The following is a 144,179-nucleotide window of genomic DNA, read 5'->3' on the forward strand; positions in this document are numbered from 1 at the left end:
TGCCAACTTACACAGTGTCTAATTGTTTGGCCTTACGGGCCCTTTGACTACGTCTACGTGGTTCCCCAGACGGTACAGCAGAACTGGAGGTGGACTCCTGTGATTCCTGCCCTCTGACACTGGATCCCTTCGGCGGCCGTTTCCTGGGGCGTCCTGGCCTAGATGGGCCAGGCTGCGGCCCGGGCGACTGGGATGGCGAGCTGCCAGCCTGTCCTGCCCGTTGCCCACCCGATGCACCTGGGACGGAAGGGGGGGGGGGAGTCCGATGTGTCGCGGTGTACCGGGACCTCCCCTACAGAGGGAGCCGGGACGGACCACACCACCTCCTCCTCCCTCGGGGTGCCCGATGGCCCCCAGGCCTCTACATGGGTGGGGGATGCGAACGGACTGGCCATCCGACGCCCCCCCGACATCTGGCGCTGCCAGTCCTGGAGGCCCATGCTGGTATCGACAGGGGTCTGCAGGTTTGCAGCCATGGAGCCCAGGGGGTTGGCAAACCCTGTCTGTGACAGTGCGACGCCGGCTTGCACATGGCCACTGGCGCCGATGCCCTCAGCGATGGCCTGCAGAGACTGGGCCATGGCCTGCTGAGACTGGGCCATGGCCTGCAGAGACTGGGCTATGGCGTTGAGCGCCTCTGCCATCTGGCGCTGGCACTGGCTCATGGCCTCCTGTGAGAGGGCAGCCATGTCCTGGGCCACAGACGCCGCCTGCACGGAAAGCCCAGGCCTCGCAAACCGTTCCCCATGTCTGACACCGTCGCACCCATTGCCTCCACCGCGGACGCCACCCGTGCGGTGTCAGCCTGGGTGGCACGCATGACCGGCACCACTCCCAGCTCCTGGACGCGGGTGGACTCCTCCACCTGCGACCGCAGCCGCCGCAAGCCGCCCGTCACCCTCTTCGCTCGTCTCCAGGTCGGTGGTTGCATCGGATCTATGTGTGGGTGTGGTAACTGCAGGAACCCGGGATCCATCTGGGCGGCAGATGTTCGCTTGGGCTGGGCTGCCCTCCGACCGCCCGGTCCCTCTGCTGCTCCTACCTCCACCTGCTGTACCGGGACGGCTGTGTTGTGCGCATCAGTGAGTGTACCAGATGCCTCATCACTAAAGTGCCCAACCGTGGTGAGTGTTTCTGCGATGGTGGAGGGTGTTGGTGACAGCAGTGGCGTTGTGTCGTGCTCTTCGTCCCACTCTGAGTCCATGGCACTTTGGGGTGGGGGTTCGTCTCCACCCATCCACTCTGAGTCACTGTCCGGTATTTCGTCTTCCTGGGTAGTGCTGTCCCGGGTAGGGGTTGTCCTGGGTAGTGGTGTCCTGGGTAGGGGTGTCCTGGGTAGTGCTGTCCCGGGTAGTGCTGTCCCGGGTAGTGCTGTCCCGGGTAGTGGTGTCCTGGGTAGTGCTGTCCCGGGTAGTGCTGTCCCGGGTAGGGGTGTCCTGGGTAGTGGTGTCCCGGGTAGGGGTGTCCTGGGTAGTGGTGTCCTGGGTAGTGGTGTCCTGGCTCGGATGTGACGGGGGCCTGTGGCTGCCCCCCTTGTCGCTGGGTGGTCGCTCCCGCACGTGACGGGGGTGTCGTCTCCCTGTTGCTCCAGGTCTCTCCGTCTCCCGTGGTGTGCGAGGGGCATCCTGCGGGCGTCGCATGCTGGAGGGTGCGGGTCTCTCCGTCTCCTGTGGTCTCCGAGGGGCATGCTGCGGGCGTTGCATGCTGGAGAGTGCGGGTCTCTCCGTCTCCTGTGGTCTCCGAGGGGCATCCTGCGGGCGTCGCATGCTGGAGGGTGCGGGTCTCTCCGTCTCCTGTGGTCTCCGAGGGGCATCCTGCGGGCGGTCTGCATCTGCGGGGATGGATGCCTGGACGTTTGGTCCTGCGATACACAATGCAGCATGCATGGTTAGACATCAGGCAGTGATCAGGTGATACGGGGGAGGGGGATATAGCGGACGGGGGATATGGGGACGGGCTGTCGGTGGCTCACTCGCTAGTACGCCCCCGACCTCTGCATCAGCAACCTCCCGGTCCTCAGGTCCGCCAGCCAGTTCCAGGGCCCTTTCCTCGTGTACGGTCAGTGGCCTCTCATCAGCGGGCCCTCCTCCAGTCCTCACATGCTCCCTATTGTTGTGTGCGCGCTTCTCCTGTGGGGGGGGGGCAGGGGTAAAAGGCAACAGTGTTAGGCAGGTATATGAATGCACGCCATCGGTTGCGCGTGCATTGCAGAGGTTAAGGTTAGGGCTGGATTCACTTGGGGATATGGGGGATATGGAGGAGGGGGGATATGGGGGAGGGGGGATATGGGGGATATGGGGGAGGGGGGATATGGGGGAGGGGGGATATGGGGAAGGGGGGATATGGGGAAGGGGGGATATGGGGAGGGGGGATATGGGAAAGGGGGATATGGGAAGGGGGGATATGGGGGAGGGGGGATATGGGGGAGGGGGGGATATGGGGATATGAGGGAGGGGGGATATGGGGGAGGGGGGATATGGGGGAGGGGGATATGGGGGAGGGGGATATGGGGGAGGGGGGATATGGGGGAGGGGGGATATAGGGGATATGTGGGAGGGGGATATGGGGGATATGGGGGAGGGGGGATATGGGGAGGGGGGATATGGGGGGGGATATGGGGAGGGGATGGGGAGGGGGGATATGGGGGAGGGGGATATGGGGGAGGGGGATATGGGGGATATGGGGGAGGGGGGATATGGGGGAGGGGGGATATAGGGGATATGTGGGAGGGGGATATGGGGGATATGGGGGAGGGGGGATATGGGGAGGGGGGATATGGGGGGGATATGGGGAAGGGGATGGGGAGGGGGGATATGGGGGAGGGGGGGATATGGGGGAGGGTGGATATGGGGGAGGGGGGATATGGGGGATATGGGGGAGGGGGGATATGGGGGAGGGGGGATATGGGGGAGGGGGGGATATGGGGGATATGGGGAGGGGGATATGGGGGAGGGGATATGGGGGAGGGGGGATATGGGGGAGGGGGGATATGGGGGAGGGGGGATATGGGGGAGGGGGGATATGGGGAGGCTCACCCTGCCTGCTCTGACGAGGTCGTTCACCTTCTTGTGGCACTGGGTGCCTGTCCGTGGTGTCAGGGCCACAGCGGTGACGGCCTCTGCCACTTCCCTCCACAGACGCCGGCTGTGGCGTGGGGCAACTCTTCGGCGGTGCCCGGGATACAGGGTGTCCCTCCTCTGCTCCACCGCGTCCAGGAGCGCCTCCATATCGCGTGACTCGAACCTCGGGGCTGAGCGACGGCCAGCCATCCAGTCGGGTGTTGCGGTCGGGTGGGGGGGGAGCAGCGCGGCCTTATGAGCCGTCACGCCGTGCAGCGCGTATGACGCTGCACGGCGTGAACCACTGCGCAAGCGCGAATCCCGTTACGTCGCTGCTAGCCCATTTCGGGCCGGAGACTATCGACCCATTTTTCCGACGTGACGCAAGTCGGATTTGCGCCGTTTTTTGCACCGATCAGCGGACTTTCCGCCGATAACGGAGAATTTCGCCCCTTGACTTTCTCGCAGAACGTTAGGTGGAGGTCAGCAGCAGCAGCAGCCCGGGGGGGGGGGGGGGGGGCGGTGGAGCGAGGGGAGGGTGGGCTGTTTTATTTTTATTTTTATAAGGGGCACATGCCCCACTTTGCTTTCGATTGGGTGTTACATTGTTAATCGTTTAGAGGGTTAAGTTTTGTTTTGTTGGCATATTGCCCTGTTTTCTTTGTATTATTTTCTTTTTTGGAGTGTTCTGTAAAATTATTGAAAGACCTTGAATAAAAACATTTTATCAAAAAACACTACTAAATAAGATTTGTGCGTATTCCTGAAGTATAAGGTTACTAAATTAAACTATGCTATCTCTAACTGCAGAACTCTCAAATACCAAAATGATCTATCTCACGCCTAAACATCTTCTTCCCAGAATCCCAGGAGTCACATGATATTTATATGACTACTCTTTAGCACCATCTGGTGGTAAGAAGTATTAACATGAAATTGTTGGCAGCACGGTGGTGCAGTGGTTAGCACTGGTGCCTCACGGCGCCGAGGTCCCAGGTTCGATCCCGGCTCTGGGTCACTGCCCGTGTGGATTTTGCACAGACTCCCCGTATTTGCGTGGGTTTCGCCCCCACAACCCAAAGATGTACACTGTAGGTGAATTGGCCACGCTAAATTGCCCCTTAATTGGAAAAAATGAATTGGGTACTCTAAATTAAAAAAAATGAAATTTAAAAAAACATGGAATTCTTAATCCTTTGTCTCCTTTACAATATACATATTGTTACAGTGTCTTCCAAGTCTGACGTTACTAGGAATTTGGTTTGTCTCTCGGAGAACTCCATCAGAGTGCAACAGAATTGCAATGAGGATATGTCCCCTTTTTACGGCATTGCCATATGATACGCTTAAATGTCCAATGTGAATGTTAATGAAAGGGTGAACGAGTGAGGAGGTGAATGAGCGGTGGCGACTTAATGTAGTCCCGTCAGTGGCTAAGGTTGAGGAGCCATCGAGCTGAGTGGGCACATAGGTTAAGGGGGATGGAGGCTGGTGTGAGTCGGCCAGGAGAAATGCAGAAACCCTGGGAGAGATGGTCTCCAATTGGCCCTGGTGCACCGCAGAGGAACCCTGCTTTCCTGCCAGTAGTTTGAGAGTGAGACCTAGCAGTCTTTAAAGTTAACTCCAGCCTCTGCCCGCAAAAGAAATCTTGTGGCGGGGCGGGAAGAGGCCCAAAGTGGCCAAAGGGCAGATGGGCCAGCTTGAAAACCTCCCCAACAGATGTAAAACTGCGGTGGGGTTCAGTGGGTGCCATGAATGGCACCTATGGCATTACACCAATTTTACACCCCATTTGCCTGCCAACCTGCACACAGGATAAGTATAGAATTATGACTTGTTACTCTGTTATTCTCGCCATATATGCTGGTTTACCTGCTCAGTATTAGCAGCATTTCCGTTTTTATTTCAGATTTCCAGCGTCCACATTATTTTGCTTTTGTATCAGTATTTATGTTCCTTACCTTCAGAATAATAAAAGCTGATATATTTTTCCTCCTAGAGTAGGGTATTCCCTGTGAGTTTTTGGATTGCAAAGTCAGGGTCAAATGAGGATCAGAAGCCCGCAGTGTGTGGGGAGCAGTCACACCGCAGTAATTATCTCGAAATTGGCAAATTAATGGCCAGAGGACAGGCTCACCATCCAATTAAGGACAGTGGGTGCATTCTGGAGCCAATAGGAGGCTCTCCAACACCGAAGAGGCAGCAGGCTACCTTTTCAGGTAAGTAAGAGAGAGGACGCCTCCATTCTGAGGTGCCCTCTCTTCAACCTTTCATAGTTCTAATTTAAAAAATAGGAACAGCAGAAGGGCCACTGTTAAGATCTGCCCTTCTGTTATTGGATATGTAGCCTTCTTGGTGATACGTGACTTGGGGCGTATCTAATCATTAATCATAGAATTTACAGTGCAGAAGGAGCCCATTCGGCCCATCGAGTCTGCACCGGCTCTTGGAAAGAGCGCGCTACCCAAGGCCACACCTCCACCCTACCCCATAACCCAGTAACTCCACCCAACACTAAGGGCAATTTTGGATGCTAAGGGCAATTTAGCATGGCCAACCCACCTAACCCGCACATCTTTGGACTGTGGGAGGAAACCGGAGCACCCGGAGGAAATCCATGCAGACCCCGCACAGACAGTGACCCAAGCGGGGAATCGAACCTGGGACCCTGGAGCTGTGAAGCAATTTGTGCTAACCACTATGCTACCGTCTCCTCCATGTTTCACTGTTTCTGCAGGGATATTGTCATGACTAGAGTTGTTTTTCATCTGGTCTTAGAAAGATCTTGCTAATCAAGTGAACATCCTCCAAGATGCAGACATACGATGTACGGAGGCCAGATAATCGCACATCAGCTGAGAAGTGACTGGTCAGGCTGTCAAAATGCCACATCCAAGACTGGCCAAACAGATGCTCTACTCACAGCTATGCCAGGGAGCCCATTCACAGGGGAGCAAATGGAAACATTTCAAAATCAATCTCAAAACCTTCACTAAGGTTTAATCTAATATCAGTAATGGGAAGCAGATGCCCAATTCGGTGACGTAGTGGTATTGCCGCTGGATCAGTAATCCAGAGACCCAGCATAATGATCTGTGGACCCGGGTTCGAATCTCACCATGGCAGGTGATGCAATGTAAACTCAACAAAATATCTGGAATTAAAAATCTAATGAAACCATTGTCGTAAAAACCCATCTGGTTCACTAATGTCCCTTAGGGAAGGAAATCTGCCGTCCTTACCTGGTCTGGCCTACACGTGACTCCAGATCCACAACATGGTTGACTCTCAACTGCCCCCCTCAAGGGCAATTAGAGACGGGCAATAAATGCACAGCCTGTGCCGTCCACGTCTCATGAACGAATAAAACAAAATTGTGACTAAAATGGCAATCCATCAAAAATGGCATCAAGACCAACCCCCCATGCCCTATGAGCAACTACTGTAAGAGAATTAAGCCATTTGAGCCATTACCCCACCACCATCACCTGGACTGACTGACAACTGGTGTCCATACTGTGGAAGAGCTTGTAAAGGTAAAAGATAGTGGGCTGGATTCTCCGCAGCCCCGTGCCGAAGTCGAAGCCTGGCGCCGGTCCGGAGATTCTCCGGGTCCCCAAAATCGGCGTGACCGCGGAGTATGCCGCGCGGCCGGGGGCCCATTGCCAGAGGCCTGCCCAGCAATCCTCCACTCCCGACCGGCTGAGTTCCCGACGGCATGGAACTAACCACCTATTGCCACGGCAAAATGTACATCTAAACTGACTGCACCCAACCTGCCAACGACAGGGGAAGACTGTCCCACGTCAATAAATTGGCTTTCACCCTCCCAACCAGACTCGTAAAGTTCAGATTACGAAGCCGTGCCGAATCCCGAGCCACTTGCACCCCCAAATACCTGGGGCAAAATTCTCCGGAAACGGCGCGATGTCCGCCGACTGGCGCCAAAAACGGCGCAAATCAGTCGGGCATCGCGCCGCCCCAAAGGGGCGGAACGCTCCGCATCTTTGGGGGCCGAGCCCCAATCTTAAGGGGCTAGGTCGGCGCCGGACGAATTTCCGCCCCGCCAGCTGGCGGAAAAGGCCTTTGGGGCCCTGCCAGCTGGCGCGGGAATGACATCTCTGGGCGGCGCATGCGCGGGACCGTTAGCAGCCGCTGACGGCATTCCCGCGCATGCGCAGTGGAGAGTCTCTTCCGCCTCCGCCATGGTGGAGACCGTGGTGAAGGCGGAAGGGAAAGAGTGCCCCCATGGCACAGGCCCGCCCGCGGATCGGTGGGCCCCGATCGCGGGCCAGGTCACCATGGGGGCACCCCCCGGGGCCAGATCGCCCCGCGCCCCCCCAGGACCCCGGAGCCCGCCCGGGCCGCCTTGTCCCGCCGGTAAGGTAGGTGGTTTAATCCACGCCGGCGGGACAGGCATTTTAGCGGCGGGACTTCGGCCCATCCGGGCCGGAGAATCGCGCGGGGTTACCCGCCAACCGGCGCGCCGCGATTCCCGCCCCCGCCGAATATCCGGTGGTGGAGAATTCGGCAACCGGCATGGGCGGGATTCACGCCAGCCCCCGGCGATTCTCCGACCAGACGGGGGGTCGGAGAATCTCGCCCCAGAAGTGGGTTGTTGCTACCCAAAACGGCAACACCCCGCACTCCCCCTCCCCTGGAGAAAACACCACAAAATACTTGCTTTTCTCCAAATTTTACTTATATCCCGAAAACGCCCCAAATCTCTTAAGGAGACGCATTATGTCTCCAACCGAATAGCTTGGGTCCGAAATATATAACAGCAGATCATCTGTGTACAGAGACACCCTGGGCGAAATTCTCCTACCCGCCCCGCCACATTTCTGCGCCGACCGGCCGGCGGGAGTCTCCGTAACACCGGCCGGTCAATGGGGTTTCCCATTGTGGGGCAGCCCCACGCCGTCGGGAAACCCCCCGGTGCCGGCAAAACGGAGACTCCCGCCGGCGGAGAATGACGCCCCCTGTTCTCCACTCCCACCCCAACTATCCCCTTCCATTAATCCGAGCATCTCAACGCAATGGCCAAGTGCTTTATTGCCTGCGCAAGCAAGGAGGACAGAGGGCATCCCTGCCTCGTTCCCTGATGCAGCAGAAAGTACCCTGAATTCATATCATTCGTTTGGACACGCCATCGGATCCTTATACAACAATTTCACACATACCACAAAATTAGGCCCAATCCCAAACTTCTCCAACACTGCAAATATATAGCTCCACTCCAACTAATCAAACGCCTTCTCCGCATCAAACACACTACAGCCTCCAACTCCCTTCTGCCGGAGAGAGCACCACATTCAGCAGTCGCCACATATTTGACGACAACTGCCTATCTTAACGAACCCTGTCAGATTATCCCCAATCACCTTAGGAAGGCACTCGTCCAACCTCAACGCCAACACCTTCACCAATATCTTGGCATCAACATTCAACAGAGATATGGCCCTAGATAACCCACACTCACCAAATCCTTATCCATTTTAAGCAACAACGAAATGGGTGCCTGACCCATCGTTTCTGACAAGGCCCCGCTAACCATTGCATCCTCAAACATTTCTACCAACAGCAGCGCCAACATATTTTTAAACTTTTGATAAAAATTCCACGGGAAAACCAGCTGTGCCTTAACTTCCCTACTGCTACCAGCACTTCCACCCCCACCGGTTCCTCCAATTCCGCTCTCTCCTACCTCCGGGCACTACAACCTTTTTAAGCAACAACTAACTTGATGCCTGACCCATCGTTTCCGGCAAGTCTCCCCCTAACCATTGCGTCCTCATACATTTCTACCAACAGCGGCGCCAATGTATCCTTAAACTTTTGATAAAATTCCATGGGAAAACCATCCATCCTTACCCGTCTGCATCTTCCCTATCGCTACCTGCACTTCTTCCACCCCAACTGGTTCCTCCAATTACGCCCTCTCCTACCTCCGGGCACTCCAACTGCCGCAAAAACTCACTCATTGCTGATGCATCTTTCGGTGGCTCTGACCTGTACAGGTCCCTATAAAACTCTTCAAAAACCTTTTCACCTGCTCTGGCGCCACCACCAGCTCACCTGTCCCATCTCTGACCCAAAGAACAAAGAAAGGTACAGCACAGGAACAGGCCCCTTCGGCCCTCCAAGCCTGCGCCGACCATGCTGCCCGTCTAAGCTAAAATCTTCTACATTTCCGGAATCCATAGCCCTCTATTCCCATCTTATTCATGTATTTGTCAAGACTTCCCTTAAACGTCACTATCGTCCCTGCTTCCACCACCCCCTCCAGCAGCGAGTTCCAGGCACCCACTACCCTCTGTGTAAAAGACTTGCCTCGTACATCTCCTCTAAACCTTGCCCTTCGCACCTTAAACCTATGCCCCCTAGTAATTGACCCCTCTACCCGAGGAAAAAGCCTCTGACTATCCACTCTGTCTATGCCCCTCATAATTTTGTAGACCTCCGATGTTCCAGTGAGAACAAACCAAGTTTATTCAACCTCTCAGTGCTAATGCCCCCCATACCAGGCAACATCCTGGTAAATCTCTTCTGCACCCTCTCCAAAGCCTCCACATCCTTTTGGTAGTGTGGCGACCAGAATTGAACACTATACTCCAAGTGTGGCCTAACTAAGGTTCTATACAGCTGCAACATGACTTGCCAATTTTTATACTCAATGCCCCGGCCAATGAAGGCAAGCATGCCGTATGCCTTCTTGACTATCTTCTCCACCTGTTGCCACTTTCAGTGACCTGTGGACCTGTACACCTAGATCTCTCTAACTGTCAATAGTCTTGAGGGTTCTACCATTCACTGTATATTCCCTACCTGTATTAGACCTTCCAAAATGCATTACCTCATATTTGTCCGGATTAAAATCCACCTGCCATCTCTCCGCCCAAGTCTCCGAACGATCTAAATCCTGCTGTATCGTCTGACAGTCCTCATCGCTATCCGCAATTCCACCAACCTTTGTGTTGTCTGCAAGCTTACTAATCAGACCAGTTACATTTTTCTCTAAATCATTTATATATACTACGAACAGCAAAGGTCCCAGCACTGATCCTTGCGGAACACCACTAGTCACAGCCCTCCAATCAGAAAAGCACCCTTCCATTGCTACTCTCTGCCTTCTATGGCCTAGCCAGTTCTGTATCCATCTTGCAAGCTCACCTCTGATCCCGTGTGACTTCACCTTTTGAACCAGCCTGCCATGAGGGACCTTGTCAAAGGCCTTACTGAAGTCCATATAGACAACATACACTGCCCCCCGCCGGATCGGAGAATGGCCGTTGGCCGCCGTGAATCCCACCCCCGCCCCCGCCGAAGTCTCCGGTACCGGAGATTGGGCGGGGGCGGGAATCGGGCCGCGCCGGTTGGCGGGACCCCCCGCTGGATTCTCCGGCCCGCGAAGCCCCGCCCAGAAATTGCCTGTCCCGCCGGCGTAAATTAAACCACCTACCTTACCGGTGGGACCAGGCGGCGTGGGCGGGCTCCGGGGTCCTGGGGGGGGGGGCACGGGGCGATCTGACCCCGGGGGGTGCCCCCACGGTGGCCTGGCCCGCGATCGGGGCCCACCGATCCGCGGGCGGGCCTGTGCCGTGGGGGCACTCTTCCCCTTCCGCCTCCGCTACGGCCTCCACCATGGCGGAGGCGGAAGAGACTCTCCCCACTGCGCATGCGCGGGAAACTGACAGCGGCCGCTGACGCTCCCGTGCATGCGCCGCATTTCCGCGCCAGCTGGCGGGGCAACAAACGCCATTTCCGCCAGCTGGCGGGGCGGAAATCACTCCGGCGTCGACCTAGCCCCTCAATGTTGGGGCTAGGCCGCCAAAGATGTGGAGCATTCCGCACCTTTGGGCCGGCGCGATGCCCGTCTGATTGGCGCCGTCTTTGGCGCCAGTCGGCGGACATCCCGCCGTTGGGGGAGAATTTCGCCCATTGTCTTTTTGGATCTCGATGTGACCCAGACTATCTACACACCCTTCTCCAGACTCAACATCCACCAATTCCTTCTCTGGTGAATACTGATGCAAAGCACTCATTTAGTACCTCGCCCATTTCCTCTGGTTCCACACTTAGATTCCCTCCCCTGTCCTTCAGTGGGCCAACCCTTTCACCAGCTACCCTCTTGCTTTTTATATATGTGTAAAAAGCCTTGGGATTTTACTTAACCCTATTTGCCAATTACTTTTCGTGACCCCTTTTAGCCCTCCTGACTCCTTGCTTAAGTTCCTTCTTATTTCACACAGGCTTCCTTATATTCCACACAGGCTTCGTCTGTTCCCAACCTTCTAGCCCTGACAAATGCCTCCTTTTTCTTTCAATATCTCTCGTTATCCAGGGTTCCCAAAATTTGCCATATTTATCCTTCTTCCTCACAGGAACATGCCAGTCCTGAATTCCTTTCAACTGACATTTGAAAGCCTCCCACATGTCAAATGTTGATTTACCATCAAACATCTGCCCCCAATCTAGGTTCTTCAGTTCCCGCCTAATATTGTTATAATTAGCCTTCCCACAATTTAGCACATTCAGCCTAGGACCACTCTTATCCTTGTCCACCATCACTTTAAAACTTACTGAATTGTGGTCACTGTTACCGAAATGCTCCCCTACTGAAACTTCTACCACTGGCTGGGCTCATTCCTCAACTGACCCAAATTGTATCAAAACTAGGAGTAGGCCATCTGGTCCCTCGAGCCTGCTCCGCCATTCAATGAGATAGAATCATAGAATCATAGAAGTTTACAGCATGGAAACAGGCCCTTCGGCCCAACCAGTCCATGCCGCCCAGCTTTTACCATTACGCTAGTCCCAGTTGCCCGCACTTGGCCCATAACCCTCTATACCCATCTTACCCATGTAACTATCTAAATGCTTTTTAAAAGACACAATTGTCCCCGCTTCTACTACTACCTCTGGCAGCACATTCCAGACACTCACTACCCTCTGAGTGAAGAAATTGCCCCTCTGGGCCCTTCTGAATCTCTCCCCTCTCACCTTAAACCTATGCCCTCTAGTTTTAGACTCCCCTACCTTTGGGAAAAGATGTTGACTATCTACCTTATCTATGTCCCTCATTATTTTATAGACCTCTATAAGATCACCCCTAAGCCTCCTACGCTCCAGGGAAAAAAGTCCCAGTCTATCCAGCCTCTCCTTATAACTCAAACCATCAAGTCCCGGTAACATCCTAGTAAATCTTTTCTGCACTCTTTCTAGTTTAATAATATCCTTTCTATAATAGGGTGACCAGAACTGCACACAGTATTCCAAGTGTGGCCGTAGCAATGTCTTGTACAACTTCAACAAGACGTCCCAACTCCTGTATTCAATGTTCTGACCAATGAAACCAAGCATGCCGAATGCCTTCTTCACCACCCTGTCCACCTGCGACTCCACCTTCAAGGAGCTATGAACCTGTACTCCTAGATCTCTTTGTTCTATAACTCTCCCCAACGCCATACCATTAACTGAGTAGGTCCTGGCCTGATTCGATCTGCCAAAATGCATCACCTCACATTTATCTAAATTAAACTCTATCTGCCATTCGTCGGCCCACTGGCCTAATTGATCAAGATCCCGTTGCAATCCTAGATAACCTTCTTCACTATCCACTGTGCCACCAATCTTGGTGTCATCTGCAAACTTACTAACCATGCCTCCTAAATTCTCATCCAAATCATTAATATAAATCACAAATAACAGTGGACCCATCACCGATCCCTGAGGCACACCACTGGTCACAGGCCTCCAGTTTGAAAAACAACCCTCTACAACCACCCTCTGTCTTCTGTCGTCTAGCCAATTTTGAATCCAATTGGCAACCTCACCCTGGATCCCGTGAGCTTTAACCTTCTGCAACAACCTACCATGCGGTACCTTGTCAAAGGCTTTGCTAAAGTCCATGTAGACAACGTCTACTGCACTGCCCTCATCTACCTTCTTGGTCACCCCCTCAAAAAACTCAATCAAATTTGTGAGACATGATTTTCCACGCACAAAGCCATGCTGACTGCCCCGAACCAGTCCTTGCCTCTCTAAATGCTTGTAGATCCTGTCTCTCAGAATACCTTCTAGCAACTTACCTACTACAGACGTTAGGCTCACCGGTCTGTAGTTCCCAGGCTTTTCCCTGCTGCTCTTCTTAAACAAGGGAACAACATTCGCTACTCTCCAATCTTCAGGCACCTCACCTGTGGCTGCCGATGATTCAAATATCTCTGTTAGGGGACCTGCAATTTCCTCCCTAGCCTCCCACAACATCCTGGGATACATTTCATCAGGTCCCGGATATTTATCTACCTTGATGCGCTTTAAGACTTCCAGCACATCCTCCTCTGTAATATGCACACTTCTCAAGACATCACTATTTATTTCCCTTAGTTTCCTAACATCCATGCCTTTCTCCACCATGAATACCGATGAGAAATATTCATTCAGGATCTCACCCAACTCTTGTGGCTCTGCACATAGATGTCCTTGTTGATCCTTAATAGGCCCTACTCTGTCCCTAGTTACTCTTTTTCCCTTTATGTATCTGTAGAAGCTCTATGGATTCTCCTTTGCATTATTTGCCAAAGCAATTTCATGTCCCCTTTTTGCCCTCCTGATTTCCCTCTTAACTCTATTTCGACAATCTCTATACTCTTTAAGGGATCCACTTGATCCCAGTTGTTTATGTACGTCATATGCCTCCTTCTTCTTTTTGACCAGAGTCTCAATATCTCGAGTCATCCAGGGTTCCCTACTTCTACCAGCCTTGCCCTTCACTCTAAAGGGAATGTGCTTCCCCTGAACCCTGGTTAACACATTTTTAAAAACCTCCCATTTACCAGCCGTCCCTTTGCCTGCCAACAGTCTCCCCCAATCTACCTCTGAAAGTTCCTGTCTGATACCATCAAAATTGGCCTTGCCCCAATTAAGAATTTTAACTCTTGGGCCAGACCTATCATTCTCCATAGCTATCTTAAAACTAATGGAGTTATGGTCACTTGTCCCAAAGTGATCCCTCACTAACACTTCTGTCACTTGCCCTTCCTTATTTCCCAAGACGAGGTCAGGTTTTGCCCCCTCTCTAGTCGGTCCATCCACATACTGAATGAGAAATTCCTCCTGAATACACTCAACAAATTTCCCTCCATCCAAGCCCCTAATGCTATGGCTGTCCCAGTCAATGTTGGGAAAGTTAAAGTCCCCTACTATTACCACCCTATTTTTCTTGCAGATATCTGTAATCTCCTGACATATTTGCTCCTCAATTTCCCGCTGACTATTTGGGGGCCTGTAGTACAGTCCTATCAAGGTGATCTCTCCCTTCTTATTTTTCAGTTCCACCCATATAGACTCAGTGGCCGAACCCTCGGATATATCCCCTCTAAGTACTGCCGTGATGTTCTCCCTAATCAAAAACGCCACTCCCCCTCCTCTCTTACCTCCTGTTCTATCCTTTCTATAGCATCTGTACCCCGGAACATTGAGCTGCCAGTCCTGCCCCTCCCTTAGCCATGTTTCAGTCATAGCTATAATATCCCAGTCCCATGTGCCCATCCATGCCCTGAGTTCATCCGCTTTGCCCGTCAGGCCCCTTGCATTGAAATAAATGCAGTTTAATGTAGACTTTCCTTGCTCTCTGCCCTGCTTTCTCTGGTCATGCTCTACACACTCTCCCTTCCTGACTTTTGTTTCCGTCCCCACTGACTTCCTACATCGTTTCCCATCCCCCTGCCACATTAGTTTAAACCCTCCCCAACTGCACTAGCAAACACACCCCCGAGAACATTGGTTCCGTTCCCACTCAGATGCAGACCATCCGATTTGTACAGGTCCCACCTCCCCCAGAACCGGTCCCAATGTCCCAGGAATTTGAAACCCTCCCTCTTGCACCATCTCTCAAGCCACATATTCGTCCTAGCTATCCTGTCATTCCTACTCTGACTATCACGTGGCACTGGTAGCAATCCTGAGATTACTACCTTTGAGGTCCTACTTTTTAGTTTAACTCCTAACTCCCTAAATTCAGCTTGTAGGACCTCATCCCGTTTTTTACATATATCGTTGGTGCCTATATGCACCACGACAGCTGGCTGTTCACCCTCCCCCTCCAGAATGCCCTGCAGCCGCTCCGAGACATCCTTGACCTTTGCACCAGGGAGGCAACATACCAACCTGGATTCTCGTTTGCGTCCGCAGAAACGCCTGTCTATTCCCCTTACAATTGAATCCCCTATCACTATAGCTCTGCCACTCTTTTTCCCGCCCTTCTGTGCAGCAGAGCCAGCCACGGTGCCATGAACCTGGCTGCTGCCACCTTCCCCTGGTGAGCCATCTCCCCCAACAGTTTCCAAAACGGTAAATCTGTTTTGGAGGGAGATGACCGCAGGGGATCCCTGCACTGCCTTCCTACTCTTCCTCTGTCTGTTGGTCACCCATTCCCTATCTGCCTCAGTAATTTTAATCTGAGGTGTGACCAACTCACTGAATGTGCTATCCACAACTTCCTCAGCATCGCGGACGCTCCAAAGTGAGTCCATCCGCAGCTCCAGAGCCGTCAAGCGGTCTAACAGGAGCTGCAGTTGGACACACTTCTTGCAGATGAAGGTGTCAGGGACACCAGAAGGGTCCCTGAATTGCCACATCTCACAAGAGGAGCATGACACGGGTCTGAGCTCTCCTGCCATGACATAAACCTGAAGTTAAATTTGAACTACACTACACAGCTAAGAGAAAGTCAAAGATAGAAAAGATTAAAAAATCACTTACCAGTCACAAGCCAATCATTTACCTGCTGGATGTGATGTAATTGCTCCCGAGACTCCCTTACAGGTCTGCTTCTCTGCACCTCCTTAAGATGAGCACCAAATTCCCTTACTAGTTAATTAATTTACTTAAATAATTGTTGTTTTTTTGGGAAACTCAACCCCAAACACCAAACTCCAAAAAACACAGCCCTCACTCACCTCTTACCCGAACTCAGCCTTACCCACGCTGTTTTCACTGTCCCGGCTCACTCAGCTCCTGCGCTGTTTTCACTGCCCCGGCTCACTCAGCTCCCGCGCTGTTTTCAAAGTCCCGGATCTCTCAGCTCCCGCGCTGTTTTCACTGTCCCGGCTCACTCACCTCCCGCGCTGTTTTCAATGTCCCGGCTCACTCACCTCCCGCGCTGTTTTCACTGTCCCGGCTCACTCACCTCCCGCGCTGTTTTCAAAGTCCCGGCTCACTCAGCTCCCGCGCTGTTTTCACTGTCCCGGCTCACTCACCTCCCGTGCTGTTTTCACCGTCCCGACTCACTCACCTCCCGCGCTGTTTTCAAAGTCCCGGCTCACTCAGCTCCTGCGCTGTTTTCACTGTCCCGGCTCACTCAGCTCCCGCGCTGTTTTCACTGTCCTGGCTCACTCACCTCCCGCGCTGTTTTCACTGTCCCGGCTCACTCAGTTCCCGCGCTGTTTTCACTGTCCCGGCTCACTCAGCTCCCGCGCTGTTTTCACTGTCCCGGCTCTCTCTCTCCACTCGCGCTGTTTTCACTGTCCCGGCTCACTCACCTCCCGCGCTGTTTTCACTGTCCCGGCCTACTCACCTCCCGCGCTGTTTTCACTGTCCCGGCTGCCTCACCTCCCGCGCTGTTTTCACTGTCCCGGCTCACTCACCTCCCGCGCTGTTTTCACTGTCCCGGCTCACTCAGCTCCCGCGCTGTTTTCACTGTCCCGGCTCACTCAGCTCCCGCGCTGTTTTCACTGTCCCGGCTCTCTCTCTCCACTCGCGCTGTTTTCACTGTCCCGGCTCACTCACCTCCCGCGCTGTTTTCACTGTCCCGGCTCACTCACCTCCCGCGCTGTTTTCACTGTCCCGGCTCCCTCACCTCCCGCGCTGTTTTCACTTTCATGGCTGTATCATGGCTGTACTTTTCATGGACCTAGCTCCACTTACCCGCCTGCTCACCATAACCCTTAATTCCTTTACTGTTCAAAACTCTATCTTTGCCTTAAAAAAACCAATGAGATAGCCTCAACTGCTTCACTGGGCAGGGAATTCCGGATTCACAACCTTTTCAGCAAAGAAGTTCCTCCTCAACTCAGTCCAAAATCTGCTCCCCCTTATTTTGAGGGCTATGCCCCCTAGTTCTAGTTTCACCCGCCAGTGGACACAACCTCCCTGCTTTTATCTATTCCCTTCATAATTTTCGATTTTTCTATAAGATCCTCCCTCATTCTTCTAAATTCCAATGAATATAGTCCCACTCTACTCAGTCTCGCCTCATAAGCCAATCTTCTCAACTCCGGAATCAACCGAGTGAATCTCCTCTGCACCCCCTCCAGTACACCCTTTCTCAAGTAAGGAAGCCAAAACTGTACAACTACTCCAGGTGTGGCTTCACCAGCACCCACTACAGCTGCAACACAATCTCCCTAGCTTGTCCAATCTTTCCTCATAAGACAGCATGGTAGCACTGTGGTTAGCACAATTGCTTCACAGCCACAGGGTCCCAGGTTCGATTCCCGGCTTGGCTCACTGTCTGTGCGGAGTCTGCACATTCTCCCCGTGTCTGCGTGGGTTTCCTCCAGGTGCTCCGGTTTCCTCCCACAGTCCAAAGATGTGCCGATTAGGTGGATTGGTCATGCTAAATTGTCCTTGGTGCCCAAAATTGCCCTTAGTGCCCAAAATTGCCCTTAGTGTTGGGTTGGGTTACTGGGTTATGGGGATAGGGTGGAGGTGTGGGCTTAGGTAGGGAGCCCTTTCAAAGAGCCGGTGCAGACTTGATGGGCCGAATGGCCTCCTTCTGCACTGTAAATTCTATGAATTCTATGACAGCTCACCCATTCCAAGTATTATTCTGGTAAATCTTCTCTGAACTGATCCAACGTATTAACATCCTTCCTTAAACACGGTGACCAATACTGTACCCAGTACTCCAAATGTGGGGCGAGATTCTCCGACCCCCCGCCGGGTCGGAGAATTGCCGGGGGCTGGCGTGAATCCTGCCCCCGATGGTTGCCGAAGTCTCCGGCACCGGAGATTCGGCGGGGGGCGGGAATCACGCCGCGTTGGTTGGCGGGCCCCCCCGCGCGATTCTCCGGCCCGGATGAGCCGAAGTCCCGCCGCTAAAATGCCTGTCCCGCCGGCGTAAATTAAACCACCTACCTTACCGGCGGGACAAGGCGGCGCGGGCAGGCTCCGGGGGTCCGCGTGGCGATCTGGCCCCGGGGGTGCCCCCACGGTGGCCTGGCCCGCGATCGGGGCCCACCGATCCGCGGGCGGGCCTGTGCTGTGGGGGCACTCTTTCCCTTCTGCCTCCGCCACAGTCTCCACCATGGCGGAGGCGGAAGAGACTCCCTCCACTGCGCATGCGCGGGAATGCCGTCAGCAGCCGCTGACGCTCCCGCGCATGCGCCGCCCGGAGATGTCATTTCCGCGCCAGCTGGTGGGGCACCAAAGGCCTTTTCCGCCAGCTGGCGGGGCGGAAATACCTCCGGCGCCGGCCTAGCCCCTTAACGTTGGGGCTCGGCCTCCAAAGATGCGGAGCATTCCGCACCTTTGGGGCGGCGCGATGCCCGACTGATTTGCGCCGTTTTGGGCGCCAGTCGGCGGACATCGCGCCGTTTCCGGAGAATTTCGCCCCAGGGCACAACTGAAGTACAACTTACCAAGCCAGCAGGAGCAGGAAAGTGGGATCCAGGTCTGGTCGGTCAGAGCGGCCCAGATGAGCCCCATCATACCGAAGAAATCAAACATAATTGTTTTAAATGATAATTTATGTTTTATTAGTTACATATATCTAAGATTTTTTTAAAAACAACATTTGCTGACACTGGGGTCCAAAAATCCTTCAAGATACTGGATTAGAAGTGATAATTTAGCCAGCTGCAATGTTTGACTTTGCAACACTATCGGCTGCTGCTTTGAAAGAGGGAATGATTTGTGTGACTGATGTCGATTTAACCTGTGGGTCACCACATCCTCAGGCGAGATTGAGAAGGCGAAACCTTCAAGATTAATGTCAGGCAGGAATTGAGCCGGGCTGTTGACATGGCTCCACATCACAAACCAGTGTCCAGCCAACTGAGCAAACCGACCCCCTCGATACAATGTTTAAATACCTCACTCATGGTGTAAACCAGTTACCTTTCCGGTTTTATGTGATTCAGTAAACCAGCCGCCCTCTGGCGCTGCTTTAGTGTGACTGACGCTCCCTATAAATACGCCCAGTGCCCAGCTCAGGCTCCCAGTAGCCGATCCCTGACCTCTCTCAGGATGACTGTCCTTTTCCCAGAGAGTCTGGGGGGGATCCGGGCCGCTCTGTCCGACCAGACCTGGATCCTTCTCCTCACTTTCCTGCTCCTGCTGGCTTGGTAAGTGTCTGATTGATTTCTTTCTGCCTTTCCCGCCTCGAGCGATGGGAGAAAATGGTCCCAAAGCTGGGGCGAAATTCTCCCCCAACGGCAGGATGCCCGCCGACTGGCGCCAAAGCCGGCGCAAATCAGACGGGCATCGCGCCGGCAAAAAGGTGCGGAAGTCTCCGCATCTTTGGCGGCCGAGCCCCAACATTGAGGGGCTAGGCCGACGCCGGAGGGATTTCCGCCCCGCCAGCTGGCGGAAATGGCGTTTGTTGCCCCGCCAGCTGGCGCGGAAATGCGGCGCATGCGCGGGAGCGTCAGCGGCCGCTGTCAGTTTCCCAGCGCATGCGCGGGAGCGTCAGCGGCCGCTGTCAGTTTCCCGCGCATGCGCAGTGGGGAGAGTCACTTCCGCCTCCGCCATGGTGGAGACCGTGGCGGAGGCGGAAGGGAAAGAGTGCCCCCATGGCACAGGCCCGCCCGCGGATCGGTGGGCCCCGATCGCGGGCCAGGCCACCGTGGGGGAACCCCCCGGGGTCAGATCGCCCCGCGCCCCCCCCCAGGACCCCGGAGCCCGCCCACGCCACCTGGTCCCGCCGGTAAATACCAGGTTTAATTTACGCCGGCGGGACAGGCAATTCCTGGGCGGGACTTCGGCCCATCCGACCCGGAGAATCCAGTGGGGGGTCCCGCCAACCGGCGCGGCCCGATTCCCGCCCCCCGCCCAATCTCCGGGAGCGGAGACTTCGGCGGGGGCGGGGGCCGGGATTCACGGCGGCCAACGGCCATTCTCCACCCCGGCGGGGGGTCGGAGAATGACGCCCCTGAACTCAGTTCAGTGTTTGTCTGAGGAAAGTTCCCAGCGTTTGTCAGCAGTTTGTGTTTGTTTGTAACTGTTGGGGGCTCCTCAGTCTCTGCCCCCCCCCCCCCCCCCCCCCCCCACCCTGCAATCCCCACAGAGCGGAGCTGGGAGCTGAGCCGGGGGCGGTGCTGGAGAATCGCTGCTGATTCCGGGACATTTCCGCCTCCTCCTGCCCCCTGACCGCGGATCACAACAAATCCGCCTGAGGGGGGATGGGGGAGGGTCTCTGAGTTTATGCAGCGGTTTCCCAGGTTGGAGGTCCATCGCAGTGGGATTTTTTTTTTTTTTGGTTGGGGGGGGGGATTCTCCCCAAACGGCGCGATGTCCGCCGACTGGCGCCCAAAACGGCGCCAATCAGATGGGCATCGCGCCGCCCCAAAGGTGCAGAATGCTCCGCATCTTTGGCGGCCGATCCCCAACATTGAGGGGCTAGGCCGGCGCCGGAGGGATTAACTCTGATTAACGTCCAGGAAGGAATTAACTCTGATTGAAATCCTTCTATTTGTGGATATTTGTCATAATATTACTCAGTTTTTGACTGTATCTTGACTGGTCAGTTTATTGGGTATGTGTTTGGTAGGCATTTGGTAGATTGTGATGGCACACTTGTTTCACAATGCCAGGGTACAAGGTTCCATTCCGTCTTGGGCCACTGTCTGCGATGTCTGCACATTCTCCCCATGTCTATCTGGGTTTCCTCTGGGTGCTCCGCTTTCCTGCCGCAAGTCCCGAAAGATGTGCTTATTAGGTGAATTGGACATTCTGAATTCTCCTTCAGTGTACCAAACAGGCGCCGGAGTATGGCGACTAGGGGATTTTTACAGTAACTTCCTTGCAGTGTTAACGTAAGCCTACTTGTGACAATAATAAAGATTATTATTATATCAATCTTGTAAGAAATTATAAGAGTGAGCATTGGGGTGAGATTCACCGTTAGCCCACACCAAAATCGGGAAAGACAATTGGATGGAGAATTGGTTCTGATGCTAAAATCAGCGCATGTGACGATTTAACGCCACAACGCAATTCTCCGTCACCTCGAGAATGGTGTCAATACATTCCGGGACCCACGTACCGTAGACACCGTTTGCATGTCACTAGTGGGCCCAACCGGTATTTTCTGGGCCTCCGCGATTCACCACCTCCGATGGGCCGAATTCCCAACAGCGCGGTTCAATTGTGCTTTTAAAAATCGTGAAACCGACGTCGAGGCTGCTGAGGGAGAGAGAGAGGTAGGACCCGGAGAGGAGCAATTGCGGGCTGCCGGCCGGGACACTGGCTGTGCGGGGTGGGGTCGGGGGGCCGTGCCAGGGACAGGGAGGCGGGGGGAGCAGGGCGAATGGCCATGGGACAGGGGCGGTGTCCAGGCACAAATCGCCATTACGTCGACCATCTTGCTGCGCACCCACTGACCACCCAGCTTGGCCCCTGGTTCCACAGTGTGGCACCACTCACCCCCACATGCCACCCCCCCCCACATCCAGGGCAACACCCATAGTAGCCCTTGCCGAGTGCAGTGCCAGCGAATGGTACCCCCTGGCATTAGGGATGGCGGCAGAGGCCCCATGGTGCTAGGTTGAGGGGGAAGGGACTTGCGGGGGCAGATCCCACAGTGCCAAACGGGGCCACCATGTAGCCCGGAGGACCTGATTGGGCACGGGGGTATGCACCACGCTAACATGGCGATTTTTCACCCCCTGCAGACAATTGATATTGGAATACAACCAGCAATGGTGTCCTTCCTGCTGGTCGCCGCAGTCCTGGGAATTGCCCTGCGGTTGTACGAGCGGGTGTTGCACAAGGAGGAGGAGGCTGCAGCAGCAGTGCGTGCCACAGCGGAACGAGCAAGGGCCACCCACAGGGTCCGCCCATTCCACCCCTCTAACGTCCGTCCATTCCCCCCCTCCCGGCCAGCCCACCCCTCACACCCAACAGACAGAACAGCAAGGCAGGATGTAACAGTGGTAACAGGTGTTTATTGTGAACAAATATACACAAGTTTGTGTCCTAGCCTCTATAATTCACCTGTGCCAACTTAACTGGTGTCTACTTTCTGGCCTTACGGCCCTAACGCTAGGTCTCGATGGATCCCCAGACTGTGCAGCAGGAGTGGAGGCGACCTGCTGTGATTCCTACCCTGCAACAAGGGTCCCCGTTGCCGGGCGTCTTCTGGGGCAACCAGGCCTGGATGGGCCCAGCTGCTGCTCGGGTGTTCCAGGTGGCAAGGTGCCGCCCTGTTCTGCCCACCAGATGTGCCAGAAGGAGGGGGGGGGGAGAGTCCGAGGTGCTGCGGTCTACCGGCACCTCCCCTGCGGGAGTCACCGGCACAGGCCCCATCACCTCCTCCTCTCTTGGGGTGCCCGATGGCCTCCGGGCTACTCCATAGGACAGGGGTGCGAGTGGAGCCGGCTCCCCCGTCACCTGGCGCTGCCAATCCCGGAGGCCCGCTCTGGTCTCGACCAGGTTCTCCATGCTCGCGGCCATGCCGCACAGGGAGTGGACCATCTCCATTTGGGACTGCGCCACATCACGCTGCAACTGTGCCACCACCTTCTGGGTTTGTGTCACATCGGGCAGTGACTGCGCCATCTCCTTCTGGGACAGGGCCATCTCCCTCTGTGTCTGCGTCATGTTGGCCAGAGCCTGGGCAATGCCGCCGACGTTCCCAGCCATGGCCTGCTGTGACTGGGCCATGCTCAGGAGAGCCACTGCAAATTCCAGATGGCTCTGGGACTTAGTCGCCGGTGAGGCGGTAACCCTGTCCTGGGCCTCGGCCAGTGGCTGCACAGAATGCCCCAGGCCTCGGACAAGCTGATCCATAGCCAAAACCATCACCCCCATTGCCTCACGTGCGGTTGGCCTGGGTGAGAAGCATTGTCGGCACCACCTCCTGCTGGTTGGACTCCTCCAGCGTCTGCAGGTGCTGGATGCTGATCGATAATCGCCCATGTAGTCCCTGGCTCTGCGATTCATCTCCGCAATCAATGGGACTGTCTGTTCCAGAGGCCAAGACCCGTCTGGACGGCAGCTAGTTCCTCGGGTCGGCCTGCCCTCCGACCGTCCACCCCCTCGGGAGTTGCTACCTCCACCTGCTGTACTGGGTCAACTGTATGGTGAGCACCAGAGAGTGTCCCAGGAGCCTCTTCACTAACATGGCTAAAATGAGTGTCTCTGGGATGGTGAAGGGTATTGGATACAGCTGTGATGGAAAATCACTGTCATCCTCCGACCCGAGCTCTGGGATCTCCTGAGTCTCGGGAGGAGGGCTGGTGTCCGTGCTGCTCCCATCACGGCTCGGCTCACGGGAGGGGGGGGCCTCCGGCTTTGGCACTGGCTGGGGGCGGGGCTGCCAGATGGACCTGTCCCATCTCCAGCAGGTCCTGCAAGACACAAGGCAAAATGCATGATTAGACCGCGGGCCGGTGGGGGTGGTGTAGATTGAGGGTGTGGGTTAGAGTGGTGTTGGCGTGACAGTGCTGTGGGGGTGAGGATGGTCTGAGGGTGAGGGTGGTGTGGGGGTGGGTTGTCACACATGTCACAGGCACCGCAATTAAGCAGGGTCTCACTTCCCCGCCCATGGCCGAGCTCCACCTCGGCGACCTCCCTTTCCTCCAAGTCGCCAACCACATCCAGGGCTCTCTGCTCTGCCACAGTGAGGGGCTGCAGGTCCGGCGGTCCCCGTCCGTACAACATGGCACCGGCTGCGCGCGGACCCGGCCTGCCAGATAATGCCCCCTTGTAGCGCCCCCCCCCCCCCCCCCAGCCAAAGTCCCCTCTAGGTTGACAAAAACTCAGAGCACACGTGTCCCACGCCGTCGGGTAGTCAGCCACTCCTGCGGTCGTCCCAACGGCGTGCGGCGTACTCACCGATGATGCCATTTGGGAGGGGCGGAGTCAAAAGGGATTCTCCGCCCGATCGCCGAATACGATTTCGGCGTCTTCAAGCGAAGAATCCCGCCCAATGTCTCAGAAACGGAGAATCCCGCCCCAGGTCTTTACACTGGATACAAAGGCTTAATTGATTATATGAGTTTAACTAACCCTTAGATGAATTAAACTAGATCCTATCAGACCTGTTTTCTCCAATGATAGATGCTGAGATTCCAGGGCGGAATTCTCTGACCTCACTGCGGTGTGTTTCTTGGCTGCGGGAGGTGGGATCTTCTGGTCCTGTCGCTGTCAGCGGGATTCCCCATTGAATCCACAGCATGAAGCCAGGAAACCCGGAGCGGGAGTGTGTCGTCAACGGGACAGGAAGATCTCGCCCTTGGGCTTTTCCAGTGAGTTCGGTAGAGGCCATGTGGAGGGATTTATGGTGCACTGGGGGAATGATCTCAATTAACTGAATGGCCTTTACCCACTCCATGGTTTCTTTATGTTCGTGTGAAACCTTACATAAAATAACACTCTGGGTATAATAAATGTAACCTAATATATAAAACATGTAATTAACAGCTTTTTGCCAGTGATTGACTTTCGGAGCACAGCCTTTGAGGCAAATATTTTAATCCACTTCAGCTTTCTTAGCAAAGCTCAGTGTGTGTTTGAGTGAATTTACTGAACATCTCAGTGAGTGGCTGAGTCACGCAGATCCTTGGTCTTTGCTGATGCAGCTTGGATTGAAAATGCTACCATTGAACCTAACACCTCCTGAGGAAAGGCAGCAGGGGTCTTGCTCTATTCACTCTCTGACAACCTTTGCTGTGGACAAAATCAGACTCTGTCACGATGGGGGTGGGGGAATGGGGATAATCTTTCAACTGTCACCATCTCAGTCCATAAATAAATACTGGACATTGAATGATGTTCTTGGAGCTCCATCTCACCAAGTAGCTAACGAGGGGAGGGGGAGAAAACTCTGACCCCTTGGAGAATTGAGTGCTAAGTGTATCAGTGACCGAGTAGCGAAGACAATACATCCAGGCACTTGGTCCTGTGAACAGGACCAATCCAAAACCTTCTCCATAAGTTGCTCACTGTAACGGCAGCCTAAGAAGCTATGGTTGGCTCAGACCATGGAGTGAGCGACCAGGTAATCCTTGGATCTGCAACTTGTCCGTCTTTTAATGTGGACAGGGCTCTGCATCTGTCCCTTTGGCTAGTACCTGCTGTCTTTCCAAAAGTTCCAGCAGATCAATAGAAGGTGCAAGCTATATTATACAATGGATCCTAAGGAGTGCGCTGTCCAACCTAATATCATGTGTCAAAGAATCCAGCTGCTCATCAGTTGGATTGAGGACTAACTGCACTAGTTCTGATGGTCTTTATTTGGTGTTGAGTGGAAGGAGAGCTGAAAGGCAGTACCAGCGTGCCCTTCCCACAGTTGGATTGGGTTTCAGACCAGCACAATATATTCTTTTCAACTTGCATTTTAACTAATGCTGCTTTTGAAGAGGCCAGGAACCATCAGCTTTGGTAATAGTCATTGTCTGTGGTTCCACTGCACAAACGTGTTTGAGTTTATTGTAAGACTGCTACTATCAAATGTATCCATGATTTGTTCTCATTTTCTTCCAGACCTGAATGTTTCAGGTGAACCAGTGCTTAAAACAATCCACGATCCTGTCCAGAATCTCTTAATCCTGAACCTTGCTTGAAGATGTTCAATATTATTTACACTTTCAAGTGACAATACCTTTTTGACACAGGATTGATGTTTCAATAACAAAATACTTTTAAAAAAAATATATTGTTTATTCTCCTTTTTCACATTTTCTCCCAAATTTACACCCACCAACAATAATCAGTAACAAATATTTCAATCCCCACATCAATAACAATGATCCCATCCTCCCACCAAACCCCAAACATTCACCCGCATGTTCACACAAACAAATGACAAAAAGGAATCAGGAATCACCCAGAGTCACCATTAACACCCCCCCCCCCCCCCCCCCCCCCCCAACTAATGTTCGATGTTATCCAGTTCTTGAAAGTGCAGAGTGAATAATGCCCATGAATTGTAGAACCCCTCCATCCTTCCCCTCAATTCAAACTTAACCTTCTCAAGAGTCAAGAATTCCAGCAGATCCCCCCACCACGCCAGAGCACAGGGTGGAGAGGTTGCTCTCCAACCCATCAGGATCCGCCTTCGGGCGATCAATGAGGCGAAGGCTACAACATCTGCCTCCGCTCCCGTTTCCAACCCTGGCTGCTCCGACACCCGAATTTGGCCTCCCGGGGGCCCGGGTCCAGTTTCACGTGCACCACTTTAGAAATTACCCTAATAACCTCCTTCCAGTAATCGTCTAGCTTTGGACAGAACCAAAACATATGAACGTGATTAGCGGTCCCGTCCCCCCCCCATAATGTTCACACACATCTTCTACTCCTTCAAAGAATCGGCTCATCCTCACCCTCGTGACGTGTGTTCGGTATACCACCTTCAGCTGTATCAGCCCCAACCTCGCGCACGAGGTGGGGGCGTTCACTCTCCGGAGCACCTCACACCAGAAGCCCTCCTCCATATCGTCTCCCAACTCTTCCTCCCACTTTGCTTTGATCCCTTCCAGTGGTGCTTTCCCCTCTTCCAAACTAGCCCCGTAAACCGCCGACACTGCCCCCTTCTCCAGTCCCCCTGTCGTCAGCACCTCCTCCAGCAATGTGAAGGCCGGCTCCACCGGGAAGCCCTTTCTGGCAAAATTTTGAACCTTCATGTATCTACATATTTAATAACAAAATACTTGAATGTATTTATGAACAGGAAGGTATATTCAATTCAGTTCATACTAACCAAGCTATGTTTCGTTGTTTCTAAGATTGTAGCCATTTCAATTCAATTTGCAGGTAGTGTTTTACCCTATGGGTTCTTTAAACGGCTTGGAGTTCCAGGCCCAAGGCCACTGCCATTCATTGGAACAATACACCATTACAGAAAGGTATGTTTGTTTTCCCTTTAGAACTTTGCCTGTCATTAAACCTTTCTGCTATAGCCTTGTTTCTTCCATGTTTCTGAAGCTCCTGCTCATGTTTGGGTGAGAGGAGACACTGAGTAGAGCTGACTGACTGTCTCTTTTCCCACTCCCAAGTGCTTCATTTAGTGAACAAGCCAAAAACTGGATAAACTCCCCTGCAGGATAATCTCAAGAGCCAAGTTTGAATTCATACCCCTGTAATTGGTAATGCCAGTGGTTCATGGAACTGACTCACTCTTAGGGCTGGTTTAACTCAGTGGGCTAGACAGCTGGTTTGTGATGCAGAACAAGGCCAGCAGCGCGGGTACCGTACCAGCTTACCCAAACAGGTGCCGGAATGTGGCTACTAGGGGCTTTTCACAGTAACTTCATACTTGTGACAATAAAGAGATTATTATTATTACTATTATTGTTATATAACAGAATTAATTTAATAGCTCGGCTAATTAATACATTTTAAAAATATGAGTTAAAAAGGCAAATACAAACACGGGGCTTATTGTTCTTGTTCCCGCGCCAGAAAGATGATGGCGGGGAGATAGGCGCAAGGTAGATGGGAGTTCCCCACATGGGGGGGGTCAAGGAGAGAGCGGGAGAAGCCGGGGTCAGTTGAAGTCAGCTGACTTTCGGAAATCATATGGGGGGAGTAATCATGCTAGATGGGGATCTAGCGGGGGGGGGGGGGGGGGGGGGGGGGGATAACTGGGTTGCTGCTGCAGAGATCGAAGAGGAACTGGTAAAAGAAAAGGTGGTCGGGGCGGGAATGCGCCGCCTGGTGAACGGGTGGGTGCGCGGAACCGGGACGTGGGACTGGCCTAGAGAGGGTGATGGCTAGTCGACAGGGGAGGGTGGCAGGCAGCCCCCCAGTTCGGCTGATCACGTGGAACGTGAGAGGCCTAAATGGGCCGATTAAAAGGGCCCGAGTGTTCGCGCACTTGAAAGGACTGAGGGCAGACGTGGCCATGCTTCAGGAGACGCACCTGAAGGTGGCGGACCAAGTTAGGTTAAGGAAAGGATGGGTGGGATAGATGTTCCACTCAGGGTTGGATGCAAAGAACAGAGGGGTGGCCATACTGGTGGGGAAACGGGTGTCATTCGAAGCTAGGAACATTGTAGCAGTCAGCGGAGGCAGATATGTGATGGTGAGTGGCAGACTGGAGGGAATGGAGGTCGTGTTGGTTAACGTATATGCCCCGAATTGGGATGATGCGGGATTTATGAAGCGGATACTGGGACGTATCCCGGACCTGGAGGTAGGAAACCTGATAATGGGGGGGGGGGACTTCAACACCGTGTTGGACCCAGGGTTAGATAGATCTAGATCTAGGACCGGAAGAAGGCTGGCAGCGGCCAAGGTGCTTAGGGGGTTTATGGACCAAATGGGGGGAGTGGATCCGTGGCGATTTGTTAGGCCGATGGCCAAAGAGTTCTCCTTCTTCTCCCATGTTCACAAGGTGTACTCCCGGATAGATTTCTTTGTTTTGGGAAGGTCACTGATCTCGAGGGTGGAAGGAACTGAGTACTCAGCCATAGCTATTTCAGATCATGCCCCACACTGGGTGGACCTGGAACTAGGAGAGGAGAGGGAGCAGCATTCACTCTGGCGACTGGATGTGGGATTACTGGCGGATGAGGGAGTCTGCGGAAGGGTGCGGGGATGGATCGAAAGGTACCTGGAGGCCAATGACGACGGGGAGGTCTGAGTGGGAGTAGTATGGGAAGCACTAAAGGCGGTGGTCAGAGGAGAGCTGATCTCCATCAGGGCCCACAAGGGGAAAATAGAGGCCAAGGAAAGGGAAAGACTACTGGGGGAGATTTTGAGGGTAGATAAAGAATACGCGGAGGTCCCGGAGGAAGGACTATACAGGGAGAGGCGACGACTCCAGACGGAGTTCGACCTGTTGACCACAAGGAGGGCGGAGGCACAGTGGGAAGGCACAGGGGATGAGCTATGAATATGGGGAAAAGGCGAGTCGCCTGTTGGCCCATCAGCTGCGAAAGAGGACAGCGGCGAGGGAGATAGTGGGAATTAGGGATGAAAAGGGAGCTACGGTGCGGAGAGCAGGGAAGATAAACGAGGTGTTTAAGACCTTTTACGAGAGACTATATAGGTCCCAACCCCCGGAGGGAAAAGAGGAGATGCAGCAGTTTTTGGACCAATTAAGGTTCCCGAGGGTGGAGGAGCAGGAGGTGGAAGGCCTGGGGGCGCCGATTGGGATGGACGAGGTTACCAAGGGGCTGGGGAACATGCAGGCAGGGAAGGCCCCGGGACCAGATGGGTTCCCGGTGGAATTCTATAGAAAATATGTGGACTTGTTGGCCCCGCTGCTGGTAAGGACCTTTAACGAGGCCAGAGAAGGGGGGACCCTCCGACAATGTCGGAGGCGACGATATCGCTAATCTTGAAGCGGGATAAAGATCCGCTGCAGTGCGGGTCCTAAAGGCCTATCTCACTGCTAAATGTGGATGCCAAGTTGCTAGCAAAGGTGCTGGCAATGAGGATAGAGGATTGTGTCCCGGGGGTGGTGCACGAAGACCAGACGGGGTTCGTAAAGGGGAGACAACTAAATGTCAATGTGCGACGGCTATTAGGGGTGATAATGATGCCCCCAGCAGAGGGGGAGGCAGAGATAGTGGCGGCAATGGATGCAGAGAAGGCATTTGATAGGGTGGAGTGGGAGTATCTAAGGGAGGTGCTGAGGAGGTTCGGGGACGGGTTTGTCAGCTGGGTTAAACTCCTCTATGGGGCCCCAACGGCAAGTGTGGTCACAGGTCGGCAAAGGTCGGAGTATTTTCGACTACACAGGGGAACAAGACAGGGATGCCCGTTGTCCCCATTACTGTTCGCGTTGGCAATTGAACCACTGGCCATAGCGCTGAGAGACTCCAGAAAATGGAGAGGGGTGATTAGAGGGGGAGAGGAACACCGAGTGTCACTCGACGCGGATGACCTACTGCTGTATGTGACGGATCCAGTGGGGAGGATGACAGAGGTCATGCAGATATTGAGGGAGTTTGGAGATTTCTCGGGATATAGGCTTAACATGGAAAAAGTGAGCTTTTTGTGATACACCCTGGGGACCAGAGTAGAGGGATAGATGGCCTACCGCTAAGGAGAGTGGAAAGAAACTTCCGATACCTGGGGATTCAGATAGCCAGGAGCTGGGGAACCTTACACAGACTCAATCTGACACGACTGGTGGAACAAATGGAAGAGGATTTCAAAAGGTGGGACATGCAGCCGCTGTCACTGGCGGGCAGAGTGCAGGCAATTAAGATGATGGTCCTCCCGAGGTTCCTATTTGTGTTCCAATGTCTCCCTATACTGATCACTAAGGCCTTCTTTAAAAAAATAGATAGGAGCATCACGATCTTCGTGTGGGCAGGGAAGGCCCCGAGGGTAAGGAGGGGGTTCCTACAGCGTAGCAGAGACAGAGGGGGGACTGGCGTTGCCAAATTTGGGCGACTACTACTGGGCCGCCAATGTGGCGATGATTCGTAAATGGATGATAGAGGGAGAGCGAGCGGCGTGGAAAAGGTTGGAGATGAAGTCCTGCAAAGGGACGAGTTTAAAAGCGCTGGTGACGGCGCCACTACCGCTCTCCCCAAAAAATTGTACCATGAACCCAGTGGTGGCGGCAACATTAAGTATCTGGGGGCAATGGAGGCGACAGAGGGGTGTGCTGGGAGCCTCGGTGTGGTCCCCGATCAGGAACAACCATAGGTTTGCCCCAGGGAGGCTGGACGGAGGATTCCAGAGCTGGCACCGGGTAGGAATCAGGAGAGTGGGAGATTTATTTATAGGCGGGACGTTTGCGAGCTTGGGAGCGCTTGAGGAAATGTATGAGCTGCCCCGGGGAAATCTCTTTAGATATATGCAGGTGAGAGCGTTCACGAAACAACTGGTGAGGGAATTTCCGCTGCTCCCGACACAAGGGATCCAGGACAGGGTGCTTTCGGGGGTGTGGGTCGGGGAGGGCAAAGTGTCAGAGATATACCGGGAGATGAGAGAAGAGGGGGAGGAGTTGGTGGGCGAACTGAAGGGAAAATGGGAAGAAGAGCTCGGGGAGGAGATTGAGGAGGGTTTGTGGGCTGATGCCCTAAGCAGGGTAAATTCCTCTTCCTCGTGTGCCAGGCTTAGCCTGATCCAATTTAAGGTGCTGCATAGAGCACACATAACGGGAGCGAGGTTGAGCAGGTTCTTCGGAGTGGAGGACAAGTGCGGGAGGTTCGGGGGAAGCCCGGCGAACCACACACATATGTTTTGGTCGTGTCCGGCACTGGAGGGGTATTGGAGGGGAGTGACGGGAGTGATCCCGAAGGTGGTGAAGGTCCGGGTCAAGCCAGGCTGGGGGTTAGCTATATTTGGAGTAGCGGATGAGCCGGGAGTACAGGAGGCGAAAGAGGCCGATGTCGTGGCCTTTGCGTCCCTAGTATCCCGGCGTAGGATTTTACTCATGTGGAAGGAAGCGAAACCCCCCAGACTGGAGGCCTGGATAAACGATATGGCGGGGTTCATAAAACTAGAGCAGATGAAGTTTGCGCTGAGAGGATCGGCTCAAGGGTTCACCAGACGTGGCAACCGTTCCTCGACTACCTAGCGGAACGTTAGAGGGAAGATAGATGGCCAGCAGCAGCAACCCAGGGAGGGGGGGGTAAATTGTTTGGGTTTTTGGAGGGGGAGAGGGGGCGGGGGGGAGTATTACTTTGTGTTATTTGGTTAGTTTACCATGTTAGTTACACAATGTTATTTTGCAGTTATCATGTTACTTTTATTTTTATTTCTTTGATTTGTAAGGGAAAAAATTATGTTTGAAAACTTTAATAAAATATATTACAAAAAAAGGCAAATACAATCAGGTAGAACACAAAGGGCTAGAAATTCATGGGTCCAATTTTTTTTTTGATCATGACTCATGACCTGCCCCTGCCCATTCAGATCAAGATGGGCAGTGCCCAGATTTGTTGCATCTGTTTCAACTGTTTGTTTGCAGTATCTGGTTGAGCGGATCCCATGTTGCTGTCTTAACACTGTCAACAGTTCACGCACAGTAGGGGTCCAAATTGTTCAGAAAGAATATGATTCAGTCAGTCTGCTCTTGTTAAAGGCAGGCTGTCACTGGGAAAGAAACCTTCTGTTGCTAACTTGCTGTTCTCTCAATTTGGCTCTGTTTAATTACGATTGCTCAAGAGTCGCCAGGCATCTTTCGACACCGCCACAAGGTTCAGAACCGAATACTGATCAAAGACTCGATACACCAGTTAGTAAGTTCAAAAGCAATGCTCATTTATTTACACACAGTCAAATCTACTCGTGCATAAAACTCTACAACCTAAACTATCACTATTATTAAAAGCCTATACTTAGCTTCGGGCGCCCACTCAGTCAGAGGAACAATGGCCGTTGCTCGGTTCTGAGGCTGCTGGGTTGAGCTGTTTACAGGGTAGCAACTAGGAGCGTCTATCTCGTAGCGTGCGTTGACTTGGAACTTACTTGGTCAGGTGTAGCTGCTAGGCAGGTCTCTCCTCGCTGAGAGCCAAGGCCAAGAGAGAGATCCTCTCTTGGGGAGTCCTTTTTATACCCCAAAAGGGCTTCACATGCTTTTGGGCGGGCCTTGAACTTGGCCCCAATTAATTGGGCCGTTTCCCAATTGTCCTTATCGATTTTCCTCCAATAGAGGGGTGGGTTCCCTGGTTGCTGGGCGTGTCCTAGGTGACCGTTGGTCTGCTTTGTTTTAGTCTCCTCTGGTGCCGGGATGTCTGGCTTAGCATTGTTTACCTAAATGTTGCCTTTTGTTCCCGGGGATGGCTCATTAGTATGTAGATGGCTTAGCAGTACCGGTCCTGTCTGAGAGCTAAGGCTCTTATCAACAGACAGACCTTGCAACTGCTTGCTTTTTCGGTATTGTCCAATTTTCCCTGCATTGTTTGCAAGTGTCCATTTTGTAATCGGGACGTGGCCATCCCAGATGGCTACACTTCATTGAAGAATATTGGGCGTCATTCTCCGGCTCCCCAGCGGGTCGGAGAATGGCCGCTGGCCGCCGTGAATCCCGCCCCCGCCAGTTGCCGAAGTCTCCGAAGGGAGAAATGTCGGCGGGGCGTTAATGGCGCCGCTGACGTCGGAGAATGGCACGGGTCTGCGCAAGGCAGCCGATTTTGGGCCTGCCAATATTCTCCCTTCCGGATGGGCCGAAGTCCCGTCGACGTGATGACCGTTCACGTCGACGTAAATCAAACCTCCTTTTCATCGGCGTAAACCTGTGCTCCAGGTTCACGCCGACCAGCGTGGAGGTGAGTGACGGCCTGGGGGGTTGGCCGCTGGGCAGGTGATGGCGTGGCCGCAGTCTGAATGTTTGGGGAGAGGTGTGTCTCGGGTTGTGTGTGTGTGTGTGCAGCGGGGGGGGGGGGGGGTGGTTAGAGTGGGCTGGGCTCCAGGGGAGTGCCGGGAGGGGGTCCGTGCCAGGGAGGAGGATGGGGGGTCCGTGCCGGGGAGGAGGTTGGGGTCCGTGCTGGGGGGTGGCGTCCATGCCGGGGAGGAGGTTGGGGTCTGTGCCGGGGAGGAGGTTGGGGTCCGTGCCGGGTAGGAGGATGGGGGGGCCCGTGCCGGGGAGGAGGTTGGGGTCCGTGCCGGGGAGGAGGATGGGGGGGCCCGTGCCGGGGAGGAGGTTGGGATCCGTGCCGGGGAGGGGGATGGGGGGTCTGTGCCGGGGAGGGGGATGGGGGGCCCGTGCCGGGGAGGAGGTTGGGGTCCGTGCCGGGGAGGGGGATGGGGGGACCGTGCCGGGGAGGAGGTTGGGGTCCGTGCCGGGGAGGGGGGGTGGGGGAGGGGGGGGCCCGTGCCGGGGAGGAGGTTGGGGTCCGTAGGAGGATGGGGGGGCCCGTGCCGGGGAGGAGGTTGGGATCCGTGCCGGGGAGGGGGATGGGGGGTCTGTGCCGGGGAGGGGGATGGGGGGGGGGTCCGTGCCGGGGAGGAGGTTGGGGTCCGTGCCGGGGAGGGGGATGGGGGGACGGTGCCGGGGAGGAGGTTGGGGTCCGTGCTGGGGAGGGGGATGGGGGAGGGGGGGGGGCCCGTGCCGGGGAGGAGGTTGGGGGGGGGGGCGTGCCGGGGAGGAGGTTGGGGGGTCCGTGCCGGGGAGGAGGATGGGGGGATCCGTGCCGGGGAGGAGGTTGGGGTCCATGCCGGGGAGGGGGATGGGGGGGGGATCCGTGCCGGGGAGGAGGATGGGGGGGCCCGTGCCGGGGAGGAGGTTGGGGTCCGTGCCGGGGAGGAGGATGGGGGGTCCGTGCCGGGGAGGAGGTTGGGGTCCGTGCCGGGGAGGGGGGTCCGTGCCGGGGAGGATGTTGGGGCGGGGGTCCGTACCGGGGAGGAGGATGGGGGGGGTCCGTGCCGGGGAGGAGGTTGGGGTCCGTGCCGGGGAGGAGGATGGGGGGTCCGTGCCGGGGAGGAGGTTGGGGTCCGTGCCGGGGAGGGGGATGGGGGGGCAAGTGAGTTGGTCCACCTGGCCAGGTGCCAGCCTCCAACAGTTGGACCCATGCGGTCCATGCCACCTGGCTGGGGGGGAGGAGGGGATATGGGCAATGATGACATGTCGTCGTTCACCCCCCCCCCCCCCCCCCCCCCCCCACCAGGCTGTAATGTTTTCCGATCATCCAGCGATGTTGGCCGCCGTGGCGGCAGCCGATAATGTCCATGTTGCCCTGGATGAGGAGGAGGAGGAGGAGGAGCGTGCCAGAGAGGCGGCGCAGGCTGCCGCAGAGGGGCAGGCGGCAGCCGCCCAGGCTGGAGGGACACCTGACCGACAGGACGAGGAGGGGGAGGAGGACGTCGCGGGCCCACGGCAACGGAGGTACCTGAGGGCGCCCCGTGTGTACCGGCCCCGGCAGTCATACCAGGACCTCACGGACCGGGAATGCAGGAGGAGACTCCGGATGAGGCGGGAAACCGTGGCACACATCTGCCACCTGCTGGCACACCTGTCACCGCGTGGCACTGGCGGGGGACACCCTCTCCCCATGTCCGTCAAGGTTACGGTTGCCCTGAACCTTTATGCAACGAGGTCATTCCTGGCACCGAGTGGGGACCTGTCCGGCATATCGCAGACATTGGTGCATCCGGGCAGTAACAGATGCCCTATATGCCATGGCGCACCGCTACATCCGCTTCCCTGTGGACCGGGCCAGCCAAGATGCCTGGGCTGTGGGCTTCTCTGCCGTGGCCGGGTTCCCCATGGTCCAGGGCGCGATCGATGGGATGCACGTCGCCGAGCGGCCACCTGCAGATAACAGGGCCGTGTTCACCAATAGGAAGGGGACCTATTCGATGAACATACAGGTGGTCTGCGACCACCGCATGATGATCCTGCAAGTCTGCGCCCTTTACCCAGGCAGTGTACACGACTCATGCGTGTTGTCGCGGTCATCCATCCCCGGCATGTACGAGGGACGCCATCCCCGGCTGAGGGGCTGGTTGCTGGGCGACAGGGGCTACCCATTGCGATCGTGGCTGATAACGCCTGTACGGAGGCCACGCAAAGAGGCGGAGAACCGCTACAATGATGCCCATGTAGCGACAAGGGGAGTGATAGAGAGGTGCTTTGGCGTGCTGGAGATGCGTTTCAGGTGCCTGGACCTCTCTGGGGGCGCCCTCCAGTATCGGTCAGATAGGGTCGGCCGCATCATTGTGGTGTGCTGCGTCCTGCACAACATAGCCCAACAGAGGGGCGATGTGCCGCAGGCAGAGGAGGGCGGAGTGGAGGAGCAGCAGGAAGAGGCGCAGTCCTCCCCAGATGAGGGGGATGGGGGCAATGGTCAGGGCAGACGGGCTAGACACGGGCGGGTGGCTGTCCACCGTTACCAGCTGGGCCAGCGGGCACGGGACAGGCTGATAGACGCCCGCTTCACTGACTAGATGGGCATGGGAATCGGGTAGTATGGCCACAGACCGCACACCATGGCAACAGCCGACCACCCACACCCCCCACCCATCCACCCACCCAGCACCCTCACCCCCCTCCCCAACCCCCCCCCCCCCCCCCCCACCCCCCCCCCCCCCCCCCCCCACCCCCCCCCCCCCCCACCCCCCCATTGCCGATCCACCTGCGGCACAACGGCCGGGCTCACGCAGTTGCGGGTGGACGCGTGTCTATTGCAGGCCATGGAGGATGATGACAACCCGCCCTGCGGTGAGCTCCTGGCTTCACATATTTTAAGTCCACAGTACCACAGTACATGGTGGTACTGTGGCCATGTGACCCATGGCCACAGTACCACCATCCACCCGGACCATCCCTGCATGCGGCTGTGACACTGCAGCGCACGGTCCCGTCCTCTGCCCGGGGGGATGTTGATGACGGCCCAGGGGGAAGGGGGCAGACTCACCTGGGGTTGAGGTAAGACCACCCCTCACACACACACTTGCGCTCAACGTACATGACACCCCCGCACGCTTTGGACAGAGCACAAAGGCAGCTTCTGTAGGTGTAACATTGACTTTAATAACCAAAGGAGTTCATGCACGTGCCCTAGCCCCTAAAACTCATCTGTGCCCTGCGCCCGTGCCAACTTACTCAGTGTCTAATTGTTTGGCCTTACGGGCCCTTTGACTACGTCTACGTGGTTCCCCAGACGGTACAGCAGAACTGGATGTGGACTCCTGTGATTCCTGCCCTCTGACACTGGATCCCTTTGGCGGCCGTTTCCTGGGGCGTCCTGGCCTAGATGGGCCAGGCTGCGGCCCAGGCGACTGGGATGGCGAGCTGCCAGCGTGTCCTGCCCGTTGCCCACCTGATGCACCTGGGAATGCCTCCAATGCCGCACAGCTTCAACGATAGCTTGGGCCTCCCTCTTTTTCGACGGATGAGTGCCGAATTTCAGAGGCATGAAGGGTGCGAGCACCCTTTTTTTCTTTTTTTCTCTTCCCCTTTTTTTTTCAAAAAAGAAGAATGTCAGATTGATGAAGGGCAGGAGGGTGAAGGGGGAGAGAGGAGAAAAGAAAGAAGATAAAAAACAATAAGCCGCTAAAGGATGCGAAGAGCAGTGTCGAAGAAAGGAGGAAACGCGGGTTCGCCGCCGAAGGAGAAGACTAGCAAAAGTGTTGACATGTTGGCGGAAGCTGAACTGCAAGGCGGGGCCGCACGACTTACGGTGGAGAAGATGACCGAGGTGATGGCGGTGGAGCTGGAAAAACATTTGGTGAGGCACATGGAGGCCTTGAGGAAAGAGATGGCGGTCGTGTTGAGGTCATTGTTGGAGGAGGCAATCGGCCTGATGAGGGTGGAGGTGGCAAAGGCATCGGCCGAGGTGAGAGAGCCGGGCGAGAAGATGAAGGAGGTGGAGGAGGCCGTGTCACGACACAGCGACCAGGTCACCTCGATGGGGGACGAGCTGCGGAGGGTGGTGGAGGTTAACAGCGGACTCCGAGCAAAGCTGGAAGACTTGGAAAACCGCTCAAGGCGGCACAATTTGAGAATTGTGGGCTTGCCCGAAGGGACAGAGGGCCCAAGGCCAACGCAATACTTCGCTGAGAAGTTGGCGGAGCTGATGGGGGAGGGTGAGAGCCCCACCCTGTACGAGCTAGACCGAGCTCATCGGTCATTAAGGCCGAAGCCCAAAGTGAACGAGCCGCCAAGGGCAGTAATTATCTGCTTCCATAAGTTTTGCATGAAGGAGAAGGTATTAAGCTGGGCGAAGCAGGAGCGTGAGGTGCTGTGGGATGGTACTGCGGTTCGGATCTACCAGGACTCGACGGTGGAGTTGGCAAAAAGGCGAGCGGCGTTTGGGCGAGTGAAGGCGGCTTTGTCCAAGAAGGGGGTGCAATTTGGTGTGGTGTACCCGAAGTTGAGAGTAACCTATAACGCCAAAGACTCTTATTTTGAGACAGCGGAGGCAGCTGAGGCGTTCGTGAGGGCAGAAGGCTTGGGACAGACGTGAAGAGTGGAACAGGAAGAGACTGTGGACTGTGTTTGTGCGGCTGGAAAATGTACAAATGTTACAACTTTCTTTTTACTGATTTGTATTGAAATTTACTTCTCTTTGCATTGTTACAGAGTTCAAGTTAATGGCCTTCTGTGTTGCGATGGTTAAATGTTATGTTAGTGAATTGTAGGGGTTGGATTGTTGGGTTTGTTTTGGTGTTTCTTTCTCTGGGACTGGGTGGAAGGGGGCGAGAGGTCTTGGCAGGGGGTGCCACCCACGCTAGCTAACTAAAGTCAGTTAGTGAACGGGGGTGAGGTGAGAAGAGGATTGCGGCGTTGGAGCTTGGATAGCAGGCTTCAATGGGCCTACGAGGCAAGCAAGAGGGGGTGGAAGGATGGATGTTGAACAAGTTCAAGACGAATGATCGCTACCAGACGGGTGAGCCCAACAGAAACAAAGCCACTTCTTCTACCCAGCCACGCAAGATCCGAACAAAGGCCTTGTTCATCTGCATAGAGCCAGTTGCCCTGAAGTTAAGATTAGGTTATTGTAGTTGTTAGGTGTAGTTTAACTTGTAATGTTTTATGTTGCATGTCAAAGTAATCCTCGTGTGTAAATAAACTTTATCTTTGAACTGACTAACTGGTTGTTTGGTTTTTGATCGATATCCAGTAAAGCCTTGTGGTGGTATCATTTGATACCTGGAGCCTCTGAAAAGCAATATTATCATTAATAACTTAATTTGGCAACATTATTGCTGGCGATTGGCAACAATGGCCTCACTTTTTTATTACCCTTGTAGCTTCTCATAAACCTCTGAGAACTTCTCTGTTCCTTGATCTGCTGTCCATTTCCCCACTTACTTCACCCCACTGTGAGGAGCGATTGCCTACAACTGTCTTGGCTCTAAGCTCTGGAATTCTCCCTTAAATCTCACTGGCCAGGATCTGAGGAGCAGCAATCATTGCCGGTTTGCTGCCCTGCTTGATCTTTGCCCCACCTCCCCACTTCCTGCTGTGTCTTCCAAGTCCAACGTTACCAGAAATTTGGATTGTCCCTCGGAGAACTCTGTCAGATTGCAACAGAGTTGCAATCAGGATATGTCACCTTTTTACGGCATGTCTCTGAAGGGCAGAAAGCATTCTGAAGGGAGAGGGTAAAAAGCCCCAGGTCGTAGTATACGTAGGCACTAACGACATAGGCATGAAGAGCGATGAGGTCCTGCAGGAGTTTAGTAGGTTCGGCAGTAAGCACAAAAACAGGACCTCCAGGGTTGTAATCTCAGGATTACTCCCTGTGCCAGTGAGGCTGGAAATAGGAGGATAGTGCAGCTAAATATGTGGCTGAATTGGTGATGTGGGAGGGAGGGTTTCAGATTTCTGGACCATTGGGATTTCTTCCAGGGCAGCTGGGACCTGTACATGAAGGACGGGTTGCATCTAAACTGGAGAGGCACTAATATTCTGGCTGGGAGGTTTGCTAGAGTTGCCCGGCAGGATTTAAACGAGAATGGCAGGGGTGTGGGAACGAGAGCGTTAGCTTAGAAGGTTTAATAACTGAAGGGGAAATAGAGAACAAAAATAAGAGAACAGCAACATCACCCTGTCTCTAGAAACGCAGAGGTCTAAAGTGTATTTGTTTCAACGCCTGAAATATAGCAGATAAGGCAGATGAACTTAGAGCACTGATTAGTACTTGGAACTATGATGTTGTGGCTATCACTGAAACGTGGTTAAAGGAAGGGCAGGATTGGCAGCTGAATGTTGGAGAATACATATGCTTCAGGAGAGATAGAGGGGGATGTAAAAGGGGTGGGGGAGTAGCAGTACTGGTTAAGGAAAATATTATAGCCGTACTGAGGGAGGACACCTCAGAGGGCTCATACAATGAGGCAATCTGGGTATAGCTCAGGAACAGGAAGGGAGCAATCACAATGTTGGGAGTTTATTACAGGCCCCCCAGTAGCCAGCGAGAGATAGAGGAGCAGATAGGTAGAGAGATTTTTGATAGGTGCAAAGGTAACAGGTTGTTGTGTTAGGGGATTTTAACTTCCCCTATATTGACTGGGACTCACTTAGTGCTAGGGGCTTGGATGGGGCAAAGTTTGGCTTCTCGATGCAATAAATAGATAGTTTAACTAGAGAAGAGGCAGTACTGGACCTGGTATTGGGGAATGGGCCTGGTCAGGTGATTGAGGTTTCAGTAGGGGAACATTTTGGGAATAGTGACCACAATTCTGTAAGTTTTAGGGTACTTTTGGTCATGGATGAGGGTAACCCTCTGGTTTAGGTGCTAAACTGGGGAAAGGCAAATTACGATAATTTGCCTTTCCCCAAAGGAATTCCCCAAGGGAATTGAAGAATCTGGATTGGGAGCGGCTATTGGACATTGGATATTGGACAAATCAATATTGGACATGTGGGAGTCTTTCAAGCGACAGTTGATTAGGATTCAGGAAAATCACGTTCCTGAGAGAACGAAGGATAAGTATGGGAAGTTTAAGGGGCCTTGGGTAACGAGAGATATTGTGAACTTTGTCAAAAAGAAAAAGGAGGCTTTTGTACGGTCTAGAAGGGTGGGGACAGTCAAAACCCTTGAGGAGTATAAAGAAAGTAGGAAGGCACTTAAGGGGGAAATTAGGAGGGGTCATGAAAAGTCATTGGCAAGTAGGATTAAGGAGAATATGTAAAAAGCAAGAGGGTGACCAGAGAAAGGATTGGACCACTTAAGGACAGTGGGGGGAATCTGTATTGAGCTAGAGGAAATGGACGAGGTACTAAATGAGTACTTTGCATCAGTGTTCACCAAAGAAAAGGACTTTGTGGAAGATGATTCTTGGGTAGGGTGTATGGACAATCTGGGTCACGTTGACATCAAGAAGGAGGAGGGTGTTTTAAAAGACATTAAGGTGGATAAGTCTCCTGGGCCTGATGGGATTTACCCAGAATACTGAGGGAAGCAAGGGAGGAAATTTCTAGGGCCTTGGCTGACATCTTTGTATCCTCATTGGCTACAGGTGAAGTCCCAGAGGACTGGCGAATAGCTAATATGGTACCGCTGTTTAAGAAAGGTAGCAGGGATAATCCTAGAAACTATAGGCCGGTGAGCCTCACGTTGATAGTAGGTAAATTATTGGAGAGAATTATCAGGGTCAGGATTTATACCCATTTGGAAACAAATGGGCTCATTTGCGATAGACAGCATAGTTTTGTGAAGGGGAGGTCGTGCCTCACCTTTTTTGAGGTGGCAAAGATGATTGATGAGGGGACGGTGGATGTTGTTTACATGGACTTCAATAAAACCTTTTGACAAGGTGCCTCAGACTGGTACAAAAGATGAAGTCACACGGGATCAGAGGTGAGATGGCAAGCTGGATACAGAACTGGCTTGGTCACAGAAGGCAAAAGGTAGCAGTAGAAGGGTGTTTTTCTGAATGGAGCTCGTAACTAGGTGTTCCCAGGGACCTGTGCTGGGGCCTCTGTTGTTTGTAGTATACATAAATGATTTGGAGGAAAATGTAGCTGGTCTGATTAGTAAGTTTGCGGATGACACCAAGGTTGGTGTTGAAGATTGTCACAACAACACAGCAGCACATAAATAGGTTGGAGACTTGGGCAGAGAAATGGCAAATGGAGTTTAGAACATAGAACATACAGTACAGATGGAGGCCATTCGGCCCATCGAGTCTGCACCGACCCACTTAAGCCCTCACTTCCACCCTATCCCGGTAACCCAGTAACCCCTCCTCACCTTTTTGGTCACTAAAGGCAATTTATCATGGCCAATCCCCCTAACCTGCACGTCTTTGGACTGTGGGAGGAAACCGGAGCACCCGGAGGAAACCCACGCAGACACAGGGAGAACGTGCAGACTCCGCACAGACAGTGACCCAGCAGGAAATCAAACCTAGGACCCTGGCGCTGTGAAGCCACAGTGCTATCCACTTGTGCTACCGTGCTGCCCTTTAATCTGGACAAATATGAGGTAATGCATTTTGGTAGGTCTAACATAGAGAGGAAGTATACAATAAATGACAAAACTCTTAGGAATATAGAAAGTCAGAGAGATCTGGGCGTACAGGTCCACAGATCTTTGAAAGTGATAACACAAATGGACATGGTAGTCAAAAAAGCATACGGAATGCTTGCCTTCATTGGACAGGGCATCGAGTATAAAAACGGGCAAGTCTTGCTACAGTTGTATAGAACCTTGGTAAGGCTGCACTTGGAATATTGTGCACAATTCTAGTTGCTACACTACCAGAAGGATGTGAAGGCTTTGGAGAGGGTGCAGAGGAGATTTACCAGGATGTTGCCTTGTCTGAGGGTGTTGGCTATGCGGTGAGACTGAATAGACACAAACTGTTGTCATTAGAACGACGGAGGTTGAGGGGCAATCTGATAGAGGTCTACAAGATTATGAAAGGCATAGATAAAGTGGATGGGCAGGCACTCTTTCCCAGGGTGAGAGGTCAGTCACTAGGGGACATGGGTTTAAGATACGTGCGGCAAAGTTTAGAGGAGATGTGCGAGGCATGTCTTTTACACAAGAGGGTGGAACTGTCCAAACCTTCTGACTCTAACTCAGTTGGAGACATTCCTGGAGAGTCCTGGGGAGCAGGGGAATTGTTCATCAGAAGTTGAAATCTCCTGGGAAGTTCCCCATGGAGGTCAGCGCGTTGGAACTTGTGTGGATTCCTGACACACATCTTGGACCATACGTCAAGTTTCCAATGATTTAGAGACCAGAAGATCTGGGTCTATGACTCACCAACTTAAGATCCTCCTTACTACCTATCTCTGGGCCACTCTTTTCATCCTAATGTGTCTTTCTTCAGCTTTGTATGAATTCTGTCTGTCTGATTTACAGTGATGATGAACATCATTAATGGAGTGATTATTACAGTGCCTTTTCCAACCGTGGGACATTCCAAAACGTTTTACAGCCATTGAAGTATTTCTGAAGTGGAATCACTGTTATAATGTAGAAAATGCAAGATCTGCCGGACAATCAAATAGTCTGCATCCTTCTGGTCCCAACAACATCGCCGTGATCGGTGGTGACTCAATGCAGTCCTGTCAGTGGCTAATGTTGAGGAGCTATCGAGCGAGATGGGGACGGGTTGAGGGGTGTGGGCGCAGGAGTGAGTAGGCCAGGAGAGATGGTCTCCAATGGGCCCAGGTGCGCCGCAAAGGAGGAACCCTGCTTTCCTGCCAATAGTTTGAGAGTGAGACCTAGCAGTCTTTAAAGTTAACTCCAGCTTCTGCCCGCAGCAGAAAACTTGCGGCGGGGCAGGAAGAGGCCCAAAGTGGCCAAAGGGCAGATGGGCCAGCTTGAAAACCTCCCCAACAGATGTAAAACTGCGGTGGGGTTCGGTGGGTGCCATGAATGGCATCTGTGGCATTACACCAATTTTACACCCCATTTGCCTGCCAACCTGCACACAGGGTAAGTATAGAATTATGACTGGTTACTCTGTTATTCTCGCCATATATGCTGGTTTACCTGCTGAGTATAAACAGCATTTCCATTTTTATTTCAGATTTCCAGTGTCCACATTATTTTGCTTTTGTATCAGTGTTTATTTTCCTTGCCTTCAGAATAATAAAAGCTGATACATTTTCGCTCCTAGAGTAGGGTATTCCCTGTGAGTTTTTGGATTGCAAAGTCAGGGTCAAATGAGGATCAGAAGCCCGCAGTGTGTGGGGAGCAGTCACACCGCAGTAATTATCTCTAAATTGGCCAATTAAGGATAGTGGGTGCATTCTGGAGCCAATAGGATGCTCTCCAACACCGAAGAGGCAGCAGGCTACCTTTTCAGGTAAGAGGTGCCCTCTCTTCAACCTTTCATAGTTCTAAATTTTAAAAATAGGAACAGCAGAAGGGCCACTATTATCGAAGGTATGGCATCGAGATTCAGCTGAAGCCAAGCAGTCAGGGAGGAGCTCAAAGACTGCCTGGAGCACTGGTTCCACCAATGTGCTGCTGGGAAGGTGCCTCCGAGCAACTACATTGTTCCCTGATTGCTCCAGTCAGCCTCTGACAATAGGCCTTAGCAGGCCTTTAAATAGGCTTAATTGGCTATCTGCTGCTTCTGTGTAGTTAGAAGTCTTAGAACACCAGGATAAAGTCCAACAGGTTTGTTTGGAATCACTAGCTTTCGGAGCGCAGCTCCTTCATGTGAGGTCATCACTCACCTGACTAAGACTGGCCTTGGTCCTATGATTCTGAACCGGTTTTCAACCAGCAGATTCAAATTCCTTCCGGAAAGCAATTATATATCCAAAGCTGCCACCAAGGTGGTTTTTACTGGAACAGTATTTAAAATGAAAATGGAGAGAGACAGGCCAAAACACTTCTTTTTTTCTGTCTGTTGTCCACAGCAGTCAAACTGAAAGTGAAACTAAAAAAAACCCTTACAGCCACAGCTCAGCTCCACCCACAAAATGACATCACCAAAACCATGTGATAAGACCAAAACCTTTCTTAATGGGACACTCCCATGAAATGAAGAACAACAAACTCAGTCATCTGCATCTTAAATCAGAACCATTGAGGCAACTGAATGTATCCTGAAGGCAGCCAAGTCACCAAACTACAGTTGTACACTGTTTTATTTTTATATGGACTAATTTGGCCAAAATATTCCCATTCTATGATCTGTATTTGTGCATTTATGAACTTACAATGTGTGTGTGGGTACAAAAATTGGAGCCTATTTTATTTTTTTAAATTCATTTACAGGATCTGTGTGTCGCTGGTTAGGCCAGCATTTATTACCCATCCCTAACTGCCCTTCAGAAGGTGGTGGTGAGTTGCCTTCTTGATCTGCTGCAGTCCTTGAGGTGTAGGTGCACCCACTGTGCTGTTAGGGAGGAAGTTCAAGGATGTTGCCCCAGTGACCGTGAAGGAACGGCGATATATTTCCAAGTCAGCGTGGTGACTGACTTGCAGGGGAACCTCCAGGTGGTGGGATTCCCAGGTATCTGCTGCTCTTGTCCTGCTAGATGGTAATGGTTGTGGGTTTGGAAGGTGTTGTCTAAGGAGCCTTGGTGAGCTAATGCAGTGAATCTTGTAGATGGTACACACGGCTGCCACTGTACGTAGGTGGTGGAGAGTTTGAATGTTTGTAGAAGGGGGAGCAATCACGCAAGCTGCTTTGTCCTGGATGGTGATGAGGTTCTTGTGTATTGTTGGAGCTGCGCTCATCCAGGCAAGTGGAAAGTATTCCATTACACTCCTGACTTGTGCGTTGTAGATGGTGGACAGGCTTTGGGGGGGGTCAGGAGGTGGGTTACTCACCGTAGGATTCATAACTTTTGACCTGCCCTGGTAGCCACAGTATGATGTGGCTAATCCAGTTCAGTTTCTGATCAATGGTAACCCCCAGGATGTTGATGGTGGGGGATGCAGTGATGGGAATGCCATTGAATGTCAAGGTGCGGTGGATCGATCCTCTCTTGTAGGAGATGATCATTGCCTGGCACTTGTGTGGCACGAATGTAACTTGCCACTTGTTAGCCCAAGCCTGGATATTGTTCAGGCCTTGCTGTGTTTGAACATGATGTAGAGATGCCAGCGTTGGACTGAGGTGAGCACAGTAAGAAGTCTTACAACACCAGGTTAAAGTCCCACAGGTTTGTTTCGATGTCACTAGCTTTCGGAGCGCTTTCCTCCTGAGGAAGGAGCAGCACTCCGAAAGCTAGTGACATCGAAACAAACCTGTGGGACTTTAACCTGGTGTTGTAAGACTTCTTACTGTATTTGGACATGTACTGCTTCATTATCTGAGGAGTCACAAATGCTGCTGAACATTGTACAGTCATCTGCAAACATCCCCACTTCTGACCTTATGATGGAAGGGAGGTCATTGATGAAGCAGCTGAAGATGGTTGGGCCTAGGGCACTACTCTGAGGAATTCCTGCAGTGATGTCCTGGACTTGAGATGATTGAGTATTATTTTACCTTGATTGGTTTAAGTATAATAAAGCTAACCTCTTCTTTATCAAACTTTAAACCTGTCCTACTGGTTCTTTTAATGATCACATGGTGTAAACAGTTAAGTTTACAATGAATTGATAAGTTTATCATTTTCAAACAAGACAACCTGTTGAGGGCAAAACGTGGAGCCATTCGATCCCTCCTCACCTCGTTGTAACATTGCAATTTCAGAAGAACAGTGGCTCTGGCAATTAGCAGACTTGCAATCAAGTCTATCACACCAGCAGGGCAGAGCAAGTAGAATTTTATCCATTTGAAATTCAATCAGAGCAATTTTGGCTTTGCACTTACATAAAACATGTGGATTATAAATTGATTGTGAGGATCTGAACCAAAGTAGAGTGAACTCGTTCATCTTTGTTCTGCTGTCAGTTGGACTCAACAAAGAACAAAGAACAAAGAAATGTACAGCACAGGAACAGGCCCTTCGGCCCTCCAAGCCCGTGCCGACCATGCTGTCCGACTAAACTACAATCTTCTACACTTCCTGGGTCCGTATCCTTCTATTCCCATCCTATTCATGTATTTGTCAAGATGCCCCTTAAATGTCCCTATCGTCCCTGCTTCCACCACCTCCTCCGGTAGCGAGTTCCAGGCACCCACTACCCTCTATGTAAAAAACTTGCCTCGTACATCTACTCTAAACCTTGCCCCTCTCACCTTAAACCTATGCCCCCTAGTAATTTACCCCTCTACCCTGGGGAAAAGCCTCTGACTATCCACTCTGTCTATGCCCCTCATAATTTTGTATACCTCTATCAGGTCTCCCCTCAAGCTCCTTCGTTCCAGTGAGAACAAACCGAGTTTATTCAACCGCTCCTCATAGCTAATGCCCTCCATACCAGGCAACATTCTGGTAAATCTCTTCTGCACCCTCTCTAAAGCCTCCACATCCTTCTGGTAGTGTGGCGACCAGAATTGAACACTATACTCCAAGTGTGGCCTAACTAAGGTTCTATACAGCTGCAACATGACTTGCCAATTCTTATACTCAATGCCCCGGCCAATGAAGGCAAGCATGCCGTATGCCTTCTTGACTACCTTCTCCACCTGTGTTGCCCCTTTCAATGACCTGTGGACCTGTACTCCTAGATCTCTTTGACTTTCAATACTCTTGAGGGTTCTACCATTCACTGTATATTCCCTACCTGCATTAGACGTTCCAAAATGCATTACCTCACATTTATCCGGATTAAACTCCATCTGCCATCTCTCCGCCCAAGTCTCCAGACAATCTAAATCCTGCTGTATCCTCCGACAGTCCTCATCGCTATCCGCAATTCCACCAACCTTTGTGTCGTCTGCAAACTTACTAATCAGACCAGTTACATTTTCCTCCAAATCATTTATATATACTACAAAGAGCAAAGGTCCCAGCACTGATCCCTGTGGAACACCACTGGTCACAGCCCTCCAATTAGAAAAGCATCCCTCCATTGCTACTCTCTGCCTTCTATGGCCTAGCCAGTTCTGTATCCACCTTGCCAGCTCACCCCTGATCCCGTGTGACTTCACCTTTTGTACTAGTCTACCATGAGGGACCTTGTCAAAGGCCTTACTGAAGTCCATATAGACAACATCCACTGCCCTACCTGCATCAATCATCTTAGTGACCTCCTCGAAAAACTCTATCAAGTTAGTGAGACACGACCTCCCCTTCACAAAACCGTGCTGCCTCTCACTAATACGTCCATTTGCTTCCAAATGGGAGTAGATCCTGTCTCGAAGAATTCTCTCCAGTAATTTCCCTACCACTGAAGTAAGGCTCACCGGCCTGTAGTTCCCGGGATTATCCTTGCTACCCTTCTTAAACAGAGGAACAACATTGGCTATTCTCCAGTCCTCCGGGACATCCCCTGAAGACAGCGAGGATCCAAAGATTTCTGTCAAGGCCTCAGCAATTTCCTTTCCAGCCTCCTTCAGTATTCTGGGGTAGATCCCATCAGGCCCTGGGGACTTATCTACCTTAATATTTTTTAAGACACCCAACACCTCGTCTTTTTGGATCACAATGTGACCCAGGCTATCTACACCCCCTTCTCCAGACTCAACATCTACCAATTCCTTCTCTTTGGTGAATACTGATGCAAAGTATTCATTTAGTACCTCGCCCATTTCCTCTGGCTCCACACATAGATTCCCTTGCCTATCCTTCAGTGGGCCAACCCTTTCCCTGGCTACCCTCTTGCTTTTTATGTACGTGTAAAAAGCCTTGGGATTTTCCTTAACCCTATTTGCCAATGACTTTTCGTGACCCCTTCTAGCCCTCCTGACTCCTTGCTTAAGTTCCTTCCTACTTTCCTTCTATTCCACGCAGGCTTCGTCTGTTCCCAGCCTTTTAGCCCTGACAAATGCCTCCTTTTTCTTTTTGACGAGGCCTACAATATCACTCGTCATCCAAGGTTCCCGAAAATTGCCGTATTTATCCTTCTTCCTCACAGGAACATGCCGGTCCTGTATTCCTTTCAACTGCCACTTGAAAGCCTCCCACATGTCAGATGTTGATTTGCCCTCAAACATCCGCACCCAATCTATGTTCTTCAGTTCCCGCCTAATATTGTTATAATTAGCCTTCCCCCAATTTAGCACATTCATCCTCGGACCACTCTTATCCTTGTCCACCAGTACTTTAAAACTTACTGAATTGTGGTCACTGTTACCGAAATGCTCCCCTACTGAAACATCTACCACCTGGCCGGGCTCATTCCCCAATACCAGGTCCAGTACCGCCCCTTCCCTAGTTGGACTGTCTACATATTGTTTTAAGAAGCCCTCCTGGATGCTCCTTACAAACTCCGCCCCGTCTAAGCCCCTGGCACTAAGTGAGTCCCAGTCAATATTGGGGAAGTTGAAGTCTCCCATCACCACAACCCTGTTGTTTTTACTCTTTTCCAAAATCTGTCTACCTATCTGCTCCTCTATCTCCCGCTGGCTGTTGGGAGGCCTGTAGTATACCCCCAACATTGTGACTGCACCCTTCTTATTCCTGATCTCTACCCATATAGCCTCACTGCCCTCTGAGGTGTCCTCTCGCAGTACAGCTGTGATATTCTCCCGAACAAGCAGCGCAACTCCGCCTCCCCTTTTACATCCCCCTCTATCCCGCCTGAAACATCTAAATCCTGGAACGTTTAGCTGCCAATCCTGCCCTTCCCTCAACCAGGTCTCTGTAATGGCAACAACATCATAGTTCCAAGTACTAATCCAAGCTCTAAGTTCATCTGCCTTACCCGTAATACTCCTTGCATTAAAACATATGCACTTCAGGCCACCAGACCCGCTGTGTTCAGCAACTTCTCCCTGTCTGCTCTGCCTCAGAGCCACACTGTCCCTATTCCCTAGTTCTCCCTCAATGCTCTCACCTTCTGACCTATTGCTCCCGTGCCCACCCCCCTGCCATACTAGTTTAAACCCTCCCGTGTGACACTAGCAAACCTCGCGGCCAGGATATTTATACCTCTCCGGTTTAGATGCAACCCGTCCTTCTTATACAGGTCACACCTGCCCCGGAAGAGCTCCCAGTGGTCCAGATAATGGAAACCCTCCCTCCTACACCAGCTGTTTAGCCACGTGTTTAGCTGCTCTATCTTCCTATTTCTAGCCTCACTGGCACGTGGCACAGGGAGTAATCCCGAGATTACAACCCTCGAGGTCCTGTCTTTTAACTTTCTGCCTAGCTCCCTGAACTCCTGCTGCAGGACCTCATGCCCCTTCCTGCCTATGTCGTTAGTACCAATATGTACAACGACCTCTGCCTGTTTGCCCTCCCCCTTCAGGATGCCCTCTACCCGTTCGGAGACATCCTGGACCCTGGCACCAGGGAGGCAACATACCATCCTGGAGTCTCTTTCACGTCCACAGAAGCGCCTATCTGTGCCCCTGACTATAGAGTCCCCTATTACTATTACTCTTCTGCGCTTTGACCCTCCCTTCTGAACATCAGACTCACACACTCCTGATTGGGGCTGCACTTCTACTGCAGCTAAAATGCCATTATGAGGAGAAATGTTTACCATTGATGTATTTGTAGTGTTACTGTAGTGTTAAAAACCTGCCGAGAGCCAGGGGCAGTACAGAGGCCCAATTTTGAGGTATCTCCATAACGGTCACCCTGCCGTTTAGTGTGGTGGTCAAGCATCGACACTGACATCGAGAAGCTCGCCCAACAGTGTGGCCCGTGCCAGGAACATCAGAAGTTTCCACTGGCAACACCCCTGCACCCATGGGAATGGGCAAATTACTTTGATCTCGGCTACACATCGGTTTTGCTGGCCCTTTCCAGGGATTAATGTTCCTGATCCTGGTCGACACCCACTCCAAATGGATGGATGCTCAACGAATGCTATCAACCATCTCCAAGGCAACGATCGAGCGGCTACGATGGCATACAGGAGGTCCTCATCTCAGACAGCGGGATGGCATTCACCAGCACAGAATTTGAGAGGTTCTTGCGGGCCAACAGGATTCACCACGTCCGCACCACCTGTACCACCTGGCATCAAACAGTCTGGTTAAGCGGGTGGTCCAGATGTACAAGTGGGGGATGCAGAGGCAAACGACAGGTCCCTGGAGACGTGTTTGGCCCAGTGGTGCCATCAGAGTTGCTAATGGGGTGGCGCCTCTCCACACGCCTGAGCCTCGTGTGTCCAGACAGTGGAGGGAAGGTCCGCAGTGGACAACTGCATGCGCCACATCGGCATTTGTCGCCTGGCGACATGGTGCATGTCAGAGATTTTGACGCTGGAGTAATGTGGGTCCCAGGCAGCATGGTTATATCTGATATGGACACCGGGTTGAGAGTCTAATCAGCACCCCCGCATTGACCGACCCTCGTCCAGATGAGCCAGCACCATTGTTGTCGTCTCCATCTCCATTGGCACCAGTGCCGCCACCACAAGTCCAAGACCTGAGATGCTGGATGCAGAAGTCTCTGATTCTGACTCCAATATGGAGGCGCAGCCGCCTGCAGCTACCATGAATCAGGGCACGGATGCCGATCCGCCGGAAGCGGCGCCGCTTAGGTGCTCAACTCGAAAACAATGACCTCCCGTGCGCTACACGCCTCCAGAACCTGCATAGACAACGCCCGAGTGCCAACTCCAGGCAAATAGTACCCGAGGCCCTGCCCGACGGCCTGTCACGGCGGACGTTGTTCCGGACTTTGGGGGGAAGAGTGTTATAACCCTCCTGAGAGTCATGGGGTGTGGACTGTGAGATTCCCCGTGACCTCAGACAAATATGAGCTTCCCCAATAGAGGAGGCGGGACTTCTCCTTAACAAGGGGAGCCCAGCGGACATAAAAAACATCAACCCAGATGTGGGTCGGGGTGTGAGTTCTAGATAGTTTTGTGTGATTAAACCTTTTTGTTTTGCCTCCATCATCACTTCCTTGTGGTCACTCTGTCTGGATTCTATATGCAGCCTGGATTATATATTGCAATTTTGAGATTGGTTATTATTTGTAGGAAGGAAATGTTTACATATCTGTGATATCATCATGACAGAGACCTTCCTGTCCAGAGTATCCAAAGTTGTTGCAATAAGTTAGTCAAGTCCTCCATCTTCACTTTATGGCCTAGATTCACTTTCTAACACTTCTGCCTTTTCCTTCAGGATTTATGATGGGCGGCTGCCCATTCTCTCCATCATGGATATTGACCTGATTAAAACTATCTTCATAAAAGAGTTTTACACTTTGTTCACCAATAAGCGGGTAAGTATTGACCTAAACAGGGTTATTTGCTATTCATTGGTAACTTATTAACTGCCTAGCCCTTGTTTTCTTGATCAGAAAGTTTAAACTTGTTTTGGTGGTTCAGCTAGAATGTAACTCGATTCCCATGATTTTTCCATCTGATGTTCCAATCTCATAACGTGCAGGGCAAAGATCAGGCGGACCAAATAAAAACTGCAGGTGTTGAGGGAGAAGAGTATGTTTGATAGGGGAGACCGAATGGACTGATGCTGTGAGTTTATCTCCGATCTCTAGCTCTATCTCTCTGGGTTCAATCAAATTTCCATTGGTTGGCTGTCCCAGTTTGATCTTTGGAAGTTTGGACTGACCCATGTTGTTGAGGTAGAATAGAAGGTGTACCTTGCTCAAGCTTTATCTGACTTGTTGCCTGTAACTTGCACCCCTCACATTGGCGAGTGGAGTGTCAGGATTTCCACATCCTGATTTGTGATGCCTAGGAGAGGAATTTATTAACAGTAAAGGTACAATATCCGGTAAGATCTGTGAAGAACCCTAATCACTGATATGTTTATGGAGTTCTGGGTTAGATTGTTCCTTTTTCAAGAGGAGAAATAAAAGTGGAATGTCCGTTTACAATTTCTGACCCACTGAAAGTTATGGGAACGTCGGGTTTGAAATGTATAATTTAATTTAACAATAATGAAACAAAAACGATTTGATGCATTTGGAACACTGCAGCTGATTTATTTTTATTGTGGAGATTGGAGGGACGTGTGCAACTCGGAAAAGGATTTCTATTCGTACTCTGCATAATGCATTATAATGATGGCAATCTATTGAAATTGAATAGTTTTGTTTGTGAATAGATCACATTTCAGCAGCTCTTTGCAAACCAAATGTAACCCAATAATCAAGTCCTGGCAAGAGTTGAGTAGCTGTGTGGGTTGTACAACTGCCTCCTCCTCATCATTGTACTAATTCTCCTCCTCTTCTTCCTGCCTCCTCTTTCCTCTGCCTCCTCTTTCCTCCACCTTCTTGTACTACTGATGCAAAGTACTTGAGGCAAGCTGTTCAGCCTCTATAATTTCTGCCAGGTGAAATATTCCAGGATTTATGTGTGGTATCCCAATTATAAGCATGGAATTTATCTTATATCTCGTAGCATCAGGTGAAACTAGGGCAAGAAAACCTCCTGCTGGTTACCACCTACAACCCACCCCTCAGCTGATAAATCAGTACTTCTCCATGTTGAACACCACTTGGAGAAAGCATTGAGTGCTAGGGCACAGAATGTATTTTGGGTGGGGGCCATCAATGTCCATCACCAAGAGTGGCTCAGTAGTATAAATACTGACCAAACTGGCCAAGTCCTAAAGGACACAGCTGCCAGACTGGATCTGCGGCAGGTGGTATGGGAACCAACAAGAGGGAAAAATGTACTTGACCTCATGCTCACCAATCTCAGACGCACCTATCCATGACAGTTTTGGTAGGTGTGACCATCGCACAGTACTTGTGAAACAAGGTCCCTTTTTCACATTGAGGATACCCTCTATCATGTTGTGTGCTGCTGCCACCTTGCTAAATGCGATAGATTTCGAATAAATCTAGCAACTCAATATTGGGCATCCATGAGGCACTGTGTCATCAGCACCAGCAGAATTGCGTATAATTATAATCTATAACCTCACGGCTCAGCATATGCCCACTCTCCCGTTTCCATCAAACCAGGGGCTCACCCCTAGATCAATGAAGAATGAAGGGCATCAATGAAGGGCATGCCGGGACCAGCACCAGTCATACTAAAAATGAGGTGTGAACCTGATGAAGCTACGACACAGGACTACTTGAATGCCAAACAGCAAAAGCAGCATGCGACAGACAGAGCTAAACATTTGACCAAGTATGGCATCAAGGAGCCCAAACAAAACTGGAGTCAATGAGAGTCACTCTCCACAGTTTGGAGTCATTTCTGACAAAAAGGAATTTGGTTCTTGGAGGTCAAACATCTCATTCTGTGGACATCACAGCAGGAATTCCTCAGGGTAGTGACTTAGGCCCAACCAGCATCGAATGCTTCATCAGTGACCTTGCCCCCATCACAAGGTCAAAAGTTTGGATGTACAGTCAGCAGTGAATAATGTTCAGCCCTTTTCGCGAATCCACACATGCTGAAGTAGCTGTGGCCATATGCTCAAGACCTGGACAACATTCAGACTTGGGCTGATAAGTGGCGATGAACATTAGTGCCACACAAGTATTGGGCAATGATTATCTCCAAGCAGAGAAAATCTAACCATTGCCCCTTGGCATTCATAAAAACATTGAAAATAGGAAAAGAAACCATTCGGCCCTTCAAGCCTGCTCTGCCATTCATTATGATCATGGTTGCTCATCCAACTCCGTAGTCTAATCCCGCCGTCCCCCCATATCCTCGGATCCCCTTCGCCACAAGTGGTAAATCTAACTGCTTCTTGAAAACATATGTTTTGGCCTCAACCACTTCCTCTGGTAATGTATTCCACAGAGGCTGACCATCTCTGGGTGGATTCTCCCAAAGTGAGGCTATGTGCCGACGCCGGCGTAAAAACACTGGAGTTGCACCGTCCGGAGATTCCTCAAAAAAAAATCAGTTGATTCACTTACCTTCAATGGGCGATCAGGGACCCGGAGTAATTCACGCAGCTTTAGCTGCGGATATGGGCCCCCGCACTTCCGGTTTCGAGTCCGCGCACAGCGCCGGCCTGCAGCAGCCGCGCCCAATGCCATGGCGGACACGGACCGTGGAGGCAGCTCCGAATTGTAGGTCCCCCTGACCGGCCGCGCGCCCTTGCATTGGACCGGCCCGATCTGTGCCCTGGCCGCCCATAAGGCCCCCCCCCCCCCCCCACCCTGGGTGCCCGATCGCAAATGCAATTTTGGCGCGGGGTTGTGGGAATCCAGCCTTCTCTGTCCTAAACGCTCCACCCTGTACTGTCAGACTGTGACCACTGGTTCTGGACACCCCACCATCGGGAACATCCTTCTTGCATCTACCCTGACTAGTCCTGTTGGAATTTTATAGGTTTCCAGGAGATCCCCTTCATTCTTTTGAACTCCAATGAATACATTCCTAACCGATTCAATCTCTCCTCAGACGTCCAACCTGCCATTCCAAGAATCAGTCTGGTAAACCTTTGCTGCACTCCCTCGCGAACAAGAACATCCTTCCTCAGATAAGGAGACCAAAACTGAATACAATATTCCAGGTGTGGCCTCACCAAGGTCCTGTATAATTGCAGCAAGGAATCCCTGCTCCTGTACTTGAATCCTCTCCCAATGAAGGCCAGCATAACATTTGCCTTCTTTACTGCCTGCTGTACCTACATGCTTATCTTCAGCGACTGGACACCCAGGTCTCATTGCACATTCCCCTCTCCTAATTTATGGCCCTTCAGATAATCGACTGCCTTCTTGTTTTTGCTACCGAAATGGGTAACCTCGCATTTATCCAAATTATACTGCATCTGCCATTCATTTGCCCACTCACTCAACTTGTCCAAATCACACTCATCCTCCCAACCAACTTTGTGCCATCTACAAATTTGGAGATATTAAATTTTGTTCACTCATCTAAATAATGAATATATATAATGTATAGCTGGGATCCCAGCACCAATCCCTGCGGATACCCCACTAATCACTGCCTGCCAATTTGAAAATGACCCGTTAATTCCTATTCTTTGTTTCCTGACTTCCAACCAGATTTCTATCCATCTCAATATACTACCATTAATTCCATACGCTTTAATTTTACACGCTAATCCCTTTTGCAGAGTTTTGTCAAAAGCCTTCTGAAAATCCAAAAAAAACACATCCACTGGCTCCCCCTCATCAGCTCTACTAGTTACATCTTCAAAGAATTCCAGTTGATTTGTCAAGCATGCTTTCCCCTTCATAAATCCATGCTGACTCTGTCCGATTGTAGAAGCCAACTCCTTTCTAACACACCTAATAGGTAAAAGATAGCTAAATATTAAGCCCCTGTCTTACTAAATACCCATTTTAAATTCACTCCTAACCTCAGGTCATCTCAAAACATACAGCATACAAAACAGCATGACACAGCACAAATTCTACAACATAAAAACACAGAATTCAACAGAAACACAGAAGAACCTGATAGATTAAAACAAACACTTTGAAAAGACAGTGTCCAATGACAGGGCAGGCTCCATGGCAACAGCATAGCAATGACATGGTAATACCAAGGCACCATTGTTCTCAATGTTGATAACAGCTAAGTCAGCAAGAAGTCAGTTCAAGCCGGTCACGATAACAGCATAGAATCGCATTCCATAACACAGATAAGAATTCATTTATGAAACATTTCAAGTTAATGTTGCACATTAAAGACTGACAGCTAACCGTCAAATCAAACTCATTTGATTTTAACCCAAACCAATTAGGATTACATAGGGGTGTACATAGATGGCTAAAGACTGATATGATTTAGTATAACCGTGTTAGTCCGTACGGCCATCTTTTTCCTGGATCATTCTATACTTTGATCTAAACTATTCTCTATCTCTATATTTTCACTTTTCCACAGCTGTTCGCCGTTAGCAAGAAAATCATTTCTGTATCATTTGAAAGTTAAATTGTGTACAAATTACTTATCTTTGAGTCCTTTTGCATGCCGGACTTATTAGAAAATAAGATTTAAATGATTCTCAATTATAATCAAATAGAAGACCATAAACAATTCTTATTTGCACCCGAGAAGTGTTAACTCAAATTTCTACTGAGTTTTAGTGTTCGCAAGTACCACTAGATCCGCATGGTAGATACCGATCCTGCCACTGTTTTCTAAGTGCTCTGCTATAAAATCTTTGATAATGGATTCTAGAATTTTCCCATTACCGACATCAGTTATACTGGTTTATAATTCCCTTTTTTTTCTGCCTACCTCCCTTTTTAAATAGTGGAGTTACATTAGTTATCCTCCAATCTGTAGGAACTGTTCCAGAGTCTATAGAATCCTGGAAGATGATCACCAATGCATCCACTATTTCTAGAGCCACTTCCTGAAGTACTCTGGGATATAGATGATCAGGTCCTGGGGATTCATCAGCCTTCAATCCCATGAAATTCACAACACCACTTCTCTACTAATATTGATCACCTCCCTCTCACTAAACCTTGTGTTCCCTAACATCTTTGGTATTTTATTTATGTCCTCATTCGTGAAGACAGAGCCAAAATATGCATTTAGTTGCTCAGCCATTTCTTTGTACCCCATTATAAATTCCCCTGTTTCCAACTGCAAGGGGCCTGTACTTGTCTTCACCAATCTTATTCTCTTCTTGTTCTAAGCTACAATAGCAGGTCAGAGGCTGGGAATTCTGGGGATAATAACTCACCTCCTGACTCCCTGTTCACATCTACAATGCACAAATCAGGAGTGTGATGGAATACTCTCCTTTTCCCTGGATGAGCGCAGCTCCAACAACACAAGAACCTCAACATCACCCAGGGCACACCATTCCTTTTGATTGGCACCCAATCCTGTTACTTATGTTCTTGTGCCTATACCATCATTTAGTTACATCATGCCTCATCTTTATCTCAACTCCGTTTATCTGCCTTGTCTCCATCATACCTTGGTACCTTTACGTAAATATCAATCTCAGTCCTGCAATGTATAGAATCCCTACAGAGAAGAAGGTGGCCATTCAGCCCATCGAGTCTGCACCAACCTTCTGAAAGAGCACCCTGCCTAAGCCCACTCCCCCACCCTATCCCTGTAACCTCAACTAACCTTTTGGACACTAAAGGGCAATTTAACATGACCAATCCACTTAACCTGTACTTCTTCGGACTGTGGGAGGAAACCGGAGCATCTGGAGGAAACCCATGCAGACATGGGGAGAATGTGCTAACTCAATACAGGCAGTCACCCAAGGTCAGAATTGAACCCAGGGCCCTGGCACTGTGATCACAGCCTTTTTGAAATAATGTGCTGCCTATTTTAGGGGCTACCGGGGAGGCACGAGGGGGGCCACATTACCCAATATGGCTTTGGGTGAATTTCTGGAACCTTTCAGGTGTGGTAAACAGCACTGAGACCTTATAAAAGTTTGCTCTTTTCTCCTTGTCCTAAAAAGGCTCCATTCAATCCTATTGTTTCCCCCTCCCCCAAGCTAACCCCTCCTCATAAAGTCTGAACACACTCTGTGAGGTTTCAGCAGAAATAGTTTCTGAAATAGTGTGTCATTAAACCTGATATGTCATGAACAAAAATATTAAGACTTCTTACCTTTTCTGTAGAACTTTGGTCTGAATGGGCTATTTGAAGAGTCTGTTATGGTTGTAGAAGATGACCACTGGAAGAGAATCCGAAGTGTGCTTTCACCAAGCTTCACCAGCGGGAGACTGAAAGAGGTAACGGACCCCCATCCCACTCCCCAGTAGATTGACTCCTTTGGCTGTGCTTATACTTGTGATATCTAAGGTGTATTGACGAGTGAGTTAGATCCAAAGTTATAAAAAGCTTAATTGACTTCCTCTGACAGTGAGAGAGAAGATGCTGATACACTCTGAAGCATTGAAACATCATGCAAAATTCTCCGTCCTCGATCGCGGCTGGAATTTTCTGGTTCTGCTGGAAGTGAATGGAGTTTTAGCTGGAACGCCAAACTTTCCATTCTCACTCGCTACGGGTCCCGCGGGGGATGAGACTGGAGTCTCCCACCCTTTAGGTGTTAAAATACAAAGCAACACATTTATATTTATCTGTTAATATCAACAAGGTTCTGCGGTGATCAGACTCCACCTTCCCTCCACTTCTTCATCATGTCTGGAACGCTTCCAAGAACGGTCTGAGAATCTAGGCTTAATATTTTCGTAGTTTACATGAAAAATACATCCTCATTACCAATTCTTACCTTCATATAGTGGGTACACAATACTTTATAGAGGAAAACTAAAAGAAAATCAGCAGCTAATCCTTGTTGGGAAATTTACCTGAAATATTGGCATATAATAGGCAGCACGGTAGCATTGTGGTTAGCACAATTGCTTCACAGCTCCAGGGTCCCAGGTTCAATTCCGGCTTGGGTCACTGTCTGTGCGGAGTCTGCACATCCTCCCCGTGTGTGCGTGGGTTTCCTCCGGGTGCTCCGGTTTCCTCCCACAGTCCAAAGATGTGCAGGTTAGGTGGATTGGCCATGCTAAATTGCCCTTAGTGTCCAAAATTGCCCCTAGTGTTGGGTGGGGTTACTGTGTTATGGGGATAGGGTGGAGGTGTTGACCTTGGGGAGGGTGCTCTTTCCAAGAGCCGGTGCAGACTCGATGGGCCAAATGGCCTCCTTCTGCACTGTAAAATCTATGATCTATGATCTATAAGTCGGCCTGCAAGAAAACGTTTAAAGACAGAAAGTTCCAGATAGTGGGGCTGAGGTGACTAAATGCTCTTGACATGTGGGTGATGGGAGAGTGGGAGTGAGAATAGACAGAAGGCCAGAGTCGACCCATAGAAGAAGATTTAAGTAAGTCAAGTAAAGGGTGGCATATGACGCAGTGGTTAGCACTGGGACTGCGGCGCTGAGGACCCGGGTTCGAATCCCGGCCCTGGGTCACTGTCCGTGTGGAGTTTGCATATTCTCCCCGTGTCTGCGTAGGTTTCACCCCCACAACCCAAAGATGTGCAGGTTAGGTCGATTAGCCATGCTAAATTGCCCTTTAATTGGAAAAAAATAATTGGGTACTCTAAATTTATTAAAGAAAAAAAAAGTAAGTCACGTAAGTTTGCGGATGACACAAAGATTGGCCGGGTGGTTGACAGTGAGGCTGAGTGTCTTGGGTTACAGGAAGATATAGACGGGATGGTCAAATGGGCAGAAAAGTGGCAGATAGAATCTAACCCTGAAAAGTGTGAGGTGATACACTTTAGAAGGAGTAATGTGACAAGGGAAGGGTGCTACAGTGGTGCGGTGGTTAGCACTGCTGCATCACGGCGCCGAGGACTCGGGTTGCTTCACATCCTTTAAAAAGTACCTGGATGAGCAGTTGGCTATGGACCAAGTGCTGCAAAATGGGATTAGGTGGGCAGGTCAGGTGTTTTTCATGTGTCAGTGCAGACTCAGTGGGCCAAAGGGCCTCTTCTGCACTGTATGATTCTCTGAAGGCAGAAAAGTAGTTATGGTGAAGCCGAGGACTGATTTCAAAGTTAAATGATTTTGGGTTTAATGTGTTGGAAGACGCAACCAACATAGATCAACAAAACTCAGTAATGGATGTGGGATTGGACACAAGGTAGGGTTTGAAGGAGTGTGCAGGTCATCTTCACAGATGAAGTGCCATAAGTTCTTTAGTTGCTGAGGTTCAGGGCAAAGGAGTGAATAGACAGTTTCTGTTGGGAGATGAAGGCATGATGGATTGCCTTTGTCACCTCAAGGTAATCCTGATGTGAGAGGAAGATTTTAGCTGAGGAGGGTGAAGCACAGAAGAGTGTAAAATGTCTCATTACTGCAGAAAGATTTCGAAAATAATAACTCCTGGATTCTATCTGTTGGATTGTGTCTGCAATGCCAGCTTCCTTTTTACACCCTTTCCCCTGCCTCTTCATCCTCATCCTCCAAGTCTGAGGAAGTCTTCGCATTCCTTGGCACTGTGACTATCCATTCAGTTGCCTCATCTCCTCTCCATATATTAACCCTGAGTGGAATCTGTTTCTAGTTTCTTACCCATTTCCATTCCCCCCAATCTTCTCTATGATCCCTTAATCTACGAGATCCACCCCCTGCTCCCTTGATCCAATTCTCACTAATTGCTAACCTCCTTTCCTGTCACCCATACTAGCTGAGAATGCAATTCACATCTTTTTGAGCAATACCTTTACCCACCCTCCCCCTTTTTACAAAACTGTTGTCAACATACCTTCGCCAAAAGAAAACATCCCTGGGCCTCTTCTGTCCTCGCAAACTATTCTTCCATACCAACATTCTAAGTCCTCCATCATGTAGTTTTCCCCATCTGTATTTTGTCACAACTTGATCTTTGCAACTCCTCAGTCAGGAGTTGGCCCCAACTCCCGTGTTGTCCGGCTTGAGTGGGACTATGCTCATGCAGCTTCACGCTCATCATTCTTACTCCTCAAATGCATATCCTGCTGTGGTTTGTCTGCCCAACAAATGCACCATTCCCTTTGGAGTCCTCTAAAAATGGACAATGTGCGTTCGGAACAGTTTCTCAGAATAATACATTCTGGAACCAACCAATGAACCTGATACAAGACCTGATAATGTGTAAAGAGACAGATTTAATAAATAACCTCATAGGGATCCACTAATAAAGAGTAATCATAACATGATGGAATTTCACATTTAGTCTGAGGTGAGAAATGTGGAACTAAAACTAGTCTTTTTAAATAAAAGCAACAACAAGGATATGAAGGCAGAGTTGGCTGAAGTAGACTAGCAAAATAGGTTAAAGGGTAAGATGGTAGAGAGGCAGTGGCAGACATTTAAGAAGATGTTTCTTAAGTCATAACAAGGATAGATTCTACTGAGAAAGAATCTAGAAGGATGTACCATCCATGGTAAAGGATGGTACTTAATTGAAAGAAAAGGCATAGAAATAGTGCCCATATTTAATGGGAATAAAGGGTGACACGTCTGCTGGACCTGATGGCCTGTACCTGAGGGTGTTCAAAAAAGTAACTGTAGAGATAGTGAATGCAATGATTGTAATCTTCACTGGAAAAGTCTCAAACACATTCAAAAACCACAAATGTAACATCTACATTCAAGGGAGAGAGAGACAGAAAGCAGGAAACTATAGGCCAGTTAATCTAACATCTGTCATTGGGAAATGCTGGAATTGCTAATAAAGGAAGTAGTAGCAGGGCATTTAGAAAATCATAATGTAAACAAGCAGAGTCAACATATTTGTGAAAAGAAAATCACGGTTGACAAATCTATTAAGAGTTGTTTGAGCAGGGTGGATTAAGGGGAACCAGTAGATGTAGTTGCATGTTGTCCCCGTGTCTGCGTGGGCTTCCTCCGGGTGCTCCGGTTTCCTCCCACAAGTCCCGAAAGACGTGCTGTTGGGTAAATTGGACATTCTGAATTCTCCCTCTGTGTACCCAACCAGATGCCGGAATGTGGTAACTAGGGGCTTTTCACAGTAACTTCATTGCAGTGTTAATGTAAACCTACTTGTGACAATAAAGATTATTATTTGTTATTTTTTTTTATAAATGTTTTTTATTGGGTTTTTGAACAAAGTATATTTACCGTTATGTACACAGGATAAGAAACACATATATATATATATATATATATATACACACACATATATAGAAGAGAAGGGCACACCCAAACATACCAAAGAAAATAAAATAGTAAATAATTTAAAAAATACAATAAAAAATAAAATAGAATAACTGGTAGGGTATTGTGCACCAGCTCAACAGCAGCAACTCTGTACACCTGGCAAAATTATTTACAACACATAAGTAGGCGACTGGTTGTGGGGGGGAGGGTGGTGGGGGTGGAGACTGGGAGGTAAATATACATTCGGGTGCCGGAGAAACAGTTACAGTGGGCAATACTCGAATGGGTTTGGTGTTGGTGTTGTCGCTTGCTTCTCCCGGACGGATCTCGCTGCCGCCTCGCGCTCACCTCCGCTTCTGCCGTTCCTCCCGTCTTTCGTCTTTATTCTCCTCGTTCCCTGCTCCTGGAGGTGCCATGTTCGTTATTGTATCCCGTGCCTTCCGGCTCTCATTTCCCTGCCTCCCCCCCCCCCCCCCCCCCCCCCCCCCCCCACCTCCCTGGTTCTCCTCTCTTGTCCCTGTCTCTTCCCTCTCTCCCCCCTCCCTCCCCCCTCCTGTGGTTCACCTTTCTTTCCTCTTAGGTTTAGCTGCCCCCCCCCTCCCCCCCGGTCTATCTCTCCCTCTCATGCTTTGGCTACTTTCCCCTGATTCTTGGCTACCTGGCTATTCTTCTGCTTGTTCGTTGGCCACAAACAGGTCCCGGAACAATTGGGTGAATGGTTCCCACATTCTGTGGAAGTCGTCATCTGACCCTCGGATGGTGAATTTGATTTTCTCCATTTGGAGAGATTCTGAGAGGTCGGACAGCCAGTCTGCAGCTTTGGGTGGTGCTGCTGACCGCCAGCCGAACAGGATTCTACGGCGGGTGATCAGGGAGGCAAAGGCAAGGGCGTCCGCCCTCCTCTCCAGGAATAGATCTGGCTGGTCTGATACCCCGAAGACCGCCACTTTCGGGCACGGCTCCACCCTCACCCCCACCACCTTGGACATTGCCTCGAAGAAGGCTGTCCAGTACTTCACAAGTCTGGGGCAGGACCAGAACATATGGGCGTGGTTGGCCGGGCCTCCTTGGCACCTATCCTCCACCTCCGGGAAGAACCTATTCATACGGGTTCGTGTTAAGTGGGCTCTATGTACCACTTTTAGCTGCGTCAGGCTGAGTCTTGCGCACTATGCAGTGCTTCGCTCCAGAGTCCCCAACCTATCTCAATCCCCAGGTCCTCCTCCTGTTTCTTTCTTGTTGCGTCCAGTACGGTGTCGGCCCTTTCTATCAGTCGGTCATACATGTCACTACAGTTTCCTTTATCTAGTATGCTTGCGTCCAGTAATTCTTCCAGTAATGTCTGTTGTGGCGGTTGTGGGTACGTCCTTGTCTCCTTTCGTAGGAAGTTTTTGAGCTGTAGATATCTTAGCTCGTTCCCCCTGGCTAGCTGGAATTTTATCTGTCAGTTCGTCCAGCGTTGCGATCCTGCCGTCCGTGTATAGGTCCCTGACTGTCAGTGTCCCTCCGTCCTGCCCCCACCTTTTGAAGGTGGCGTCAGTCAGTGCTGGTGTGAACCTATGGTTGTTGCAGATCGGAGCTTTGTCCGACATTTTTGTCAGGCCAAATTGCTGCCGTAGTTGGTTCCAGGATTGGAGGGTGGCTATCACCACCGGACTGCTGGAGTGTGTTTTGGGTGGGGATGGGAGTGCTGCCGTGGCGAGGGCCCGGAGGGAGGTCCCCATGCAGGAGGCCTCTTCCGTGCGCACCCACTCGGCTTCTGGCTCCTTGATCTATCCCCTTATTCGCTCGGCCGTCGCCGCCCAGTGGTAGAATTGTAGGTTTGGGAGGGCTAGCCCCCCCCCCGGATTTTGTTTTTTGTAGGACCTTCTTTGGGATCCTAACATTGTTCCCCCCCCCCATACGAACGCCATGATTAGTCTGTCCAGCGCTTTGAAAAGGGCCTTGGCGATGTAGATCGGGATGGATCTAAGTAGGAAGAGATACCTGGGCAGGGCAGTGTGGTGTTGGGTGTTCTAACACACAGAAGAGCCAACACAGTTGCATATGGTACAACGCTTCTTTATTTAAACTCACTATTTACAACTTGGTCTTTGCACTCTGCACGTGGGGGGCTCCCTGCTTGTGGTGTTTCAACAGCTCTTTCTTGTTTCCTTCTCCCCAGACCTACTGACCTCCAGGTGTCGTGCTCGTGCTTTTTATGTGGTTGGTGTTCTTGTCTGTGATTGGTTGTGGTGTTGTGTGCTCTGATTTGCCTGTTAGTGTGTCCATCATGATGTGTGTGTTTGAATATCATGACATCCCCCCTTTTTACAAAGATATGTGCCTACGTGGTAATAAATATGATCGTGACGTGAGTGCATCTAAGAGTGTGTGTGTGTCGTGTGCAGCATGTGTCTATGACGGAACTATGTACATGGGGCGATGTCGAGTGCGTCACATGAATCCAGTTGTACCATAACATAACAGAAATGCGAACGAGAGAAGAAGAAAAAAAATTTTGAACAGTTGTCCAGTCAGACGACATCTGGAACGATAAACAACAACAGGTTATCATGTAAAATTGTCCAACTTATTAAACATATGAACTGTATTATAAGTCCATTCTAATGGGTTTGCGACGAATTCGGGTTGACCGCCTTAAGGGTGGATCAAGAACCACCGGCTGCTGTGCAGGCATGGCCATGGGTGGCGATGGAAAGGGCGTGATGTGCGGCAGCTCCACAAAGTCATCCTCGGAAGCCTGTTGAGGATCTGGCGTGTTGTGTGGCTGTGAGCGTGGAAGTCGGCGAAGGGCGCGCCGATTGCGGCGACGCACGGAACCATCCGGCATGCGAACCAGGAACGAGCGGGGAGCCACTTGTCGGAGGACTTCGGCCGGTGCTGACCAGCCACCATACGGTTGATGGACGCGTACTTTGTCTCCGGAGGACAGGGGGGGCAGGTCCGTCGCTCGTGTGTCGTACCGACCTTTCTGGCGATCACGCTGCAGTTGCATGTTCCGAAGAACCGCCTCATGGTCTGTTGTCGGTGCCAGGACGGAAGGTACCGTCGTCCTGAGGGAGCGACCCATTAGTAGCTGCGCTGGCGAGAGGCCCGTGGATAACGGGGCCGATCGATAGGCCAGCAAGGCAAGGTTAAAGTCCGATCCGTCATCAGCCGCCTTGCACAGGAGCCGCTTTGCGATGTGGACACCCTTTTCAGCCTTCCCGTTCGATTGTGGATGCAGAGGGCTGGATGTCACATGAGTGAAACCATATGCTGCGGCAAAGGACGACCATTCACGGCTGGCAAAACAAGGTCCATTGTCTGACATGACAGTCCTTGGAATGCCGTGGCGAGCAAACGTTTCCTTGCAGGCCCCAATGACTGCGGACGACGTCAGATCATGGAGAGGCATGACTTCCGGGTAGTTTGAGAAGTAGTCTATAATAACAATGTAATCTCTGCCGAGCGCGTGAAATAGGTCAACACCCACCTTCGCCCAGGGGGACGTCACCATCTCGTGTGGTAGAAGTGTTTCCGGAGGTTGCGCTGGCTGAAACCTCTGACAGGTTGTGCAGTTGAGCACCATGTTGGCTATGTCTTCATTAATACCCGGCCAATATACCGCCTCCCGGGCCCTTCGTCTGCATTTTTCGACGCCCAAGTGGCCTTCGTGTAGTTGACGAAGAATCATCTGGCGCACACTGTGTGGAATGACGATCCTATGCGATTTCATAAGGACCCCGTCTATATTGGTGAGATCATCTCGCACATTATAAAACTGGGGGCACTGCCCTTTTAGCCACCCTTCCGTCATGTGGCGCATCACTCGCTGCAGCAGAGGGTCAGTCGCCGTCTCTGCGCGTATGTGGGCCAGACAAGGATCATCAGCTGGCATATTTGCTGCTGTCAGAGTCACGTGTGCCTCAATTTGACGCACGAACCCCTCCGCATCTGGTGGTGTGCTCACTGCTCGGGAAAGAGTGTCCGCCACTATGAGTTCCTTCCCCGGAGTGTAGATCAGTTCAAAATCGTACCTCCTGAGTTTAAGTAAGATGCGCTGGAGGCGAGGAGTCATGTCGTTCAGGTCTTTGTTAATGATGTTGACCAGGGGGCGGTGGTCAGTTTCGACCGTGAATCGTGGCAGGCCATACACATAGTCGTGGAACTTGTCCAGTCCAGTTAACAAGCCCAGGCATTCTTTTTCGATTTGCGCGTAGCGCTGTTCGGTAGGGGTCATGGCTCGTGAGGCATACGCAACCGGGGCCCATGATGACGTGCTGTCTTTTTGCAGGAGTACCGCTCCAATACCAGATTGGCTGGCGTCTGTTGAGATCTTTGTAGGGCGAGTCGTGTCAAAGAAGGCCAGCACTGGTGCCGTGACCAGTTTGTGCTTGAGCTCCTCCCATTCCCGCTGATGCGACTGGTGCCAGTTGAATTCCGTCGATTTTTTTACGAGATGGCGCATGTTTGTTGTATGAGAAGCCAGGTTGGGAATGAACTTCCCAAGGAAGTTGACCATGCCCAGGAATCTTAAGACAGCCTTCTTGTCAGCCGGTCGTGGCATGGCTGTGATGGCGCTAACCTTGTCTGCATCGGGACGGACCCCGGACCTTGAGATGTGGTCCCCGAGGAATTTCAGCTCCGTCTGGCCGAAAGCACACTTCGCACGGTTGAGACGCAGGCCATTTTGCCGTATGCGGGTGAAGACACGTCGAAGACGATGCATGTATTCCTGCGGAGTGGTGGACCAAATGATGATATCGTCCACATATACACGTACCCCTTCGATGCCTTCCATCATCTGCTCCATAATGCGGTGGAATACTTCAGATGCCGAAATGATGCCGAATGGCATCCGGTTGTAGCAGAATCTGCCAAAAGGGGTGTTGAATGTGCATAGTCTTCGGCTGGCCGGGTCCAGTTTGATCTGCCAGAATCCTTTGGACGCATCCAATTTAGTGAATATGTTGGCTCGCGCCATCTCGCTGGTGAGGTCTTCTCGTTTCGGGATGGGATAGTGTTCCCGCATGATGTTGTTGTTCAGATCTTTTGGATCTATACATATACGGAGCTCGCCAGAGGGCTTCTTTACACAGACCATGGAGCTGACCCATGGCGTGGGCTCCGTGACCTTGGATAGGACCCCTTGGTCCTGAAGAATCTGCAGTTGTGCCTTGAGGCGGTCTTTGAGAGGCGCAGGAACCCTGCGAGGTGCGTGAACGACAGGGATGGCGTCCGGTCTGAGTCGAATCTTGTACGTGTGTGGCAATGTCCCCATGCCTTCAAAAACCTCCTGGTTGTGAGCGAGGAGGGAATGGAGATTCGCGTGGAACTCAGCATCCGGGAAGTCGGATATCTCATCTGGAGAGAGAGACATGATGCGCTGTACCAGGTGAAGGACCTTACACGCTTGTGCGCCCAGTAACGAGTCCTTTGATGAGCCCACAACTTCGAAGGGGAGTGTGGCCGTGTACCTCTTGTGAGTCACCTGTAGCTGGCAAGATCCTACGGACGGGATAACGTTCCCGTTATAGTCAACCATCTTAAGCCGGGATGGTGTGATGGGTGGTTTGACCTTCATGGCCTGGACTGCAGAGTAAGCAATCAGGTTGGCGGATGCGCCGGTGTCCAGACGGAAGGCGACGCGCGATCGGTTGACCGTCAGGGTGGCACACCACTCATCGTCTGGATTGATGGCATTGACCTTGTTGACATCAATGACGGCAACTCGGAAGTCATCCTGGTCATCTGCATCACATAACTGGAAGTCGTGATGCGTGGGCTGGACGGTCCTGACTCGTGTGCGAGGTTGTCGAGGATGCGCCGGATCCATGGGTTGAGCCGCACGACAGCGGGCTGCGTAGTGGCCTATCATGGCACATCTGTTGCACTGTCGGTATTTTGCAGGACATTGCCCTTTTAAGTGTAGACCTCCACACTTGCTGCACGTCATGACGTCACGACGTTCGTTGCGCCACTGCGCATGCGCAGTGCGATCTTGCGGTGGGCGCGCCTGCGCAGTGCGTCCCTCGTTGTGGCCGTTATTCTTGGCGCGCACCTGCGCGGGAGACCGCGAAAAGCGCGGGAAGCGGCCGCTGTCGTCCGGGCCGTGGGGCGGGAAGAAATCGACGGCCTGGATGCGTTCAACGTCGTGGGCGGCCTGGCTTGCCGATTCGACGGCTGGGGACCCCCTCCGTGCCAACTCGGACGCCTGAAATCGGGCAAAACGGCAGGCAGCATTTTCATGGAGGACACAGGCTTCCACAGCAGACGCTAAGGTGAGGCTCTTTATTTTAAGAAGCTGCTGGCGTAGGCCACTAGAGGCAACGCCAAAAACAATCTGGTCCCTGATCATGGACTCTGTGGTGGTGCCGTAACCGCAGGACTGCGCTAGAATCCGGAGGTGCGTCAAAAAGGGTTGAAAAAGCTCCTCCTTACCTTGCAGGCGTTGCTGAAAGATGTATCTTTCGAAAGTTTCGTTTACTTCAGTTTGAAAGTGCTGGTCCATTTTGAGGATGACCGTGTCATATTTGGCCTGGTTTTCGCCTTCCTCGAACACCAGTGAATTATAGACATCGTTTGGGTGGGGGCCTGCGTAGAAGAGGAGCATTGCAATCTTCGAATCATCCGAGACATTCTGTTTTTCGGTGGCACGTATGTACAGGTCAAATCGCTGCCTGTAGAGCTTCCAGTTGGTGCCTAGGTTCCCCGTGACTTGCATCGGCTGCGGTTTGCCGGTGTGGTCCATGTCCAGAATGGCAGGTTGGTAGGCAGGTATCGATCCACTCCTGTACCATGTGGTGTTGGGTGTTCTAACACACAGAAGAGCCAACACAGTTGCATATGGTACAACGCTTCTTTATTTAAACTCACTATTTACAACTTGGTCTTTGCACTCTGCACGTGGGGGGCTCCCTGCTTGTGGTGTTTCAACAGCTCTTTCTTGTTTCCTTCTCCCCAGACCTACTGACCTCCAGGTGTCGTGCTCGTGCTTTTTATGTGGTTGGTGTTCTTGTCTGTGATTGGTTGTGGTGTTGTGTGCTCTGATTTGCCTGTTAGTGTGTCCATCATGATGTGTGTGTTTGAATATCATGACAGGCAGTACGTTCATTTTGATCATCTGGACTCTCCCCACGAGGGAGAGTGGGAGTGTGTTCCATCTTTGCAGGTCATTTTTTACTTCCTCCATCAGACTGGTGAGGTTCCATTTGTGGATCCCTTTCTAGTCATGGGCTATTTAGATCCCCAGGTAGCGGAATTTGTGTTGGGCTTGTTTAAGCGGCAGATCCGTTAGTGCTGCCCACCCTCCTTATGGGTATACCGGGAAGATCTCGCTTTTGCTCATGTTGAGTTTGGAGCCCGAGAAGGCACCAAACTCTTTCAGGAGCACGATGATTCTGTCCATGCTGCTTTGTGGGCCCGAAATGTAGAGGAGCAGGTCATCTGCATAGAGTGAGACTCTGTGCTCTCTGCCACCCCTTCGGATCCCCCTCCAGCTTTTTGCTGCTTTGAGCGCGATTGCTAGTGGTTCGATCGCTAGAGCGAACAGCAGCGGGGACAGTGGGCATCTTTGTCTGGTGCAGCTGGAAGTATCGGGAGTTGATATTGTTGGCCCGTACACTTGCCATGGGAGCGTTGTATAGGAGCTTTACCCAGGAGGTGAACCCTGTTCCAAGCCCGAACCGCTCCAGTACCTCTATGAGGTATTTCCATTCGACTCTGTCGAAGGCCTTTTCTGTGTCCAGGGAGACGATCACTTCTGGTGTTCTCTCCCCGGAGGGGGGTCATTATCACGTTCAGCAGTGCCTGATGTTCAAGATAAGCTGTCTACCTTTGACAAAGCCCGTCTGGTCCTCTGCGACCACCTCAAGTCTTCTAGCCTTTTGGCTAGAATTTTGGCCAGTATTTTGGCATCTGCGTTCAGCAGTGAGATGGGTCTGTATGTCCCACATTCCGTTGGGTCTTTGTCTTTCTTCGGTATCAGCGAGATTGAGGCCTGTGCTAGCGTGGGTGGCAGTGTGCCCTTAGCCAGCGAGTCTGTGAACATCTCCCGCAGGTGCTGTCGCAAATTTTTTGTAGATGTCCGCCGGGAACCCATCTGGTCCCAGCGCCTTCTCACCTGCATAGAGCTAATGCTGTCCATGATCTCTCCCAGTGCTAGTGGTGCTTCCAAGCCCCGTTTTCTGCCCTCCCCCATGACTGGAATGTCCAGTCCATCAAGGAACCGTTTCATCCCGGACTCGCTCATTGGGGGCTCTGAGGTGTAAAGCCATTGGTAGAAGGCCTTGAAGGTTTTGTTGATCTTTTCTGGTTCTGTTTCGAGCGTGCCTCTGGTATCCCTGATTTGTGCAATTTCTCTGGTGGCTGCCTGCTTTCTCAGCTGGTGTTCTAACAGGCGGCTGGCTTTGTCTCCGTGTTTGTGTAGGGTCCCACGTGCTTGGTGGAGTTGGTGCACTGCTTTCCTGGTGGAGAGCAGATCAAAGTTCCTTTGTAGCTCTTTCCTCTCTGCCAGGAGCTCTACGGTCGGGGCCTCGAAGTATTTACGGGGTACCTCCAGTGTGGAGTCGACCAGCTGCTGCCTAGCCGCCCTTTCCTCCCTATCTCTTCGCGCTTTGAAAGCGATGATTTCCCCTTTATGGCCTGTAGCGCTTCCCAGAACGTGGAGGGTAAGACCTCCTCGTTCTGGTTGTTCTCGGTGTACTCTGCTACGGCACGCGATATCCTTTCGTTGAAGGCCTTGTCCGTTAGTAGGGCGACGTCCAACCTCCATGTGGGGCGTTGGGCCCTGCCCGTCTCCAGCCTCGCATCCATGTAGTGTGGAGCGTGGTCTGATATCACAATTGCGGAGTATTACACCTTGTCTATCCCCGGAAGCACCGTTTTCCCCACCACAAAGAAGTCAATTCTGGTGTATACGTTGTGCACTGGGGAGAAGAAGGAGAATTCCTTCTCCCCCGGGTGGGCGAACCTCCAGAGGTCCACCGCTCCCACCTGCTCCATAAAGTGACTGAGTGCCCTTGCCATGCTTGAGGTTTTCCCCGTTTTGGGGTTTGATCTGTCAGTCGTTGGATCCTGTACACAGTTGAAGTGTGTGTCCCCCCCCCCCCCCCCCCCCAATGATTAATTGATGCGTCGTTATGTCAGGGATTTCTGCCATGGTCTTCTTGATGAAGCTCGTGTCGTCCCAGTTGGGTGCATACACGTTAACTAGTACTACCGGTGCCCCATCCAGGGCCCCGCTGACCATGACATACCGTCCACCGCGGTCCGAAACCGTCTTTGTCGCCCTAAACATCGTCCTCTTGCCGATCGATATCGCCACCCCCCTGGCCCTTGTTCCATAGCAGGAATGGTAGGTTTGTCCCAACCAGCCCTTTCTTACCCGCAGCCGGTCCTGCTCTCTCAGGTGTGTCTCTTGGAGGAAGACTATGTTGGCCCTCATATTTCTTAGGTGGGTGAGGGCCCTGGATCTCTTCACTGGGCCGTTGAGTCCCCTTACATTCCAGGTGACTATACTGGTGGGGGGCTTCTGCCCCCTCGCTCCTGTGGGATTAACCATATTTACCTGGTGGACGCGCCCCTGCCCTCTGGGGTTTCCCTTTGTTAGGGGGCCGTCCAGGATGGCCGCTGTCACTGCTCTCTCCATGCGGCCGGGTCCCTGTGCTCCAGGGTTTCCCTTTGTCCCGGGGGAACCCGACATGGCCGCCCACTGTGCGTCCGCCATGCGGGTAGCCCCCTGCACTCTGGGGTCTTCCTTCGCCCAGAGACCGTACTGGGTGGGTGCTTGCAGCGATTCCTTGTTTCGAGCTCTTGGTTGTGGCACTTTGTAGCCCTATTCCTTGTCTAGCCCTGTTTGTCCCTCCTTCCCTGTGTTCCCCCTCCCTGGTCTCTCCCTCCCTCCTTCCCTGTGTCCACCCTCCCCGGTCTCTCCCTCCCTGTGCCCCCCCCCTTCCCCAGTCTCTCCCTTTCCCCCCCTCTCCTGTATACCCCTCCTTTGTCCCTCTTTCCCCTGTTCCTATCCCCGTTTGCTCTCCCGCCTCTGTTCAGTGGTCCCCCACCCCACCCCCCGCCTGGCGCCTTCCCCCCTGTTGGGGGCGCTGCGGCCCTGCTTTGTTGCATGCCCCCGGCGCTAGCTTTCCTGCTAGTACGGTGGCCCCCCCTCTTGGGAGTTACTGTCTCGCTTCTCCCCTGCCCGGCCTCTACGGTTTTCTGCCCGCTCTTCCCCTATCCTACCCTGCACTCCTCTCGCTTGCTCTCCCTTCTCCGCTACTCTCGTTCCCTCGTGCTGGGGCCTGGTCTCCCACTTGAAGCGGTCCCTCGGGCAGTGGTTTGCTCTTTGTTCAGGGTGCGCTCGCCGTGGCGGGGGCAGGGGGGCCTGCCGTTGCTTCCCCCCTCCCTCCCCCCCCATCGGCGTGTTGTTGCCCCTTGCCAGGGGCTCCTTATTTCTACCCTAGCTTCTGGTTTTCCAGCCCGTGTTCCGCGACAAACTTGTTTGCTTCGGCGGGGGCTGTGAGGAAGTATTCTCTTTCTTGGCATGTGACCCAGAGTTTCGCTGGGTACAGCATACCAAAACACACGTTGCTCTTGTGAAGAGCTGCTTTCACTCTATTGAATTCGGCCCGTCTCCTGGCTAGGTTTGCCCCAATGTCCTCATAAATTCTAATGGAGTGTCCTTCCCATTTGCAGGTTCTGTTTTTCCTGGCCCAGCGTAGGATTGTTTCCCTATCTTGGTACCGGTGCAGTTTAGCTATAACTGCTCGCGGGTGGTCCCCTGCCTTGGGCTTTGGGCGCAGTGACCGGTGTCCTCTGTCCATTTCTGGTGGGTTGGGAAAGCTTTCCTCCCACTAAGTTGACCAGCATCTCGGCCGCATATGTCGTGGGATTTCTACCCTCGATCCCCTCTGGTCGGCCCACTATCCTGACATTTTGCCTTCTCGAGCGGTTTTCCTGGTCGTCCACTCTGCCCTTCAGGCTCCCCTGTGTTGTGCCATTGTGCCGTGATCCGGTCGCTCATGTCAGTCGCTGCTTTCTCCAGCTCCTTGATGGTCGCCTCTTGGGCTTCCAGTTTCTCCTCTGCTCTGCCCCGGGCCTGCTGCACCTCCGCCAGGGCCTTGGCCATTGCTGCGTGCACGGCGGCCTCTATGTCTGCCCTAACCTCTGCCTTGTTTACCTGCTGATGTTCCCTCAGCGCATCGGCAAAGGCTGCCTTCCAGTTCCAGCTCCCCCCTGGCCCCGGGGGAGACTGCACCTGTCTGCCCAGCTCTTTTTGATGCGGCGATACTTCCTTTCCGCCGCTTTGCTCGCTGATTGGCTCGTCTGAACTGGCTCGCCCATTGCTCCGTCTGCCTTTGGTGCCCCTTCTCCCTCTGCTTTGGCTCCCTTCTGGCATTTTTTTTTCCCCTTCCCTTTTTTTTCTTCTTTTTTTCCTTTTTCCACCCCCCTTTTTTTTTTTTTGTTTCCTCCCCCTTTTATTTTTTTGTTTCTGCCCTTTTTCTTCTCCCCTCCCTTCTCTCCTTTACCACTTAATTTTTCCTCTTTTATAAAATTCTTTTCGGGAGAACTTGTTTTGGGTGAGAAGAAAAAGTGCAAAAAGAAATTTCCCCTCCCCTCTTTAAAAGTTTTCTGTTCAAAGTTTTGTTTTTACAAAAGTTATTTTTTTCTTCCTTTCCCCTCACTCAGCCAGGGTCGAGAGAGAGAGAGAGGCTTCTGGTCAGGAGTCCCTCTTTGTTCCTGCCTCGTGGTGGTCGCTGCCGGTGGGAGGTCGGTCCCCGCTGCTTGGTCAGGGCCGTCGCTCGTCGCGCCCTGCGCTCTCCTGCGGGGGAGGGGGGAGTCGTCGGTCGCTCCTCCGTTCCTTCCTTCCCGCAGGTTCGGCTCCCGCTTCGGTCCGGGCCGCCGCTTGTCCTGCCCTGTGCTCTGCTGCCGTGCGTGGGGGGGGGGGCCGCCGGATCGCTCCGCTCCCGATTTCACCCATTTCTCCTGCTCCTGATTTTGCGGGACTTTAATTTTTTTTTACCGAAACCCCCCGAAGAAGCCCCGGCTTCGTGGACCTGTGGGAGCCTCTTTGCTGCGACTGCTCTGCTCACGAACGCCACCGGAAGTCTTATTATTGTTGTTATACTTGGAGGTCAAAAACATATTCCAAAAGATGCCACATAAAAGATTAATACACAAGATAAGACCTCATGTTGTGTTAGTATATACAGATGATTGGCTCACTAACAGGAAAACTGGCAAGCTGTAACTAGTAGAGTGCCACATAGATCAGTGCTGGGGCTTCAACTATTTATGAGTTATAAATTACTTGGATGAAGGAATCGGCTGTATTGTACCTACATATTTTCATGGGTGCAATTCAGCGGACTTAGTCAAAGTCCACTGATTAGCACGTTTAGCAGGGTATTGCCTGCAGCGCCGAGAAACATCCCGCTATTCAATGGCACTTTGCCGTTTCTTTTAGCCTCTGCGAGATGATCTCCACCAAGGCTGCACTTACAGGGATTTCCTGCTGGTGAGTTGAAGCTCAGAAACGTTCCTCGCAGATTAGTGCGCCATTTTGGAAGGCAGCCCGGACCTTTCCCCACCCTACCTTTCAGGGCCCACCCCCCTCAACCTGGTCAAGAACCCCCCCACCCTAGCAGCGCCTGATCCCTGGCAGTGCCAACCTAGCAGTGCCAGCCTAGCAGTACCTCTGGCATTGCCTGCCCAGGTGGCACTGCAAGGGTTCCAGGGGTACTGTCAGGGTGCCAGGCTGTCAGTACCAAGGCTGCGCGGGTGCCAGAGGGAGATCCAGGGTGCCACCCTGCCCCCGACCATCCAGGGGTCTTCGAAGGCCTGAAAGACCCCCCCCAAGTGCTGTTATGCTTGGCCCAAATTTGTGTGGACCAATACAAAACAGCGTCTGGCGAGGTTTCCCAGCAATGGTCGTTGAGTGTCGGGTGAGAGTAAATGCGTCAAATCTATATTTAAATGAGCTGTACGGTTCATTTAAATATGCTGATCTAGCTCACGCCCAATAAGGGTAATAGAATTGATCATAGAATTTGCAGTGCAGAAGGAGGCCATTCGGCCCATCGAGTCTGCACCTGCTCTTGGAAAGAGCCCCCTACCCAAGGTCAACACCTCCACCCTATCCCCATAACCCAGTAACCTCACCAACACGAAGGGCAATTTTGGACACTAAGGGCAATCTAGCATGGCCAATTCACCTAACCTGCACATCTTTGGACTGTGGGAGGAAACCGGAGCACCCGGAGGAAACCCACGTACACACGGGGAGAATGTGCAGACTCCACACAGACAGTGACCCAAGCCGGGAATCGAACCTGGGACCCTGGAGCTGTGAAGCAATTGTGCTAACCACAATGCTGCCGTGCTCCCAGATCGTGACATCTCGCGAGATTCACAACTCCAACTCGACACCATGATACAAAATTAGGTAGGAAAGCAAGTTGTGAGGGGGAGTCTGTAAAAGGAAATAGATAAGTTAGGTAAGTGGACAGAAATGTGACAGATGGAGTATAATTTGGGAAAATGTGAGATTATCTCTTTTCAATTTGGGTCTGCTTCAAAAAATATACAAACTTTGAAACCACAGATTCCATCAAAATGCACGCTTCAGTAGAAGCAAGTGTTTTGAGAAGGAATTTACTCATTTTCAGTGAGATTCTAGATTATTTGGTTTGTCAACGCTTTAGGAATATGAAAAGTTATTATAAAGGTGTTGAAGATGAGTAATATGGGCTAAGATTGTCCATCCTTTTGCAGGATTCCCTGGTCCTGCCAGCAACACAGCATGCCAGCGGCTTTCCCAGCGATGTGGGGAACAGAGAATCCCGCTGCCAGCGAACGGCTCCCCACCTCCCGCTGCCGAGACAAATGCAGCTGGGAGGCCAGAGAATCCCACCCATACCGTTTCATTGACAGTCAAAAATTATTCAGTCTGGGAATGAAGTGTCTATTCACATTTCAACTGAGTCAGAAGGTCATTCGATGGACATTGGCAAGTGCCGACTGGTCAAAATGAGGCAGTGTCTGGGCACAGGATTTGGAGACAGGAGGTCATGTGATGAAATATACAGGAATACGTATGACCATATTTGGGTGCAGACCAGCTTTGACATCCTGAACAATGTTTACCCTTTTCTTTCCCCTCTCCAGATGTGTCCAATAATCCAGCACTACACAAGGAATCTTGTGAAATACGCAGAAAAGAAAGCAAAGCTGAATGAATCTGCTGACATGAAGGAGTGAGTAATTTGTCTAATTTCCGATCTGTGAACACCTCCATCCCGTCCTAGTCCATTAAATCATTTTCACTTTGCTCCAAGGTCCTTCTGTTTCTCACTGGCCGTGGACTGAAATCAATGCAATGTTTGTTTACTTTTCCATTTAACTTGCTGATCATCCTGTATTAACCAGTTATACCTGTTTATCAGCTGGTTGTGATGGGACATTCTAACTTCTTACTGCAACTCATGAACTGACAGCTTCCATACTGGACTACCAAATTTATATTTGTATTCTACCCTCATGAGGAATTTAAATGCTTCCTTATTTCCCCCTGTCCTTGGGTAACCAAATTGTTCTCTAGATTTTTCCAATGTCAACTAAATTGTTTTCTGTGCGAATGAACTGTTGTGACAATTGCTCCGATTTAGTTTTTCCCCACCCCATGTTATCGGCTGGGGAGAGAAAGTGGGGAGAGTTTCAGAAAGGTATGTGTTGGGTCGCCTATCTGAAATAATCTTGCTGGAGACAGGGTCACACTGGTATCAGATACCCCCGTGGCAGTAATGGCCATTTGGCCCATTGAGTTTGCACAAAACCTCCGAAAGAGGACCCGACCTAGGCCCACTCTCCTTCCCTAACCCTGCAACTCCATCTAATCCTTGAGGCACTAAGGGGAAATGTAGCATAGCCAATCTACTTAAACTGCACATCTTTGGACTGTGGGAGGAAACCCACGCTGACACTGGGAAAATGTGCAAACACCGCACAGTAACCCAAGGTCAGAATTGAACCGGGTCCCTGTTCCTGTGATGCAGCAGTGCTAACCAATGTGCCACCCTGTTTCTTCCTCGGACTGATCTGTTCCCTGTAAGAACGTGGGGCGAGATTCTCCGACCGCCCCCCCCCCCCGGCCGGGTCGGAGAATCGCCGTGGGCCGTCGTGAATTCTCCGAAGGGAGAAAAGTCGGCGGGGCGTCAATCGCACCGCACACCTCGGAGAATGGCACGGGTGGGCGCAAGGCATTGGACTTTGGGGCTGCCGCTATTCTCCCGTCCGGATGGGCCGAAGTCCCGCTGACGTGATCACGGGTCACATCGGCGTAAATCAAACCACCTATTAATTGGCGTCAACCAGTGCTCATGGTTGATGCCGACCAGCGTGAGGGCCTGGGGGGTTGGCCACTGGAGAGGCGATGGCGTGGCCGCAGTCTGTATGTGTGGGGGAGAGGTGTGTGTAGGGTTGTGTGTGTGTGTGTGTGTGTGTGTGGCGGGGGGGGGGGGGGTTAGAGTGGGCTGGGCTCCGGGGGAGTGTCGGGATGGGGGTGAGTGCCGGGGACGGGAGGATGACTGCCAGGGAGGGGGACGGGGGGTCCGTGCCGGGGAGGGGGACGGGGGGGTTCCGTGCCGGGGAGGGGGACGGGGACGGGGGGGTCCGTGCCGGGGAGGAGGGGGGGTCCGTGCCAGGGAGGGGGATGGGGGGGGGTCCGTGCCGGGGAGGGGGACGGGGGGGACGGAGGGACGGGGGTCCATGCCGGGGAGGGGGACGGGGGTCCGTGCCGGGTAGGGGACGGGTGTGGTCTGTGCCGGGAGGGGGACGGGGTCCGTGCCGGGGAGGGGGGGGTGCGAGGGGAAGTGAGTTGGTCCACTTGGCCAGGTGCCTGCCTCCAACAGTCGGACCCATGCAGTCCATGCCACCTGGCTGGGGGGGAGGAGGGGGTATGGGCAATGATGACATGTCCCCCCCCCCCCCCCCCCCCGCACAGGCCGTCATGTTTTCCGGTCAGCCAGCGATGTTGGCCGCCGTGGCGGCAGCCTCTAATGTCCATGTTGCCCTGGATGAGGAGCGTGCCAGAGAGGCGGCGCAGGCTGCCACAGAGGGGCAGGCGGCAGCCGCCCAGGCTGGAGGGACACCTGACCGACAGGACGAGGAGGGGGAGGGGGACGTCGCAGCCCCACGGCAACGGAGGCACCCGAGGACGCCCTGCGTGTACCGGCCCCGGCTGTCATACCAGGACCTCACGGACCGGGAATGCAGGAGGAGACTCCGGATGAGCCGGGATACTGTGGCACACATCTGCCACCTGTTGGCACACCTGTCACCGCGTGGCAGTGGCGGGGGACACCCTCTCCCCGTGTCCGTCAAGGTTACGGTGGCCCTGAATTTTTATGCAACGGGGTCATTCCAGGCACCGAGTGGGGATCTGTCCGGCATATCGCAGACAAAACTCATCTGTGCCCTGCACCCTTGCCAACTTACTCAGTGTCTAATTGTTTGGCCTTACGGGCCCTTTGACTGCGCCTAGGTGGTTCCCCAGACGGTACAGCAGAACTGGAGGTGGACTCCTGTGATTCCTGCCCTCTGACATGGGATCCCTTTGGCGGCCGTTTCCTGGGGCGTCCTGGCCTAGATGGGCCAGGCTGCGGCCCGGGCGACTGGGATGGCGAGCTGCCAGCCTGTCCTGCCAGTTGCCCACCCAATGCACCTGAGACGGAAGGGGGGGAGCCCGAGGTGTTGAGGTGTTCTGGGACCTCCCCTACAATGGGACCCGGAACAGGCCCCTGCCTCCTCCCTCGGGGTGCCCGATGGCCCCCAGGCCTCTACATGGGTGGGGGATGCCAACGGACTGGCCATCCGACGCCCCCCCCGACATCTGGCGCTGCCAGTCCTGGAGGCCCGTGCTGGTATCGACAGGGGTCTGCAGGTATGCAGCCATGGAGCTCAGGGAGTTGGCAATCCCTGTCTGTGACTGTGCGACGCCGGCTAGCACACGGGCAATGGCGCCGATACCCTCAGCGATGGCCTGCTGAGACTGGGCCATGGCCTGCTGAGACTGGGCCATGGCCTGCAGAGACTGTGCCACGGAGTTGAGCCCCTCTGCCATCTGCCGCTGGCGCTGGCTCATGGCCTCCTGTGAGAGGGCAGCCATGTCCTGGGCCACAGACGCCGCCTGCACGGAAAGCCTCAGGCCTCGCAAACTGCTCCCCATGTCTGACACCGTCGCACCCATTGCCTCCACCGCGGATGCCACCCGTGCGATGTCGGCCTGGGTGGCACGCAAGACCGGCACCACTGCAGCTCCTGGACGCGGGTGGACTCCTCCACCTGCGACTGCAGCCGCCGCAAGCTGGCCATCACCCTCTTCGCTCGTCTCAGGTTCGATGGTTGCATCGGACCTATGGGTGGGTGTGGTAACTCCAGGAACCCGGGATCCATCTGGGCGGCAGATGTTCGCTTGCGCCGGGCTGCCCTCCGACCGCCCGGCCCCTCTGCTGCTCCTACCTCCACCTGCTGTACCGGGACAGCTGTGTTGTGCGCACCAGTGAGTGTACCAGACGAGGTGCCCAACCGAGGTGAGCGTCTCTGCGATGGCGGAGGGTGTTGGTGACAGCAGTGGCGTTGTGTCGTGCGCATCATCTGACTCTGAGTCCACTTTGGGGTAGCGGTTCGTCTCCACCCATCCAATCTGTGTCACTGTCCTGTATTTCAGTTTCTTGGGTAAGGGTGTCCTGGGTAGGGGTGTCCTGCGTTGTGGTTTCGTGGCTCGGCTGTGACGGGGGCCTGTGGCTGTCCCGCTTGTCGCTGGGTGGCACACGCCTGCGTCGCTGCACCCACATGAGACGGGGGCGCCGTCACCCTGTTGCTCCATGTCTCTCCGTCTCCCGTGGTCTCCGAGGGGCATCGTGCGGGCGTCGCATGCCAGAGGGTTCGGGTCTCTCCGTCTCCAGTGGTCTCCAAGGGGCATCGTGCGGGCGTCGCATGCCAGAGGGTCTGGGTCTCTCCGTCTCCCGTGGTCTCCGAGGGGCATCGTGCGGGCGGTCTGCATCTGCGGGATGGGTGCCTCGACGTTTGCTCCTGCGATACACAATGAAGCATGCATGGTTAGACACGCAGGCAGTGATCAGGTGATATGGGGGATGGGGGAGGGGGGATATGGGGGAGGGGGGATATGGGGATGGGCTGTCGGTGGCTCACTTGCTGGTGGGCCCCCACCTCTGCATCAGCAACCGTCCGGTCCTCTGGTCCGCCAGCCAGTTCCAGGGCCCTTCCCTCATGTTCGGTCAGTGGCCTCTCATCAGCTGGGCCTCCTCCAGTCCTCACATGCTCCCTGGTGTTGTGTGCATGCTTCTCCTGTGGGGGGTGGTGGCAGGGGTAAAAGGCAACAGTGTTAGACAGAATGCACGCCATCGGTTGCGCGTGTATTGCAGAGGTTAAGGTTAGGGCTGGATTCACTTGGGGAAATGGGGGAAGGCGGGGAGGGGGGATATGGGGGAGGGGGGATATGGGGGAGGGGGGATATGGGGGAGGGGGGATATGGGATGGGGGGATATGGGGAGGGGGGATATTGGGAGGGGGGATATGGGGGAGGGGGGATATGGGGGAGGGGGTATATGGGGATGCGGGATATGGGGAGGGGAGGGGGATATGGGGAGGGGGGATATGGGGGAGGGGGGATATGGGGAGGGGGATATGGTGGATATGGGGAGGGGGATATGGGGGAGGGGGGATATGGGGGAGGGGGAATATGGGGGATATGGGGAGGGGGGATATGGGGGATGTGGGATATGGGTGAGGGGGGATATGGATATCGGGCGGGGTGGGTGGGTGCTCACCCTGGCTGCCCTGACGAGGTCGTTCACCTTCTTGTGGCACTGGGTGCCTGTCCGTGGTGTCAGGGCCACAGCGCTGACGGCCTCTGCCACCTCCCTCCACAGACGCCGGCTGTGGCGTGGGGCGACTCTGCGGCCGTGTCCGGGATACAGGGCCTCCCTCCTCTGCTCCACTGCGTCCAGGAGCACCTCAATGTCGCGGGACTGGAACCTCGGGCTGAGCGGTAGGCGGCCATCCGGTCGGGTCTTCTGGTCGGGTGGGGGGAGCAGCGCGTCTTTTGAGCCGTCACGCCGTGCGGCGTGCATGACGCCGCACGGCATGAACCACGTGAGCCAGCGCGGATAGCGTCACGTCGCTACTAGCCCATTCCGGGCCGGAGACTTAGCGACGTTTGGGGCGGCGTGATGCAGGTGGGATTTGCGCCGTTTTTGGCGCCTGTCGGCGGACATCGAGCCGATAACGGAGAATTTTGCCCACTATTCGTGACGCCCTGTGCTGCCCTTGCTCATGTATTTGCTTTGTTTGGCTCCTTATTCCGCACTGTGACCAATCACTGTTTGTCGATGTACCATTTGTCAATGTTCTCTGTTCTCGCCCACTATGTACGTACTACATGCTGGCCTCAAACTGCTGGGACCCATGTAGCACATCCAGCCTTCAGTAGCGTGGGTCATGTTGGACTGCAAGTTGAAATGGTTCAAATGAGGAGGTAGCTTGAAGTTGCAATGCTCCCTGCCTCATTGGTGATGGGCTCAAGCAGATAGGGAATCACTGCCCTTGCGAAAGAAACAGGCGTAAACAAAAGCTTTAGCCCACAGTGTCACTGGCGAAGGTGAAAAAATAATGGGCTGGATTCTCCGATTCTCAGCCAATGTCCTGACGCCGGCGTGGGAACGGTGGCGTTTTACAACCGAAAACTTTGCTCAAAACGGCCACCAAACCTGCATTTGGCTGGGGCTAGCAGGACGGCAGCATAGAGCACCCGGCTCCAGCTGCCGATACGGCCTGGAGAATTGCCGGGTCCGTAGCCACGCATGCACATGGCGGCAGCCTGCAACATGGCAACGGCCTCGCGCAGATCCAGCCTGCAAAATACTGCCCTCCCCCCTTCGGCCGGCTCGTGAGCCCCGGACCATCCCCCAATAGTACCCCCAGCCCTTCCCAAAGTCCCCCTTTCCGCGGATCAGCTCTGCCCGACTGTGGCGGTGCTGGACTGAGTCCGCAGCCGCCACGCCGAGTTCCCGACAGGTAATAACATGAAAGACCCACGCCGTTGGAAACTCGGCCGGTCGAGGCGGAGCACTGGGGGTGGGCCTCAGGCAACGTCCTGAGGTCGTCGATGCGGCATGCGGTGTACTCCTAGAGACACCGCTTTGGAGGGGGCGGCACATCGCGAAAGCGTCGCCGCCCCCGATTTCGTCGGAACCAGGATTCCCCGGCCGATCGGCGAACGCGATTTTGGCGTCGGCAACCAGAGAATCCCGCCCAATGATTTTACATGGATGATACCTGGAACTGAGATTTTCTATTCAGCTGAAAAAGGTTGGGACTCTTATACTCTAGAATAAAGAAAAGGCTGAGTGGTAACCTAACCGGTCTTGTACAATATGAATTGACTTAGTAGGGTAACTAAAGGAGATGGTGTTTTCACTTGCAGGGGAGAACGAGAATAAAGGCAGCATAGTCACCAATAACTCCAATGGGAAACTTGAGAGATTATCAGTGTAAATAAACAGGGAATTTGTTCCTACAAAGAGTATCAGAGGCAACTGGGAAAAAGTATATTTAAGGGAAAGCTAGATAAAAACATGAAGGAGAAAGGATTGAAGAATATCTTGATGGGTTAGATGACGTTGATGGGACAGGGTTCATGTGGAGCAATAATGTTGGTGTAAACCAGTTCAGCTGAATGACCGGTTTCTGAGCTCCACCTTCTATGGAATGATTTACTCTGCCTCAGTACAAAAAAAGTATTTCTTCCTTTCAACTGTAAGCAGTTGTAACAAATATATTTATCTTCTGCCAGTATCTTTGGAGCATATGCCATGGATGTGATCACCAGCGCCACATTAAGTGTAGATGTCGACTCCATCAACAACCCCAATGACCCACTCATCACAAACACCAAGGAAGTCGTAAAATTCAACATCTTTGATCCACCATTGATCCTTTCTTGTAAGTAATTAAAAATATTTGTTTTGTTTTAGTTGAGGTTGAGGCGACATGCTGTTCTTTGCTCCATTCACTCAGGGAAGGGGACCCCTTCTTTCCGCACAGTCTTACAAATAAATGAATGCATTGGGGTGTTGGCCCAATATTCTAGCTACTGTTGGAGTCTTGTCTGGGATGGTAATTGAACCCATCATTCTATAATCTCACAAACTGCCAAGAGGCTATTCTCCTACACTTTGCTCAAGCTGTACCTCGGGAGTGTTTTGGGCCTATAGAAGTTCAGAATCCTTACAAGGGCGAGGGCGAGCCGGCTCTTTGAGGGGGTAGAAGAAGTATGTGAACGTCGCAGAGGGGGTCCCGCAAACCACATTCATATGTTTTGGTCCTGTCCCAAGCATATGGGTAATCTCTAAAGTGGTGCACGTGAAACTGGACGCGGGCCCTCGGGAGGCCATATTCGGGGTGTGGGACCAGCTGGGGTTGGAAACAGGCACGGAGGCAGATGTTGTAGCCTTTGTCTCATTGATCGCCCAAAGGCGGATCCTGTTAGGGTGGCGATCAACCTCTCCACCCTGTGCCCTGGCGCGGCGGGGGGACCTGCTGGAATACTTGACCCATTGAAAAGGTCAAATTTGAACTGGGGGGAAGGATGGAGGGGTTCTACAATTCATGGCCGTTATTCATTATGCACTTTTAAGAATTGAATTACATCGAACATGGGGGGGGGGCGGCGGCTGTGAGGGTTGGGGTGAGGGGGACTGTATGTGTTAATGGTGACTATGGGTGATTGCTGATTCCTTTTTGTCATTTGATTATATTAACATGCGGGCTAATGCCTGGGGTTTGGTGGGAGGATGGGATTGTTGCTATTGACATGGAGAGTAACATTACATTCGTTACTGATTATTGTTTATTGTTGGGTGTAAATTTGGGAGAAAATGTGAAAAAGGAGAATAAAAATATTCTTTAAAAAGTCAGAAGATGGGCTCAAGGCCCACTCCAGAGACCTGAGCACATGATTCAGGCTTATAATCCAGTGTAGACTCTGAGAGCAGCGTAGGTTATCTGCACGATCGAGATACCATCTTTTGGATGAAATATAAAATGTCTTCCCCGTCAGGTGGGTGTAAAAGGTCCCATGTGACTTAACTTGAAGAACAGAGGACTTCGCCGAGTTTCTTGCCAATACTTATACCTCAAACAGCATCACTTGATGCTGATCATTGTTTTTTTGTGGGACCTTGCTGGTTTCTGTTGGCGCATTTAAAGGCCGCATTGAACCTGGCGCAGATCGCAGGAGAGGCTTCCTGGGATCTAACCGGCACCTCTGTGAGACGTCACGCAGGCGCAGATTAGTCTTGGTCCACACAAACATGAACCTAATGGGTCTCACAGGCCTTTTGAGACCCTTGGGTGGTCAGGGATAGGGCAGGGTGGCACCCTGGCTCTCTCTCTGGCACCTGGGCACCTTGGCACTGCTAGGCTGGCACCTTGGCACTGCCACCCTTGCATTGCCAAGGTGCTTGGTGGCACTGCCAGGGGCACTGACAAAATGTCTGGGTAGCAGTGCCATAGTGCCCAGGTGGCACTGCCAAGGGCTGGTGCCTCACGGCGGCGATTCCCATGAAAAGGTGGGGGTGAGGGGGTTATGAAGGATGGGGGCTGAAGATCGGGTATGAAGGGGCCTCATAAAAATGGGGTGGGGGGTGAAGGAGGTCCTGGAAGGGTGGGATCAGTGACACCATAGCGGGGTGAGCTCACTTGGAGGTGTGGGGTAATGCCCATGTGTGTGGGAGTTGACGTTGCCCAATGCTGGGGGTATGGGGTACCCCCAAGCTCACTTATAGATCTGGGCACCCTTTCAAAGATTGCCAGCCTGATCCCTGAGAAGCCAGGCTGGCCGGCGGGTTTAGCTCCCCAGTGATGGTGGGCTGGATTTTTTGGCTGCGCCTGCCGCAAGCTCATCATGGATAGGATGGGGACCATGTAAAGGTCTGTTGACCTCGGGTGGGAATTTCCGGTCATAGGGCAGGTGCAGCCAAAAAATCCCGCCCGAAGTGGGCTAGCCTTGAAAGAAACTCCCAAGCTCCAAAAGGATGACTCAATGTGGTTAAATAACAGCGGGGGTTTCACCAACAAAGCTAGGGGGAAACACCCAGCGCAATCCGCCCGACATGTCACTTGGGGCGCGTTTCTCCGGAAAAAGTTCTAAGTGTGGTAGCGAGCGGTAATTGCCGCAAGCTGCTCGTACCAGTGAAGCCGGCAATACAATTCAACATTAATTCGCCCACTTAACGAGGCTTCTAGCCACAAATGAAGACTCGCCAGCTGATGCGCCTGGACTGTGTTCGCCAGTCCCCCGCTAATTGGCCAGCATGGTAGCACAGTGGATAGCATTGTTGCTTCACAGCATCAGGGACCTGGGTTCGAGTCCCGGCTTGGGTCACTGCCTGTCTGGAGTCTGTGTCTGCGTGGATTTCCTCCAGGACTCCAGTTTCCTCCCACATGTCCTGAAACACATGCTTGTTAGGCGAATTGGAAATTCTGAATTCTCCCTCAGTGTACCCGAACAGGCGCCGGAATGTGGCGACGAGGGGCTTTTCACAGGAACTTCATTGTAGTGTTAATGTAAGCCTACTTGTGACAATAAAGATTATTATTATTATTACAAGGTCGAGCAGCACCTGCTCAGCCAGCTCGCAACAATGGCGCCGAGGAGTCCAGCCACAAGACCCGTGGACTCAGATCTGGGGAGGTTCCTAGACACAGTGGAGTTCAGGAGGAATGTCCTGTTCCCCCAAGGGTCCAGGAGAGTCAGCCATAGGGCAGGCAGTGCTGCCTGGGATGAGGTGGCAGCAGCTATGAGTTTGGGAAGTGTGACCAGGATGGGCCTTCAGTGCCGGAAAAGGTCAATGGCCTACACTGGGCAGCACGAGCGAGTAGACACCAACCCTCCCCAAGGGAACCGCCCCCACCCTCTCCCAACATCCCATGCGACCCCCAACCCTCCCTCCACCCACCTTACCCTTCAACATCACCGAGGGCAACAACACAATGGTGCAAACTATGGGGAACCGCCGGCTGGCAGAGCCAGATGATGCAGGGGCAGCTGGGGCTCAAACCAGCTGCCCTTCATTCCAAGCTGAACCCCAGGGCCCTATGGGCACCAAGCGAGAGGAGGAAACGTTGGGTGCCAACCAGGACCGGTCCCATGGAATGATGATGGTGACCACCAGCTCCCCCAAGTTCCACCCCTCTGATGAGGCTGCGTCTCAAAGTCAGCACATGGGACAGGGTGGCATGTGCCATCAACAAGTGTGCTGGGGCTCTCTGGCCCCAGAGGACGCCCGCCAGGGGCATCAAAGGCCACGGGACGAGGTAGGCAGCTGGCTGCCTCTACCTCTGATGTGCATCCTGGGGAAACACCTAATCGTAGTGGTAGAGCTAGTAGGGCCAAGCATGTTGAGGATCACTGAGGGCACCGGGGGTGGGGTGGGAGGCACCATTGGGAGAGTGGGGAATTGTAAAACACATTAAACACCCTTGTGCACAATCATTATGATGCCTCTATCAATTTCGTCCGCAATGCGGGTGCCCTCCGATCCCTTGGCTCATCCCTCCAGATATCTCCCGCTACCCGAAGGTAAGAAGGTAAGTAAGTGATTTTTACTGATTTTTACTTTTATACCTTTTTTCAAATTGTGTGTGTCGGGGGGAAACTGAAGTGACATCACAGAAAAGCTGTGGCCAGAGTGGCTAGTATTTGGTAACTAATTAAACATAATAACTTAATTATAATTTAGAGGGATATCTAAGCCAGAGATCGGAGCGTACTATAGTTCGCTATCGCATTTCTATTAGAAATCTAGTGCTAGGAAACAGATAGTTGACAGTAACTTTGAAATTAAAAAAAAAATATTTAAAAAAAAAGACAAATTTTAATTTTAATTTTAATTAATTGACGCAATGTCAGTTAGAGGGGTGCTGTGCTCTGACTGTGAGATGTGGCAGGTCGGGGAGGCTTCCAGCGTCCCGGATGGCTTCATCTGCAGAAAGTGCACCCAACTGGAGCTCCTCACAGACCGCATGGTTCGGTTGGAGCAGCAATTGGATGCACTTAGGAGCATGCAGGTGGCGGAAAGCGTCATAGATCGCAGTTATGTAAATGTGGTCACACCCAAGGTGCAGGCAGAGAAATGGGTGACCACCAGAAAGGGCAGGCAGTCAGTGCAGGAATCCCCTGTGGTTGTCCCCCTCTCGAACAGATATACCCCTTTGGATACTGTCGGGGGGGATAGCCTATCAGGGGAAAACAGCAGCAGCCAGAGCAGTGGCACCACGGCTGATTCTGATGTTCAGAAGGGAGGGTCAAAGCGCAGAAGAGTAATAGTAATAGGGGACTCTATAGTCAGGGGCACAGATAGGCGCTTCTGTGGACGTGAAAGAGACTCCAGGATGGTATGTTGCCTCCCTGGTGCCAGGGTCCAGGATGTCCCTGAACGGGTAGAGGGCATCCTGAAGGGGGAGGGCAAACAGGCAGAGGTCGTTGTACATATTGGTACTAACGACATAGGCAGGAAGGGGCATGAGGTCCTGCAGCAGGAGTTCAGGGAGCTAGGCAGAAAGTTAAAAGACAGGACCTCGAGGGTTGTAATCTCGGGATTACTCCCTGTGCCACGTGCCAGTGAGGCTAGAAATAGGAAGATAGAGAAGCTAAACACGTGGCTAAACAGCTGGTGTAGGAGGGAGGGTTTCCATTATCTGGACCACTGGGAGCTCTTCCGGGGCAGGTGTGGCCTGTATAAGAAGGACGGGTTGCATCTAAACTGGAGAGGCATAAATATCCTGGCCGCGAGGTTTGCTAGTGTCACACGGGAGGGTTTAAACTAGTATGGCAGGGGGGTGGGCACGGGAGCAATAGGTCAGAAGGTGAGAGCATTGAGGGAGAACTAGGGAATAGGGACAGTGTGGCTCTGAGGCAGAGCAGACAGGGAGAAGTTGCTGAACACAGCGTGTCTGGTGGCCTCAAGTGCATACGTTTTAATGCAAGGAGCATTACGGGTAAGGCAGATGAACTTAGAGCTTGGATTAGTACTTGGAACTATGATGTTGTTGCCATTACAGAGACCTGGTTGAGGGAAGGGCAGGATTGGCAGCTAAACGTTCCAGGATTTAGATGTTTCAGGCGGGATAGAGGTGGATGTAAAAGGGGAGGCGGAGTTGCGCTACTTGTTCGGGAGAATATCACAGCTGTACTGCGAGAGGACACCTCAGAGGGCAGTGAGTCTATATGGGTAGAGATCAGGAATAAGAAGGGTGCAGTCACAATGTTGGGGGTATACTACAGGCCTCCCAACAGCCAGCGGGAGATAGAGGAGCAGATAGGTAGACAGATTTTGGAAAAGAGTAAAAACAACAGGGTTGTGGTGATGGGAGACTTCAACTTCCCCAATATTGACTGGGACTCACTTAGTGCCAGGGGCTTAGACGGGGCGGAGTTTGTAAGGAGCATCCAGGAGGGCTTCTTAAAACAATATGTAGACAGTCCAACTAGGGAAGGGGCGGTACTGGACCTGGTATTGGGGAATGAGCCCGGCCAGGTGGTAGATGTTTCAGTAGGGGAGCATTTCGGTAACAGTGACCACAATTCAGTAAGTTTTAAAGTACTGGTGGACAAGGATAAGAGTGGTCCGAGGATGAATGTGCTAAATTGGGGGAAGGCTAATTATAACAATATTAGGCGGGAACTGAAGAACATAGATTGGGGGCGGATGTTTGAGGGCAAATCAACATCTGACATGTGGGAGGCTTTCAAGTGGCAGTTGAAAGGAATACAGGACCGGCATGTTCCTGTGAGGAAGAAAGATAAATACGGCAATTTTCGGGAACCTTGGATGACGAGTGATATTGTAGGCCTCGTCAAAAAGAAAAAGGAGGCATTTGTCAGGGCTAAAAGGCTGGGAACAGACGAAGCCTGCGTGGAATAGAAGGAAAGTAGGAAGGAACTTAAGCAAGGAGTCAGGAGGGCTAGAAGGGGTCACGAAAAGTCATTGGCAAATAGGGTTAAGGAAAATCCCAAGGCTTTTTACACGTACATAAAAAGCAAGAGGGTAGCCAGGGAAAGGGTTGGCCCACTGAAGGATAGGCAAGGGAATCTATGTGTGGAGCCAGAGGAAATGGGCGAGGTACTAAATGAATACTTTGCATCAGTATTCACCAAAGAGAAGGAATTGGTAGATGTTGAGTCTGGAGAAGGGGGTGTAGATAGCCTGGGTCACATTGTGATCCAAAAAGACGAGGTGTTGGGTGTCTTAAAAAATATTAAGGTAGATAAGTCCCCAGGGCCTGATGGGATCTACCCCAGAATACTGAAGGAGGCTGGAGAGGAAATTGCTGAGGCCTTGACAGAAATCTTTGGATCCTCGCTGTCTTCAGGGGATGTCCCGGAGGACTGGAGAATAGCCAATGTTGTTCCTCTGTTTAAGAAGGGTAGCAAGGATAATCCCGGGAACTACAGGCCAGTGAGCCTTACTTCAGTGGTAGGGAAATTACTGGAGAGAATTCTTCGAGACAGGATCTACTCCCATTTGGAAGCAAATGGACGTATTAGTGAGGCAGCACGGTTTTGTGAAGGGGAGGTCGTGTCTCACTAACTTGATAGAGTTTTTCGAGGAGGTCACTAAGATGATTGATGCAGGTAGGGCAGTGGATGTTGTCTATATGGACTTCAGTAAGGCCTTTGACAAGGTCACTCATGGTAGACTAGTACAAAAGGTGAAGTCACACGGGATCAGGGGTGAGCTGGCAAGGTGGATACAGAACTGGCTAGGCCATAGAAGGCAGAGAGTAGCAATGGAGGGATGCTTTTCTAATTGGAGGACGGTGACCAGTGGTGTTCCACAGGGATCAGTGCTGGGACCTTTGCTCTTTGTAGTATATATAAATGATTTGGAGGAAAATGTAACTGGTCTGATTCGTAAGTTTGCAGACGACACAAAGGTTGGTGGAATTGCGGATAGCGATGAGGACTGTCGGAGGATACAGCAGGATTTAGATTGTCTGGAGACTTGGGCGGAGAGATGGCAAATGGAGTTTAATCCGGACAAATGTGAGGTAATGCATTTTGGAAGGTCTAATGCAGGTAGGGAATATACAGTGAATGGTAGAACCCTCAAGAGTATTGAAAGTCAAAGAGATCTAGGAGTACAGGTCCACAGGTCATTGAAAGGGGCAACACAGGTGGAGAAGGTAGTCAAGAAGGCATACGGCATGCTTGCCTTCATTGGCCGGGGCATTGAGTATAAGAATTGGCAAGTCATGTTGCAGCTGTATAGAACCTTAGTTAGGCCACACTTGGAGTATAGTGTTCAATTCTGGTCGCCACACTACCAGAAGGATGTGGAGGCTTTAGAGAGGGTGCAGAAGAGATTTACCAGAATGTTGCCTGGTATGGAGGGCATTAGCTATGAGGAGCGGTTGAATAAACTCGGTTTGTTCTCACTGGAACGAAGGAGCTTGAGGGGAGACCTGATAGAGGTATAGAAAATTATGAGGGGCATAGACAGAGTGGATAGTAAGAGGCTTTTCCCCAGGGTAGAGGGGTCAATTACTAGGGGGCATAGGTTTAAGGTGAGAGGGGCAAGGTTTAGAGTAGATGTACGAGGCAAATTTTTTACGCAGAGGGTAGTGGGTGCCTGGAACTCGCTACCGGAGGAGGTAGTGGAAGCAGGGACGATAGGGACATTTAAGGGGCATCTTGACAAATATATGAATAGGATGGGAATAGAAGGATACGGACCCAGGAAGTGTAGAAGATTGTAGTTTAGTCGGGCAGCATGGTCGGCACGGGCTTGGAGGGCCGAAGGGCCTGTTCCTGTGCTGTACATTTCTTTGTTCTTTGTTTGTTGTACCCGTGGCATCCACCCACCCTCTGGCCGTGGACATGTTCCCAAAGCTGTGATCCATCCCCTGGGTGTTCGGATGTTGGTTGTTGGGTGTGAGGTGTTGCCTCCTGCAGTGTCAGGCACAGTGACCAGACATCAAGGTGTGATTGGGATGCTAGACAATGACACCCAACTGCTACATGGCCCGCCCATCCACGGAAATCCACTTGGGAGATGTGAAATGCTCACTTAACCACGATTGCCAGATCCCTATCAGCAATAGTCTTCAGGCACACGGCCAGAGGTGGGGTTATGGGTGGTCGTTGGGGCAGACGGACAGGGATAAGGGTTAGCCCTGGAACGGGTAAACGATCCAGGGGTTGGCATGGTGGTGTCACGAGTGGATGCCTCCGGTGCCTCCTCCCCCATCCTCCCATGGCGGCCCACCCCCAGCCGAGGGTCCCCACCCCTCACCGCGCACTAGGGTGGCAGGCCCAGCACACCCAGCTCTTTCCCTGTGAGCAAAGGTAGTACTCACCTCCTCGGCTTCCCACAGAAGTCCTCCTGCCAGGTTCATGTTTTTCAAAAGGGAAACATTGGAGGAAAACCTCCCCTTGCTGGGGAGGCCATTGGATATGGGGTGGCTCTCGATAACTGTGGAAATTGAGCTTATGTTGCGATAATTGGTTTCTCGCCACGTTAAGGCGAGATCCCGATTTTGCCTTCGGGAGGGGGCCGGTTGCATCGCAAACTCTTTAGCCCCTGGCGCGGTTCTTGTTTTTGGCCTCTCCCGCTATTCACCGGCTTTGTTTCGCTTGAGTGAGAACATTACGAGGTCGGACGACTGCGCCCCTAGAAACTTCTCCGTTAAACCGTGCTCACTTGTTCCTGACATTACAACAGTGATTACATTTCAAAAATATCTGTCAAGCAGATTGGGATATCCCAAGGTATGAAAGTTGATGTTACAAATATTTCTCTCTGTTTATCTCCCACTCTTTGTCTCTCTCTCTCTTCTTCTCCATCAATCTCATTCTCCTTTCTAAACCTATACATGCAGAGATACGACAATAGGTAATTTGTGTGATTTTTCTTCTTTTATTCCAGATCTTGGGGCGAAATTCTCCGATCGGCGCAAAAAACGGCGCAAATCCGACTTGCGTCACGTCGGAAAAATGGGTCGATAGTCTCCGGCCCGAAATGGGCTAGCAGCGACGTAACGGGATCCACGCTTGCGCAGTGGTTCACGCCGTGCAGCACCATACGCGCTGCACAGCGTGACGGCTCATAAGGCCGCGCTGCTCCCCCCCACCCGACCGCAACACCCGACTGGATGGCTGGCCGCCGCTCAGCCCCGAGGTTCGAGTCACGCGATGTGGAGGCGCTCCTGGACGCGGTGGAGCAGAGGAGGGACGCCCTGTATCCCGGGCACGGCCGCAGAGTTGCCCCACGCCACAGCCGGCGTCTGTGGAGGGAAGTGGCAGAGGCCGTCACCGCTGTGGCCCTAACACCACGGACAGGCACCCAGTGCCACAAGAAGGTGAACGACCTCGACAGAGCAGGCAGGGTGAGCCTCCCCCATATCCCCCCTCCCCCATATCCCCCCTCCCCCATATCCCCCCTCCCCCATATCCCCCATATCCCCCCTCCCCATATCCCCCCTCCCCCATATCCCCCCTCCCCCATATCCCCCCTCCCCCATATCCCCCCTCCCCCAGATCCCCCCTCCTCCATATCCCCCATATCCCCTCCCCCATATCCCCCCTCCCCCATATCCCCCCCTCCCCATATCCCCCCTCCCCATATCCCCATCCCCATATCCCCCTCCCCCATATCCCCCCTCCCCATATCCCCCCTCCCCATATCCCCCCTCCCCCATATCCCCCCTCCCCCATATCCCCCCCTCCCCCATATCCCCTCCTCCCCCATATCCCCTCCTCCCCCATATCCCCTCCTCCCCCATATCCCCTCCTCCCCCATATCCCCTCCTCCCCCATATCCCCTCCTCCCCCATATCCCCCCCTCCCCCATATCCCCCGCAGGATGCCCCTCGGAGACCACAGGAGACGGAGAGACCCGCATCCTCCAGCATGCGACGGCCGCAGGATGCCCCTCGGAGACCACAGGAGACGGAGAGACCCGCACTCTCCAGCATGCGACGCCCGCAGGATGCCCCTCGGAGACCACGGGAGACGGAGAGACCCGCACCCTCCAGCATGCGACGCCCGCAGGATGCCCCTCGGAGACCACGGGAGACGGAGAGACCCGGACCCTCCAGCATGCGACGCCCGCAGGATGCCCCTCGCACACCACGGGAGACGGAGAGACCTGGAGCAACAGGGAGACGACACCCCCGTCACGTGCGGGAGCGACCACCCAGCGACGAGGGGGGCAGCCACAGGCCCCCGTCACATCCGAGCCAGGACACCACTACCCAGGACACCACTACCCAGGACACCACTACCCAGGACACCACTACCCAGGACACCCCTACCCGGGACAGCACTACCCAGGACACCCCTACCCGGGACAGCACTACCCAGGAAGACAAAATACTGGACAGTGACTCAGAGTGGATGGGTGGAGACGAACCCCCACCCCAAAGTGCCATGGACTCAGAGTGGGACGAAGAGCACGACACAACGCCACTGCTGTCACCAACACCCTCCACCATCGCAGAAACACTCACCACGGTTGGGCACTTTAGTGATGAGGCGTCTGGTACACTCACTGGTGCGCACAACACAGCCGTCCCGGTACAGCAGGTGGAGGTAGGAGCAGCAGAGGGACCGGGCGGTCGGAGGGCAGCCCAGCCCAAGCGAACATCTGCCGCCCAGATGGATCCCGGGTTCCTGCAGTTACCACACCCACACATAGATCCGATGCAACCACCGACCCGGAGACGAGCGAAGAGGGTGACGGGCGGCTTGCGGCGGCTGAGGTCGCAGGTGGAGGAGTCCACCCGCGTCCAGGAGCTGGGAGTGGTGCCGGTCATGCGTGCCACCCAGGCTGACACCGCACGGGTGGCGTCCGCGGTGGAGGCAATGGGTGCGACGGTGTCAGACATGCGGAACGGTTTGCGAGGCCTGGGGCCTTCCGTGCAGGTGGCGTCTGTGGCCCAGGAAATGGCTGCCCTCTCACAGGAGGCCATGAGCCAGTGCCAGCGCCAGATGGCAGAGGCGCTCAACGCCATAGCCCAGTCTCTGCAGGCCATGGCCCAGTCTCATCAGGCCATGGCCCAGTCTCTGCAGGCCATCGCTGAGGGCATCGGCGCCAGTGGCCATGTGCGAGCCGGCGTCGCACTGTCACAGACAGGGTTTGCCAACCCCCTGGGCTCCATGGCTGCAAACCTGCAGACCCCTGTCGATACCAGCACGGGCCTCCAGGACTGGCAGCGCCAGATGTCGGGGGGGCGTCGGATGGCCAGTCCGTTCGCATCCCCCACCCATGTAGAGGCCTGGGGGCCATCGGGCACCCCGAGGGAGGAGGAGGTGGTGTGGTCCGTCCCGGCTCCCTCTGTAGGTACACCGCGACACCTCGGACTCCCCCCCTTCCGTCCCAGGTGCATCGGGTGGGCAACGGGCAGGACAGGCTGGCAGCTCGCCATCCCAGTCGCCCGGGCCGCAGCCTGGCCCATCTAGGCCAGGACGCCCCAGGAAACGACCGCCAAAGGGATCCAGTGTCAGAGGGCAGGAATCGCAGGAGTCCACCTCCAGTTCTGCTGTACCGTCTGGGGAACCACGTAGACGTAGTCAAAGGGCCCGTACGGCCAAACAATTAGACACTGAGTAAGTTGGCACGGGTGCAGGGCACAGATGAGTTTTAGGGGCTAGGGCACGTGCATGAACTCCTTTGGTTATTAAAGTCAATGTTACACCTACCAAAGCTGCCTTTGTGCTCTGTCCAAAGTGTGCGGGGGTGTCATGTACGTTGAGCGCAAGTGTGTGTGTGAGGGGTGGTCTTACCTCAGCCCCAGGTGAGTCTGCCCCCTTCCCCCTGGGCCGCCATCAACATCCCCCGGGCAGAGGACGGGACCGTGCGCTGCAGTGTCACAGCCGCATGCAGGGATGGTCCGGGTGGATGGTGGTACTGTGGCCATGGGTCAGACATAGTCCAACGATGTAGAGCCAGGAGCTCATCGCAGGGCGGGTTGTCATCATCCTCCATGGCCTGCGATAGACACGCGTCCACCCGCAACTGTGTGAGCCCGGCCCGTTGTGCCGCAGGTGGATCGGCAATGGGGGGGGGGTGGTGTGCATGCGGGTGGGGTGGGTGGGGTTAGGGAGGGGGTTGAGGGTGCTGGGTGGGTGGATGGGTGGGGGGTGTGGGTGGTCGGCTGTTGCCATGGTGTGCTGTCTGTGGCCATACTACCCGATTCCCACGCCCATCTAGTCAGTGAAGCGGGCATCTATCAGTCTGTCCCATGCCCGCTGGGCCAGCCGGTAACGGTGGACAGCCACCCGCCATTGTCTAGCCCGTCTGCCCTGACCATTGCCCCCATCCCCCTCATCTGGGGAGGACTGGGCCTCTTCCTGCTGCTCCTCCACTCCGCCCTCCTCTACCAGCGGCACATCGCCCCTCTGCTGGGCTATGTTGTGCAGGATGCAGCACACCACAATGATGCGGCCGACCCTATCTGACCGATACTGGAGGGCGCCCCCAGAGAGGTCCGGGCACCTGAAACGCATCTTCACCACGCCAAAGCACCTCTCGATCACTCCCCTTATCGCTCCATGGGCATCATTGTAGCGGTTCTCCGCCTCATTGCGTGGCCTCCGTATCGGCGTCATCAGCCACGATCGCAATGGATAGCCCCTGTCGCCCAGCAACCAGCCCCTCAGCCGGGGATGGCGTCCCTCGTACATGCCGGGGATGGATGACCGCGACAACACGAATGAGTCGTGTACACTGCCTGGGTGACGGGCGCAGACGTGCAGGATCATCGTGCGGTGGTCGCAGACCACCTGTACGTTCATCGAATAGGTCCCCTTCCTATTGGTGAACACGGCCCTGTTATCTGCAGGTGGCCGCACGGCGACGTGCATCCCATCGATTGCGCCCTGGACCATGGGGAACCCGGCAACGGCAGAGAAGCCCACGGCCCGGGCATCTTGGCTGGCCCGGTCCACGGGGAAGCGGATGTAGCGGTGCGCCATGGCATATAGGGCATCTGTCACTGCCCGTATGCACCGGTGCACCGATGTCTGCGATATGCCGGACAGGTCCCCACTCGGTGCCTGGAATGACCCCGTTGCATAACAGTTCAGGGCCACCATAACCTTGACGGACACGGGAGGAGGGTGTCCCCCGCCAGTGCCACGCGGTGACAGTTGTGCCAGCAGGTGGCAGATGTGTGCCACGGTTTCCCGGCTCATCCGGAGTCTCCTCCTGCATTCCCGGTCCGTGAGGTCCTGGTATGACTGCCGGGGCCGGTACACACGGGGCGCCCTCGGGTGCCTCCGTTGCCGTGGGGCCGCGACGTCCTCCTCCCCCTCCTCATCCTGTCGGTCAGGTGTCCCTCCAGCCTGGGCGGCTGCCGCCTGCCCCTCTGCGGCAGCCTGCGCCGCCTCTCTGGCACGCTCCTCCTCCTCCTCATCCAGGGCAACATAGACATGAGCGGCTGCCACCACGGCGGCCAACATCGCTGGATGATCTGAAAACATGACGGCCTGGTGGGGGGGAGGGGAACGACGACATGTCATCATTGCCCATATCCCCTCCTCCCCCCAGCCAGGTGGCATGGACCGCATGGGTCCAACTGTTGGAGGCTGGCACCTGGCCAGGTGGACCAACTCACTTGCCCTCCCATCCCCCCCCTCGGCACGGACCCCCCCCCCCAACCTCCACCCCGGCACGGCACGGACCCCCCCCCCAACCTCCACCCCGGCACGGACCCCCCCCAACCTCCACCCCAGCACGGACCCCCCCCAACCTCCACCCCGGCACGGCACGGACCCCCCCCCAACCTCCACCCCAGCACGGACCACCCCCCCCAACCTCCACCCCGGCACGGCACGGACCCCCCCCCCGAACCTCCACCCCGGCACGGCATGGACCCCCCCCCAACCTCCACCCCAGCACGGACCCCCCCCCCCAACCTCCACCCCGGCACGGCACGGACCCCCCCCCCCCCAACCTCCACCCCAGCACGGACTCCCCCCAACCCCCAACCTCCACCCCGGCACGGCACGGACCCCCCCCAACCTCCACCCCAGCACGGACCCCCCCCCCAACCTCCACCCCGGCACGGCACGGACCCCCCCCCAACCTCCACCCCAGCACGGACCCCCCCCAACCTCCACCCCGGCACGGACCCCCCCCCAACCTCCACCCCAGCACGGACCCCCCCCAACCTCCACCCCGGCACGGCACGGACCCCCCCCCAACCTCCACCCCAGCACGGACTCCCCCCCCAACCTCCACCCCAGCACGGCACAGACCCCCCCCCCCAACCTCCACCCCAGCACGGACCCCCCCCCAACCTCCACCCCAGCACGGACCCCCCCCCCAACCCCCAAACTCCACCCCGGCACGGACCCCCCCCCCCCCCAACCTCCACCACCCTGGCACGGACCCCCTCCCGGCACTCCCCCGGAGCCCAGCCTACTCAAACCACCCCCCCCCCCCCCCCCCGCCGCACACACACACACACAACCCGAGACACACCTCTCCTCACGCATTCAGACTGCGGCCACGCCATTGCCTGCCGAGAGCCAACCCCCCAGGCCGTCACTCACCTCCACGCTGGCCGGCGTGAGCCTGGAGCACCGGGTCACGCCGATGAAAAGGAGGTTTGATTCACGTCGACGTGAACGGTCATCACGTCGACGGGACTTCGGCCCATCCGGAAGGGAGAATATCGGCAGGCCGAAAATCGGCTGCCTTGCGCAGACCCGTGACATTCTTCGCGGCAGCGGCGCCATTAACGCCCCGCCGACTTTTCTCCCTTCGGAGACTTCGGCAACCGGCGGGGGCGGGATTCACGGCGGCCAACGGCCATTCTCCGACCCTCTGGGGGGTCGGAGAATGACGCCCCTTGTTCCTGCTATTATTCCAACCCTGGGAAAACCTGGCTTCAGCTTCTTCCCAAAAGATACAAATGAATTTTTCATGAAAATTTTGGCGAGTTTTAAGGCAAAGAGACAAAAAGGAGTGCACACTGTGAGTGTTAAACTAACCGTGAAATGGTTTGGGTTCTTACACCTGTTTTGCCTCCCTCCCTCAACACTGACTGTTTCTAATTTATTCTCGTAACTAGAAAGGAAGTGGCTGGAAAAATATTGTTCTAACTAGAGAGACGGGTACCAGGGGAATATCCTGTTCTTTTACAGTTACTGAAGTTTAGAAGGCAGGTTTGCAGTTTGTGTGTTCAGTCTGTTTGCAAATAGCTCAACAGTCACAATCCTGGCATTGCTGCAGATGTCTCCAATCTCTCACTCGAGTTTAAATGCTGGGGACGATGGCGGCTTCCAAGCTTCTGCCGGGTCTACCGCCAGAGAGGAAACGTCTGCAGAAATTCCATCTTTGTTTTTTTTATGCTGTGCAATTTCTTTGGGATCCAGTCGTAAAAAATATTCTTGTATTTCTTGTGAATAGACCTCATGAAAGAGCAGGTAGAGTGGGTGGACAAGGGACGACTATATAGTAACTTGGGTAAGATTGAAAGCGATCTGATATTTTCTCATTGTATCATTTAGAAATATTCTTGGCATTGTATGTTTAAGTGAAAGCCACAGGCGCGATTCAGCGGCCTCATTGCTCCCGACTTGGTGTCGGGACGTGGCCATTCTCTAGACATATTTGCGACACTCGAAATGTCTTCCGAGGTTCAACGGAATCTCACAAGACATCATGGGCGAGATTCTCCGACCCCCAGCCGGGTTGGAGAATCGCCGGGAGCTGGCGTGAATCCCACCCCTTCCGGTTGCCGAAGTCTCCGGCACCGGAGATTCGGCGGGGGCCGAATGGGCCGAAGTCCCGCCGCTAAAATGCCTGTCCCGCCGGCGTAGATTAGACCACCTACCTTACCGGCGGGACAAGGCGGTGCGGGCGGGCTCCGGGGTCCTGGGGGGGGGCGCTGGGCGATCTGGCCCCGGGGGGTGCCCCCACGGTGGCCTGGCCCGCGTTCGGGGCCCACCGATCCGCGGGCGGGCCTGTGCCTTGGGGGCACTCTTTCCCTTCCGCCTCCGCCACGGTCTCCACCATGGCGGAGGCAGAAAAGACTCCCTCCACTGTGCATGCACGGGAATGCTGTCAGCGGCCGCTAACGCTCCCGCACATGCGCCACCCGGAGATTTCATTTCCGCGCCAGCTGGCGGGGCACCAAAGGCCTTTTCCGCCAGCTGGCGGGGCGGAAATTCGTCCGGCGCCGACCTAGCCTCTTAAGGTTGGGGCTCGGCCCCCAAAGATGCGGAGCATTCCGCACCTTTGGGGCAGCGCAATGCCCGTCTGATTTGCGCCGTTTTGGGCGCCAGTCGGCGGACATCGCGCCATTTCCGGGGAATTTCGCCTCATGATCTGGATCTTGTATTCATTGGGTAGGGTCTGTTGTGGGGCATGCCGATTGCGGCGGCGAATGGAGCCATCAGGCAAACGGACCAGAAACGAGCGGGGAGCCATCTGTCTAAGAACTTCAGTGGTTGCCGACCAGCCACCCTCCGGAAGATGTATGCGGACAGGATCTCCAGGCACCAGGGTAGGAAGATCAGTCGCCCGAGCATCATGAGCCGCCTTGTGTTGCTCACGCCCTTGTTGCATCCGCCGAAGTACCGGAGCATGGTCGAGGTCTGGGACGTGAATGGACGGCACAGTGGTCCTGAGTGTGCGACCCATAAGCAGTTGGGCCGGCGATAGGCCCGTCGACAGTGGGGCCGAGCAATAGGCCAGCAAGGCGAGGCAGAAGTCAGATCCTGCATCAGCAACCTTGCAGAGGAGCCTTTTTACAATGTGGACGCCCTTCTCTGCTTTGCCATTTGACTGAGGGTGCAGGGGACTGGACGTCACGTGTGCAAAGTTGTATGCACTAGCGATGGAAATCCATTCCTGACTCGCAAAGCAGGGGCCATTGTCTGACATCACGGTGAGCGGAATGCCGTGGCGAGCAAAGGTCTCCTTACAGGCCCGGATAACAGCCGATGACATGGTGTCGGGCAGGCGTGTGGCCTCAGGATAGCTGGAAAAGTAGTCGATGATGATGATGTAGTCCCTGCCGAGCGCATGGAACAGGTCCACGCCCATCTTCGACCGGGGGGACGTGACCAACTCATGGGGCTGAAGGGTCTCACGGGGTTGTGCCGGCTGGAACCGCTGGATGGTGGGGCAATTGAGCACAGTGTTGGCAATGTCCTCATTTATTCCTGGCCAGTATACAGTCTCTCGGGCCCTCCGTCAGCACTTCTCAACGCCGAGATGGCCTTTGTGCAGCTGTTCTAAGACAAGCCGGTGCATGCTGTGTGGGATCACAATGCGGTCCAGCTTCAGGAGGACACCATCCACGACTGCGAAGTCGTCCCGAATGTTATAAAACTGTGGGCATTGTCCCTTGAGCCACCCGTCCGTCATGTGGCGCATCACACGTTGCAGAAGGGGGTCAGCCGCAGTCTCACGGCGAATGTGGGCAAGGCGTTCGTCAGTGGCCGGCAGATTGGCAGAAGTGAAGGCTACATGTGCGTCGACTTGGCAAACGAACCCCTCTGGGTCGGACGGAGTGTCGACTGCCCCGGAGAGAGTGTCTGCTATGATCAGGTCCTTACCCGGGGTGTATACAAGTTGGAAGTCGTACCTCCGGAGTTTGAGCAGAATGCGCTGGAGGCGAGGGATCATGTCATTAAGGTCCTTTTGGATGATGCCAACCAGCGGGCGATGGTCGGTCTCCACAGTGAACTGGGGAAGGCCATACACATAGTCGTGGAACTTGTCAACGCCAGTCAACAGGCCTAGGCACTCCTTCTCAATTTGCGTTTAGCGCTGCTCTGTGGGGGTCATGGCACATGACGCATAGGCGACAGGGGCCCATGATGAGGTGTCATCTCGTTGCAGGAGGACCGCCCCAATGCCGGATTGGCTGGCGTCAGTCGAGATCTTTGTCTCTCTTGCAGGATCGAAGAACGCCAGTACCGGGGCGGTGGTGAGCTTGACCTTGAGCTGCTCCCATTCACGCGTGGGACGCCACTGGAATTCAGTTGTCTTCCTGACAAGGTGCCGGAGAGCTGTGGTGTGGGAAGCGAGGTTAGGGATGAATTTTCCCAGGAAGTTGACCATTGCTAGAAAGCATAGCACCGTCTTCTTGTCTGTGGGCTTCTGCATAGCCGTGATGGCTGCCACCTTGTCGGCATCCGGCCGCACCCCCAACTGGGAGATGTGGTCCCCCAAGAACTTGAGCTCGGTTTGGCCAAAAGAACATTTGGCTCTGTTGAGGCGCAGGCCCTGGTCCCGTATCCGTTGAAAGACGTGTTGGAGGTGACTGATATGCTCCTGCGGTGTGGTAGACCAAATAATGATATCGTCCACATAGACGCGCACGCCTTCGATGCCCTCCATCATCTGTTCCATGATGCGATGGAAACCTTCAGAGGCCGATATGATTCCAAATGGCATCCTATTGTAGCAGTATCTGCCAAATGGAGTGTTGAAGGTACACAGCTTCCTGCTGGACTGATCCAATTGAATCTGCCAGAAGCCCTTTGAGGCATCAAGCTTGGTGAATATTTTTGCCCGAGCCTTCTCGCACGTGATCTCCTCACATTTGGGTATAGGGTAATGTTCCCTCATTATATTGCGATTTAAGTCTTTCGGGTCAATACAGATCCGGAGCTCGCCGGAAGGCTTCTTGACGCACACCATGGAGCTGACCCATGCAGTTGGCTCCGTCACCCGGGAAACCACTCCTTGGTACTGAAGGTCCTGCAGCTGCTGCTTGAGGCGGTCCTTGAGGAGTGCTGGGACTCTGCGAGGTGCATGAATTACCGGGGTGGCATCCTGTTTGAGCAGGATTTTGTATGTGTAGGGCAGTGTACCCATGCCCTCGAAAGCATCCTGGTTGTGAGAGAGGATTGAGTTGCGCCCTGAATTCCGCATCTTGGAGAGAGAGAGTGTACTTGCTGAACAAGCTGGAGGAGTTTGCACACCTGTGCGTCTAGCAGAGAGTCCTTTGAAGAGCCCATGATCTCGAAGGGTAGGATGGCTTTACACGAGTTGTGCGTCACTTCGAGTTGGCACGACCCCGTGGCGGGGATGACGTTGCCATTATAGTCGACCAGTTGACAGATGGATGGAAGAATTGCTGGTTTGACCCTCAGGGTTTGAAATGCTGACCATGCGAGGAGATTTGCGGAAGCACCAGTGTCCAGGCGGAATGTGATCTGGGATCGGTTGACCGTCAGGGTGGCACACCACTCGTCGTCCAGATCAATGCTGTGTACCGACAGCGGCTGGTGCGTTCGACTTGGGGACAGCTTGTTCTTGTTGATGACAGCAATGCGGAAAGGCTCCCTGTCCTCAGTGTCACTGGTCTGTATGATGTCAGGATCGGACTCAGTGAAGGTGGGTTGGATTGCCCGAACATTCCTGCGAGGCTGGTTAAATTGTTGCGAGTTGGCAGGCTGAGGTGCTCGACAGCAGGCAGCATAGTGGCCAAGCCTGCCACAGCGTAGGCATTGTCGAGCTTTGGCCGGACATTGCCGCTTTAAATGGGCGGAGCCACAGTTGCCACATGTCATGACGTCAGTGCATTCGTTGCGCCACCGCGCATGCGCGGTGAGGTCTTGCGTACTGCGTGCCTGCGCATCGCGTTCCTCCATGTCAATGTCCCCTCTTTTGGCGCGTACAAGCGCGGGAGGCCTCGGAAAGTGCGCAAAATGGCCACCCTCCTCCGGGCCGCGGGCCGGGAGGTACTCGATCGTCTGGACCCGCTCCACCTCGTGGGGCCCCTACTGCGCCATTTCAGCCGCCTGGATGTGTGAGTACCGGCTGGAGGCGTTCTCATGCAGGACGCAGGTCTCGATGGCCGTCGCTAGGGTGAGTTGCTTGATTTTAAGGATCTGCTGGCGCAGGGTGTACGACATGACCCCGAAAACTATCTGGTCGCGTAGCATGGAGTCAGAGGTGGGCCCATAGCCGCAGGACTGCGCGAAGATGCGGAGATGCATTAAATAAGACTGGAAAGGCTCGTCCTTACCCTGCAGGCGCTGCTGGAACAGGTTGTTCTCCATGCTGCAGGATGGCGGATTGCTGATAAGTTGCAGGTAGGTCTCACAGGGGCTAGTATGCGTCCACTCATGGAACCATGTCGTGTTGCGTGTTCTGGTCTACAAACAGGTCAACACGGCTGGAGATGGTGTAACTCTATTTTATTAACAACTCAACTGTAATAACATACTGTAAGCTTGGGTACGTGCATTACCAGCTTATCTGTGGACCCTGTCCTATCACTATCTCGGTGAGGCACTCAGCACATGGTGAATGTCTGAGAGGCAGGCTGTGAGCTCTGTGCTCTGAGCTGGCTGCTGCTAGAATGAGCGGGAACTCTGGTGTCCCCTGTCTTTATAGTGCGTGTGCTCTCACTGGTGATTGGCTGCGATGTTGTGTATGCTGGTTGGTCCTACTGTATGTCCATCAGTGTGTCAATGTGTGTGTGATTGCACCATGATATGCTGATGTACATCATGACAGGGTCCGCACAAACATGGATCAGGTGGAGCGGCACCTGGGTGGGAGGGGGAGTCTTCCAGGCCATTGGAGAACGCTGGGTGGTCGGGGACAGGGCAGAGTGGCACCCTGGCTCTCCCTCTTGTCACCGTGGCAGTGCCACACAGGCACCCTGGCACTGCCAGGGTAGCACTTCCATGGTGCTAGGTTGGCACTGCCAGGGATTGGACTCGGGGGCCTTCCTGTGGTTGGGGGGTGAGGGGGAGTTGAAGACCAGGGGAACCTGAAAGGAGTGCGGAACAGATCGAGGCAGCCTTCCAAAATGGCACCCTGAGCATTTCCTGAAGCTCGCCAGCAGGAATTCCCTCTAAGTGTGGCCTCAGTGGACAGAATGTCCCCCAGGCCAAAAATAAATAGCAAAGCGCTGTTGAAATTGAGATTGCAGAGCCGGGGAACACCCACTAAATGCTAAATTGAGTTAAAGTCTGCTGAATCGCACCCATGACTATTCCATCTCATTTGCAAATTTGTTCTATGATTTTGTAATCTGTTATATAATCTATTTGACACTTGGTGCCTTTATTCACTACCTGTTCGAACTTCGCTTCATTATATATCCAGAACTAAACTGAATTTATTTAATTGATAATTCACCAACTTTGTAGTCCTGGCAGCACCCCAGGTCCACACCCTGTTATAGGGCAAAGATATTCTTGCAGGTACATTGGACAAGGGGGTTTTGCCCAACACGAGGGACTGCATTTAGCAGAATTGTAGCTCAGTAACAGTTTGGTTCAGTGTCTTGTCAGTAATTCTGCAGGACAGAAGCAGGAGCTTCTTTCTCAAGTCGAATATTTTTCATCCATAGTAAAGTTGGTTCAACTGATTGAAGATAAACGGCGCAATTCTCCCATTTTCAGCCTAAGTGCTCGCGCCAGCAGAGAATCGGGACTGTTTACCGCTGGCACCAGGAGCGAAGTTGACGTGAGGTGGGATTCTCCATTTGAGAGTCTGGTGTTGAATTCGGAGTGTTTCCCAGTCCCGTTGGGGGTGCCAGTCCTGGAGCCATTCGATGGGCCAGCATTCTGTCTACGTGAAACTAGTGCAATTCCAACCGGCGTCAGAATTGGCACTGAAGAGCTCGACAAGCAGGAGCTGCATATAAGCACCCTGCACCCCACACACTCTCATTCCAGCCAAGAGGATGGCTCCACGAAGCGCAGCCCTGTGCTTCGCAGATGCAAAGCGTGACATGTTGCTGGATGCCTTGGAGGAGAGTCAGGACACCCTTTTCCTCAGGGTGGGTAGGAGGCTGCCACCCTCCAATGTCAACTGGGCCTGGGCGGAGGTAGCACAGGTGGCGAGCGCTGTGGGCCCCACCGCAAGGATCAGCCAGCAGTGCCGCAAGAAGCTGAACGATCTCCACACGGCGGCCCGGGTGAGTCATCACCTCTGTGCCCCTGGCAGCACCCCCGGCCCACATCCCCTCACTCCCCATCCAGTGCCCACCAGTCGGATGGGTAGACAGTGCTGCGTGAGGGTGGACAACCCCCAGGCCAGCCAGGGTGAGTCACCAACTTTGTAGTCCTGGCAGCACCCCAGGTCCACACCCTGCAGGCGGTGCCCCCCTCCTCCCACCAGAGGGCATAAACAGGCAACTAGCTGCAAGACCCCTTGTGCAATCCGCGTCAGAGTATATCTCACTGTGCATGATCTGCCCCCAAGGAAAAGATGGCCCACAACCACCGAGAGCGGGGAAAGACCTGAAGGAGCCTGCCGGATCTGGGGGTCCTGACCGCTGTGGAACAAAGGGTGATGGAGCTGGCTGGGGAGGTGGGAGAGCAGGCAGATGTCTAGGTGAAGATTGGCATGGGACAACCAAGTGAGCGCCCAATTAATTGTGATGTCCCTCTGGCAATGTGTCACTACTTCGCCCCCCCACCCCCCCTCCCCCCAACACACACACACAGACCTACCCGAGATCTCACCGCGTGTCTTGTCTTTTGTCTTGCAGGATCACCTTCTGACGGGGCTGCTCGTCCGGTATCCCTCTCCCCAGCCGCAACCCCATAACACACCAGAGCACCAGTCCGGGGACGATGCTGACTTCCCGTCACTCCTATCACCTGCACCCTCTGCCTGGTTTAGCACACTGGGCTAAATAGCTGGCTTTTAAAGCAGACCAAGGCAGGCCAGCAGCACGGTTCGATTCCCGTACCAGCCTCCCCGAACAGGCGCCGGAATGTGGCGACTAGGGGCTTTTCACAGTAACTTCATTGAAGCCCACTCGTGACAATAAACTATTTTCATTTCATTTTTTCATTTTCCCAGAGACTCTTACCTTGGGGGGGGGGTCATTTTAATGAAAAAGCTCTTGGGACACTGGTGCGCACTTCACACATGCTGCAGTACATCAGGTGGAGCTAGGGACCTCCGAGGGGGTGGACAGGGGGTGCAGCCCAACCTGACCCCAGGGACTAGCTGCCATCCAGCCGGGTCTCTCCCTTCTGGAAAGGGCCGTACCATCAATTCTGGAATGCAGATGCAGAGCACTGCAGGAGGGGTGTCAGCATCCTTCCAGTGCCTGCAGCTGCAGTGTCAGGAGCAGGAGGCTGTGTGCTACCCAGGCCAACACCGACCGGGTGGAGACCACAGTGAAAGCGTTGGGTGCGTGGGTCACGGACATGGTTCAGGATGTCCAAGGCTTGGGGTTCTCTGTGCTGGCAGTGGCTGAGGCACAGAACAGGGCAGCCCTGCCACAGACAGCCATGTACCAGGTCCACATGGACACCTCTGTGGCGCTCCAGAACGTGGCTGGCTGAATCACAACAGGCCATGGCTGCGGGCGCCAAGAGCATTGGCTGGGTGCTGGTTGACCCGATCTGCTCCCAGAGAGACCTAGCACAGTCCCAGAGGGAACTGGCACAGTCCCAGGGAGATATACCCAGTTCCTGTTCTCCATGGCCGAGTGCATCAAAACCCTGGTTGAAATGCGAGCGAGCCTCCAGGACTGGCAGTGCCAGACGGGGGTGCAGCCTCCGGAGCTCACGCCGGCTACATCCCAGTCCCAAGGCCACCCGGCACCCCAAGGGAGGAGGAGGAGGTGGTGATGGAACCCATGGCGGTGACTCACACAGGGGAGGTGCTGGATCACTGCATCACCTCTGATTACCCCCCCCCCCACCTGCCACTGGTGCATCTCATGGGCAGAGGGAAGAACAGGATGGCACTACATCACCTGTGACACCCGAAAGTCGACCGGGCGCATCCAGGTCCAGGCTCACCTGAGGACGGCTGCCAAAGGTTACCTATCACTGCCCACCATCTACCCCCCCCTCCACCCCGAACACCATCCCCACCTCCCCAGAATGTCCATGGGCCAGTGAGATGGACTAGCCATCTTGCAGGGGTCACCCGGGCAGAGAGTGGAATGTGATACCGAAACTAGGAGTCAGACTTTTCCAAATGATGTGGAGCTCACCCAGCAGGTAATAATCATCCCCTGTCCCATGGACCAGACCCACTGATACTGTCAACCTTGGCCAGCACCCTGTAGTGAAGCCGGGAGAGGGTGGAGGTGTCGGGGTGGGGGGAGGTGGGGTGGGGGGAGGTGGGGGGGGGGGGGGGGGAGGGGAGGGGGGGATGGAGTACAGGATGGGGGGGTGTGAGGCGGTGGGTGGCAATGGGGGAGTGGGATTATGGGGAGGTGGGACAGGGAGGCTGAGCTGCCAGTTACATGGTCTTCTAGTCGCAAACTTGGAGTTCTAAGGTTCTCCCATGCACGGTGGTACTGATGCACATGTTGCGCGGCTCCTGTGCCTGCCTGGGCCCCATGCACTGTCCTGCCTTGCCACCCTCCACATCCTCCTTGTTGGATGAGGCCTGGCATTCCTCCTCCAGCATGTCGCCCGTCTGCAGTGCGATATGTGCAGGACACAGCAGGGAACCCCTCCTGGGGGTACATTGGAGGGCCCCACCAGAGCCAATCAAGCATTGGAATCGCATCTTTAGGACACCGATGCACCACTCAATGATGCTCCTGATTGCTGCATGGGTGTCAATATAGTGGCTCTCCGCGGCAGTCAGGGGCCTCCAGTCAGGCGTCATTACCAATGACCGCAGCGGATACCCCTGGTCACCCAGGAGTCAACCTCTCACACGAGGGAGCACCTTAAAGACATTGGGCACCGTCGAGTGTGCCAGGATGTATGCATCATGCATGGTGCCCGGGTATCAGCCGAAGACGTGCACTCGGTTGTCACACATCCCCTTCACATTCATGGAGTGGAAGCCTTTCCTATTGATGAAGTGCACCCTTCATGTGGCGATACCCATAGGGGGACGTGTGTCCCACCTATCACCTCCCTGGACCTTGGGCATGCCAGCGATGGTGGCGAATCTTGCTGCCCGGGCTCAGTACACATCAAAGTTAATATAGTCCACTTCCCTGGACTTCCGGTGATGGCGGGCGGGAGGCAGCCGCACAATGGAGGGCTCCCTTTCGGGAATGGCATTTTAGGGGCTTTAAGCCCGTCCCAGGGTCCACAGAGGCGGGCAAAAGCAGGGAGAAGGCACAGAGGAGGCCCAGTAAAGAAAAATGTCGAGGGTGAGCAAAGAAACGGTCGTAAAAAAAACAGCTGAAGGTCCGTCGGGGCGTGGAAAGGTCACCGCGGGGTCACCAAGGAAAATGGAGGCTGGAGCACCAGGGGAGGCCGCATTGCTTACGGCTGAAGAAATAACTAAGGTGATGGCTGCGGAATTCGAAAAGCAGTTTCCAAAATACATGGAGACAATGAGGAAGGAGATGAGAGAGGTTTTGAGTATGCTGGTGGACGAGGCGATTTCCCCGGTGACGACGGCGGTGGCGAGCGCAGTGGCGGAGGTGCGAGAGCAAGGGAAGGCGCTAAAGGAAGTGGAGGAGAGATTATTGCAGCACGGTGATCAACTTACCTCGATGGGGAAGGAGATGCGGAAGGTGATGGACATTAACAAGGATCTGCGAGGAAAAATGGAAGACCTGGAAAACAGATCCAGGCGACAGAATTTGAGGATTGTGGGGCTGCCCGAAGGAGTTGAAGGACCGAGGCCGACTGAGTATGTTGCCGCGATGCAGGCAAAACTGTAGGGGGAGGGGGAGGATCCCTCCCGATATGAACTGGATTGGGCTCCCCGGTCGTGGAGGCCTGTACCACAGGCGAGTGAGCCGCCATGGGTAGTGATTCAGTGCTTCTGTAGGTACAGTGTGAAGGAGATGGTCCTGAGCTGGGCCAAGCAGAAGCAGGTGGTGCAGTGGGCTGGAGCTGGTATACGTGTATACCAGGACTTTACGGTGGAGCTGGCGAGGAGGCGGGCTGCCTTCAACCGGGTGAAGAGAGCACTGTAGAGGTGCAGTGCGGCATTGTATATCCAGCGAAGCTGAGGGTGACTTACAAGCTCAAGGACTTTTATTTTGGAACGGCGGAAGCAGCGGAGGAGTTTGCGAAAGCAGAAGGACTGTGGCAGAACTGACAAATTGAGGAATGGCCATGTGCCGATGTAACCTCATGACTGTATTTTCTTCTTTTTTGTTTCACTGCGTGCGGGTGTATGGGCTAAAGGAGCCAATGTTGTATATATTTGGACAAGGGAAGTGATGGGACTTTCACTCGAAATGAGGGCTCTTTGGGGTGTAGGTGGATATGCGGGGTATGTTTGCTAAAAGGGGATCTCTGAGCCAACATACGGCTGGCCTTGTCCCCATGCTCATAAATGACTCCCCTCGCCCTTCTCACTGCCGAACCACCTTCCCCATCGACAGATCGAACCTCACCTGTAACTCCTTACTCCTCACCAGAAGACCCAGATCTGGGTCCACAGCATACCTCCCAAGTAATTTGAAAATCATCTCTATCAATCTTTGCTGTGCTTCCCTTGTCTCCATAGCCACCTGTGTCTTTGACAAAATAGCCTCATCCCTCACTAACACCTTTAACACTTCCCATACCACTGACTGTGAAACCTCCCCATTACGATTAAACCCCACATAATCTTTGATCACCTTCCCCATTTTAGCACAAAAATTCGGGTCCACCAACAGTCCCGCGTCTAACCTCCACACTGGCATCTGGATTGACTGCTTCTCCAGGAGCATTGTCTGAGATCACAATCGCCGAATACTCTGCCTTCCTCAACCCAGCTAACAGTGTCTTTCCCATTACAAAAAAGTCAATCCTCGAGTACACCTTGTGCACAGGTGAAAAAAATAGGTACTCCCTGTCCTGCGATGCAAGAACCTCCATGGGTCTAACCACCCCCACAATCTCCTTCATAAACCCAGCCAGCGGTTTCCCCCCACCCCCCGACAGGGTCAGTGAACACGGCTGGGACCTGTCCACCTTCGCCATCAATACTGTTCCAGTCCCCCCCCCAGTATCAACTCGTGAGTATCCACATTCGGAATGGCAGCTAAGGTTTTCTTGACAAACCCAGCATCATCCCACTTTGGGGCATATATGCTAACCCACGCCACCAACATCCCTTCCAATGCACCCATTACTTTCATATACCTACCCCACTGACCCTCCACCATCTTCTCCATCTGGAACCTCACACTCTTGTCCACCAGAATTACCCCCCCACCCCAACCCCCGGGCCCTGCTGTCAAAGCTCAAGTGAAACACCTGGCTCACCCAGCCCTTCCTCAGTCTCATCTGGTGCTTCACCTTCAGATGAGTCTCCTGCAACAGCACTACATCGGCTTTCAAACTCTTCAAGTGCAAGAAAACTCTTGCTCTCTTCACCGGTCCCCCCCAGCCCTTGCACGCTCCACATCACCACCCAGACCCTCACATCCCCACTACCATCAAAACTAAACAACAACCCCAAATAACAAGATAAACGAGAGAGGAGATACATCAAAAAAAGGGGGGGAAAAGATCACGGTCAACATCATCAAAGTCCACACTCATCTCTGACCCAGTCCTTCAGCCTTCAGTAATGCCTCCACCTCCTCCGCCATCTCAAATAAAGGATCTTCGAGTTGTGGGTCACTCTCAGCTTCGCCAGATACATCATTCCAAACTCACGTTGCTACTATACAATGCTGCCTTCACCCAACCAAAGGCTGCCCACCTACTCGCCAGCTCTGCCGGAAGGTCTTGGTATATTCAAATACCAATGCCTTCCCACTTCACCTCTCGATTCTGCCTTGCCCATCTCAAGACCGTCCCCTTCTCCTGGTAGCTGTGGAAGCAGTCTATCACAACCCTTAGTGGCTCATTCATCTTTGGCTTCGGCTAGAGCAACCGATGGGCCCTGTCCAACTCGTAAAAGGAGGGTCCTCCTCATCACCCATCAACTTAGCAAACATCTCTGCAAAGTACTCCGTCAGCCTCCGGCCCTCCACCCCGTCCGGCAATCCCACGATCCTCAAATTCTGCTGTTACCTGTTCTCCAGGTCCTCCAGTTTGGCTCTCAGCTGTTTATTGCTCTCCACCATCGAGATTAACTGGTCGCTGTGTTGCGATAATGCCTCTTCCACCCCCTTCAACACCTCTTCGTCAAAGCCCCCTTTATCGGGGTAAGAGTCTCACTCCTTGAGCAAGGTCATCATCTCTTTCTGATGCAGGTCAAAGTGTTTGGAGAACAGCCGTTCAAACTCCCCCGACACCACTTCATCAGCTTTCCCACCGTAATGGTAGCGGCCCCTCCCGACGAACTAGCACCCACCATCCTTCCTCCTGTTCAACTCACAGCCACACTCGACAATGGACCTTCGCTTGCATCCTTTCTCCCTGATTCTTCTTCTGGAACTTTGACATTCCACAACCTCCTCAGACTTCCCAACACCTAATCATTCAAAAACATCCCCCAAAAATTGGGCATAAAGGGCCAAAAAACTGAGGAGCCACCCAATGTGCCACCTCCACCTACATGTCACCTCTGAAGTCCCAAGAGCTGATTCTTTCAAAAACTCAATGGAGTCTTCTCTCCAGAAGCAGCAGCAGAGAGCAAGTCATGTGCCCCGTACACTGACGTCATGTACTCTGAACGCGAGTGTGATTCCTCCATTTTGTAGCTGCCAGCAGTGCTGGTGTGAGCCGGGGTCTCTGGTGAACAACCCAGTAAGACGCTGAAATCAGGAACAAAGCAGTGTAAAGATGATTTCTTGAGGTATGGGTTTATTTAATTGTGCCAGTGCAAATCAAGATGCAAAACTCATGTGTTATATGCAGGGCAAATGAAAGATTAAAATCTTCAAAACTTCAAAGGCATTTGAAACTTCAAAGGCATGGTGAGTTCGAGGACAAACCTCTTGATTTTTTTTCAACGGATGCTGTGAGAACTTAAATCATCAGCTGAAGGGCAGCACGGTAGCAAGTGGGTTAGCCCTGCTGCCTCATGACGCCGAAGTCCCGGGTTCGATCCCAGCTCTGGGTCACTGACCGTGTGGCGTTTGCACATTCTCCCTTTTTTGCACGGGTTTCGCTCCCACAACCCAAAGATGTGCAGTGTAGGTGGATTGGTTACGCTAAATTGCCCCTTAATTGGAAAATAAGAATTGGGCACTCTAAATTTATAAAAAATATTTTTTTGAAATCATCAGCTGAAGTCCTTAGTGGAAATGTAACATTGAACGACAAAGCAAGTGAGATCATGGGGGCCAAGCAGGCTCACCTGCCACATTAAAGGAAAGCGAAAATGCTGGGTCGTGATGTTCAGCGGGCGTGGATTGCAAAGGTCAGCTAGTGGGGGTCCCAAAGGTCGGCCGGTTGGTAAAAATGGGTCTTTCATAATAACTTAATTGCAGTGTTAATGTAAGCCTACTTGTGACACTAATAAAGATTATTATTATTATTATTATTATTATTAATAAAACATTTGAAAAACACTGCACTAGTGGACCCACAGCCAAGACTGACATCTCATTTAAACTCAGCGATCCAGAATAATGATGATGGCTCAATTAATATCACAAAAACAGATTATCTGATCATTATCACATTGTTGTTTGTGGGAGCTTGCTGTTCACCATTTGGCTGTTGAGTTTCCCATACAACAGTTCAAAGTGTTCTCACTGGCTGCAAAGTGCTTTGGTCTGTGCTGAGGTCATGAATGGTGTTCAAAAAATGTAATTTTTTCTTTTGCTACCTGGGAAGAAATAAAACTACCAATGGTGTATCAGGCCAGAAGGAGGGTTCCTAGGTTCTCTGATGCAGTGCTGGAGGCCTTACTTCACCCCTCCTCCTAACCGCGCCCATCGATTCAATGATATCTACTAGATGGAGGGGGAGGAGGAGGCACACATTTGGTTGAGCTTTGCGTGTTTTAATGCTTAACACATTACAGTGTCCTTACACTGATGCTCTTCCTGAATCCTGACTCAGGAGAATCATCTCCATCTGTTGTACGTTGGTAATCTTCACAGGCCAGCTGGACTGGACTGAGATTCCATTCCTGCCACTTCATAACTTTCTAGAAAGAAACTGATGAATCCAAGAACTTCAACATTTTGGAGTTAAATTTACATCCTGCTTAAAACATGTTAGAAGATGTTTTTACCTTGCATTTTTGTTACTCATTGATGTATTTTGATCTGTTCTGCCATATACATTTTTAAAAATTCAAAGCTCTTTGCTGCCAAAATGTTGCTCCTTTTAAACTACAGTGCAGCAACTGGATTTGTTCCACTCGCTCGATATCATTACTACACTTTCACTTCCTCCCGCACCTATGTCTAAGGCCTCAAACCTGCCTTCCCTGTGGGACAGCAAATTTTGTATACGTCCTCTGATCCATTATACTGTATTCATTGCTCACATTGTGACCTCCTCTGCAGTGGTGAGACTAAACATAGATTAGTGGCGCAATTCTACTGCCACCCCCCACCACCAGTTGCGCCCAGTGCACCTCCCGTTATTCCCAGAGACTAGCAGGAGAGCTCCTAAATGGGATTCGTGCTGGGAGCTGAACAGAGCAGGGGCTTCCAGATTGCGGCACCCTCGCTGGGCGTGAACCAGACTTGCATATTGAAATATGCGCTGCCTGTTCGAAGCTGGAATCTCCAGGCTCTTGGGATTCTCCACCCTGTGGTAGTCACCACTGATGTAGATATTGTATATATAGGATGATGATATAGGTGCTTTACGGTAAGGCCCCTGTACTACAGGTACGGGGGTAGATCTCTGCCTGCTGGCTCCACCCAGTAGGCGGAGTATAAATATGTGTGCTCCCAATACAGCAGCCATTTCGTCCGAAATTCGGTACTCCTCCATTGATGGCCCAAGCCATCGTTGAAGTTGTGCGGCATTGGAGGCATTACCTGGCCGGCAGGAGATTCACTCTCCTCACTGACCAACGGTCGGTTACCTTCATGTTTAATAACACACAGCGGGGCAAGATCAAAAACGATAAAATCTTGAAGTCTAGGATCGAGCTCTCCACCTACAATTACGAGATTTTGTATCAACCCGGTAAGCTCAACGAGCCCCCCCGATGCCCTACCCCGAGATACATGTCCCAGCGCACAGGTGGACCGACTCCGGACCCTGAACAACAACCTCTGTCACCCAGGGGTCACACGTTTTTACCATTTCATCAAGGCCCGCAATCTGCCCTACTCCATCGAGGAAGTCAGGGCGATCACCAGAGACTGCCAGGTCTGCGCGGAGTGTAAACCGCACTTCTACCGGCCAGACCGTGCACACCTGGTGAAGGCCTCCCGCCCCTTTGAACGCCTCAGCATGGACTTCAAAGGGCCCCTCCCCTCCACCGACCGCAACACTTACTTGCTCAGTGTGGTCGATGAATATTCCCAATTCCCCTTTGCCATCCCATGCCCCGACATGACGTCTGCCACCGTCATCAAAGCCCTCAAAACCATCTTCGCTCTGTTCGGCTTCCCCGCCTACGTCCACAGCGACCAAGGATCCTCATTCATGAGCGATGAGCTGCGCCAGTACCTGCTCAACAGGGCCATTGCCTCGAGCAGGACGACCAGCTACAGCCCCAGAGGAAACGGGCAGGTGGAGAGGGAGAATGAGACGGTCTGGAGGGCAGTCCAGCGGCCCTATGGTCCATAAATCTCCCGGCTTCCCACTGGCAGGAGGTCCTCCCCGACGCACTTCACTCCATTCAGTTGCTCCTGTGCACCGCGACTAATGAAACCCCCCATGAACGTCTCTTTGCCTTCCCCAGGAAGTCCACCTCCGGGGTTTCGCTCCTGACATGGCTGGCAGCTCCAGGACCCGTTCTCCTCTGTAGACACGTTCGACTCCACAAGGCGGACCCGTTGGTTGAGAGGGTACAGCTACTTCACACTAACCCGCAGTATGCCTACGTAGCGTACCCCGATGGCCGCCAAGACACAGTCTCCCTCAGGGACCTGGCACCATCTGGTTCCACACCACCCCCTCCGACCCGGCGTCCTCCCCCCCCCCCCCCCCCCCACCCCAGATGCGATGACCACGCGGGGTGGGGAGGGGGGAGACCCAGAGGCCATTGGACTCCTCTGGTGGTTGGGGACAGGCAAGGCACTACCTCAGCACTGTCTTAGATGCCCTACAGTGTAGAAGGAGGCCATTTGCCCTATTTAGTCTGCACCGACCCTTCGGAGAGCATTCTACCCATGTCCACTCCTCCATCCACTCCGCCCTATCCCTATAGTCCATCCTGCAGACCCCTGGACACTCAAGGACAATTTATCATGGCCAATCCACCTAACCTACACATCCTTGGACCGTGGGCGGAAACCAGAGCACCCGGAGGAAATCCACGCAGTCATCGGGAGAAAGCGCAAACTCCTCACAGACAGTGACCCACGGCCAGAATTGGCTGGGAAAAGCCAATTTAGGTTAAAATAAAATCCAAGTGCCATAACGTGACACGTCAGGGTACCTCCTAGCGCCAGTCGGAATCACTCTGGTTTTCCTGCTGACGGGAGCACTTAGTCACAGTTCTGGAGAATCAGGCCTTAAGTGTGGGTGAATTCAGTGAGAATCTCCAAATGAATGACTAAGCGTGGTGGATAATGATGGGAATCAAGCCGGAACTGCTGGCGGGATTCTCATTGGTTTTCCCTCCTACAGTGACTGTCATTTTTTTGGAAACATTCAAGCCTAGAGGTCCACAAGTGTGACAATCAGTTCCCTTTGGTACACCAACTGCCCCTCCTATTCCTGCTCTGAGAGCTCGACATTTAGCTTTGTAAACTGTTCTGATCAAGCTCATTGCATGTGTCAGAAGCAGGTCTGTAATTGAAAATTTGTATTTGAAGTTTCTCCTCCTTTCCCCTTCAACTTTCCACCATTTGTTCACAAAATGATGGGCCTTTTACTAACCTAGTGAGTAATGCAATGGCAGGGCAATTTTAACTTCTGTGAAATGTGTTATGTTGGATGACCACCAATTATAACCCTCTTGTTTTTCAGATGAGATGTTAAGCAAAGGCCTCACCAACCCACTCAGATGAATGTGAAAGATCTAATAGCACAATTTTGAAGAAGAGGAGAGGCATTCTCCTAGAGACCAGCCCAATACTTAGCCCTCAATCAACATCACTGATAAACAGGTCACCTGCATGTTATCACATTGTTGTTTGTGGCAGCTTGCTGCATTTCTTACAATACAACACTTCAAATATACCCTTTTGACTGGAAAGTGCCTTAGGATGTTCTGAACTCATGAAAGGTGCTGTAGTAATGTAAGTTTTCTCAAATACTTTTTTCAATATTTCAATTGAAAAAAGTCAAGGGGTGAGATTCTCCGACCCCCTGCCGGGTCGGAGAATCGGCGGGGGCTGGCGTGAATCCTGCCCCCGCGGTTGACGAAGTATCCGGCATCGGAGATTTTTCGGGGGCGGGAATCGCGCCGCGCCAGTTGGCGGGCCCCCCCGCGCGATTCTCCGGCCCGGATGGGCCGAAGTCCCGCCGCTAAAATGCCTGTCCCGCCGGTGTAAATTAAATCACCTACCTTACCGGCGGGACAAGGCGGCGCGGGCGGGCTCCGGGATCCTGGGGGGGGCGCGGGGCGATCTGGCCCTGGGGGTGCCCCCACGGTGGCCTGGCCCGCGATCGGGGCCCACCAATCCGCGGGCGGGCCTGTGCCATGGGTGCACTCTTTCCCTTCCGCCTCCGCCACGGTCTCCACATGGCGGAGGCGGAAGAGACTCCCTCCACTGCGCATGCGTGGGAATGCCGTCAGCGGCCGCTAACGCTCCCGCGCATGTGCCGCCCAGAGATGTCATTTCCGTGCCAGCTGGCAGGGCACCAAAGGCCTTTTCCACCAGCTGGCGGGGTGGAAATTCCTCCGGCCCCGACCTAGCCCCTTAAGGTTGGGGCTCGGCCCCCAAAGATGCGGAGAATTCCGCACCTTTGGGGCGGCACGATGCCCGACTGATTTGTGCCGTTTTGGGCGCCAGTCGGCGGACATTGCGCCGTTTCTGGAGAATTTCGCCCAAGGTCGTGTACTGTTCAGACTGCAAATGTGCTGAAGAAGTTTCCTTGTATAAACTGCCTTAACCGTAGGTCATAATCCAACATTAGGGGCGCTATTCTCCACCCCCCCCCCCCCCCCCCCATGCCGGGTGGGAGAATCGCCGGGGCGCCGCGCGAATCGCGCCACCCCGACCCCCGCACGCGATTCGGCCACCCCCCGGAAACCAGTGGCGCACGATTTGCACCGGGAGACTCGGAGAACCGGCGAGCGGCGATTCTCCGGCCCAGATGGGCTGAGCGGCCGCTACGACACGACAGGTTCCTGCCGCCGCCGTCCACCCCTGGTCGCTGCTGGTGGGAACTCTGCGGGAACGCTGGAGGGCGGCCTGTGGGGCAGGGAGGGGGGCTCCTTCACTGGGGTGGCCTCCGATGGGGTCTGGCCCGGGCCCACCAATCGGCGGCCGGCCTCTCCCTCCCGGGCCTACCTCCTTCCACACATGGCCCCAGAACACCGGCGCCATGTTGGTGAGGGTCCGGCATGCGTAAGACGTTCCCCGCGCATGCGCAGGATGGCGCGGCCCAACTGCGCATGCACGGGTTGGCGCGGCGCCCATTTGGCAGTGCGTAAGGACGCTGGAGCAGCGTGAACCGCTCCAACGCCGTGTTGGAATAGGTCATGCCCGGGGGGCCCTGTTCGCGCCGTCGTGAAATGCCACGGCGTTCACGACGGCGCGAACACTTGGCCTCCATATTGGAAAATCGCCCCCCTAGGTTTCTCAGGGGTGCAGGAACAGAGAAAGAATTAAACTTTTCCTGTTGGCAGTATTTATCTAAAAAAAAAGTCCCTCAGTTTTCTCTGGCTCTCATCAAAGGGCTGGATTCACCTCATCAGAGTAGTAGCTGCCAGCAGTATAGCACAACTGGATTTACCAGATGTTTTTTTTTCTTTTATTTTTTGATGTTTTCATGTTCTGTAACTAGCTTGTGTTATATCTGGAGTTGTCAACTCTCCAAGATCGTGTTGGAATCTCCAGGACTCACATTAATCTGGACACAACTGCCAGCAAGCCTGGAGAAAAGGAGAATTAAGTGAATTGCGTATTTTTGATTTTCTGTGGACATGTTTTGTTTATTACTTGTAAAGATATGAGAACTGTAGGAAAGGGCTATCTGACTGGACAAGGTCATGTGATGAAACCTCCACAGGGATACGCCCCATCAGATTTGGCAAAGCTAATTATAACAACAAAAACTCAACCAGTCTTTCATGTGTCTCCATGGTGGTGTTACGACACACTGGGCGATTGTGCGGTCAATTCCTGCCCCACAGGCCCCAGAGTCCCAACATACGTGAATTAACCAATAATTCATATATTTTCCTGAGATCTTTGACCCTTGACTGCACCAATAACTTTCAGGCACTAGATTTGTTTGTAAACCATTAAAAAAAATGTTTATTTTAACAAGAGAAGAGATAAACATGTAATGGAATTAATGGAACATTGGTCTACTAATCTAACTGTTCTCCAAAACCCGACCCACCCCTACCCAGACACACACAAGACAGATACAAGGGGTAGGGGGTAGGAAAAGTTCAAAAGTCGGCAATCTTCCAAGGACACAAAGTGTTGAAATCATTGGTTGGTTTGGATCTTCTAATGGTTGTCTTCGATTAGAATTTGCAGGTTGTAGACATTTCTCTGGGGAGTTACTTTCAATTGACTGACTTCCACCAGACTGGCCCTCAAACTCACTGAGATAATATTAGAATCCTTCACCTGAGGATTTCAAACATGTTTTCAAATAGCCCCCTCTTCTGCAGGTGGTGCTGTACTGTACCCTCCCACAGGTTGAACTGACTGTCAGCAGGCCATCTGTTGAGATAAATCAGATTCAGTCCCCCAGCATTTTAATCAGAAGTGGAACGTTGACTAGCTGGGCTGGAGAGTATTTTAACCACCAGCCTTAGCTGATAGAAAGAGTGTTTTAAAATTGCCAGCCTTCCAGACAGAGATTTAAATGTTCCCAGACCTGGCTACTGATTGCAGTCTTTCAGTCAGAAGTTAAACCTTCACAGGACAGCTGGAAAGAATGTCCAGATCTGCTCACTCTAGCCAAGGGATCAGAGAGGGACGAGGCTCCAGCCTTTCTGGGAGAGAATTTCAATCGAGCTTCTGCATAACTCCTGCACAGAACAAAAAAATGAAACCAAAAATGAAACCTTCAATCTGTTCCAGAATATTCGGAAAGGCCCGACCAATCCAAATTGAGAATAGAAAATGTCCCAGAATTTAAGAAGAGGGGACTGGCCGCTAGCCAAGTCCATCAAAATGACATCATGGTCCATGCAACAGAGCAAACTGAATCAAGGGATCTGCACTTTTAAAAACCGAGTTTGCAATTCTGAGGCAGGCAGCTGACCAGGCAGGAATTTAAAAGGGAAAACAAGGATTGGAAAGAGGTTCCTTACAGTGGGCTTCAGACACTCTAAGCACCACATATAGACTGACCACCTGAGGATGGGGGAGGACAGTCCAGTGCTCCCCTAGGAGGTGGAAATCTCAAAGCACTCATATTGTGTCTGTAACAAGATGGTTCACTGCACAGTTAGTGTTTGCGCCTGGTGTTTCTTCAGGATTTGGAACTCTGTTACTTTCTGAAATATGGCAAAGGAGGATCAAGCTTCCAGGCACCCAGAGAAGGTGGTGTCTGATCCAGACCCATCAAAAGAGGTGGTCTTGCAAGAGGAAGCAACCCAAGTTCATTAAGGAATGCCTTCTGACAGCAGTGCCACCCTTCGAATTGATTACATGTAGACTACCTTCACTCTCTCTCCATTTTCTTAAACCCACAATCAAACATACATAAATATCAAAAAGCGAATGCACCAATCAACCACCTCAGAACCTCGTGCCACAGGAGAAGAAGTAGAAAACAATGAAAGGACAAATGTGTAGTATCACAACCCCCACAAGAACCATGGGGAAAAGATTATCGAACAAGCTTCCCAGGTAGGGGAGGAGGCCGCCCAGCTGGGGCTCGTTGGACTTAAACATTAAAGCCAGCCCAAGCAGGGCCCAGATTTGTTGGCTGGCCCAACTGGGACTGTGACTGTTGAGAGTTACTGCAGAGTATTGTACATAGTTTAAAATAAATAATTGTTTCACTGCTGCTGGCTTCCTCTGGGGGAGGGGGGGGGGGCTGAAAAGTTGGAAGATATCCAAATTTATAGTGAGTGAGATTGTGCTGTCATTGATGGGCTACAAGCAGAATGACTTATTGAATGGCAGAATAGAATTCTGAAACATCTGTGTGAGGAGCAGCAGAATTATTCGCAACGCCTTGTAGAAGATTGGGGGAGAACTGAATAGTAACCGACGACCAATTTGAGTTTGTTGCCAAGAAGGCACTGTGATGACAGATTTAATTTGGCAATGAGCTTAGTTAGCTGAAGATCTTCCTTTTCGATTTGTGCCTGCTCTGTCGCTGACACAATTCAATTATTGTTTTTGGGGGGATGGCACAATCTCCACAATGATGCAACGGTGTTGTGAATTAGCCCAGCTAAATCAGCAGATGGCTTGCTGTGACTACCCCCCAACAGACAGGGGCTAGAGGTTGACTATGATGCCTCCACCTCTCAGCTTTTTCTCCTCAAAGCAGAGGGAAAGGGGTGGGGTTGACATGGGTGATGGATCTGAAAGGGTTAAAACGGTTTTTGATGAAAACTGCTTTTTAGCAAAATACACTGCCAAGCAGGGGAAAGGCAGAACTGTTGAGTAGCTGTTGTGCTCTCGTCAAGATAAGAAGTGAGACACACTACTGAATAGAAACCCTTTTCACTCCTGAAGATTCAGTCTGAACTCTTAAAACTTCAAAGCCTTTTATAAAATACTTTCAATTAATTACAAAATTCTTAAATGGACTTTAAATATATTGTTAAAACCATTAAAGGAGCCTTGATTTAAAAACAACCTTCAAATACTTAAAAAATCTTGTAAAATATAGAAGAATATACTGACAAATATAAAGAAGAACTGAGTTCCTGTGGCCTCTAGGTTCGGTTAGTAAATAGATCCCAACATGTATTGGAAACCAACCTCTGCACCTGGCATACGGCAAGATGAGGATGCAGTGACAGAAGATCTCTGATTTCCACCATACCGCTGCCCTAATCTCTGCCCCATCCCCAGTGAATTCTGAGGAAATCTGCTGCGTTGTTTGTGGGACACTTTTCTCCACTGTTTGCCTGATACATGTCCAACAATGAACAGATAAAAGGAGGAAAAGCTGGCTGTTAATTTATCTTTGTTGGCAGGGTTCTCAAATGTCAGGGTGCCTCCAACTGTCTGGATCCTACATTCTGGAAATCCAACCCTAAACCTCGTTATCTCTCTACCTTTCTGTCTCCTCTATAAATACTCCTTAAAACCAACCGCTTTGATCAAGTTTTTGATCAAGCCTTACGTGGCATGTTGTCAAACCTAACTTTATGATGCTCCTGTGAAGTGTCTGGTGCTGCTTTACCTCATTAAAAACGCCTCGTAAATGCAAGTCATTGTTGAGGATGATGATTTTCATAGAATTTACAGTGCAGAAGGAGGCTATTTGGCCCATCGAGTCTGCACCGGCTCTTGGAAAGAGCACCCTACCCAAGGTCAACACCTCCACCCTATCCCCATAACCCAGTAACCCCACCCAACACTCAGGGTAATTTTGAACACTAAGGGCAATTTATCATGGCCAATCCACCTAACCTGCACATCTTTGGACTGTGGGAGGAAACCGGAGCACCCGGAGGAAACCCACGCACACACGGGGAGGATGTGCAGACTCCGCACAGACAGTGACCCAAGCCGGAATCAAACCTGGGACCCTGGAGCTGTGAAGCAATTGTGCTATCCACAATGCTACCGTGCTGCCCTTTCTGGATAGTTTGCACATCACGACCATTGAAGAGAGTAGGAGATAATAATTGTATTTCTCATTGTGCCCGGGAGAGATTCGAACGTGTATTGGGCTGCTGCAATCTGTCAAAGCCCGGGTCCTGACGGCTTCCCAGCCGGGTTTTATAAAACGTTCTCGGCCCAGCTCATACCATAAAGTAATGGATCCGCTCAACGACTCACTGTCTTGGGGTTCACTGCCCCCCCGACCCACACTCAAGCCTTAAAGGGGGCAAGGCCCCAGTAGAATGTGGGTCATACGGATACGGACGTCAAGCTGCTGGCTAAGGTCCTGGCACTCCAGCTAGAGCCTCGTCTCCTGGGCATAATATCAAACGGGCTTTGTGAGAATCAGCAAATTGTCAGCCAATATTCGACACCTTCTGAAGGTCATCCTTTCCCCCTCCACAGCCCCAAAACCTGCAGTTATAGTGTCTTTGGATGCAGAAAGAGCATTTGATAGGGTGGAATGGGACCACCTAGAACAAAGAACAATACAGCACAGGAACAGGCCCTTCGTTCCTCCAAGCCTGCACCGATCACATGTTCTATCTGGACCAACCGCCTGTATCCTTCTATACCCCATCTGTTCATGTGACTGTCTAGACAAGTCTTAAAGGTTGCTAACGTATCTGCCTCAACCATCTCCCTTGACAGTGCATTCCAGGCCACCACCACCCTCTGTAAAAAAAACTTCCCCCGCACATCTCCACTGAACCTTTCCCCCCTCACCTTGAACTTGTGCCCCCTTGTAATTGTCATTTCCGTCCTGGGAAAAAGCCTCCAACTGTTCATCCTATCTATACCTCTGATAATTTTATAAACTTCTAACAGGCCCCCCCTGAGCCTGGTCTCTCCAGGGAGAACAATCCCAGTTTATTCAATCTTTCCTCATAGCTAATACCCTCCATACCAGGCAACATCCTGGTAAACCTTTTCTGTACTCTCTCTAAAGCCTCCTTCTGGTGGTGCGGTGACCAGAATTGGACACAGTATTCCAAATGTGGCCTAACCAACATTCTATATAATTGTAACATAATTTGCGAGCTTTTATACTCGATACCCCGTCCTATGAAGGCAAGCATGCCATATGCTTTCTTTACCACCATTTTCACCTGTGCTGCCACTTTTAAGGATCTGTGGACCTGCACGCCCAGATCTCTGTGTCTCTGTGCTCCTGATGGTTCTGCCATTTATTTTATAGCTCCCGCCTGAATTGGATCTACCAAAATGCATCACCTCGCATTTGTCCAGGTTAAATTCCATCTGCCATTTCTCTGCCCAATTTTGCAGCCTATCTATATCCTGTTGTATTCTCTGACAATCTTCATCACGATCCGCAACTCCTGCAATCTTAGTATCATCCGCAAACTTGCTAATCAGACCCGCTACGTTTTATTCCAAGTCATTTAGATATATTACAAAGAGCAGAGGTCCCAGTACTGATCTCTACGGAACACCACTAGTTACAGACCTCGATTCGGAAAAACACCCTTCCACTGCTACCTTCTGTCTTCTGTATCCAAGCCAGTTCTGGATCCATCCAGCTAGTTCACCCCTGACCCCATGTGATCTGACCTTTTGCACCAGCCAGCCATGAGGGACCTTATCAAATGTTTTATGTAAACAACATCCACAGCTCTTCCCTCATCAATCATTTTTGTCACCTCCTCAAAAAATTCAATCAAATTAGCGAGACATGATCTCCCTCGTACAAAACCATGCTGTCTGTCGCTAGTAAGACTATTCACTTCCAAATATGCATAGATCCTATCTCTGAGAATCTTTTCCAACAATTTCACTCACTGAGTCAAGCTCACTGGCCTCTAATTACCCAGATTATCCTTGCAACCCTTCTTAAATAACAGTACAACATTGGCTATCCCCCAATCCTCTGGGATCTCACCTGTGGCCAATGAGGACACAACATTTCTGTCAGAGGCCCAGCGATTTCATCTCTTGTCTCCCTCAGTAATCTGGGATGGATGCATTCTGGCCCTGGGGATTTGTCTACCTTAATGCTTTTTAACACACCTAACACTTCCTCTCTCGTAATAACGACCTGTTCTAAAGTGTTTACACATCCCTCTGAGACACCCACCAATCAACGTGTCCCTCTCCTTTGTGAATACCGATGCAAAATACTCATTAAGGACCTGACCTACTTCCTCTAGTTCTACACATCCCTGGTTAAATCCATAACATATTGTTCAAGGAAACTGTCCAGAATATACTCTGATTTTTTCCTTCAGGCTACCTCTGCCAATTTGATTTTCCCAATGAAGGTTAAAGTACTGCCTATTTTACATGCCCTCATTATCTCCTGATTTATTCTCCATCTTACAATATAGCTATTGTTAGGGGGCAAATAGATTACTCCCACCAGTGTCTTCTTTCCCTTGTTATATGTACCTCCACCCATATAGATTCTAAATCTTCCGATGCAGATCATTTCTTGCTATCATACTTATTACATCCCATACTAACAGAGCTATGCACCACTCTTTCCTTCCTGCCTGTCCTTACGAAAAGTCACAAACCCCTGAATATTTGTCAGTTTTGATCGAGCAACCAGGTCTCTGTAATGGCTATGAGATCATACACATTAACCTTAATTTGTGCCGTTAATTAATTTACATAGTGCTGAATACTACATGCATTTAAGAGCCATTCATTTTGTCTTTTGACCATTTTTTTTTAACCCTTTGACCTTATTTACTGTTGTTTTTTATGGTGTACACTCTATCCCTTCCTGTTGCATTCTGTGTATCATTATTTAAATAGCTGTCTGATGCGCAATCAATTGCACAAAGATTCAGATTGGGTACAACTGTGGCTTTATTACAGTCAGGTGCGTGGCCTCCTGCTGCAGCTGGCGAAATGGCAGGGCACTGGAGGTCATGCATATTTATACAGTTCTTAGTGGGCGGAGCCAGCCGGCAGGGGCTACCGGTGAACGTGTAGTGAAGGTCCTACCTTACATCCCCTAATACAGTGGTTCACCACATTCACCCTCTGTTAAAAATGAGTCTGGCAGGGGTTATGTGAAACTATATACAAAAAGTGCAATTATGTACAGTGTTAAGAAGAAAAAAAAGAAAAAGTCCATGTTGAAGGTCCGGAGTCCATCGAAGGTTCAGCCGATCCGGTGCTTTGGTGCTTCGTTGGGAGCGGCGTAACGGTGGTGGCGAAGTCGGTGCTGGCGGTGGTGGAGGTGGCACCGATGGCGGTGGTGGCAGTGCTGATGCTGGCCAGTCATCAGGGAACTCCTGGAGTGTGCCGAAGTCCTCTTCGTCCTCTTGTGCGAAAAGGGGGGGGGTCTGGTGGGGTCAATGTGGGTGGTGCGGTGGGAGGGGGGGCGCATGGGTGGGGGAGTGTGTTGGGGTGGAACCTGACGGTGCCAGGTCCCTGAGTGAGACAGTATCTTAGCGGCCATCGGGGAACTCAACGTAGGCATATTGAGGGTTGGCGTGAAGCAGGTGAACCCTGTCCACCAAGGGGTCTGCCTTGTGGAGTCGGACGTGCCTACGAAGAAGGACCGGTCCTGGAGCTGAGAGCCAAGTCGGGAGCGACACCCTGGATGTGGACTTCCTGGGGAAGGTAAAACCATGTTCATGGGGTGTGTTATTAGTGGCGGTGCACAATAGTGACCGGATGGAGTGTAGGGCATCAAGGAGGACCTCCTGCCAGCGAGAGGCTGGGAGGTTCCTGGACCGTAGGGCCAGCTGAACGGCCCTCCAAACTGTCCCATTCTCCCGTTCTACTTGCCCGTTTCCCCGGGGGTTGTAGCTGGTCGTCCTGCTGGAGGCTATATCCCTGCTGAGCAGGAACTGACGCAGCTCATCACTCATGAATGAGGATCCCCTATCACTGTGGATGTAAGCGGGGAAACCGAACAGAGCGAAGATGGTGCTGAGAGCCATGATGACAGTGGAGACGTCATATCGGGCATGGGATGGCGAAGGGGAATCTGGAGTACTCTTCGACCACACTGAGAATGTACGTATTACGGTCGGTGGAGGGGAGGGGCTCTTTGAAATCCACGCTGAGGCGTTCATAGGGGCGGGAAGCCTTCACCATGCGCGCACGGTCCGGCTGGTAGAAGTGCGGCTTGCACTCCGCACAGACCTGGCAGTCCCTGGTGACTGTCCTTACTTCCTCGACGGAGTAGGGCAGATTGCGAGCTTTGACAAGATGGTACAATCGAGTGACCCCCGGGTGACAAAGGCCGTCGTGTAGGGCCCGGAGTTGGTCCACTTGTGCACCGGCACATGTACCTCGGGAGAGGGCGTCTGGGGGCTCGTTGAGTTTACCGGGGCGATACAAAATCTCATAATTATAGGGGGAGAGCTTGATTCTCCTCCGCAACATTTTATCATTTTTGATCTTGCCCCGCAGTGTGTTATTGAACATGAAGGCTACCGACCGTTGGTCAGTGAGGAGAGTGAATCTCTTATCGGCCAGTACCAATGCCGCACAGCTTCAACGATAGCTCAGGCCTCCTTTTTCGGCGGATGAGTGTCGAATTTCAGAGGCATGAAGGGTGCGGGAAAAGAATGCCACGGGTCTGCGTGCCTGGTTTAGAGTGGCAGCAAGGGTGACGTCTGAAGCGTTGCTTTCTACTTGAAAAGGCAGAGACTCGTCCACTGCGCGCATCCCGGCCTTGTCGATGTCTGCTCTGATGCGGGCGAAAGCGTGTTGTGCCTCGGCCGCGAGAGGGAATTGGATGGACTGAATGAGTGGGTGGGCCTTGTCCGCATAGTATGGGACCTACTGGGCGTAGTAGGAAAAGAACCCCAGGATGCATTTGAGGGCCTTGGGGCAGTGGGGGAGGGGAAGCTCCATGAGGGGGCGCATGCGGTCGGGGTCGGGCCCGAGAAGTCTGTTTTGGACTACATAGCCGAGAATGGCTAACCGGGTCGTGCTCAACACACTCTTCTCTTTGTTATAGGTCAGGTTGAGAAGAGTGGCAGTGCGGAGGAATTTATTGAGGTTGGCATCGTGGTCCTGCTGGTCATGGCTGTAGATGGTGACATTATCTAAGTACGGAAAGGTGGCCCGCAAACCATACTTATCGACCATTCGGTCCATCTCCCTTTGGAAGACCGAGACCCCATTTGTGACGCTGAAAGGGACCCTAAGGAAGTTGTAGAGCCGACCGTCCGCCTCGAACGCCGTGTGTGGACAGTCCGACTTCCGGATGGGGAGCTGGTGGTAGGCGGATTTCAGGTCAATTGTTGAGAAGACCCGGTACTGCGCAATCTGATTGACCATATCAGATATGCGTGGGAGGGGGTACGCGTCGAGCTGCGTGTACCGATTGATGGTCTGGCTGTAGTCCACGACCATCCTGTGTTTCTCCCCAGTTTTAACCACTACCACTTGGGCTCTCCAGGGGCTGTTGCTGGCCTCGATAATACCCTCCTTAAGCAGCCGCTGGACTTCGGACCTGATGAAGGTCTTGTCCTGGGTGCTGTACCGTCTGCTCCTGGTGGCAACGGGCTTGCAATCCGCAGTTAGATTGGCAAAAAGGGAGGGGGGATCGGCCTTGAGGGTCGCGAGGTCGCAAATGGTAAGGGGGGGTAAGGGCCCGCCGAATTTGAGGGTGAGGCTCTGGAGATTGCACTGGACGTCCAGGCCCAACAGGAGTGCAGCGCAGAGATTAGGAAGGACATAGAGGCGGAACTTACTAAATTCTATGCCCTGGACCGTGAGGGTGACTGTACAGAAGCCTCGGATCGGGGCGGAGTGGGATCCACAGACTAGGGAGGTCCTTTGATTGGCAGGATGGACCGCGAGGGAGCAGTGCCTTACCGTATCTGGGTGGACAAAGTTTTCGGTGCTCCCGAAGTCCAGCAGGCACGAGGTCGCGTGGCCGTTGATTTTCACAGTCGTCGACGCGGTGGCCAGTTTGTGCGGGCGAGATTGGTCCAGCGCCATCGAAGAGAGCTGCGGGTCGTTGTCGGATGCTTCAGGTGGTGAGCCTGTGCGATTCCGATCTTGGGATGTCTGGAGACCCTGTGGGGGACAAGATGGCGGCGCCCATGGTGCGCACATCGCGGGGTCAGGACAAGATGGCAACGCCCATGGTGCGCACATTGCGGGGTCGGGACAAGATGGCGGCGCCCATGGGGCGCACGTGGCCGAAGGGGGACCAGTTGGCGGTGCCCATTGGCCGCACATGGCCCCGGGAGGAGAAGATGGCGGCTCCCATTGTGCGTTTGGCGTGGGGGAGGGGGTGATAGCGGGTGCGATCGCAGAGACTGTACGGGCCTGGCACACAGCCGCCAAGTGGCCCTTTTTACTGCAGGATTTACAAACGGCAGTGCGGGCCGGGCAGTTTTGGCGGGGGTGCTTCTGCTGACCACAGAAGTAGCAGCGGGGACCCCCAGGGTGCGCGGATTGGCGAGCGACGCAGGCGTCTTGGGAAGGCAGGGCCCCGGCTGAGGAGGTCGTCGGCGGGGTCCAGGAAGGGTAAGAAGGGGTAGAAGGGTGGACAGCGTGTCGGGAGGGATAAGATTGTACATTACGGATGCGACCATCATGGAGAGCGCCAAGGTTTTCGTCTCCGCCTGTTCGAGCATGGCCCCTTCCAGTAATCATTCTTGGATGCGATCCGACGCAATCCCCATCATGAAAGCATTGCGCATGAGGAGGTTCGTGTGTTCAGCGGCCGTAACGGCCTGACAGTCACAGTCCTGGACGAGTGGAATTAGGGCACGCCAGAAGTCTTTGATGGACTCACCAGGTAGTTGCGAGCGGGTGGCGAGTACATGCCTGGCGAAGAGCGTGTTTGCCTTCTGAGCATAGTGTTCTTTAAGGAGTTCCATTGCTTTTGCGTAATTCGTGGCGTCTTGGAACAATGGGATCACGCTGGAGCTCAGTCTGGAGTACATTGTGATTGCCTTTTCAACGGCTCCCCTTTTTTGTTACGACACGTCATCTACTGTTTTTATTTCTGTCATAAATGTTAATAGTGTTTTAAATTATTTATAATTATTTTATATTAAATATATTTAGAATGAAACATCCTTAATTTAAACGTTTTTTCGTTTACGGCTAGCCTACATGATACTTTAATTACATTTTAAGCAAAATTTTTAAGCAATGTGGACTAAAGTCGCTTCTGGGGCCCCTCCGGGATTAGGGGCCCTGAAGCTTAAGCTTCATTAGTTTCATAGTAGATCCGCCCCTGCACATAATATTATCTAATTCATTATCAAATACAGTTCCTTTTCAAATTAAATTAATCTTACGCAGCTTGCTTACATATTCAAACTTATTTGCAATTCAGAGATAAAAAAGCAGCAGCATCATATTACATAATATTTTATCCTAAATCTTAACACAAGGGGCCCAAATGGCCCATTTCGCAGCAGGTGCTTGTAAACTTTGGTACTTGGCACAATGAGGTATAAATCCCAGGGCATCTCTTAGTGTGCATGGCACCTGCGGCATGGTGGACCCACACCGCGGACCGGCGCCAAGAAGATAGCCCCCCCCCCCCGAGATCACGCGCGCCCGCAGATCTGTGGCCCTGATCGATAGCCTCGCCGTCTGTGAGGCTCCCCGGTGAAGGATTCCCCCGCCCCCCACAGCCGCCACGCTGAGTTCCCGACTCTGGTGGGACCATGAGAGAACCACGCTGTTGGGAACTCGGCCAGTTACTCTTGTCTACGGCCCCCTACCCGCGCTGCGTAGGTCCCCAGAGAATCGCGGGAGCAGTGGTGTGCCGGATTTCGGCGTCAATGCCCATTCTCTGCCCCCGCGCCGATCACGATTTTAGCGCAGAGGCTTGGAGAATCCCACTCCCTAAGTCCAGTCAAGTCGTCTGTGATAATGGGAAGTTCTAAGATCATCCCTACAGCTTTCCCGTGAGTCCCTCTGCAGTCATCATTGAACCACACCTTTGTCAATTGCCTCATCTGGTAGCCAGATAATTTTGGATGTTTATTCCCTACGAATAAGTGCTCCATCTGCTTATCGCTGATCCACGATGAAACCTAATCCCTATATACCTGACCAAAGTTCTCTTTTAATCGTTCAATCATCTGCTGCCTGTTCATGCTGCAAAGGGTCCAGTTATGCTCCCTGTCTTTGTCCTCTAATTCTGCCTTTAAGATTTGGATCCTGATCCTAATCTTGATCTGTCCTCTTCACCCTGTGGCGGTAAGCTGTGTTCTCTGTCAGTTTTCCTCGGGCGTCCTGGTGATTGGGTTTGTGGATTGAGTCTAAGGTCTGTTTGACCTGTCGGGACAGGAGTCAAGTTTACTATCCCATCAGCTGAATTTAGGGGTTTAGTGGTTGAGATCCCTGTTTTGTCTAATAATAATAATAATAATAATAATAATAATAATAATAATAATCGCTTATTGTCACAAGTAGGCTTCAATGAAGTTACTGTGAAAAGCCCCTAGTCGCCACATTCCGGCGCCTGTATGGGGAGGCCGGTACGGTAATTGAACCCGCGCTGCTGTCCTTGTTCTTCATTACAAGTCAGCTGTTTAGCCCACTATGCTAAACCAGCCCCTACCCTGTCTACTGTCACTGTGTCCCCTTCCTCATCTGTTCCTGCCTGTCATCCTAGTAGCCTGCGAGTCAAGTGGAGGTATAACCGTTTTATTTGGGGAGAGCACCACTCTGGTAGTTGAGTCCCAGCTATATCTATCACCACAGGCACCAATTCGTGGTGGATGTTATCATACAGGATTTTCCCTGTGGGTTTTAGTACCAATCTGTTTCAGGATCCGGGGGTGGATTCAGGACAAATAGATGGTGGGGTGTTTGGGGCTGGTTTTGTACAGGGCTAAGTTACCCTCTGTGAGTGTCCCAGGGCATTTTTGCCCAATTCCCATTTCTTTTTCGGGGCTTTTGGCAAAGCATCCAATTTCAGAACACCCTTCACTTGAAAATCCCCACCAATCCCCTTTTTTGGTAGTGCTAATATAGCAATCTGATGATGTCCCATTGGACATCATTGTATATTGCCCTTTGATTGTTACATCCAAATAGGATGCTTGTGTTGGGGTTTATCCATAATGTAGCGTCCTCACATTCCCCTGCACTAGGTGGGACAAACCAAAGATACCCTGGGTACAGAAAGTTCATATTGTCCTGTGGTCCGAGTCCGGTGACTCCGATGATGATATTGACAAGGAAGAAACTTGTTGGGTTCATCCTGTGGCTGTCTGTCGTCCGTGGTTGTTCCAGGGGATCATGCACAGTGTCTTATTATTATCTTGCGTTTAACATCTGTATTTTATTAATCTTCTCTTAATTCCAATTATCTTTTATAATTACGTTAGTTGTCACTATGCGTGACTGTTGGTTCCTTCATGGACGAAAACAACACAGAATCCTCCCCTCCCACTAAGTTCTTTTCCAAGCCAGAGCAATTGTCCTGAACCCTGATACGGGGCAGGCAACACAGCCATCTGGACTTTGGGTCTTTGCTGCAGAGAACATTGTCAATCCCCTCACTATACTGTCCCCTACGACCACTACATTCTTATGTGCTCCCCCACTCAAATGGCTTTCTGTATCATGGTGCCATGGCCAGACAGCCAATCCACCCTGCAAGCTGGTTCCAACAAACTGAAAGAACCCAAAACCTGTTTGGCAATTGGAAAGGCTGATATTCCTGTCCTCTGGGTCCCCCTACCTGCCTCAGCTGCAGTCACACTCCCCGCTCCCTGACCACCTTCCAAACCAGAAGACCATATCCTAAGGGGTGTGACCGTCTCCTGAAACAAAGCGTCCAGTAACTCTCCACCTCCCTGATGTGTCGCAGCATTCGCAGGTCAGACTTCAGCTCAGTGACTTTGAGCTGAAGTTCCCGAGTCCTTACTGCAGACTTGATTGCCCTGGATCGCAATATTATCCAGGAGCTCCCATATACTACAGCTGTGATACATCACTTGTCCTGCCATCCCTAATGTGTTTTAAATAATTACTTGATTAAATTAATTACATATTTATGGAGCTTTATACATATTTTAACTTGCAAAAGTACGTTCCTGTACTATTTTAAACCTTCGGTATGGGAATTAAATTTAATTGTTTACTAGATACTCACCAGATATGCACCAAACAGATAACTACTCCTGCAGTCAGGCTAGACCACTTTCTGAAGAGTGAATAAGTTGGAAAGCAAAAGAGCATCTCTTTTCCCCTCTGCACCAAATTCCCACTTTGATCCAAATTCCCAAATATACTCACTCGGACTGTGTCAGGCATTAGAGGTTGTGACCTCTTCCACTTTGAGTGCTTCTTACTCTGAATGAAAGGAAAGAGGGTGCAGTGTTGAAGGTTGTTTTTTTGACTGGAGTAAGGTTTATAGTGGAATTCTCCAGTGGTTGGTTTTAGGACTCCTGCTCTTCATGATCTCTTTTTGTGATGTATACTTTGGTGCAGAGGGCACAATTTCAAAATGTGCGGATGACACAAAGCTTGGAAATATTGTGAACCATGAGAAGGATGATATTAACCTTCAAAAAGGACATATACAGGTTGGCAGATGATATTTAATGCGGAGAAGAGTGAAGTGACTCATTTTGATGTGAAGAATAGGAGGTATAATTGTACACACGCAGAGGTACCTGGGATATATGTGCACAAATCATTGAAGGTGGCAAGATAGGTTGAGAGAGTGATTAATAAAGCAAAGGGGGGGATCCTGGACTTTATAATTAGCAGCATTAAGTACAAAACCAACAAAGTTGTGATTAATAGGTAGAAAACACTGGTCCGGCCTCAACCTGAGAATTGCGTCCTATTCTGGGAACCACATTTTCGGGAGGATGTAAATTAAGGCATTAGAGAGGGAGGAGAAAAGATTCAGAAGAATCGTACCTGGCATGAAATGAAACAAAATGAAATGAAAATCGCTTATTGTCACAAGTAGGCATCAAATGAAGTTACTGTGAAAAGCCCCTAGGCGCCACATTCCGGCCCCTGTTCGGGGAGGCTGGTATGGGAATTGAACCGTGCTGCTGGCCTGCCTTGGCCAGCGATTTAACCCTGTGCTAAACCAGCCCCTAGCGTGAGGAACTTTAGTTATGTAGACCAATTCGAGAAGCTGGGGCTGTTCTCCATGGAGAGAAGGTTGAGAGGAGGTTTGATAGAAATATACAAAATCTTGAGAGGTCTGGACAGAGTTACGAGGGAGAAAGTGTTCCTGATGGTGGAAGGATTGAGAAAGAGAGGACACTGATTTAAAGTGATTGGCAAAAGAAGCAATGGTCACATGAGGAATAACATTTTGACAAAGTGAGTAGTTAAGATCTGGAATGCATAGCCTGAGAGTACGGTGGAGCCAGATTCAATCGTCGCTTTCAAAAATGAATTGGATCATTATCTGAAGAGGGAAGATTTTCAGGGCTATGGGGGAAAGGTGGCGTATTGGCATTAGGTGAATTTGTCTTGCAAAGAGCTGGTAACATGATGGGCCGAATGGACTACTTCTGTGCTGTAACCATTTTATGATTCTATGACATAAACAAGCTTGCAGTGTGGGTGGATAAATAGTAAATTAAATTCAGTATAGTAAAGAAGGGTTGGCATGGTATCACAGGGGCGGCACACGGTGGCACAGTGGTTAGCACTGCTACCTCACAGCTCCAGGGAAGCAGTTTCAATTCTGACCTCGAGGACTGTCTGTGTGGAGTCTGCACTTTCTCCCTGTGTCTGCGTGGGTTTCCTCCGGGTGCTTCAGTTTCCTCCCACAATCCAAAGAAGTGCGGGTCAGGCGGATTGGCCATGACAATTAGTCATGGTTAAGTGGGGTTACTGGGTCTGCGGGTTACGGGGATAAGGTGGAGGCATAGGGTACTCTTTCCAAGGGCTGGTGCAGACACGATGGGCTGAATGGTCCCCTTCTGCACTGTAAATTCTAAGTGTGAGGTGGTTAATTTTGGTGGAGGGAATAAAGAGCCGAGATATTCCTTACAAGGTAAGAAACTGAAGGGATATGAGAAATCTGGGAATAGTTACGTAAATGGCTGACTTAAGTACCAACTTAAGTTGCCAATGTCAAAATAGTGCAAAATAAAGCACTCTGGCAAAATAGAAAGCAAAAGTAGGGAGGTAATACAATTTTAGACCACGCAATTTCCATTACAAAATTGATATTTAACCACTGGGAAAAGTGCAGAAAAAAATGTACACGGATGTCCCCCAGAATTGACTACCAGGGAAGATTGAGCAGGCAAGATCTTTTCTCTGCAAATGTGAAGAGTAAGAGGAGACCTGATGGAGGTCCTGCATCGACAGGGTCGATGTGCAGGCACTCTTTCACCTTGAAGGTGAATCCAGAACAAGGAGCGAAATTCTCCTACCCGCCCCGCCACATTTCTGCCCCGACCGGCCGGTGGGAGTCTCCGTAACACCGGCCGGTCAATGGGGTTTCCCATTGTGGGGCAGCCCCACGCCGTCGGGAAACCCCCGGGCGCCGTCAAAACGGAGACTTCCGCCGGCGGAGAATGACGCCCATGGGGGTCACAAACATGATATCAGAATATAGGTACAAAGTCGTGAAGATCTAACTTGCTTTCCATGACCTGGCAGCTGACTTGTTGAGCTGGGTGCATGAGTCTTCCAGCAGGCTCCAGTAAAGGGATTTAACAGGATATATGGCCTGGAGTCAGCTCTCAATAGCTAAGCTTCCAGAATCCAAATTAAAAGACCAATACAAAAGCAGTTTAAATTATCAGTTAGTCTTGTGGGTAGGTCAATTGCAAACAGATTAAAGTAAATTGGTCTGAAGCTTGCTTTTCATTCAATTGGACATTCTATTTATCTGTGCCAATTTAAATAGCTCCGACTATATTCACAGCCATAAAAGTGGTAGTAAATATCATGCACTTCACTGATTATTAATGAATGCCAAACAAATAAAGCACAAAGCACAGACATTATATTAGGGCTAACACTAAACATCCTTGATGAATTTTTCTGTAGTTAGCTGCGTGTGCTGTATCCTGACGCCATCTGGTGTACAATTTATATTCCCACCTGCTATTCCAAAAAGATTGTAACTGAAAACAAGATGCACTTTCACTCTATGGATGGAGTTTTCATACATTTTTCCAGAGTGTCAGGCTCTGACTCACACCTGACATGTTGTTCTCCAGCTGCACAGCCGAGTGTTTAGTCCAGATTTTGAGCCTCTCTGGAAAAAAACTTCAGGGGGCATGGGTTACGCCATCTCTGTGGCCAGCTCCATAGAGATCAGGGTTCCCTTTTTAAAGCACACCTCAATCAGCACAGAAAATAACCCCTCCCATAAGCATCGGGGCTCCCTGCTCCCCTCCCCCTTCACCATCATCCGCATTGGGGCTCTCAGCAAACCCCTGTGGTAGTCACCATTGTTTGTATATAGTACATATATGAGATGTAATACGGTAAGGCTCCTGTACTACAGGTACGGGGGTAGATCCCTGCCTGCTGGCTCCGCCCAGTAGGTGGAGTATAAATGTGTGAGCTCACCGAGCTGCAGCCAATTCGGCAGCAGTTGTAGGAGGCAACACATCTCTGTGTAATAAAGCCTCGATTACTCTCTACTCTTGTCTCGTGCATCAATTTATTACGCAGAGATTTTACAGCGATGGACCTTCGCATCAAGCCAGATCACCTGCAGCTGCACCCTCAAGCAGACAACGCCACGCCGGCCTTCAACCACTGGCTAGCTTGCTTTGTAGCCTACATCAGATCAGGGACAGAACCACCCTCAGAGGCACAGAAATTACAGATCCTGTACACATGGTTGAGCTCCAATATGTTTCCTCTTATCCGGGACGCGCCCAACTACACTGAGGCCATGGCGCTTCTGAAAGAGAACTACACACGGCCAATCAACAAGCTCTACGCCAGGCACCTCCTGTCCACGCGGTAACAACTCCCCGGTGAGTCGTTGGAAGATTTCTGGCGTGCCTTGCACACCCTGGCGAGGAACGGCGATTGGCAGGCAGTTTCGGTCATTGAACATTCTGAACTCCTAATCAGGGAGAGCTTTCGTTACGGGCATAGGGTCGGCGTACATTCGCCAGCGCCTCTTAGAAGGGGGTACACGCTCGACCTAGCAGCGAACAAGAAACTCGCGACCTCGCTAACGGTAGCCTCCCGTAATGTACAAGCGTACGCCCCCGATCGTATGGCGACCCCATCCTGGACATCGTGGACCCAACCACTGACCACCCCCAGCCAACCCCAAGCCTGCGCCGCGCGGCAGCCAGTCAACCGCGGGTTGCCTGCGAGAAGAAAGGACATTTTGCTGCGGTGTGCCAGGCCCGGTCGATCGCCGATGTAACCAGCCCCATTGTTCCTGCACCCCCCACGTGCGACCCATGGACGCTGCCATTTTCACCCCCGCAACCCATGTGCGGCCCGTGGGCACCGCCATCTTTAACGCTGCCAGCCACGTGCGCCCTATGGGCGCCGCTATCTTCGACGCCATTTTGGACAGTGCCTCAGGACCCCTGCTCGTTGGGCACCTCATCGGGCCACTCATCTCCCGCAACCGCCGCCGACCAGCCCAGGGCCCACCAACACCAGCCGCAGCTCGCCTCCATCACGCGCGACCAGTCCCGGCCACACAACCTCGCAACCGCGACAAAGACGGTGAAAGTCGATGGCCATAAGATACCTTGCCTTCTCGACTCCGGGAGCACGGAGAGCTTCATCCACCCCGATACGGTAAGACGCTGCTCCCTCGCGGTACACCCCATTACCCAACGAATCTCCCTGGCCTCCGGATCACACTCCGTGGAGATCCGGGGCTACTGCATCACCGCCCTCACCATCCAGGGCTTAGAGTTCAGTAACTTCCGGCTCGACGTCCTCCCCAACCTCTGCGCAGCCTTGCTACTTGGCCTGGACTTCCAGTGCAACCTCCAAAGTCTAACTCTGAAATTCGGCGGGCCCCTACCACCCCTTACTGTATGCAGCCTCACGACCCTTAAGGTCGACCCACCTTCCCTGTTTGCGAACCTCACCCCGGATTGCAAACCCATCGCCACCAGAAGCAGACGGTACAGTGCCCAGGACAGGACCTTCATCTGGTCGGACGTCCAGCGGCTACTGGGGGAAGGCATCATTGAGGCCAGCAACAGCCTCTGAAGAGCCCAAGTGGTAGTTGTAAAGACTGGGGAGAAACACAGGATGGTCATTGACTAAACTCAGACCATCAATCGGTACACGCAGTTCGACGCGTACCACCTACCACGCATATCTGATATGGTCAATCAGATTGCACAGTACCGGGTCTTCTCTACAGTGGACCTGAAATCTGCCTACCACCAGCTCCCCATCCGCAAGGTGGACTGCCAATATACGGTGTGCAAAACAGACGGCCGCCTTTACCACTTCCTTCGGGTTCCCTTCGGCGTCACTAATGGGGTCTCGGTCTTCCAACGGGAGATGGACCGAATGGTTAATCGGTATGGACTGCGGGCCACCTTCCCGTACCTGGATAACGTCACCATCTGCGGCCACGACCAACAGGACCACGACGGTAACCTTTCCAAATTTCTCCACACCGCCAACCTCCTGAACCTAACGTATAACAAGGAGAAGTGCGTGTTCAGCACCAACCGCTTAGCCATCCTTGGCTATGTGGTGCAAAATGGAGTTCTAGGGCCCGACCCCAATCGCATGCGCCCCCTCATGGAACTCCCCCTCCCCCACTGCCCCAAGGCTCTCAAACGATGCTTGGGGTTCTTCTCATACTATGCCCAGTGGGTCCCTAACTATGAGGACAAGGCCCGCCCACTCATTCACTCCATTTTCCCACTTGACGGCCGAGGCTCACCAGGCCTTCAACTGTATCAAGGCCGACATCACCAAGGCCGCGATGCACGTGGTCGACGAGACCCTCCCCTTTCAAGTTGAGAACGATGCATCAGATGTCGCTCAAGCTGCCACCCTCAACCAGGCAGATCCGTGGCATTCTTTTCCCGCACCCTCCACGCCTCCGAAATTCGGCACTCCTCCGTCGAAAAGGAGGCCCAAGCCATCGTTGAAGCGGTGCGGCATTGGAGACATTACCTGGATGGCAGGAGATTCACTCACCTCACTGACCAATGGTCGGCTGCCTTCATGTTCAATAACTCACAGTGGGGCAAGATCAAAAACGATAAAATCTTGAGGTGGAGGATCGAGCTCTCCACCTACAATTACAAGATTTTGTATCACCCTGGCAAGCTTAACGAGCCCCCCGATGCCCTATCCCGAGGTACATGTGCCAGCGCACAAGTGGACCGACTCTGGGCCTTACACGATTGGTCTCTGTCACCAGGGGTCATCGGGTTCTTTCACTTCATAAAGGCCCACAACCTACCCTACCCTACTCCATTGCGGATGTCAGGGCGGTCACCAAAGACTGCCAGGTGTGCGCGGAGTGCAAACCGCCAGACCGGGCACACCTGGTAAAGGCCTCCCGTCCCTTTGAACGCCTCAGCATGGACTTCAAAGGGCCCCTCCCCTCCTCCGACCGAAACACGTACTTCCTTAACGTGGTCGACGAATACTCCAGATTCCCCTTCGCCATTCCATGCCCCGATCTGACGTCTGCCACAGTCATCAAGGCCCTCAATAGCATCTTCACCCTGTTCGGTTTCCCCGCTTACGTCCACAGCGACCGGTGATCCTCCTTTATGAGTGATGAGCTGCGTCAAATCCTGCTCAGCAAGGGCATTGCCTCGAGCAGGACGACCAGTTACAACCCCCGGGGAAACGGGCAGGTGGAGAGGTAGAACGGGGCGGTCTGGAAGGCCGTCCTGTTGGCCCTGCGGTCTAAAAGCCTCCCGGTCGCCCACTGGCAGGAGGTCCTCCCCGACGCCCTCCACTCCATCCGACCGCTACTCTGCACTGCGACTAATGCAACCCCCCATGAACGTCTCCTTGCCTTCCCTAGGAAGTCCACATCCAGGATTTTGCTCCCAACGTGGCTGGCAGCTCCAGGATCTGTTCTCCTCCGCAAACACGTGCGGCTCCACAAGGCGGACCCGTTGGTCGAGAGGGTACAGCTACTCCATGCAAACCCGCAGTATGCCTACGACGGCCGCCAGGATACAGTCTCCCTCAGGGACCTGGCACCAGCTGGGTCTCCCCCCCCAGCCCCCCCCCCCCCCCCCCATCTGCCCCAGCGCCACCCATCCTCCCCCTAACGCACCTCACCACAGCCCCCGCTCCAGGACAATCTGTCCCCCGATTGGTTCCACCCAGGGATGAAGATGAGGACTACACGCTCCCGAAGTCGCCGGCGACCAAGCTGGCGCCTGCATCACCACTGGGACTGCGGAGGATTAAGGCACCCGACCAGCTGAATTTGTGAACTTTTCCAGAATTGTACACTTTAAAAATGCTCACTTCCATGTAAATAGTTTTCCACCACCCCCGCTGGACTCTTTTTAACAGAGGGTGAATGTGGTAGTCACCACTGTTTGTATATAGTACACATATGAGATGTAATACGGTAAGGCCCCTGTACTACAGGTATGGGTATAGATCCCTGCCTGCTGGCTCCACCCAGTAGGCGGAGTATAAATGTGTGAGATCACCGAGCTGCAGCCATTTCGGCAGCAGCTGTAGGAGGCTCCACATCTCTGTGTAATAAAGCCTCGATTACTCTCTACTTTAGTCCCGTCGTAATTGATAGTGCATCAACCCCCTGGTCAGCATCAGGACTCAGAACTCCCCGCCTCCTCTCCCCCACCATCAGCACTGGGGTCTGACTTGCTACTCACTTGCCTCTCCCCTCACCACCATCTGCATTGGGACTCTCAGCATCCCCCTACTGCACCACCTTACTCATCGGGGGCCATCACAGCCACCCCCCCCCAACCCCCATTCTCACACAAGCATCAGCATCGCCCCCACCAAACATAAAACATAACATAAAACATGTCCCAATAGGGCCCCCCAGAGGGTCCACTCCTGGCACTGCCCCCTGACACAGGTTCGCACTGTCCGGGCATGTCTCTTTACCTTAGCAACCCTTGCGCGGAGCAGGGAGGGGGGCTGGCGGTACCATCAGGGGCTGGGGCAGTTGGAGACACATATGTACAGCATTAAAAAACATTGCACCCAAGAAATATAACACATCTAGCACTTTGGGCAGCAAGGTAGCACAAGTGGAGTGCACTGTGGCTTCACAGCGCCAGGGTCTCAGATTCAATTCTACGCTGGGTCACTGTCTGTGCGGAGTCTGCACGTCCTCCCCGTGTCTGCGTGGGTTTCCTTCGGGTGTTCCGGTTTCCTTCCACAGTCCAAAGACGTGCAGGTTAGGTGGATTGGCCATGATAAATTGCCCTTTGTGACCAAAAAGGTTTGGAGGCGTTATTGGGTTACGGGGATAATGTGGAAGTGAGGGCTTAAGTGGGTCGGTGCAGACTCGATGGGCCGAATGGCCTCCTTCTGCACTGTATGTTCTATATTCTATGTTCTCTGCAATGCGGCTTGACTTCCAATCCCTGCTCCAGCCCCCTGGCATGGTGGTCAATGGTCCTGGATTTCACTCCCTTCCTCCCAACCAAGCAGATGCTGGGTGCGAGTGAGCCCTCAGCAGACAGGCAGGGGGCAGACTGTGGCATAGCTTGAGGAGCATCAGTTCTCAGCGGGTTATCATCGCCCCACTGCCTTTGATAATGACCCACTGACAGTGCCGACACAGTCCCATCACCCTGGAGTGACGTTACACAGACCCTAGGAGGGGAATGGGAGGGGAAATAGGTGAAGGGGGGGGAGGGAGTGAGATGACAGAGGAAGTCACGTCCTATGTGAAGCGGGCGAGGATGAGGGCCTCCCTGGTCCTCACAGCATGCCGGACCCTCGCCGCTGCCACCTGTCCTCCATCCTCTGGTTGGACCTGTGGGTCCTACCCGGGCTCGTCCTCCAGCCCCTCCTGGTCTGGCACCTCCTCACCCTCCTCCTCGGATGTGACCGCAGGTCCCACCACCTCCATTACGTCGCCCCACTGCTGTGCCAGGTTGTGGAGTGCACAGCAGACCACCACAAAGTGGGTGATCCTCTGGGGGGTGTATTGCAGTGCACCACCAGGGGAGTCGAGGCATCAGAACCACATTGGGTTTTTTCTTTTTTTAAATAATCTTTTTATTAACATTTTCGACATTATGTACATTGACGTTCGTGTTTATTTATTGTACAGTGTAGCGATAAAAAGCTTTTGTCTTACGTTACTTTTACAGATTGCTGATCTCTAGTTCAGCGTGTCCTCCCTTCTGAACTGCATGAGGCTGAGCCTTGCGCAGGAGGGGGTGGAGTTGGCCCTGCCCAACGCTTCGCTCCAGATTCCCCACCCCACTTCTGTCCCCAGTCCGTCCTCGCATTTCCATCTGGTCGCGTCCAGTGGTGTTCGGCCTCTGTCTAGTAGCTGTCCGTATATTTTCCCCTCTTTACTGTACGTGGTCATCAGGTCCTCTAGTAGTGTAGTCTCTGAGGCCCTGTCTATTTGCGGAGGAAAATAATTATTTGTTAGTGTCTCATTTCCTGTCCTGTCGGCAATTCCCATTCCTCCGTCAGTTCGTTCAGCGCTGCTAATCTGTGCCCTAAGTAGAAGTCCTTCACTGTCAGCCTTCCCCCGTCCTGTCTCCATTTATTAAACGTTGCGTCGAGCATGGTTGGCGGGAATCTGTGGTTACCGCAGATGCGGGCCATGGGGGACACTCTGGTCAGCCGGAAGTGCTGTCTTAGCTGGCCCCAGGTTTTCAGTGTGGACATTACCACTAGGCTTGATGTGTATTTCGCCGGGAGGGTGGGAGTGCTATCGTGGCCAGGGCCTGGAGGGTCGTTCCCTTGCAGGCCTCCTCCATCCGCAGCCACTCCGAGCTGTTGCTGCCCAGTGGTAATATTGCAGGCTCATCAGTGCCAGGCCTCCCTTAATTTTCCTCCTTTGCAGTGTTGATTTGGGAACTCTTGGATTCTTGCCCCCCTCCCCCCGCAACACACACACACAAATGCCATAAGCTAGCTAGGTTCTGGAAGAAGGCCTTGGGGATGAAGATCGGTATGGACCTGTGATGAACGGTTACTGGCGTTGCCTCTATTTGTTGGGGAGCTGTCCAAAATGGCCACGTTCGCCATGAGGTCAGGCCCTTGCGCTCAGGGGTTTCCCTTTGTCCAGAGGGCACCCAACATGGCCGGCAACTGTGTGTACGCCACGTGGGTGCACCCCTGCACTCCGTGGTCTCCCTTTGTTTAGGGACCCTCCAAAGTGGCTGCTTGCAGCACCATCTTGATTCCATCGGCCTGCTCCATGCCTACTGAGGCCTGTGTCTGTCTCACTGCCAACCCTTTCCTATCCTTCTGCCCCTTTTCTGTTCTGTGAGTCCCCGCCCCCTTCGTTCTCCCCCTCCCTTTCCTCCCCCCTGTATTCGCCCCCCTTTCTGTCCTGCCCCCTCACCCTTGGCCAGACGCTCCCTCTCCCTAGAGAGGTGCGCCACGGTTCCCTTTACTGCTCGTCTTCCCGTGCTAGCCCTCCCTGCTAGTATGGTGGCTCCCCTCCCTGGGCTGGTCTCGCCCTCTCTCTGTTCTGTCTGCCGTCTCCATTCCCTTCCTCGCCCCTCACCTGTTTCCCCTATACATGCTTCCCTCTCTCTGTCCTCCTATGTTAGTCCGAGAACGAGGCAGCACAGTCCCGCGCAAACACAGAGTCCATACAGCAGATCCTGCTTCCGTTTCTTCCTCCACCTTGCGTCTTTTTCCCTGCTGCCTTCACCGTTTCTGCGTCTGTTAATTCCCTCGACTGTTGATCTTCACGAACTCCTCGGCCTCCGCCGGGGTGCTGAAGTAATGTTCTGTCCCTTTATAAGTTACCCAGTGTCTGGCCGGGAACAACATGCCAACCTCACCCCGCTCTTGTAGAGCACCGATTTCGCCTTATTAAATTCGGCCCTTATTTTCGCGAGGTCAGCCCCAATGTCCTGATAGACCCCTATTCTGTGTCCTTCCCACGAGCACGATTTTCTCTGTCGGGCCCACCTCAGGATCTCTTCCCGGTCCTGGTGCCGGTGCAGCTTTGCAATGATCGCTCTCGGCTGTTCCCCAGTCTTGGGTTTTGGCCGGAGTGACACATGTGCACTGTGGAGTTCCGGGGGGTTTTGGGAAGCTGTTCCTCCCGACCAAGTTGCCCAGCATGTGGCCGATGTAGGCCGTTGGATTCCTTCCCTCCACCCCCTCTGGCAGTCCCACAATACGGATGTTCTGTCGCCTGGTCCTGTTTTCCTGGTCCTCTACCTTTACCCTCAGGTTCCCTTGGGCCGCCACCAACCTCTTCACCTTGGTTTCCAGAGCCACGATCCTATCACTCAGGTCGGTTGCCGCTCTTTCCAGGTCCAGGATCGTCGTTGTGTTAGTCACCACTGTTGTATTGTATATATCGCATACGAGGGGTATTACGGTAAGGGTTCCCTTTTTAAAGCACACCTCAATCAGCACAGAAAATAACCCCTCCCATAAGCATCGGGGCTCCCTGCTCCCCTCACCATCATCCGCATTGGGGCTCTCAGCAAACCCCTGTGGTAGTCACCATTGTTTGTATATAGTACATATATGAGATGTAATACGGTAAGGCTCCTGTACTACAGGTATGGGGGTAGACCCCTGCCTGCTGGCTCCGCCCAGTAGGCGGAGTATAAATGTGTGTGCTCTCCGAGCTGCAGCCATTTCGGCAGCAGCTGTGGGAGGCTACACATCTCTGTGTAATAAAACCTCGATTACACTCTACTCTCGTCTCGTAGTAATTGATAGTGCATCAATTTATTACGCAGAGATTTTACAATGATGGATCTCCGCATCAAGCCTGATTGCCTGCAGCTGCACCCTCAGGCAGACAACGCCAAGTCGGCCTTCGCACATTGGCTAGCTTGCTTTGAAGCATACATCGGATCTGCGACAGATCCACCCTCAGAAGCACAGAAGCTCCAGATCCTTTACATGCGGCTGAGCTCCAATATCTTTCCCCTCACCTGGGACCCACCGACCTACGCTGAGGCCATGGTGCTACTGAAGGAGAACTACACTCAGCAGACCAACAAAATCTACGCCAGGCACCTCCTGCCCACGCAGCATCAACTCCCCGGTGAGTCTGGAAGATATCTGGCATGCCCTGCACACCGTGGTGAGAGACTGCAATTGCCAGGCCGTTTCGGCCGTTGAACATTCTGACCTGCTAGTTAGAGACGTTCA

General features: G+C 52.7%; 1 protein-coding gene across 1 annotated transcript; it reads left to right on the top strand.

Annotated features, from left to right (window-relative positions):
* The first annotated feature begins 25,251 nt into the window (after positions 1-25,251).
* On the top strand, positions 25,252-116,347 carry LOC140393471 (cytochrome P450 3A40-like). Its single transcript, XM_072479799.1, has 8 exons — positions 25,252-25,284; positions 27,039-27,130; positions 51,699-51,798; positions 58,090-58,203; positions 76,242-76,330; positions 82,948-83,096; positions 86,717-86,744; positions 116,029-116,347. The coding sequence occupies exons 1-8, from the start codon at positions 25,252-25,254 to the stop codon at positions 116,030-116,032; spliced, it is 609 nt and encodes a 202-aa protein (XP_072335900.1). The 3' UTR covers positions 116,033-116,347.
* The last annotated feature ends 27,832 nt before the right edge of the window (positions 116,348-144,179 follow it).

The sequence above is a fragment of the Scyliorhinus torazame genome, chromosome 17, assembly GCF_047496885.1.
Source record: "Scyliorhinus torazame isolate Kashiwa2021f chromosome 17, sScyTor2.1, whole genome shotgun sequence".
NCBI lineage: Eukaryota > Metazoa > Chordata > Chondrichthyes > Carcharhiniformes > Scyliorhinidae > Scyliorhinus > Scyliorhinus torazame.

Coding starts and splice junctions, on each gene's coding strand:
- LOC140393471 (XM_072479799.1), top strand. CDS start 25,252: ATGGTTGGCTCAGACCATGGAGTGAGCGACCAG. Junction 25,285..27,038: donor ACCATGGAGTGAGCGACCAG/GTAATCCTTGGA, acceptor TTCAATTTGCAG/GTAGTGTTTTACCCTATGGG. Junction 27,131..51,698: donor CAATACACCATTACAGAAAG/GTATGTTTGTTT, acceptor CTTTTCCTTCAG/GATTTATGATGGGCGGCTGC.